Source organism: Amphiura filiformis, chromosome 3 (genome assembly GCF_039555335.1).
Source record: "Amphiura filiformis chromosome 3, Afil_fr2py, whole genome shotgun sequence".
NCBI lineage: Eukaryota > Metazoa > Echinodermata > Ophiuroidea > Amphilepidida > Amphiuridae > Amphiura > Amphiura filiformis.
The window spans coordinates 65,914,856-66,059,034 of record NC_092630.1 but is presented as its reverse complement, the minus strand read 5'-3'; the positions used below and the strand labels follow the sequence as shown (position 1 = coordinate 66,059,034).

At 37.6% G+C, this 144,179-nt stretch overlaps 3 protein-coding genes and 1 long non-coding RNA gene across 4 annotated transcripts; 3 read left to right on the top strand and 1 right to left on the bottom strand.

The window, feature by feature from the left end:
* The first annotated feature begins 54,952 nt into the window (after positions 1-54,952).
* LOC140147760 (uncharacterized) lies at positions 54,953-56,339 on the top strand. The gene is made up of 3 exons (XR_011858400.1): positions 54,953-55,014; positions 55,513-55,714; positions 56,247-56,339. It is a non-coding gene; the product is annotated as an uncharacterized lncRNA (long non-coding RNA).
* Positions 56,340-56,410: 71 nt separating this feature from the next.
* On the top strand, positions 56,411-100,514 carry LOC140147443 (uncharacterized). The gene is made up of 21 exons (XM_072169220.1): positions 56,411-56,427; positions 57,119-57,354; positions 57,840-60,782; positions 60,904-61,907; positions 62,285-62,459; positions 62,970-63,206; positions 63,929-64,287; positions 64,860-65,220; positions 66,348-66,638; positions 67,858-74,115; positions 74,615-74,745; positions 75,272-75,437; positions 75,977-76,266; positions 89,918-93,527; positions 93,921-94,804; positions 96,100-96,304; positions 96,802-97,506; positions 97,927-98,088; positions 98,866-98,966; positions 99,856-99,979; positions 100,504-100,514. Exons 1-21 carry the CDS (start codon positions 56,411-56,413, stop codon positions 100,512-100,514), a joined length of 18,270 nt encoding a protein of 6,089 aa, XP_072025321.1.
* A 1,735-nt stretch (positions 100,515-102,249) lies between these two features.
* Positions 102,250-118,448, top strand: LOC140147442 (uncharacterized). The gene is made up of 7 exons (XM_072169219.1): positions 102,250-102,572; positions 103,116-103,242; positions 103,704-111,575; positions 112,455-113,437; positions 114,848-114,945; positions 115,913-116,129; positions 116,574-118,448. Exons 1-7 carry the CDS (start codon positions 102,250-102,252, stop codon positions 118,306-118,308), a joined length of 11,355 nt encoding a protein of 3,784 aa, XP_072025320.1. The 3' UTR covers positions 118,309-118,448.
* Positions 118,449-138,848: 20,400 nt separating this feature from the next.
* LOC140147759 (uncharacterized) lies at positions 138,849-143,949 on the bottom strand. Its single transcript, XM_072169516.1, has 4 exons — positions 143,619-143,949; positions 142,570-142,776; positions 141,461-141,747; positions 138,849-140,553 (listed from the first exon to the last, which is right to left on the bottom strand). Exons 1-4 carry the CDS (start codon positions 143,800-143,802, stop codon positions 140,437-140,439), a joined length of 795 nt encoding a protein of 264 aa, XP_072025617.1. The 5' UTR covers positions 143,803-143,949; the 3' UTR covers positions 138,849-140,436.
* Positions 143,950-144,179: the final 230 nt, after the last annotated feature.

Below are 144,179 nucleotides of genomic sequence, written 5' to 3'. Positions count from 1 at the left end.
GCCATATTGACTGTCAACGAGACTCTAGATGCAATGGACATGCTTCACAGTGTTTCAGAATTTGCACCAAAATCAGATATTTCTCCTAAAGATGTTTTTCTTTTCTTTCAGTATTTCATTGGTGACAGGACTGGAACTATCCATATAGCTGACCGACAAGAAATGGACTTGGAACGAGATGAAATAGACTTGCCATTTAATGTGCATGTATACTATGATGGTCATCTTGGTCTAGCACCAAGAACAGTGGTCCATGATGTGGAAATTCACAATGCAGGTGTGTTATCACATATTGTCAATATAACATTACATCATGGTGGTTTTCTATGGATGCAACATGGTGGACGCACTGCTGGAGAAGCACTCAGTCACTATGACTTCCAGTTTATGCGCATTCAAGATGATGCATCTATCAATGGTACTACAGATCCAATACACGAACCTGGCATAACTTTGACATTGATGGCACTGTTTATTGAAGGTGGTGGTGTAATGCATGGAACACGAATGACTATTATCGCGGAGAACATAACTATTGATGACGGAGGCTTGTTGACAGCTGAAGGTCTTGGATATCATCCAAGTCATACAAATGACACACATGGAGGTGATTCCTTACATGGTGATGTCAACCCTGGAATGCCAGATGCAGATATAGGTCAAGGGTCAGGAGCAGGTCATGGTGGAAGTGGAGGAAGGGGATCTCACATGGATGGACATGGCGCAGGGTTTGCTTATGGGGACTTGTATCAGCCTCTTGTGTTTGGTAGTTCAGGTGGTGATGGTCCAAATGGAGAACTGGGTGGTACTGGAGGAGGCCTTCTATGGCTCAATGTCACAGACACTATAGACATTGATGGTGAACTCACTGCAAATGGAGGATATGCAGATGAAAAAGGTGGCGGTGGTGGAAGTGGAGGAAGCATCTGGATGTACTGTCATACTATCAAAGGCTATGGAAGAATTGCTACAGATGGAGGAAAAGGCTCCAATAATAATCAGTCTCCAGGGGGAGGGGGAGCAGGTGGTAGAATAGCCATCTATTTTATGAATAACGAGACTGCAACAGGTTTTAACTATCATGCTAGAGGTGGTCCAGCTGGTGATACCAGTAAAGCTGAGAATGGTGGAGGTGGCACTGTCTTCTTGTATCATATGATACATGAACATCGTACTCTTATCATTGATAATGGAGGGCTTCAACCTCGGGACCACTTTCACATAATCCATGATTACTCTGACCTCACTACAGATGGATGCAGGACTTGGATTCTTCCACAATCAGGGCAGCATTATTTTGCCAATGGGACTTATGATTATCATTTTGAAGAACTCCAAGTGTATGGTGATGCACATGCTGCTATTCTAACTGATCCAGTTGATGAGGATGCAACACTTTTCTTCTTGTACATGATTGGAGATCGGACTGGAACATTTCATATCGGAAGGAATCAGGTTCTTGATCTTTACAGACCAGAAATTGACCTGCCATTTAGTGCTCGTGTTTATGATGGTGGCTTCTTAGGCCTGGCACCTGACACCATTGTGCATGATGTGGATATCTGGATGCATGGTACTCTGGCACATATAGAATTCCTTACACTTCATCATGGTGGCAGATTATGGATGGAAAGATATGGGCACACACTAGGAAATGATGCAGAAACTTACAACTTCACCACTGTACAGATCCAAGATTCTGCTGAGATTCTAGGAACAAGACCACCAACAATTGATCCTCAGATATTCTTCAATGTAGTGTCTTTAAATGTTGAAGGTGGTGGGCTGTTTCACTGCACATACCTAACAATAATGGCTGAGAATCTCACCATTGATGATGGCGGACATTTAAATGCGGACGGAGAAGGGTACAGTGCATCAGATGAAATTGATTATCAAAATAAATTCAATTTAGGAAAAGGTGTAGCAGATTCACAAGGATCATCAGGTGGTGGACATGGTGGAACAGCTGGACGAGGTGCAGGGACTGTGTATACTGGACAACCTTATGGTAATCTCTATGAGCCTGCAGAATTTGGAAGCTCAGGGGGTGGTTCATTGGGAGGTCGAGGTGGTGGGATTCTCTGGTTAAATATCTCAGACACACTTATTATTGATGGTAATCTCACTGCAGTGGGATCATTTGGGGAACATGCAAGTAGTGGCAGTGGTTCTGGAGGAAGTATACTGGCTACCACGATCACATTGAAAGGCACGGGAATAGTCAATACAAATGGTGGTGACCAGACTAGTGGATATCTTGGAGGGGGAGGCAGTGGTGGAAGAATTTCTTTCTACTTTGAATCCAATCAGACATACGTTGGTGATTTCCGCTCTCGGGGTGGAAAATCTAAGGATCCGAATGCGGAGCCTGGGGGACCAGGAACTGTATTTTTATATCATCTCTTCCATGAACACCGCACATTACTCATAGATAATTCCAACCTGCAGAGCAAGTTTGTGGTGCCAATTGAAAACTATACAGACATTTCTGCTGATAGTTTCAAAGCATGGATTCTGCCCCAGTCTAGTGATCATCATTTCGCTGGTGGAAATCACAATTACCATTTTGAAGAATTGCAAATTTTTGGTAAAGCTGAATTGGCAATATTAACAGAGCCATATGATCATGGGGCACAGCTGTACTTTCGACATATGATAGGTGACAGGTCTGGCAGCGTCCATATTGGTCCAAACCAAGTCATGGATTTGTATCGCCCATATCTGGACATCCCATTTAATGCTTACATATACCAAGATGGCTACCTTGGATTAGCTCCAGATTCAGTGCTTAGCTATGTCTTTGTGCATATTGAAGGCACTCTAGACCACATCCATAATCTGACATTATACAATGGAGCTCAGCTTCGCATGTTTCTGACAGGATCAACCAACAACCTGCCACGTCTGAACTACAGATTTAATGGGACAGTGACTATTAAGGCCAGATCATCAGTGAATTTTAGTATGCCATTTGCTCATCCAGAGAAGTATAATTTGGAGACCACTAGCCTGGTTGTTGAAGGAGGAGGATTAGTTTATGGAAAAAACTTACGACTGAATAGTGTGAATCTGACAGTTGATGATGGAGGCATTATAGATGTCAGTGATGGTGGCTACTTAGCAGACCTTGGTGCAGGTATGTTGATAGTAATCAATATGAACATATTTAATTGCCTGATTTATCTTTTGATTGATTGATTTATCTTTTGATATGAGATGCATGGGTGGATGGATGGATTGATTAACTGATTAATTGATTGTTTGATCGATCTCTTGATCGATCGATCAATAAATCATTTTGATCAATCAATCAATCAATCAATCAATCCAAAGACAAACAAGGCAATGAAACATGTTTGATAAGAGTTAAAAAAAAGCATTGGGCTAATGATGAATCCATCATAATTCTATAAACCTGTCTTGAACCCAACCAACAAAGGGCAAAAGAATATAAGTTAATGCAAGTAGTCAGAACATATTACATCCAAAGCACCTTCTATCTTTCATAGAGCCGAAAGGTTCTGTCATTAAGTCAGAACTTTCTTCACAACATACAAGTATAGATATACAAAAAATACAATACACAATATTTTTAAAAAATGCACAATTATTTGAATTCACTCTAAAACACTTCATCAGTTGTGATAGAACTAACCAAACGTATTGATTCTGTATTTTAGCTCCTGGTATAGCTCATATACTTAGTCCTCATCAAACCCCTACATCTCACAGTGGAGCATCACATGGTGGCATGGGAGGCAGAGGTGCCTGTGATGGTTTTGTCAGTTGTAGTCTCAAGCGCAATATACCCTATGGCAACATGTACTACCCTAGGGCTTATGGAAGTGGTGGAGCCAGCACAAAGGGAGGCATAGGTAACATTGGATCATTATTGTCTATTACAAACTAGTAATAATTTTTTATACTATATTAACACAAACCTATTTTACATGTATATTCAATTATTTATTGTGTAAGGTGTTGATCAAATTGATTGTAAGATATACCAAAAGAAAGATTTGTTATTCTAGTTCAGGTAGTCATTCAAAGTTGTGAATATCTCAGTTTAAGGGTATAATGGGTATATGTAGATCCTTTGGTTGCTCCATTGGTTGCTGATACATTTGACATTTTGAAAAGCTTAAATCCCCCAAATCATAATGGATGAAATCCAAACTCAACCGGTGATTGTCCGCCGGTTCTGTCCGGTTCCGTCCGGTTTCTATTGTTCTAAACAATAGAAACCGGACGTAACTGGATGGTCAACTGCGGGTCGAGTTTTGATTTCATCCCTAAGGTTTTATTTTAAATAACTTTAAATCATTTGGACCAGTAGATGGATTTATTATTGAATGTGCTTGTACTCTTATCTGAGAATATTTAATTTCATCTCTTATGAGACAGCAAATGTGATATTGTTATTTACAACACAGGTGGAGGAATCCTGGAGATTGAAGTAGAGGATAACTTGCAAGTAAATGGGTTTATAAAGGCTAACAGTTTGGACATTGATGTGACCTCTGACCTAGATGGGGCATCAGGTGGAAGTGGAGGCAGTATTTTAATACATACTGGTGCTTTTACAGGTTGGTTGTGCAACTAAATTTCAGTCTTTATAATTTTACTAATTTTGCAAGAAGTTTTAATTTGCAAAATCAGTGAAATTGATACCATATTTGCCATTGATAAACTGCATTTAAACTTTTTTTGAAAGTTTCTTTCCTTTGTAACATTTTAGTTATTAATATAGTATTTTTAAATAAAATGTAGCAAATGCAAAGAGGAAGGTGAATTGATGAAAGGGAAGCAACATATTATATGTGGCAAATTTCAGAGAAGTCATGTATGATGCTAGGCAAATTATATTATTCTAGATTCTACTTTATGAACCACATAAAATTTAATAAATATCATTTTCATTAATTTATTACTCATTGTGAAACTGGCATCAGGTTTATTTTGAATTTAAATTCGGCATGACAGAAAACTTATTATTACAGATACAAGTTTTAAATATCAACAAGCCTTTAACATCTGGCTTCAATCTAATACTAGTACCATATTGTGAGTATACATTTTGAGCATTTTTGTAAATACTAGTATATAATTGTTCAATTTCAGGTGGCCACACAGGTTCCATCAAGCCATAGGTGGTTCGGAGACATCCGGGTGGCAGTGGATCAGGTGGCCGATCGCCATCTATCACACCAGCAACATCACTCATAACGTGTACCAAGGAAACTTTCAAGTCCAAGGAGGTCCTATTGGAAGCACACATATAGAAGCTGGTGCATCTGGAACAGTCTTCCTCAAGCATCTTCACAAGGACCACACCACATTGCTAGTAGATAACAAAGGCCGGCAACCTGTTGCAAAAGAAATTGAGAATATTGGCCAACGTCTGGATTTGACAAATAATCTAAACAGTTATAGTAAAAGTACTGTCTACACCTCTTCATCAGGAATAAGAGTCCAATCCAGCCAAGCAGTCTATAATCTTAACTATCATTCCAACAGACGTATACCAAATGATGCATACTCTTACTACATACCATATTTGTTTGACCAGACATTCAGGGATGACATACATCACTTCTTTATGGCACAGGCTGCATCTACATCACTAGTGATCTCATTACAAGAGATCTTCTTCATCAATACCATCAGAATACATCCAACTTGCAGTTTTCCAACCAAATTTAAGGTAGGGTCATTGAGCTTTGTTAAAAGTGAAAATATTATCTGTACATGGATTTATTTGCTCACATTATATATTGTTCCATGTACAATGAAGACTGGTGTCTTTTGGCTGCTACTGTGACAAGACAGAGATAGATGGGTGTCATGATTGATAAGAGTTGTACCATAATAATAAACTTCATTAACTTTCAATATAAACTTGATACTTAAGCTGTTGCTAATAAATTGCACCTTTGTCAGGAAGTTTATTTTTTAAAGGTTTGTTGCCTTTATAGTGGGCTTATTTGTTAAAAATCATGAAACCAAGTTGTCATTGATGTTAAGTATTATCATCAACATATTAATCTACTTTCAATCAGTTGGTTTTAGAAACCCAGAGATCCCAGGGTCAAAATCTGGAGAAAGAAAAGTTGTTTATCCTTCACTTGGCCAACTGGAAGGAATGATTATTGTGATCATCAGCAACAAGTTGTTTATGGAAATTACATTTCATATTTTTTTGTTTTAGATTTCATCATCGTTATCTGGTGTCCAATCATCAATAACCAGCAACTATGTGTTGCCAAGCAGTAGTTGCACAAACTCTGACTCCTTCTTGGATGTTCCTGTCAGATTTGAAGCAGACACCTTGACCTTTGACCTTGCAACAACTCGTACTAGTGGCAATTACAGATTTGCAGCCTTGTCTGAAATTGAAATCTTTGTTGGTGGTGCAAATGTATATGACAGGTAGGAGTAATAATATGATAATAGAGATTCAATTATATGTATGACAACCCTGCATTAGCTGATTTTGGAAGCACATTAATGCAGTGTCTCCTTTTCAAATTGTTTTCTGTTTGGTTTTTTAATCATGAGTGGATTCACTGTGGTATGCAAAAATTGCGTCTACCATGGTGCATCACATTGGCACCCCAAGCCACATGTAATGGATTTCAAGATGCCTGATCGTGATTATATCTCCAAAAACAGTGTAACCATCAAATTTGGGTAATTGTAAGGAATACTGCAAAGAAATGCCCAAAGCTCCCAATTGGGTGGAAGAAAACTTAGGCAAAGTGGTGACAACTTAAAGCCATGTCGAGCAACCTTAAAGAAGCCCATCTGAGCTTTTGGTAAAATAACATAAATGTTCATATGATTATTTACCCTTAGATGAATAATTGTGATGGAATTGCGAACACACTATTGATCCACCTATAAACAAATGTACTCTGCTATATTTCAGATATGATCACCGTGAGATAGATTCAGCCAGGACCTGGATAGAACCTGAAACTGGAACTAATGAGTATATATTTGATGAGTTACATCTGACTGGAGGTGCTCATCTGGCTATTCTCCCTAAAGACAGTTTGACATCAGATGTGGATATTTATGTAGGAGAGCTCTTTGGTGATACAACAGGTAGGTTCATATAGCTATTTACACTCAACATGACTTAACACAGACAACTCTCTCTAGGTATAACTGATAAGTGTAGAATAAGAAACCGTTTGATTTTTATATAGATCATTCTGCAAGAATGCACCAATCAATCAATATTAGGTCCAGCATTCAAGTTCTCCATGCATGAATGTATGGTTCGCACATGTTGTTTCTTCAGACCCTCAAGAAACAGGTCTATTGACACAACCTTTAACAGAGAACATTACTTCTTGTGAAATAGATACTTCTTTTGCTCCATTAAACAAAAATATAATTAAAATGTCTTGATTACTTGATGTCTTTGTCTGGCACTAAGACTAAATGACAGAATATCTGCAAACAGGAATAGAGGTTCCAGACAGCCTAGTTACAAGGTTGTAAGTGACAATATTTCAGACCAAATAGGTGACACTTATTAATAAATCAATTTTCTGTTCCACACAGGCTATCTTCATATTGGTTACAATCAGAATATCACCATTGATGTATGGAATACTGATATATCATTCAATAGTTTCATATATGAACAAGGACAGATGAATGCACATGAAAGAGCTTTCTTCAAAAGTGTGGAAATGATCTCCTCAGGAAAGGTGAGAATCATGAGTTATATACTTACAATAATAATATTGCAATTGGGACACTTTATAGAGGGTAGAACTACTTTCCCTGCTCATTTTATGATTAGTGTTGAAAGCTGTCATACTGACAATTAATGCTTACTGGAATACTGGGAGAGAGAGAGGGATGGGATGATACGACTAAAAATGTTTGCTCTTAAGAGGCTGGACAGTACTGGGTAGTACTTGTTAACTGTACAATATACCAAATGACAATGTTAGACTTCTATAATAGGTGTCACATATAATTAGTTGCCATTTCACCATCTTTAAAAATGTGGTAAAGCAGCTCATCTTACATGCTGTTAAGTTATGATATTGTTTTTCATTACTATCTTATATGTAAGAGGGATAACTCAATGGCCATGAAGAGCTGCTTCTTGGCCTGTTCTGCCTCAAATGTATTTGTTTGATGAGCACACCAAACACAATTGTTGTTTTAACAAGTCCAGAATTGTGATTCATCTCTGTCTAAACTATCAGCATCTGATGCTGCCCATACTGTAAGTGTTTGTACGGAAATTGATTTAGTCAATGGAGCATCTCTCTACAGCTGCATTGATGTTAGTACTACAAGTAGAAACAAGCTATAATCATAATGTTGCAATTATTAATTTGTTATCACTTTCTACTGTTTTCTCTCTGTAGATAACTGGAATAGAAGACTTGTATGTCTTTGATGGTGGTTATGTGTACATAGATAGCAATGGTAGTATTGGCTTAGACAGTCAACCTCGACAACTTCAACTCTCCTCATTACATGTACAAGATAAAGGCACATTTGAAATGTTTTCATATGACATGCATGAAGGAATGAACATCTCACTCACTAACCTTACGGTAAGTTGAAAAGTCACATTTTACTATTGTTGGTTTTTTTAATTTGTGGGTTTGACTTAATCATGCAAATTGCAGTCCAACAAATATGTCATAAATATGGATATTGAGGAGGTCTTGCCCCATGGTCTAATGTTTGTGCTTTATGTGCTTTTTGATATTCTATGTGTCATGCAGTTTTGTTGTATTTTTGTAATTGTAAATTGCACATCAATTCAGCTTTTTAGCTGCGACTGTGTTGTAATAAACCACAAATAACAATACTAATATATTTTTCTTCAGATCTATGGTGGAGGTTTTTTCAAGAGTAATGATCGTTTTGATGTGGAGGCTCAGCATCTTGTTGCCGTGTACTCTGGAGGAGAGATTAATTTAGATCATGGAGGCTACTCAAATGAAGGACCTGGAGTAGGCTATGGTGAGTGTATAAGGCACTGCTATTTATGCTATGTTTTACCGTATAACTGTGATTATTGCAATGGGATGACAAGCATGTAAGGGTTCTTTTATGTCTATCATTTTGTCATACTTAAAATGCCCCATCCCCCCAAAAGAAGTTATATGTAATATGAAAAGGTAGACTATTTCATGTACTCGTTCTGAGCACTCAAGGAACTGTAGAAGTGGTGATTTAGGTAGTAAATACTGATAATGGTAGATAATAATACTGATAACAATTAAATAGTGTTACAAGTGGACAAGGCAAAAAAGCCTCTAGGCACTCTATAAATACAGAAAACATGGCAATTATACAATCATACTTGTCATAAATGTCATTACCCTCTACTGTATTTTGGCATTGCAGGTACTCAAGCAGGCAAAGGAGCCAGTGGAGGTGGCCATGGTGGAAGTGGTGGCCGTGGCTCAGGCCAGTCACATGTCGGTCTACCATATGGATCTATCTATGAACCAAGAGATTATGGAAGTGCTGGTGGATATGGAACTCAATTTGGTATGTAACAACATAATCTGATCCCTTCTGACTGGAGAATGATTGTGAAAGTTCTGAGTCTGTAATACTGTTAAGGTTGGTCTTAACCCTGGAAACTTTGGGCCTCGTAACTGCAAAATTGTTGGTCTAAAGTATATAAAATATACATCTGTGAGGTAGAGTTTGGGAAAATATGCTCACTTTTGGAGAAAATACCACCAAAAAAAAAAAAAAAAAAAAAAAAAAAATCGTTTTTTTTTTTAACCAACATTTTTGGGCGACGTAACGTAACAAAAGAGTTTTGATTAATTTTAAAAACTTCATTTAAATATTTAGGAAAGGTTTTATATTTTTTTAAAATTTTGATCAGGCTTTTTTATGATTTTTTGGCAAATATCAGTAATATATTTTTCCTTTGTGATATTTGTTTTGGTTTCTTATGTTAGCATATACCTCAGTTTTGAATTTCCTGCCCTTTTATGAGTGGATCTGATGAAAATTGAAATGATATCATTCAGTGGTTCTTGAGATGGTTTATTAGATCAAGAATTGCCATGGAAACCATGAATAGAGAGTAAAATAAATAAAATAAAGATAAATTTTCGGATTTATATAGCGCCTTTTTCCAGCTAGATCTTGAAGGATTCAAAGTGCTGTAATTTCGCTGCCATGGTGAATCATCACAATCAGATCGCATCATCTAGGCCAGTTGCAGCCGAACCTCAGGCGCAGACCTATCCGCACTTAGATTGTAACATCCACCAATTATCTGTGCAGCTCCCCAAATTCCATTGGGTGAAGGAAGTTTTTGATAACCAAACAACTAATCACCAATTTTTTTGAAAGCAGGAGGAAACCGGAGATCCCAGAGAAAACCTGCGAGAGCGAGCATGGAATCGGGATAAACCAAATGCACATACAGTCCTTGGGCATGGCCGGGGCTTGAACCCGGGACCTCAGTGGTGCAAGGCGAGGGATCTACCGCTGCGCCAACTCGCCCTCCCAACTTGAGTACCAACAGTAACTAACTGTAATTGTTACATTTCCTGTCATTTCAAACAGGTCAACTGTATTTTGGTGACAACAATCTGAAGAACTCCATTGTGCACAGAGGTCTTGGAGGTCGCGGCGGAGGGTCTCTTAGAATAACCACTAGGCATATGATTGTTGATGGATACATTACAGCTAATGGAGAAATACCTGATGCAACACACAGTCAACTAGCAGGTAAGAAAAGTGGGGGATAACTATAAAAAACATTTTGATTTTGAACATGATCATATTTAGATGTTGTGTCTACCAAATGATGTGTGTCTAACAGACTGTGCTTTTTATTCTCTGACTTTGAGATTCATAGGGTGATTTCAACTTTATTCTACAGGTGCAAAATTACATAGTGCTTGCATGAAAAGAAAGAAGAACAATTATGTCAGGGCTTAAGATGGTTTGGATGTGATGAGTTTGATAACATAACATAAACATTTGCAAATTTCAGGTGGTGGTGCAGGAGGCTCTATATGGATTGCCTGTGAAGATATTGATGGATATGGACAGCTGTCAGCCAATGGTGGGAGTGGCCACACCAGTGGAGGGGGTGGAGCTGGAGGACGTATTGCTATCTATCACCAAACCATCCATAATTTGAATGCCACGATAAAAGCATATGCAGGTAATTGTTTGTTAAATTTAAGTAAATTAATTTTTTCAGTTTTTGTCGATGTTAAATTGTTGCAGAAGCAATGCAGGAAGAGAGATATAAAAGATATACAGAAAGAAATTAGTGGAGAGAGTGCAATGATAAGGAAGAAAGAGCATGAGAGAGAGGGGATAGAGAGAGGGGGAGAGTGGGAATGAGAGAATGATACAATCTAAATAAATAAGTGAATTAAGTATCCAGCATTTAATTAACCTGGTTGCAGTCAAAGCCTCCTTCACCATTTCCATTAGCCAAATCTACTTTGTAGGAATTTTTAAGCTTTTTAAATATGCTAATACTGTCTCAGTGTTTTTCAGGTAGAAATATTACCATTTGAAATATCTCATACTGGGTGTATCATTATGTTGCAGGATCTAGTAGCTATGAAGTTGGTGGTGCAGGGACTGTGTACATTGAACAATACACACTTTACAATACAAACTCATATCTCACCCTTCACAAGACATTGAAAGTGGACAACAATGGCTTGCCATATCCACATGCTGCAAACTATGACCATGGAAATCTACGTAATTTACTAGATGGACGCTATGAGGATATCAGTGAATCTGGTGGCATCACTTGGCTCTACCATTCCTCACATAACTATGACTTTAATGAGGTGTGTATGAACAGCAGTATACAAACTTGGAAATGATGTTGCAAGAGAGATGAAATTGTGATGTAACTTTTTGAAAAAGGGCACCACAAATTCTTATCTTTCCCATGACCCATATACTAATGCCAGTATACTGAAATATTTTAAGATGAAATCGCTTGATCCTTCAGCAGAAACATTCAATGATTTTGGGAAACAATTCCAATTTACAATCCTCTAAGGATTTTTGGCAGGTAGATGCTACAGAAATCTGATTGAACTGTAGACTTATTAAGATCATTGACTTTATTTTCTAAGAATTAGGGTAACAGGTTTCAACTTCTGTATGAATTTTGTATTTGATATGTTTTTAATGGTGTACCTCAGGATTAGGCAGCAAAGGCTGTTTTTTAAACAGACAATAGCTTCATTTCTTTCTTGAAGAAAGCTGTCAGGTACTAATACCTGGTTTAAGATATGAAGTAAGATGGTTCATTCAAATGAAAATATATCTATTTTGCTTATATACATAGTGCTCTGTTATAAAAAAAAATGCATTATTACACCTTAACCTATGATAACAGTATAAATTTACAAATTTATTTTTTTCATTTAGGTACATGTCTCAGGCAATGCCCATGTTGCAATACTTAGCAACACATATGAAGAGATAGTCCAGGTCAGAGGTGGTCAGATATTTGGTGACCGCTCAGCTGTTGTACATATCGGACAAAATCAAACATTTGGATTTGATAAGGTGGACATCTACTTTGCAGCAAATGTGCAGTTGTATAGGTAAGACATTCAAATAGTTCTTGTATATGCATGAGCAGCTAAGTGGCCTAAACAGCTAAGAGGCCTTTTTATTTTTTTATATAACATAATTTAGTGATTTTTATTGGAGCACTTTCCTGTAAGTGTGTAATATATAGTTGATTGACTTAACTGGGCCATATGGAAGAACAGGGGAATACTTAAATTTTCCCCTGAATATGGACCCAGTATAAAGAAGAAATAAACAAACAAAGTTGTGTGATAAGTTGATACGTGATAACTTTTTTTCTGAAACATAAAATTTCAAAAATGATTTCTAAATAGAAAATATAAGTAGATCAGAATTGGAAAGGATATCTAAATATTAATATCATTTGAGCTCTTAGGATGCAATTGGACCATTATTGAGGTTCTAGGGCCAAATCTTGGATGGTATATTGTTTTATTCACCATCTATCCACATTATTTAGTCCCCCACAAAGAATTGGCAAAGGAGAATATAGAATGCTATGGGTCTGTCTGTGTGTTTCTAGCTTGTCAACACAATATCTCTTGATCTAGGCGAGTGTGTATCGCATAGATGCATAGATGTATCTCATGTAGGTGGTGGTTGAGTTTGGATATGGGTCATGGGACAAATGAGGTAAAATAGGGTAAAATTGCTATAAACCCTGTCAACATGATATCTCTTGATCTAAGCGAGTTTGGTTGTCCATCTTTGTAGCATAGATTTATCTCAAGTGGTTGAGGTGGACCATGTGTCATGGGTTAAAGGTTAAATGGGGTCAAAGAAGGTTAAATTGTTGTCAACCTTGTCAATAATATGGCAGGAGGGCCAGTAGTTTGAAAACCACCTTCTATTTCCATCTTGTCTCTATTAGAGTTGACACGCTGACTTAAATGTATATATAGTTCACAGCATCTCCAAATTCAGCAGAAACCCCAGGTGGCATCAGCCCCCAAAGCCATATCAATGTATTATACTGAGTAGAGAAAACATGACATTTTTTTTTTTGCCTTTGCAGATATGGATTGCTTGAAGTGCCCCCTAGACTTAGCTTACGTGATGTTTGGATGGAAATCAATGGCACACTGGCAGATGCACAAGATTTTGTTGTAGACAGTGGAGGAGAACTTTATCTGTGGTCTTATGGGATGTCAAGAGATGAACCTGAAGGAACATTTGATTGTGTCAACATGACTGTCAGGTCAGATGGCAAATTAGAGATGCTAACAGTTGCTGATGGTAATGAGATGACCCTCAAATTGACCTCTATGGTAGTGAATGCTGGGGGATATGTGAGGACTAACCAACTTCATCTTATTGCTGATAATGTAACAATTGATGTGGCAGGTAAGAGTGTAAAAAAGGAAAATGCTTACTTTGAACATTGGTACTCATAAATTAAGAAAAAATTGCTATCTGAAAGAATGTTCACTGGATCACTAAATAGGTACGTGGGCTGTGAACCTGTTGATATTAAAACTACAAGGAAATTAATCTGGTAATTCTCTAGACAAGAGTGTACATATGGCAGCAGTATTTGATACTTAATGTAATAAATGACATTGTTACATGGCATACAGTATTGAGGGTTATGATTCATCAAGCAGTTCTGTAGTTGTAGGTAGGGGTGTCTCAGCTAGAGCATATCAAATACATCAGTGATCTAGGATTTGAAAAATGGTCAAAGGGGGGCTAGACACTGAAATCGGCTGATTTTGCATGATATTTGCCATATGCATATACCATATTTACCTTGAAGATTTTGCAGGTTTTACTGCAAATTGGTTATCCTTGTTATTCCCATAATATGTGTCCATATGTGTATTTTTTTTTTTATGAGTAATAGGAACAAGAAGTCTATATATGTATGATAAATTATCATCGTTTTATTGTCTACCAAACAGGTGATTTTCATGCAGATTTCAGTGGCTACGACATAGGGGAAGGACCAGGAAAGGGACTTGACAAATACACCAGTGTACTAGGTGGATCAGGGGGTGGACATGGAGGCAGAGGTGGGCGTAGTAAATATGGACTCTATTCAGCTCCTGCTTATGGATCTCTGTATAACCCCAAGGAGAAAGGAAGTGGAGGAGGAGTAGGAAATAGCCGTACTGGCGGAGGAAGAGGAGGAGGTAATAGAATAATACACTTGTGCCTGTATGATTGAGCTATGCATAATATTATGACACACCATGGACACCGTAGGCAAATATACACAAGCAGGCCCTCAGCTAGGATTTTTATGGGGTTTGTGGATTTTCCAAATGCAGACCTTTTCAAGAGAAATCTTCATTCCGTCCAAAAACAGACCTTTACCCCCTCTACAATTAATTTTTGGAGCCAATATTTTAGACAAATTTCGCAGAAAGTTCATGATTTATCTAAAATTTAAATATTTAGGTTCAATATTGCTATTTTTTTACAGACAAAGCAGACCTTTTATTGATGTACTGGGGTGCATTGCTACAGGCCTGTACACAAGTATCTCCTGTACTTTATAAACCATGCAGCATCACATAATTTCTCTTGTTTAACACATATCCTCCTGAAAATGGAATTGAATGTTCATGTAGCTGTATATTCTAAATGTAGAGATATCTGTAGACAAATTAGAAGATATCGGATCAGAAGTGGCATTATAATTGAACTTAACTTTTTCATATGACTTTCATATTTTGTTCATCTTATTATCTTATTATATAAATGCACTGTAATGAGGTTATTACTGGTACATCATGTGAGAAAATTCTATGATAAAGTTTTTGTTATCTTGCTAGGGGTAATGCTCTTTGAGGTTCATGACACTTTGAGAGTGGAAGGGCAGCTACATGCTAATGGCGAACCAGGTGGAATACACTGTGGCGGTGGGGCAGGAGGCAGTTTATTGATGTTTATTGGTCATGTGGATGGTAGTGGCTCAATAGAAGTCAGTGGTGGAAATGGTAAGGTTATTTTATTCTTTTAATTTCATAAAAATTTTTTTTGCATACTTGAATAAAAAATATCATATTTTTGATTAAACTAATTACTTAAGCCTCCTTACAAACCAATTTGCTTATTGTTTTTGTTAGGTGTTTCATCAGAAAGTGGTGGAGGGTCAGGTGGAAGAATAGCTATCTACCATAACTACTACAATTTCATTGGCAGCTACAATGTCCATGGCGGTACAGGTTATGATCAAAATGGGGCCTCTGGCACAGTCTATTTGAATCAATATTATCAGCAGAAAAATGTGCACAAACTCTTGGTTGATAATAACCAGCAAGTAACAGCACCCTCTAGAATTGAGGATCAGGTGGTGATACCAATGAGAGGTCCTAGTAGTAGTCATGGAACTGTTTTCAACACATATGGTGGTGCTAGAGTTACCACAACAGGTAAATGTATACAGAGACTAATTATAGTTTCTCTAATCAACTCTTTAATCTTTACAAGCATTATTATTTTACCAGGTGCAGTGTTAATAATTGACTATATTTGACAATCTGGGAAGGGGGAAATAAAGAGAGGGAGTGAGGAAGACAGGCATAGTTACTTATTGTCCGTATTCTATCACATTTAACACATTGATTTTATGAACTTGAAATGTGTCACAATGATGGAAGTCAAATTTTGCCATGGTCATTTTGAGATCGTTAGAGATCAAGTTAGTAAAGATTAATGGATTTTTATGAAACTTGGTGAAAATGGTCAGCAATAAAAGTCAAATATTTTCATGGTCATTTCAGGGTCATCTGATCTCAGATAAGTAAAGGTGAAACAAGTAAATATTCTTGGATTTCCTTGAAACCTAATGGAAATGTTAACCTTAGGGTACAATGTGACAGCCAGGGGGAACTTGTGTGGTTCATCCGATGTATTTTTACGTATGAGTGATTGAAATTTCCCAACTTCTTTCTTGTGGTCTTTTCGAGCGTTTGGTACTTGTTTGTTTAGAAATAGGGGATGGCCATATCTAGCCTTATTGGCCTTTTGACCAGGTTTTATTAAACAGATTCATAGCAGCCAAAGGCTGAATTGAGTACTGTATTACAAAAATACAAAAATAAATATAAATATACATAAATACAAGATTATACAAAAACAGACCGAGATGAGACATATTAAAATGTGATCAATCCAAAAAAAAACCCAACAACTTTGGATGGAGTCTGAGGAGAAAGAAGAAAAGATGGAAGCCAGAGGCGAGCCAACCTACTTATTGAGAAGATGGATATAGTAAGTTGTTTGCTTTGTTGTTTACTTTTGATGTGTTATTATGTATATACATATGTTTTTATGGAAAGCAATGAAGTCCAAAGATCAGATCATGTCAGATATGTGACATATAAAAGTTATTTCTTTTTCTGGCAGGTACACCATACTCTTCAACCTACTACTATCTTAGTTCTGCATTTTCAACATCAGGACGTGATGGATATTTCTATTTGACCAGCAGTAAGCAGCCTACTATTACTATAACATTGCCATTTGCTGTCTTCCTTCACTCTATGCAAGTCTACCCACAATGCACAAGTGCAAGGTAGGTTTGTCTAAAAATTAAAATATTATAGCATAATTAACATCAGAGAGATTATGGGCTATAAATAACAGGTTATTAATGACTAAGTTTGTAAATTTACATTCATTTTGGGAGGGCGGGTTAGTGTAGTGGTCTTCTCACTCGCTTCTCACCACTGTGGCCCGGGTTCAATTCCCCGCGGCGCCACATGTGAGTTTGGTTGCCGATCCATGCTCATCCTCGCAGGTTTTTCTCCGGGTTCTCCGGTTTTCCTCCTGCATCTAAAATCGGACCTCTTCCCATATCCCTGTCCCGTCATATCCGGATGGCGTCCCTTAAATTTAGTAGCCTCTGAGCACTATTGGGATTAGCCTGGCTTCGGCCGAATGTTATAAATAAATAAATAAATAAATAAAAAATTTTAAATCCTGAAGTTCATCATAATTGCATTTTATCTTCATGTGTGTACAAAACAAATATGATCTTATTCAAAGTTCAGACACTGCCCTATGATAACTAATTGCTATGGATATTAATAACTTTCATTTTAGCACTGTCCAAAATTGTTAATTAAATCACAGGGAAATGGTAAGGATTCTTACATTCAGTGTAATCTTTTACAGTAATTAACAATGCTGTTATCCTGTGCTGCACATATTATTTTGTGAGGAAAATTCATAATTTGCACAACTTAATGTCTGATTAATTCTTCTTTTTGCAGTTATGAAACAGCATATAAAGTGAGCAGTGGCCTAGGAACCAATCTTGTGGAACACACAGATGGTTTTATTGAGACAGCAGAATGTAGAACACAGCAAGAATCAACTGGTCAATATGGAAACGTCATCATCAATGCTATGACGGATACTGTGAGTAGTTTATTTGTAAAAATACATAAGCATCATGGGAGAAAAGCTGGAAATGTTTATGCTTTTATCTTGCAGCAGAATTTCTACTTACCAAGGTACATACATGCCCAGAGTTTGGTAGATTTGTATGATATTCATGAAATAGATGCATTTGTAGGATTGTAGATTAAAATTGGATAGATTTTCTGATTGACAAATCCAAAATTACTCACTGTTTTGGACTCTTTCCATCTTGGCTGATGGCTTTTTCAGAATGACCACTGGGATCCACTTTTCCTGCGGGATTGGCTGCTGCTTCTGGCAATTTTCCCATCCCTCGGTTTCGTAGTTTTTATAAGTGGATCGTATACATGATCAACAGAGCAGCTACCAATGTCCCTGTTGACTGTTTTGTCCTCCCATCTTCTAATCCAAATTGCTTCTCTGATGAGTCTTGTTTGTTGGTTTCCGTCTTTCTTGTGTAGTTTAGGCTCCTTCAAGTTGATGACATGATTTTCTGTTGCAATGTGGTCAGTTATAGCAGATTTGTTAAGTTCGGAAGTTGACACAGTTCTATTTTTCCTGATGTATTTTCTGCATCTTTCTTATGTTCTCTTAGTCTAAATCCAAATGGACATCCCATCTCAGCAATGTAAGACTTGTCACACCCTTTGCATTCAATCTTGTAGACCGCCCCACTAGGCTTGATGATATCAACTTTGCCCTTAGGGTGTACTTGCAATTTTTTGAGCGTGTTATGTGGCTTCATGGCGACTGAAATCTTGTGTTTACGGAAAATCCTCTGAAGTTTTTCTTACAGGCCTTCCACATAAAGGGATTACTACCATGCCCTTGGTTTCTTTGTCCCGTGTGGTGTTCTTCCTCTCTCTTTTGGTCTTTTCCATCTCTGCTTTAGCTTCTACCCGGTGTTCAAATGCCCACTTTGGGTACCACAACTGGAAACTGCCTTTATTCTACTTTCTTCCTCCACTTTGTCTTTGTCTTCTGTCTTGATGGAATTTATTCTCTCCAGTAAAGTTCTAACGACGTTGATCTTTTAATGTAGAGGGTGTTGTGACCAACAAACCACGATGCTGGGCAACCAGCATTCTCTGCAGTTAACAGAAGATCATCACAACAACAATAGTGTAAACTAGAGCGGTTCTCGGGTTGCGCGGTTTTCGGCATACGCGGTTGGTGTGTAAGGTTGTTGGGTGATGGTATGGTAGTGGTTGTGTTTAGATGTGAGTTTCTTTTCAGAACCCTGTATGGGCGAAGCCTGGATGGTAGATGGGGAGTGTGGGGTGATTAAAGAAGGAAATAATATGGAAAAGCTGTGTAATGTTTATGTTTTACAAGATGCCCAGAGCACGGGTTGGGATATGGGATATCCCCTTGTGGTGTCGAGTTCACAACAGGTGTTGGTATTGCTTTACCAAAACAACCCGAGCCGTGTGTTGGAAGTTTTTGTATGTATAGACAGTTTCCTAGCAATGTTGACTGTACCCACCAAGTTTCATGCCCATACGACAGATTTTAGTCATTTGACCTCAGATGACCCCTAAGTGACCTTGGATTACCCCCAAAATGACCTTCCAAACATTTGACTCTTAATGTTGACTGTACTCACCAAATTTCATGCTGTTATGTCAGTTTTTAGTAATTTGACATCAGATGACCCCTGGGTGACCTCGGATGACACCGAAATGACCTTCCAATAATTTGACTCTAAATGTTGACTATACCCACCAAGTTTCGTGCCCATATATAGTTTTAGTAATTTGACCTCAGATGCCCCTGGGTGACCTCGGATGACCCCGAAATGACCTTCCAAAAAATACTCTTAAGTGTTGACTATACCCACCAAGTTTCGTGCCCATATGACAGTTTTTAGTCATTTGACCTCAGATGAACCCTGGGTGACCTTGGATGACCCGAAATCTATTCAGCTCTGTAAGAACATCAACTACAAATACAACTGACCAAGTTTAGGCGATACACCATGTTGTTAAAACCCCTGTAGACCCTATAAGGAACAAACCAAAAGATCGATGACGTCCTATACACGTAACTAGTTTCATTTCTCAGCCGACCCCCTCCCTCCCTGCCAGAAACGTAATAATGAAATTTTGAAAATTTTGACATAATAATAATAATGACACATTCTTCAGACCGATGGTTTTGTACAAACGTAATCGAGTATTTTTACCCCCTCACCCCTAAACGAAACCCCGGTGGGTTCAGTCTTCACTGACAATGTGTACGCATGATGGTTCCAATTAGGGGTACTTTTCAAGAAATGTCCGCGGAATTTTCGAGGACAAAATTGTTCGCGATTGTCCAAATTAGGGGTGTTTTGGAGCAAAATTGTCCTTGATATGAAAAATTGGGTGTATTTCTAGGACTTTCGTCCGCGTTTTACCGGTACAGTTTTCGTTATTGTCCTCATTTCCCTGTGAAATAGGGGGGAAATTCAAAAGCGTCCTTGAAATGGTAAAAATAGGGGTATTTATTTCGGAAAAATGTCCTTGATTCCTCGTGATAAGGGGGTGAAATGAAAATGCGTCCTCAAAATGATAAAAATAGGGAGGTATTTGGGGCAAATTGTCCTTGATTTCGCAAGCAAAATAGGGGGTAAAATTGCTGCAAATGTCCTCGATTCCCCGTGAAATAGGGGTCATTTTAAAATCCTGGAACGGTCATACGTCCTACCTTTAAATACAAACTGAACCCACCGGGAACGAAACTCGTTTATAGGACGTCATTGATCTTTTGGTTTGTTCCCTAATACTCGGCATCATCGCACATGTTGACTTCCAAACTTCATCACAACATAAACTTCGAAAATGATCCATTCATACTGTCCCATTTATTGATACCTTCTGTTTGTATCAATTGCCAGTGAGCAAAATACACGTGCTCTGTTCACTATACACAGCAAGGTATATGTAGCTATGTGCACGATATTACAACCTCTACATTGCTGCATTTGATTTGCAGTTCTGACATCTGGCCTGCGTCGGTTTAACAAACAGGTCAAACCTTTGGAGCGGGGCTAGACAGGGATGACAGAATGCTGTGTCGTCATTAATTAAATAAATTTATTACTTTTGGTAAACAAGGGTTGTCTGAGAAGAAAAAATGTGGAAAGGTGAAAAGCAAAATGAAAAAAAAGAGAAGAAAAACAGAAGGGGAAAATGGGGAGAAACAGGAGGGAAATTATGATTTCCTTTCTCCATGCTCAAAATTAAATGTTGAGATTAAAGTTTTCATTTTTCGTTGGAAAGGGTGTGCCCGAAAGTGATTGCGTATTAAAACAAAGCGTTAACAAACAAAAACAAAATTCCCTAAATTGTTATGCCAAAATAACAAATTTAATCTTGTAAATTTTGGCTCTATGTAAAGTTTGGAAGGATCTTTGTTTCTCAAAAAAGAAAAAAAATCTGGTGTCATATTAAATGAGTCAAAAGATGTATGTTTTATACAGTAAATGAAGTAAAAATTATGATGCGCAGTGATTATGCCACGTTATTAAATTTCTAATCTTAATATTTCGTCTTTTTGTCAAAACTCAACCACACCAAGTATTTAGTTTTGTTTAGTTGTGGCGTTAAAATACCCAAACAATTAAGTTTCTGACGATACAGTTCTTTCAGGGACACCCTGTATATAGCATGTTTGTACTACAGTATCGATTTTATTGAAGGTCACTGGTAAACAAACACTTGATAGTCTGTGCCTCGGGCCAGACTGTATGTGGCTATCACGATGTTTGTTTGGATCGCCCGACACAAATTGGCTGTGTAGGAGACTAGGTCTGTGCAAACAAATTAACGACTTTATAGCTTAACGCGAAAGTGTTTCCAAAAAGCAGCACAAAAGCAAACAAAAAATACACCCATTGCCCGCTATTTACCGCATCGAAATGAACGACTCTAATCATGTACCGCATTTAAATGAACGACTCTAATCAGCTGCGGCAATTCCCCAATGGTGGATAGGCCTATACTATACACGTATTCTTATTCGTGCATTTGACGGACTTGGGTGTTTTTGTTTTTGTTAAATATCTCCTCTCCTGAACACATATTATTATAGAAAATCTATCTACTTCTTCATTCGATTACATACTATATACCCTGCAACTTTCAATCTACACAGTGGCTAGATAAACCCTTAAACGTGCGAACAAATATTGCAAAACAAAATTAAAGTATGGCTCTCCGCCTATGGCTCCGCCCATACAAAAAGAGTCTGCTAGACTTTGAAATGACTACAGTGAGTACTGTTTTCTTGGAGTAGACATCAGAATTATCTTCTGTAATATTTAACAATCCTGAGAAACCTATTTAAGTGTGGACATTCAGTCATATAATTTTCCTGATTTTGTTTCATTTGTATTTTCTAGATTGTTGTAGAGCTTGCAGCCAGGTCTACATATGCTACATTGAATGAGCTGATTCTCCTTGCTGAACACCACCCATCATCAGCAGCACAGCAAATGTTTGCCACACTACCAGAAACACTGATTGTGGCTGAAGATGAATCACATAAGACATTTGAATTTGACGAGGTATGCACCTGAATATTAAACTAATTGTTCTTGGTTATAGGGAGAGGAGTAAAGTTTTGTATGTTTGATTTCTGAAAGGTAAGTGTCCAAACACATTGCAAGTGTTGAAATCTAACACACACATGTCTTGGAGAAACCAAGAATGCACTTAAGAAGCGGTTTTATGGACACCGGTCCACAGTCAACACCAAGAAGCTTGACACCCCTGTTGGTGATCACTTTAACCTCCCCAACCACTCTATCTCCGACATGATCCTTCAGGGGATTGAGTCTTTAGGTAACCGTCCTGACACCGTCCGTGCCAGCAGGGAGAAATTCTGGATGAAGCGCCTACGCACCATCCAGCCACATGGTCTCAACATCCAAGAGGGAAAGCGATTAACTTGGTTTTCATTATCATAATATTCCAACCAACCCCCCCCCAATTTTTTTTTTTCTTCCTATTTTGTTATTTATCTTTTCCATCCACTTTATTATTTTATTTTTTTTTTCACTTTTACTTCCATCATCATGTATAATGTTTTTGTAGTTTTTATTTTTACCACACATTTTCATTTTTCTATTCACCCCATTGTCTTCATTCATTTCCTTATCCCTCATCTCCATTCATGACATCCCACTTCCTGCCCCAATTGATAGTTCCCAGGAACCACTTATGTCTTCTATTGTCTTGCTAATTTCCTTTTCCTTTATGTCCATGTCACTATATATATGCATGTTTGTGTGTTGTCTTGTCACTTTGCCTTTGATAAAGATCCTGCTAGGATCGAAAGCTCAGGCCCCTAAACTTTGAAACACACATGTTTTGTTAAACTGGACTGGTAGTGTATGTTCAAATAAGTCAGTACATGAAAATCACAAAAGGAAAGATCGTATATAAATTGCACAATTTTGTTGTTGTTGCTTGCTCGGACAAATTGCCGTTTTCTGACATGCAATGTCCATTTCTACTGTAAAGGTGATTATTTCATTTTGCCAGATGAAATCATTTACCATGTAAACACATCATTAACACCTCTACTATTTTTCATTTCAGGTAACTGTCCATGGAGAGGCTATGCTAGGAATTACAGATTCATCTAGTTCTGTCATCATTCATTTACTACGTGGTGACTACTCAGGTCAAGTGACCATCCGTAGTGGTCAACTCCTTGATTTGACCAACCCAAGAGCCTTAATGCCAACTTCTCTACTTGTGCTTCCGAGTACTGACCTCTATCTACCAACCATACTGGACTGTAAGAATGTGGACATTACCATATATGGTAAGTTATTCAATATTCATTATTAACATTATAGCATAGATAGCCCTAAGATAGATCTTTGGAAACATTGGACTCAGCAGTTTCTTACACTTTAAACTGGATTTTCCTGTGTTTGTGTACAATTGTGGAATATGTTTCCCTCATTCCCTAATGGTTCTAAAGATTTTCTTTCACATATGATTGAGTACTATAAACCTTCAAAGTAGAGAAAAATGTTGCCATTTAGTACATTAAGTTTCTTTTACAAAGATTTGGTGTGTGTGTAGATAGAATCCTGTAAGCCTTGGATAAGTGAGCAAGTCTCAGCCACAAGCATAGATTTGGGGAATGTCTGTTAGATTTTATATAATATGTCAGTTCTCTGTATTCTTATTATAAGCAACGCTATATTCACAAAATACATATTAAAGTTAATAGTCAAATAGATCATACTAAGTTTGCCAATTTTGCAAATTGGTTAAATTCATTCCATGACAACAATGCAAGTGTAGCAAAGCAAAGAATACAGATCTTAGAATTAGGGTACACTTACCAAACTTAATACTTATAATTTAGTGGTTTAAACCTTTGATCACAACACAAAAATTTGCATACCTGGAATTTTCAGTCGACACTTCGACTTTCATCAGCAGACTGGCAACCCAATTCAGAGGTCAGCGACCTTTCGGACACTTGACCCCAAAATCGGGTCGTACTCTCTAGGTAGCTTGTATCGGCCCCTGTCTCTGTTCAGCGATGGCTGGTTCACTCTGATATAGATGGCCTCCTTCACACCACGCTCAAAATATCTGGGTTCCTTGTCCAGAATTTGAACTTTGTCCAAGTCTATGTGATGTAATAACTTTATAGTTATTTACACCAATGTTCACTGGATAGTTGTCTTTCAAGCATTATCACATGAAAATCAAGCTGTTTTGTTATGATTTACTTTATTTTCTTGCACATCAGGCACCCTACACACCATGGATAGATTCACAGTCAGTCAAGGATGTGAGGTGCGGCTGGAATATGAAGGGGATCAATTCAATATCATAGATCATCTTGATATCAAAACATTTGGTAGTGTGTATATCAATGATAACCAACATGGAACCATTACACTAACTGGAACCACGCTCAATGTACACAGTGGAGCATTGGTAAGTGATAAGCTAAAAGTTGTCATTATGATCACAGAGCCATAGACCTTAAGCATATCCTCTTCATTTAGCCCAATAGATCATTGTATGCAGCTTGCTTGTTTTTACCCAATAGCAAGATATTACCAGCAAACCTAAGATATCTGTGGTATTTACCATTTCCTACAATACAATCACCCTTGATTGATTGTCAACTTTAATAAGAAAACATCTGCCATTGCTGTTGTGAAAAGTATATTATGTGACATGAATTATCAGAATGGAGCATGTTGAGATAGAATAATTTTGATGAGTGCACATCTTGGGATATGGTTTTGGCAGAACATGTGTAAATGTCATCTGCACTACTAATGAATTAATTTAAAATTGATGTCTTCAAATTATTAGCTCCTTTTTCAATTATTGGGCTTATGATTGCAAGAAAATAACCAATTTCTAGTATTGCTAGTTCATTTCAAATCTTTTTATATAATTATTTTCTTTGAACATCTGCAGCACCAACAGTTATAGAAATTTGTAGTGTTGTTGCAAGGCAATTGTAAAAAAACACCAAAAATGTATTTTGAGAACACTACAAATATCTGAGATTTGTTGATAACTCAAATTACTTTTTCATTTGATATTATTTACAGCTGAAGTCAAGTGACCTATCATTACACTATGTGAATGCCAGTGTAGAACCTTCAGGAAGTTTTTCTATTGGATTTGAACCCCTTGTTCCTCACTTAGAAACCAATGGTAAGTTTGGGCAAGTATATCAATGCTGACAATTCTTGTGTCGGCTGACAATTCTTGCTTGGTGGAGATTTCTTTTTGAAGTACTACTTTTGGTTGGTTTCTAGACACCTTTTACCTGTCCACAGAGGATAATATGTTGTGCCATGAGGCATTATTGCTTTGGCTACACAGACTTAATTCCAAGACAGATAATGTAACATTAAAGATGTTGCCATCTAATATCTATAATCAGAACAAGTCAGTTTACTTTGATGAACTATTAGCATTTTGATTTCATGTTCATCTCTAATAGTAACAAATGTGGTTATGGTAATGTGCATATCACTTGTCATTTGTTAATATATCATTGTAATTCAAAGTTACAAGTAGGTACCTAACACCATGCTCTGTGGAAATACAATGCTCTGAAAGTCAAATTCAAGGCCTTTGTAGGTTGTTTTTTACCCTGATCTTCACTGCTTCCCTGCTTGCAGTAAATGAAGTCATACCTACAGAATCTTCAGAGAGATACATTAGTCAAGATTTTCATACATTATGTACATTAACATGTACATAATAGTCAGTTTTTCAAAGAAAAATGAAACCCAGACTGTCCCAATCTGTCTCAGGTGCATTCAAGGGAACCCATAATGGAAAACAATGCTTCAACAGTACCCTCTATAAGATGTCAGTGAATACGTAAGGTAATATGTTCAAGGTGAGTCTGAATTCCAGGTTAATCATTGTAGTGAATTTAATGTATTAATGTATCTCTTTTGCTTTCTGTAGGCATAGGTGTTGGCCAGTATGGTTTACGTGGTTGTTCTGGAGGAGGACATGGTGGTAATGGTGGACAAGGGGAAGACCAGAACCGTGTTGGGGTGTCTTATGGATCTTTCCTTGCACCTAACCTGTTTGGTGCTGATGGAGGACATTCAACATTTCCTCACATGGGTGGAGCCGGAGCTGGCAGATTATACATGAATATCACTAATATATTGAGAGTGGATGGAATGCTGGAAGCAAAGGGTATCATTTGTTTTCATTCTTAAACAATTATTGTGTTAATGAGGCGTAAGCATTCAAATCTAGTAAGATTTTTTGGAACTCTGCTAAGGCTCAAGAAGTAGAAGGTACATTTACATAGCTTGAAATATACTGACAATGCTTCACTCCTGTAATCACCAGTGTATCAGAACAGTTGTGATCATGGATTCAGATTTTGTACCAGAAACAGTCATCCTGTATATCAAGTATAGTCTTTATGAGGAGGAATGGCCTTCCCAATTAGAACCTGTTCTTGTATCCCTTTTAAGGGATACAAGAACATTTCAAAATGTAGCAAAAGCAATACTAGGTAAAGCAAACATGTTAGTTAGTTTTTGAGAATTAAATTATCATACTGGTATATGTATTTATTTGGCCTTCCCTCCAGGTGGCTCTTGGAGGTCCCCTCATGCAGGAGGAGGTAGTGGAGGTAGCATATGGATAGAAACAGAGACATTTGATGGAGATGGAGTCATTGATGCTAGTGGTGGTGAAGGATATACTGGAAGTGCTGGTAGTCATGGTGGAGGAGGAGCTGGTGGAAGAGTTGCTATATATTATACTAACAACCATTATATAGGTAATGTGGATTGGGAATATTAAGGGTCAAAGTTCATACAAGAATAGCTGCATGTTAAATGCCTTTAAGTGTTGAACAGGGAGTGGAGACAGTGTTCCAATTTTGGTGATACTTTTAGCAGATATTTCATGGTTTCCAGTTTTAATGAAAGGTACCAATTTACTTCTGGTATTTGTAACATGTGGTGAAACTAATGTAGATATTTGGTGATAATAATAATAGCTTTTTAGCTACAGAACAATGGTGTCTACTGTAATATAAAGTGAAAAATCTTTATTTGTATCAGTAATGCTTGTTTCTTCTAGCTTTTATTATGCACACATTTTACTTTTAAGTTGTAATGCAAAAGATAAATTTAAATTTGTTTTATTTATATGATATGCACAAAGTATTTTATGGCAATGGTTTAATTTATATTTCAATTAAAACAGGTGACTTTTATGCTGCTGGTAGTGGTGGATCCTATGAGTCAGGAGGTCCTGGTACAGTTTACTTACACAAAATGCAACCGATAAATGGCTCCCGTTTTCTTGATGCTACAAGTGATGAGGCTCAAATCACACATGATTCCAATGTCACTGAACCATTGACAAATCGCACATTGTACATCAACAACCTTGGAAGAACACCCCGCACTCCAAATAAAAATCTGACATCAGATTATGCAGACTTTGCCACTGGATCATCGGTGCTGTGGCTAATTCCATCAGAGCGCCCTCCGTGGGATATGATGCGTAATGAAATGAGTCATAATTTCACGGAGGATGTAATTATAGATGAATTGCATATATATGGTAGTGGTCAGGTTGCATTCTTGGATCCAGCCAATCCTCATGACTCACTTCAAGTTAGACTTGGCTCTGTTTCAGGTAATGTACATTTAAACCCACATTTTGTAGCTGTACTGAATAAATAATTTTTAATAATGTACACATGGTCTTCTTTACACAGGTTTATAAGGCCAGAAAATTCAAAGAAAAGTTGGGGTGTTTTAATTTTGTAATTGAAGTTGAGTTCAAGAAACTGGTTAAAAGGTGTGAGAAATTGCTGTAAAAAATGTGAAAGATTACAAGTTCACACTGTCACTCTTTGAAAATTTGCTAGTTTTTGGTGATATTTTTCCTATAATCAAGAATTTCAAAATTTCAATGGGAAGCTTTCGATCAGAAAAGTCTTGGACATTGTGATTATGATTTAGATACCTAGAATTTGTAATGTGCATAAGCATAATCCTTTACAGTATTTTTTGGAACTAAAGAACATGTTTCTTGTCTTTTCTAGGTGACAGATCAGGTAGATTATTGATTGGTCGAAATCAATCCCTCTATATGGCAAATGCTCATCTACCACTGAATGCAGATATATACCAGGGAGGTGTGGCAACACTACAGGGAGAATTAGAGGTTGCCGGTGTGACTGTGAATGTGGAAGGTGTAATGGAGAATGTTGAGAACATCACTGTTGCAGATGGAGGTGAGGACCATACTTAGAAAAACTAAGATATAAATATATTGTGCAATAGGAGGGAACCAGAGCCCTTTTCTTGATTGGTGATGATCCATTAACCAGCACATATATAGTACTTACATCATTTCTGTAAATATTGAAATAAACAGTTAGGGCAAGGCTTGAATATCATTTGCCCTTATTAAGCTACTTGCAGTTCGCCATTATGCACTATAAAGGGAGAGCCTCGAACTGGCAGCATACATGAAAGGAAGAATTATGTAACCTTACACAGAACGTTATGACTAGTTCAATTCCCATTCATGTATGCTGCCAGTTCGAGGCTCTCACATAGTGCATAATATGAACTGCAAGTAGCTTAATTACTTTTTGTATCACCATGAATGACACTTCTACATGCATTTATTTACTCACTCTCAGGATCATGTTAGAAAGTCATGTGTGACAATTCAAATAATATTCTAAATTAAATTGAATGTTTAAAATAGTTCTCAACAAAATAGTGACTTAATTTAATATTTCATCACCAAATCCATGGGACTTCATCAACATTGGGACAGGAGCTTTGTGATTTTGTGTATTTACTTGAGAAATTCTTCCCTAAATGCTTCAAAAACTAAAACAGAACAGAGGGTATGAAAATGAAATGTGTTTTGCATTACGGTTTTAATTGACCTAATATGCTAGATTGCTAGCATACTATGTTTTCTACCATTGCAGTTTGTTTACAGTTGTCAGATCACTTGTACTGTTTAGTATTTTATATTTCAAATATCCAAATATCTGTACATGATACTGAGATTGAAAACAAACAAATGATACTCACTTTTGTTGTTTTAGGTATTCTGACTATGCATGAAATGATCAATTTAGATGGGGAACCAACAGAAACTTTGCATTTCCATGCAATCAATGTTCGTAACCATGGTAATATGTTGGTGCGAAATGGTAGAAATAGGAGAACATTATCTGGTGAATACATTCAGGTCAGTAACTGATGTTATATGTTATTTCATATTTTGTCTTGCAGCCAAGTTTTGTCTTTCTTTGTAGAGTTGTGTAAGCATGACAATAATCAGGTAGCTTCTAAAAGTTAGTTGAAATACCAAACATAACATGTGATATACAGTTTCTGTGTACCAGCATGTTTATACCATAACATATTAGATGTGTTATGTTTGTAATAATAGTCATGTCATGTTATTTTTTTGTTATGTTACACTTCTTATGATGTTTTCATGTTGTGCTGTTATGCTATGTTAGGTTACGATATGTTACGTTATGCTACGTTATTACATTACATGAGGTTGTGTTATGTTATGTTATGTTATGTTATGTTATGTTATGTTATGTTATGTTATGTTATGTTATGTTATGTTATGTTATGTTATGTTATGTTATGTTATGTTATGTTATGTTATGTTATGTTATGTTATGTTATGTTATGTTACGTTGCGTTATGTTATGTTACATTACGTTACGTACGATATGTTACGTTATACTACGTTATTACATTACATGAGGTTATGTTACGTTACGTTACGTTACGTTACTGAAGAATACTGGCAAAATACTGATAATAAATTTGTTCTTAAAAAGGAGAAATTACTTATTTTGTATGGAAATATTCATTTTAAGTGTTGAAAAATACTGATCAGTGTTTTAGAATGCTGACAGATTTGTCTTATAGGCCTATATGTTACATTATGTTACGTCAGGTTACGTTACGTTACAGTATAACTTAAAAATGTTATGTCCTGTTATGTTAAAGGATGACATATAATCCTCCATCATAATTTACAAAGATGTCCATTATATTTACCTTAAAGGTATATGGAGGAGGAGTTCTCTCATCTACCAATCTTCACATTGATGTTGATGTTGTCATAGTAGATGTCAAAGGGTCTATCAATGTGGATGAACAAGGCTACCCTTCAGAGGGTAAGTAATGATTTGATAGATTTGATACCCCAAAGTAGAGAAATGTATTGATTAAGACTATTGGGTAAACACTGCAATGAACCATTTTGTGTCTATAATATACCTCATCATTGTACCCCATTAATTATAGTCTTAACAATAAATTCACATATTATTATTATTTATATCGAATGCACTATTGTGTAGGATAGATTTTGTCAAGTGCTACTTAAGAATAAGTATGAACCAAAATGTGCCATAAAAGTAGACGGAGTGTACCATCAGCATGGTTTTCTTGATGGGGTAAAGCCCATGGCATGGGTGCTTCAGGAGGAAGAGCATGTTAGTTCTTTTAAAAGTGGCAATGGAAGGATACTCTTTTCATTTAATTTCCCACAAATGCAATTGCAGGCCTCATTGCACGTCAGAACCCACCTAGTACCCAAGAACGGGCACATTTGCTGCCATTTGCATTTACTGGTACCTGGTGTAGATATGTACCACAACTGCAAATATTTGACTTTGCTTTATCTATCTTTCTTTCTTTCAGATGGTCCAGGAGCAGGATATGTATATAAAATTAATTCTCAAAACTATGGCACAGGTGCAACTCATGGTGGGAGTGGAGGCTCATATAACAATGAAATAACCCCTCCAGGATATGGATCCTTTACCTACCCAACAGCATATGGCAGTGGAGGTGGTCTGAATGGTGGATCAGGAGGAGGCATTTTATCTATGAATGTTAGCCTATTGAGGGTGGAAGGTTTCATCCATGCTAATGGTGGGGATAGTGTAGGAGATCATGGGGGAGGAGGTAGTGGAGGCAGCATGGTTATCAATGTAGAGATGTTAGAAGGATCAGGAAGCATCCAGGTATGCCACATTTAAAGAAATTCTACAAATCTTTATTAAGAAAATATATGGATTTATACCAACTACCTTGATTTCATGCATTTTAACAAAGCCAATTCGAACATTTGTAATTTCTTTCATCTTTATTTTGGATTCTTTTTGTTTTCCAAGATATCAATACTATTAGAAAAGAAACAAAACTTGAAAATCAAAAAAGAAAAGAAAACTCGACAACAAAGACAACTAAATAATTGAAATTTTGAAAAACAGTGCCTTTTTTTTTGACGGGAATAAGCAAATTGATGAAATTTGATCAGTTTTGCAGTCAAGCCATGTTTTTCAAATAGAGCCAACCTCTACAGTGAAGACAGCTCTATTTACACTTGTTAAGCCCTAGCCATATTGGGATGACTTACACGCAGGAGGTAGGGTTGAGTGACCGCTTATAGACGGAATTCCCAGCCTGCCTATCATGAAGCTCCGTGGCCAAGTGGTTATGGCACTGGTCTCATAAACCAGTGGTCCTGGGTTCAATTCCTAGGCAGGATCACTTTTCCTATTTCCTCCTTTACTCATGGCACGGTGGCGAAACTGATACAATTTCATCATATAATTGAAATTTTGATCTTAAATGCTGTTATTATTAGGCAAATGGAGGAGATGGTACCGGAGGAGGTGGTGGTGGAGGAAGGATGGCTCTTTACTTTGAGGAAAGCAACTTTGATGGAGTCTATGAGGTCATAGGTGGTAGTGGACACTATCAGCATGGAGCATCAGGGACTGTTTTCTTAAAGAACAATGGAGAGGATGGAGTACATAAGACTTTATTGGTGTACAATAGACCTCCAACAAATGCTGGAGAATCTTGGATGGTAAGGTCATTTTGTTCACATGTGGTAATGATATGATGTTACAAAGATATGTATCTTCTGTTTATGTCTTCAGAAATGATATTATATGCAAGTTTGATGTTCTTTAATTAAAAACATAAACCAACAAGACTGCTTCAACATGTCAGGAGAAAGAATTTCAAATTGTTTACTTTGATCAAATATCTGTCATAACAAAGTCTCATTTCTTTCGCTTTTGTCTATTTACAAGCCTAGAAGTTGGTACTACATGATCCACTGCATCATCTCCTAACTTACCCCAAAATAGTTGACATTGTAATACCATCAGAAACTTGGGACAACAGAATTTTTGTGTGCATAATTTTTTTTGCAGATTCTGTCATTTGACAAAGACATCGTCCAATTTCTTTCTCTATCAACAGATAGAAATTACAACACAGTGGCCTATGGCCTATGGGGTACTGCAGTACTTGCAATTATATGTAACGATCATATTTTGAAAATAAGTATTTTTGCATGGATATCTATTGAACCATACCCTGAAAAAAGGATGCTAAACATGAAATGCTTCTTTAAAAACTAAGTTCATGAAGGCTTGCAACTCTTATGTAGTTCCAAAAATTGAGTAGAAGTTTCAAATCTTATTTCTCTAGAAAGACACAATATCTGGTGAATAATTATGTTAATTTGTCTTCATTAGAATCAGCGTGCTTGGGTGACTCTACCACCTGTGAGTGATCCTGACCATCATATTGACCTTTTAGATATGGGTCAATATGCACATGTTGAATTAGATGCAGTAGATGAGAATGATTTGCCAATATCAGACAACAAAGCCAGAGTTCTAAATGTAGCAGACTTCAGCGGAGACTACACAGCTACTTTACATGTTGGGGAGAGTGATACATTGATGTTTGCACCTAATGCTAGTTCACATGTGTCATTTGATGTGATCCTATATGAGGTAGGTATTCTGACCATGTCATTTCTCAAACGAACATATTTACTTTATGTGCTTGATTGAAATACCATATGATGTTTTTAAAGGCATCTTGCTTACTTGCTTAATTCGAGTGGTGTCCTCGAACTGTGATGGCTTTCCACAACTTCCTGTCCTCCATTGCTGTCTTGAAGTCTGCTGCCTCCAGTCCAGTGTCATCTTCCAGAATGTCAATGTAGGTCTGAGCAGGTCTTCCAGGTTTCCGCCTCTCATGCTTGGGTATCCAATGAACCATTTTTGATGCAGGCTCCTCACTTCTGGAACAGTGGCCAGCAAACCGGGTTCTTCTTTCCCTGATCTTGTGGCTTATTTTGGGAATATCTCCATATAGGTCTGCATTTGACATATGTTCCTTCCAATGCACATTCAGAACAGTTCTTAGCATGCAGGTATAACAGCCATCCAGACCCTTTGCAAGTTTAGGGGTGATGGTCCATGCTTCGCAAAAGTTTTCTATAAATGAAGAGCTTTACCATGATGAATCTTTTAGGTAATTCTGGTAAAATTAGTCAAGAAAATAGTAACATAAATGTACTATAATACTAGATAAAGTATTGAACATAACCTGCTTGATGGATCAGTATCATGTTGATGCAAATTGGCCCCTGCATTCCAAAATGTGCATATGACTTGAATATCACCTTGTAAGTTGTCAATCTGGTCTTTGACAACTTCCTTCATGTATGTTGTTCCACCAGCAATAGTCTGTAGAGTTTCACATTCAGATTTTAGGATTGGTGTGATAAATGTATATAATGTTGTAGATGTAATGATTGTAATTAACTAAACCAATTTAGTATTGTTTAGACTCCTGCATAGACTAGTCTGATCAGGATAGTTGATCTGAACATTCCTGGTCTATGAAACTGTTTGCAATCTTTAGTTGTACAAGGGATCTGCAAAAATAAATTCAGATACCCACTGCAGTTGGCAACCTGGTTGAGAGTGTCTGCCCTGTTTACTATTTAATTACATTCTCATACCATTTCTTTCAGCATGGAACACTAGCCTTACCATATCATACCTACCTCAAAGATGTCACCCTATCTCTGCTTGCTGGAGACCTCATAGGTGTTCACACACTCAACATCTCTCTCAATGCTAGAGTCAATGTCTATCCACCTGCTCAAATCAACTCTGACACACCTAGCTATGGGCATATGAATAGCTTAGCAATTCTAAGTGGTGGTTTTCTACAATATGTGGGTGATGTGACTAACAGTCCAGGACTGACATTGGATTTAGATGGAGGATATGTGTTACGTAGTGGTGGAAGAATGTCTATGCACAAAGTGGAGTTAAGAGGTTGGTGTGATTTGGTCTCAAATTTCATAGACTTTGTGATTGTGCCGACAAAATGATTTGAAAATCAGGTCCAAGTTCTTAAATTAAAAATAAAAATGTTTAGTTCTGCAGAGTCAAAATTGTATTCTGCTTTTATGAAATTTGTATTTTCCTTGCACATGTAGATGTCACATGCTTTGATCTTATAGTCTTTTTTTCTTGATCAATTTATTTATTAGGAACATACTTTGTATAAAATGTAATTGTTTGAAACAAATTATCACTTAACATGATTTCAAACAATGTCAATATGGGACATGATCAAGGGAATGAGTCACATGTTGACAATTTTCAATTAGAAGTTTTTTACATCATTTTCTGGCAGATTATGAATGCTACATTTTGATGCAAACCCCTGGACATCTGATTGCCGAGTTATGAGCAATTTATCAATGGCTGAAAACAATATAAAACAAAAGAATTTGAACACTGTTTTGCCAATATCTCAAAAACAATATTAGCGACATCTGACTCATTCCTCTTGATCATGTCACATATTATAAAGATTATAAAAATTGGACAAGTATCCAACAACTGGTTGAGGATGTGGTAGGTTCACATTAACTTTCCCAATAAGTGATAATTTGTTCCCCATGTAATCTAAATGCCTGAATCTAATACATACATACATACATAAACAATATTTAATAGGGCGCCTTTCCAACTTGATCAAAGCGCCGTAAAAACAAAGCAATAACAAAAACAGAGTCAATACAATGGATAAAAATGAGACTTCAAAACCTTCTTGAAACTAGGCAGTGTGCATGCCTCCCTGATGGTTCTTGGGAGGCTGTTCCAGAGTGTGGGTGCCGAAACATAAAACAATTTATCTCCAATGTGATTTTTCCCGACATGAGCGGTGAGAAGAGTAGTATCAAAAGATGAACGTGTCATGGGTAATGAAGTAATTGTTTGACAAATTGTTGTTAACTTTGATTCTTACAGCCAAGGATATCAGCATAGACCATGAAGGCACTCTGGATGTTAGTGGACAAGGCTGGAGTGCAGGATTAGGACCAAGCCCAGGAATAACTCATGCTTCAGGAGGATCTGGAGCATCACATGGTGGTAGAGGAGGCATGAGTCAATTTGTTAACTATGCTAAAGTTGCTTATGGTGATGCACTGCAACCAATATCATATGGAAGTGGTGGAAGCTCTGGTAGTGGAACAAGTGTAAGTAATCAGAAAAGTTAAAAAGAGGCCATTTTGTTAGCAAGTTTGGAAAACATGAACTGTGAGATCCAAAATTAGATTATTATGTGTTTTCACATTCCATAAATAATGTGCGATTTCAATGTTGCTATGTTGCATAAACCAGACAGTGTAAACCTCATCATCAGTAAAAAGTAAGCCTGGCCAAGCATGAAATATTGCGGTGATAAAAGCAAGAACATGGCAAAATGAGAATGGCTAAAGATGTAAATGTAGAAGGAAATGTCAACAGACAACCTCTCTTTATAACCAAGCCAACCTCTATCTAAATTACAACATATAAAACTTCCAAGTTGCTTCATGGTATAAAACTAAATTATACTTCTTACGTTAATTTCAGAACAAATGCAGTGGTGGAGGTGTTGTGCGCCTGATAGCGGATAACCATGTTCTTATTGATGGTGATATCTTAGCTGATGGCAGGGATGCTAATATACTAAGGACAAGTGGCTCTAGTGGAGGAAGTATATGGATATCTGCAGACAGTGTCAGTGGTAAGCTGTTACAGTAGTTCTGAAATGAGGTATTCTGGCTTTGGTTTGCTAACTTTGAAATTGTGTTTATATTTTGAATGTAGTTAATATGAAGCAGCCAAATCTTACACTCTCTTGACAATACCTGTAACTCAACACATGCGTAATGAGTGTTTACAGTATACATAATATCTTATCTTCATGATTGTCTTCATGAAACAGATGCAATTGGTCGGTTTGGTCTTAAAATACATTAAGTAAGATTATGCTTGCCCAAACCAAATTGTACTCACACACTTTAGCTTTTGCCTCCTTTGATGGAGGCTTGATCAAAAGAAGTGATTTATTACTGCACTGCTTTTCCTGTAGTCTCTTTCCCAGTTGGTTTTTGAATGCTTAAGTATGTGAGTAGGCCCTACAATATGGTTTTGGCAAGTATAATCTTACTCAATGAATAATATCTTATTTTGAAATAAGTATTGTTATTATTTATAAAAGTGAAACATTTTTTCAACCAATAGGAAATGGTCAACTCCTGAGTAATGGAGGCGATGCAACTTGTGTACCACATTGCAATAAGTGTGATTCTGGGAAACGTTGTCATCAATGTAAGGATAAATATTACTGGCAGGATTACAACTGTGTGAAAAGATGTGCATATTCAGACAATGAGGTACCACCATATTGGTACCCTTGGGAAGACAGGGGTGTTGGGCGTTACTGTCGCAATGAAGAGGGCACTTTTAACAAGGTAATTTATATTTCATGTTTTTGAGCAGGAAAGCTATTGAATTGTATTCTATTATTATTGTTAAATTGTAGTAAGAGTGAAAATGATATAATAATAATGGAGGCTCTACATGATGTGTACTGCATTGCAAAATTTGCAGAGCTCTTTAAATGTACGATAAGTACTAAACACAGAATCCTGGGTATATATATGCATTTGTATTCAAAATTGGGTTTCAAAATTCCAGTCTATGTACTATTTGTCCGGATGAAAGTGAAACTTTGATTCATTTATTCTGCAATCGTCATGTGGTTAGCATATTTTGGTATGATGTGAAAAAATGGATCTGAATAAATGTCTTTTTCCTTAGGGGTGACAAAAACGAAAACAAAACACCGTGCCATGCTCATGTGATGATCACTATCGGACAAAATAAGGGATCTGCCTGTTATTAAACACAATATGTACTTGTTTTGACCAGTGTAATTTATGTGCTTAACCTTATTTAGTCCCTTTTTTCATTTGTTCACATTTGACAGGAAATTGGTGGAGGAGGTGCTGGTGGACGTATTGCAATCCATACAAAGTCTAGCAATCGCTTCCATGGCATCATGCACACATATGGTGGAGCAAGCGATGTAGAAATTGGAGGACCTGGAACCATCTATCTTGCCAACATATCCCCAAACAACACACAAAGATCCCTCATTATCAATAACAATAAGAGAAGCCCACTTAGACCTCTTCCTCCAACAGATCTCATGTATGATTCATGTCGGGCATACCTCATAACTGATGATTCAAGCATAACTGAATACAACTTTGAGAAGCTTGAGATATCAGGTGGTGCTCATCTTGTTTTTGATAGCACTATGAGTGGACCATTTGATATCAATGTAGGCTTTCTAGATGGCGATGGATCAGGTGTCATGCATTCCAGTCAGAAATATCCCATGTATATAGCAGACTCTAAATCACCATTTCCAGTTGGCTTCAGAGTGCTACAAGATACTTTCATCAGCTTCCCACCAGGTAAGGCCTATGTATGTTTCACTCATGTGGGTAATTGTATTGTTATTATGCAAAATATAATTAAAACATTTTTGAGTCTTCTGCAAACTTAAAAAAAACTGCTTAGTTAGTTAATTTGTTTGTAGGATTTGTTAAGATTGAGTTGAGTTTTGCCTGTTATTGTGTGTTACAGTGTTGAGGCTAGAAGGACCAATACACAGTGATGTGTACATAGATGGTACAATAGATGGAATCCAGGAGTTGGTTATAGGACAAGATGTTACTCTCAATATTGGACCATATGTAAGTGTGTTTTTCACAATTATTGTTTTGTGTATTAAAAGAGTGTGATTATAAAGTGAATAGGCATATTTGATTGCATAATGAACAAGATTGCCCTCTCTGTGAAACTTGTGTTGCTACATGAGAGACAGACAGTGACACATAGATGCAAGAGGTAGAATGCTTTCAGTGAATCATTCTCACTCTGTTTCTATGCAAATCACTTTCCTAGAAATAATTTGATAATACTATCAAATATTCAGATGTTGAAAAAAAGTTGTGCAGGAACTGCAACTGGCAAACTGTATGGCATAGAATATAACACAGAGCTTTGACATTTCTTCATTGACATTTCTTCATGATACATCCTGTGTGCATAAGTTATGTCATAGAGTGTTTCACTCTTTTTTTTCCTACAAATGTTTTTGCTTTAATTAATGCGTATCTTGTATCTATCTATATTATTATTATTATTATATGTACTTTAATATAATTAGGAAAGAAGAACACATTGTGCTTGGACTGTTTAGTCTATTTCTTCTTTCCTGGATTGTCATTTAAATTGCTTTTAATGTTTTTTCATGTTTGTAATTTATGGCAATTGAAATAAATATTATTATTATTACTATTATTATTTACACAGGCCAAACAAGCCAACTACCCAGTGAAACATTTCTCTATGGCATCTATACACATTTTAGCTAATGGTATATTATCCTCATATTATCCTCCTGGGACAACATATAACCCATACTTTCCTAAGCTGGATCCATCACTGTCCCTTCAACTCACTGATCAACTCAAGGTCCATCCTGGTGGAACTCTCAAAGTAAGTCAATGTTATCATGATTATTGTATGTTTATTTACCATTTCTTTTTACAACTTTCCTTCAAAAATACTAGAGTCTTGCTGTTTATACTGACTTAACTAAGAAGCCTTTTTTTTTATAAGTTTGTACCACTAAGCTCTGTAGGATGTATTACTGAAATTAACAAGTGCTTGATGGTGCAAGCACACTACATGGGATATATGCCTAAAACAAGTTTTCTTCCTAGTTTAGAACATGTAATTATGAACTTTATTGACAAATGATATGAAACAATTCAAGAGCAATGAAGGATCACCTAAATATGTTGAAACAGCACATTCTTTTTTCAATACTGTGTTGATATGTGTAAGAATTTCTACGTTAGTATGTTGTCTTACCCCAACAAATACATGCATTTCTTCTCCATATAATAATTTATCAGACATAGCTAATGTTGGCCTAGATTGAATCAAATATGTTTATAACAATAAACATACCTAAGCTATGATTTTGACTTCTCATATCTGCAGGTGTTGCGTGGAACTTAATTTTATGCATGCAGCTATTACAACAGGGAGAAGTGGGAAAGATCAGAAAGATTTATGTAAATAGGTCTGAGTTTATGTTTGGACATCCAAAATGAGTTTATTTTACTAATGCAAGATTTGTTCAATTATCAGGGTAACTGGATAGATGTTAACGCAGGAGATAGGGTTGAGGTGGATACTGCAGGCATAATTGATACCCTAGGAGGTAGTCCAGACTTAGTACATGGTGGACTGGACAGTCATGGAGGTAAGTGAGAAAGCTTGATTACTGGCAAAGTAAATGGGTTATGGTGCTAGGTGTCCCTGAAGCAAAGTAAATTATTAAAAGAGGAATCAAATAAGCATGACACAGAGACATGTGTCAGCATCGTTTAGCTTATACTATGATCAGCTTTATGAGTCCCGCCGATTATGAGCTGATCAGATTGTAGGGAGCTCTGCATTGGTGTGCTGCTTTCGTAGAGCCTACGTGTTGGGACACTTGCTCTCTGTTTTCCTTGCCATTCATTATTATGTTTTACTTGGTGTTATTTCAAACAATGTTGCACATATAGCTTGAACCCTTGTTGAAGCTATATTCCACCCCACCTCACCAACCAATGCTGATGGGCCCAACAATGCAGCTGACGATATGGCTCCAATCAACATTTTACGGTAGTCATGGGGGTTGATTTTAATGCATGCACTATTAAGTGTCCCAAGACTTTTTTCTAGGATTGTAGGTATGAGCCTTTTGATTCATGGAATCTTTGGGAAGAAGAAAGATTTTTGGAGATAATAGAATTGATATGAATTCATGTTTTGAGGTATTTTGCCAGAAGAGAATGCTTGAATTCCAATTTTGTTATCACCAACAGGTGCATCAGGAGGTGGCCATGGAGGTAGTGGTGGTGTAGGTGATGGTCAAGTAGTTGTAGGACCACCTCATGGCTTACCTATGACACCCTCTACATTTGGGACTGCAGGAGGCAGCAGTCCACCAGGCACTTGGTCAGGAGGACGGGGTGGTGGTGTCATTACATTACAGGTAGGTGTAGGTGATGGTCAAGTAGTTGTAGGACCACCTCATGGCTTACCTATGACACCCTCTACATTTGGGACTGCAGGAGGCAGCAGTCCACCAGACAGTGCATCCGGAGGACTGGGTGGTGGTGTCATACATTACAGGTAGGTGTAGGTGATGGTCAAGTAGTTGTAGGACCACCTCATGGCTTACCTATGACACCCTCTACATTTGGGACTGCAGGAGGCAGCAGTCCACCAGACAGTGCATCAGGAGGACTGGGTGGTGGTGTCATACATTACAGGTAGGTGTAGGTGATGGTCAAGTAGTTGTAGGACCACCTCATGGCTTACCTATGACACCCTCTACATTTGGGACTGCAGGAGGCAGCAGTCCACCAGACAGTGCATAAGGAGGACTGGGTGGTGGTGTCATACATTACAGGTAGGTGTAGGTGATGGTCAAGTAGTTGTAGGACCACCTCATGGCTTACCTATGGCATCCTCTACATTTGGGACTGCACTCCTGGATCAGGAGGATTTAGTGGTGGTGTCATTACATTACAGGTAGAATCTTGGCCAACAACACATCAGAATCATGTAAATTCTGCATATTCTTATGTAGTCCTTACCACTGAAATGTATCCAGAAAAACTCCCGATTACTCTATGCCTCTTGACCTATGTGATTATCATACCTGCAGCCACCAAATGAAATCAGTCTTTTCATTTCGATCAATCAATGTGGGATTTGAAGTGAGTACTTTAAACCAGTTAACTATTTGTCACATTATAAGAACATATGAAATTTTACAATTTATTAAATGGGATTAGAAAACATAATAAAGAATCTTGGAATTTGTACAACAGCATCCATTGGCTATTGTGTCACATTTCCCCCGTTTTTTTCTCTTTCTTTCATTATTTTCTTACATTGTGTAACACTATTTTATACTTGGATCTACACCCATTTGTTCCATGCTGTTTTTTGTATTGTTTCATACTTACCACATAATGGTCTGTCTGGCTGCTCTAGCTCCTTAAGCACATAATATATGTTAAACTTAAATAACTGTAAACACTGTAACCTTGATCTGACAGGCACCTGTAGTGTACATAGATGGAACACTAAGATCAGATGCAACTGATGCAAGACAACATTATGAACATAAAAGTGGTGGTGGAAGTGGTGGCAGCATATTCATCACCTGTGAGAATCTGCATGGCCAGGGTGTGCTAGCAGCAAAAGGTGGCAGTGCATTTGACGGGTATGGAGGAGGAGGTGGAGGAGGAAGAATATCCCTAGAATACCACAACAGTACTTTCAGTGGACAGTCATTTGCACAAGGAGGCGGTAATGCTTATGAGGCAGGTGGAGCTGGTACCATCATCCTCCAAGACATTTTCAGAAATGAAAATCGCCTTTATGTTGACAATAAATTTGTTGGTGCACCTGAGATTCTTGAAATTGATTATGGAGGGTTGATTGGAGGTCATAAGGGAAGAGATAGCTGTAGGACTTGGTTGCCGTCAACACCTGATGGTAGTGATTACTACTTCGTTGATTTGGATATTCAAGGATTGGCTCATTTGGCATTATTCAAAGAGGACATGGCCGATACACAGACATTGACATCAGAGAGGAGCAGTGGAGATAGCACAGGATATTTTCACATTGGTCCTTTGCAGGTGAGTGTTTAAAGTAATACACTAATATATGGTACTTGAATTCCTACAAGATATTACCAAAATTTTTTAAGAGATGTTTTAACTAATCAGAAGTTACTCAGACAATCTTTAGAAATTCAACATTTAAAGTAGACAATTTTGATTAAAATTAGTGATCATGTTCTCTCTAAATATGAAAAACTTTCAAATAGAGGTAGTCATTGTGACGTCAACGCTGCCATCTTGTGGGTACAGAGTGCCTTGTTGCTAAGATCACCATGTTGATGCTTGACTGAAGAGGTGCGTCACGCGCTGTGACTTCCGCATAATTGGTGGGGCGTAATGTCTAATGCATGACATGCAGAACGGCAGTACCCACGAGATGGGGGATCCCCCTGAAAAGGCTGACAGCCTCTATAAATTTAAAGATTACATATTTCTGGCAATGGTGTTTGTACTTACTGGTGGTCATCAGTGTGTTGAGTTTATCATTAATTACATTTTGAAGGACAATTTATCATTAGATTAACAAAATGACTGTCCATAGCTGGTATGATTCTAAGCTTAATTTTGTGTACAATCAAGATGTTAATTGTTCAAAGCTGAGAATTTACTAATTTGATGGTATAATTTTGCTAATAATAACAATTTTGTATTTGTTTTCACAGAGACTTGCAATAGACTTGCCACCTGATAGCCCTAGACTGTCTTGGAATATTCAACTCTATGGTAGGGGTGAGCTTGATATGCCAGCTCATTTGGAGGTGCATGATTTGACTATGGTATTGGAAGGGACTCTAACAGGAGTTAGGGATATTTCTGTTGGTAGTGGTGGTATTGTGTATCTTAGGTGAGGAAAAGTAATTTTAGAATATATCAATTATTTTGCTTAATCTATCTAATGTTATATCATTTTGACTGAAAAACTAATAGGTAGATGGTTAACAACAACATTTAATACATAATAGATGAATTAGGCATCCTACATTGGCATGATATTAACTATACTATGATCAGCTTGAAATAGGTGGGACTTAAAACATTGTGGATTGATATTAAATGGCATACACAGCTGGGTGCATCGTACATGACCTGCATTTTGCATATTATGGGACTGACGCATGCTTTTGTTAATTTACATGGGCGTAAAGTGGGACCTCATTGATACATGTATTAACAAAACCAATAAGTCTTGCCTATACAAGCTGATCATATTATGTGAAATGATAGGATCCAATCAGATCAAAGTAAGCAATTTTAAAAATTGAGTTATGACCATTACTAACATGCGCAGTACTTCAGCTTACTGATGTTGAATTCTCAAAGCCCTTGTTATACTTGGTTGCAATGTTATGAACTTTTTATATGTGACACGATCTGGTCCATGGGGGCCAAAGGTGGCATATTTGTAACTGAGATAAAAGTAAAAATATGGAGTTATAAAACAATAAAATACATAAGAAAATAGACATCAACAAACTTCATAACTTTAGAACCAAGTATGCTAGGTCTTTGGTGTTTTCAGGAAAGGATGGCCTGTTGTATGTATAATGTATTAATTACAGTAACTCAATTTTCAAAAAAGCCTCCTTTGGCCCCCATGGACCAGATCGTGTCACATATGTCCTTTTTTAGCCTATTATCAGCTTCAATTTCATCATTGTCAACTTTGATCTGATTGGACCAGTGTCACATAATGACCTTAATGCATATTAAGTTATTAAAAATCATTCTTGAAGTTAACCTATGTTCTTATGAATGGTCATAATGAGAACTCTATGTGGCAGATTTTCTTTCTTTGAATAAAATCTCATATGTTTCACTTTTCTTTATGCAGACACATAACCAATAGTACATACCATGTGTCAGAAACCATTGTGTTTGATCAACTCATTATCCATGGAGGGGGCAAGGTGGTAGTAGAAGGTGGTGTTGATGGTCTCTACCTCACTGGCAATATGATCCATCTGGAAAGTGGTGCTGTATTGGAAGCTGATCATGTGGTTATCAATGTGACAACAATGATTGTGGAAGAGTTGGCTCTTGTTGATCTTGATAACAAGGTAACGATTTTAGAGATAAGTAGCAAAAAGTTTTGTAATCTTAGTTAACTGACTGTACCTAAGTAGCACATTTTGAATGAATCAGTGTTGAAGATGATTAGAGAATAATTTAATTTAATGTGTCTTAATTAATGTTTCATTTTGCAGTCATATGTAGCCTATCCAGTAGATCCAGGATATGGGTATGGCAATGCAGGGGCAGGCCATGGAGGCCAGGGAGGTCTAGGTACAGAGGCAATGGGTGGTGGTTACTTTTATGGCAGTGTCTTAGCACCATTGCATTTTGGCAGCAGTGGTAGTGATGGCGGTTCATTTGGTGGTGGAATTTTGACTCTGCATGTTTCTGATACCTTACGTGTGGATGGTAAGTATGGATGCTGACAAGCTGTCTCATCCTTGCCTGTAATTATTATTTTTCATATCAAGTGATTTATAGCATGTAATTTTTTCCCATTCATCTAAAACCCAGTATACAGAAACTGATATAAATTCTTGCCGCGATTATTCAGAGATGACAGTCTAGCTGCAGATTTTTTTTTGAATTTCCAGAATTGAATGACATCATTTTCTAAAAAAGCAAACTATTCAGTTCACCATAAAAAGAGCAACAAATTTTTGTTTAAGTGGTGATAGCCCTTTAACCCCTGCCATAACCTATTTCCTGGTTTTGCGCTTTTATTTTTTCACAATTTCTGCAGTTCAAAACATTTTTTTTGACAGACTGCACTGGCATCTTATTATTAAGTATCTCAATATGTGAATGGGTTCAACATTAGATAATGTCTCACTTTTTGAGTTGCTAAACACTTTGTTTCCCCCATGCCTACTTACAATATTTCAGTTTGTAAAATCACCAATGATATTATGTGAAATATTTACATTGTATTTACAGGCACAATGAGAGTAAATGGAGACAGTGGTAAATCAGGGGGAGGTGGCGGCAGTGGTGGAAGTATTCTTATTGATGTCTTACATATTACAGGCAATGGATACATACAATCTAATGGTGGCCCAGGTCAGTTTCTTGGATTCATGTAATGACAGTACTTGGTGGTAGTGGTGAATACAAGTATGCCAAAGGTTTCAAGAGAGTCTTGGCTTCTTTGGTTAAAAATAACTGGATTGTTTAAAGTATAAAACTATGGCTTTACTTGTTTGTTCAGCCGGATTTCGAATTTTTTTTCTCTTTCTTGCCTCTTTGTACACTATGTTGTAAACAGAAATAATACCACTAGTAAATGTTATGATATTTGAAAAATTGCTTTTGTCTTTATAGGAAATGGAACAACAGGAGGTGGTGGAAGTGGTGGTCGCCTAGCAATCTATTACCATGACAACAGTTACATTGGTGAAATCACAGCCTATGGTGGATCCTCTAGCTATGAGCCTGGTGCAGCAGGAACTGTTTATATAGAATCTAAGATTCTTACACCGCCGTACAGAAGTCTGAGAGTGGATAACAATGGATACAAAATAAGATCGGTAAGATCATATTGGTTGACAGAATATTTTTGTATGTAATAATATTGTCATGTCCAAAATGTTTAGTTTTATGTCCACTTTTGAACAACCCAACTATCATTCCCTATGATATGCATAATAAGATTGGTATTATAAAAAGATGATCATCAAGAGGTCCATCCAATTTCAATGTAGCAAATCTATGATGTGCTTTTAAATATGTATATGGAAATTAAGACTGTATTAGGATGTAAATGTGATAGGTTTAATTTAACAATTTAATTTCATTTCATTCCTTCAAATTGTGTTTTAAATGAGTTTACTTCTTTTTGTCTAGCATTATGTTGCTTCGCTATGAGCATCTTTCTTGATGGACAATTACACACAATAAGTTTCATTATTAGTATCAACAATTAATTATGATTGGATTTTATTATTATAATATTGTAGTAATAAATGTTTGTTTGTCTTCTTTACAGAACACTGTCAGCAATTACTATGAGTATCGCTATAACTCTGCCATGACATGGATCAACCTGCTCTCAGTTGGAACTGAGTACACCTTTGAAGAACTTACTCTCCTTGGTAATGCACATCTTGTCTTTGAAGTTGATCAAGGTTCTACCAAGCAAAGAACTGTTTTGATTCAAAAATTGATTGGTGAAACCAGTACAGAGTCTGACAGATTTGCATACCTTCATGCCGGACCATATCAGATGATTTTTATTCGGCAAGCGGACTACTATCTTCCACTCAACACACATGTGTACTCTAAAGGATCGTTGAATTTACCAGATGAAGTAATGTTATATAAGAGTGAGCATATCATAGATGGGGCTATAGGAGGAGGAGCAGATCTAGCTATTGCAGATGCACTCATCAATTTTGGGCCAACAGCACATTCTATCAGCACAGTTGCTAATAGTTTGATATGGGAAACAGTCTCCATAATGGCTGGTGGAATAATGGATATTAGAGCCTCTGATGTAGAGTATGAAGTAAGGACTGATAGCTTGGTCATAGCTCCATATGGTCAACTTCTTGGTCGGAGACTCAACATCAAATCAGATTCATTGATAGTAGCTGATAGGGGTGTGCTAAGTGTAGATGCTGGTGGCTATGATGATAATGGAAGAGGTAAAATTGAACAGGACTTGTATCTTATGTAAGACTATGACCCAAGGCCTAGGATCATTGTGTACAAGGAACTTAAAATGTATTTATACTGAACAGACTATTCAGGAAGTATTGTACAAGGTACCCAGATGTATTACATTTCTTTCATTGGAGTTTTGATAGATTTCAAAGATTGTCAAAAAAGGTGTACATTATTGACATAGATTAGGCCTATATTAGGGGACTTGCTATCATGAATGTATCACAAAGAAGCAAATTAAAGCTCATTTGAGAACAAGTCATGAAGAATAAGAGAAAAAGGGAAATATTTTAATTTGGCTGGTATCTTTTGTTTTGACTAAACACTACCTATAAAGCATTCTCTAAATGGTCATTAACTGGGGTAGGGAATGATCAAAATGATTTTTGCCCCATCTTACTCTATGTATTCATGCTTGCCTTGTAGGCACATATTTTGCTGGTTCTGGTGGCAGCCATGGTGGTGAGGGTGGTCATGGAGATAACAATGTCAACTCTGGTCCAACCTATGATTCTATCATCACTCCATCAGAGTTTGGTGAAGCAGGAGGGTGTGGTGCACATAACTGTGCCAATGGAGGAGCCCCATCTGGTGGTGGTGCATTACGCATACAGACAGATTACATGGTGAATCATGGTGAGATCAGTGCAAGGTAAGGGTTATATTGTTGTTAGTGTATTGTTAGTGATATCTTTGATGCAGCTAACATGTGAACAAATGTATTTGGGGTAGTTTGAATGTATTTTCACTGACTGTTAAGTGCCATTGGTATCATTGTGATCTTAATCCGAATGGATCAGAGTTTTCTCTCCTTTATTATATATATTACCAGTTTGCCTGAGCGTCACCAGTTTGCCTGAGCGTCACTTCTTTATTTAATCAATTTAAATATAATGTTTATTTGATCAATTTTATAAGTTAATAATGCGGTGGATGATACTTGTTTGGATAAACCTTGCAGTGTGACCCTTGTGTTTTGAATGTTTTATAAGTGAATTCACATTCTTTATCCCATTGTATTTCAGAGGTCAGAATGCCCAGCATGCGACATACCGAACTTGGTCTGGAGGAGGAGCAGGTGGAAGTATTCATCTCCAAGTGCAACAAATCTACTCCTCTGGTATGATATGTCATAGTAGTAGCCTTTGCCCAATTTGTATTAATCTGTTATCCAGACTTATCATTGTACAAAGGCTATCTTGTTTAAAGTTTCAGGATTTTAATCTTGGGTCAATGTACATTAGCATATTGACTTCACATACATAGCTTCTGACCCAATATGGGCAAATGAGGTACATATTGGTAATTGAATTTTTTATGAAAGGAAACAATGTGCCACAATATGCTCTTAGACTTGTAATCAGCTTTAAGGAAATGCATAGGAGAAATGCTTTTTGAGGTGTTTGTGAAATATTTTGTCATCACCTTGTTGAGAATATGCAGATGTCAGTGCCCTAATATATAAAAATATGCAGTATATGCATTGAAATAACATTAATTAAATTTGGAATGTGACCCCATATTTTGCAAGTGATACCAATTGGGATCCCATGTCAAAATTGTGTCACAATTACAACATTATTCCTGAATTAGAATGCATAGTAAGATGTCTATTGCTATACTAAAATGCAGTAAACCTTTGACGAGCGCGTATTGTAAGGATACTTATCGTATTTACTGCATTGCACGCACTTGTCAATGATTGGCTGCTGAGGCGATCTGTTGTTGCCGAGTGGAAATTTATGAATGAACTGTGCACCGTACGTGTTGTTAGCGCCGAATTTGCAACATCACGGTAGTCGCGCTCGTCAAAGGTTTGCTGCATTTGACTATAATAACCTTCTGAATGTCTGAGTACTGTGTAAATAAAATGCATTGTTTTTCTTGTCAGGTGTGATTGATGCTAGTGGAGGCACAGGAGACAACAATGGTGCATATTATTCTGGTGGTGGTGGTGCTGGCGGGCTCATAGCTATTCTTTATGAAGATGCACAAATAGTGAGTCTGCCTACTGCATGTGGTGCAAGAGGTAATCAAAATGGAGGTGCAGGATTTGTGTATTATACTGACATCGAACAAGTTCATGCCAAGGTATGTATGTTAGTGCTGGTACATTTTAATTACAGTGATGTGACTACAGTTTGATATTTTGATAATATAACCACATATCATGTACTAGGATGTCAAACATGTAAGTATTTTTTGATCACCTTTTTTTATTTTGGGTTAGAATTAAAGTGTGAAGAGTAACTAATTCTTAAGCAGGAGGGGGTATTCCACCCTAAATTTGTTCATCGGTTGATGTTCGCCCGTACAAATCCTAATAGAAGAAAATATAAAGCAATAATTGCCATGTGAATCTTAGCATGAAAAGCACTGTGTTTTGGGGTAAAATTGCACAATATTGCGTGCTTTGCATGCACTGGCTCATAAACTATCAAAATTTACCTTCATTTTGGACAAATATAGTCTGAAATTGAAAATTTATAGTGGTTAACTAACCCTAACACCCCAAGTGCTTTTGGCAAGTGGAAGGGAAAGAAGGAAAGAATAAGGAGAGAAAATGAACAAAGTCAACGAAGATGTTATTTGTTTTGGTTGGCATTCAAACCCAAAGCCCCTTGTGTGCCAAGCACTAGGTTAGCAACTGGTAGCCATGAGTGTTTCGCTGGCTGGGCCATACCATACATATCTATCACTTAGGGTGATTGCGTCATCACATCACATGACAGTGCGTATATCATGTAGTATTTTGTAGTACCCGGGAGTGTTAGGGTTAAGAAATCTATTTCTGTTAATAACTATTTAATAATGAAACCAGCATTATATAATTTACTGTTTAATACATGGATATTATTTCTTATGACAGATACACATTGATAATTGTGGACTAACTACAGAGCGACAAGCAGTCACCAAGTTTAACATAGACACATCATTCTTTCACATTCATGAACTAGAAATCACCAGAAAAGGAAAGATGAAGATAGCAGAGAGAAGCAGTCTAGAACCACCTTTGTGTTTCTTTGTATCATCTGTCACAGGTGACAAGTCTGGCATGTACACAGTGGCTTCTAACATACAAGCACATTTTTCTGCCTGTGGTCTGTGTCCTGTATGTGATAATGACCTGGCCAGCTTAGAGCTACCTTTCAGCTTATCAGTCCAAAATGGAGGTTATATCAAACTACCAGCAGAAATTACTGTGAGACAAGGTGTGAGCTTTGACCTTTGTGGAACCATGGGGAATGAAGAGAGTGATGTGATCAATATAAGAGATGGTGGAAGCTTCATGGTTGGTTATACAGCTAATTCAAACTCAGGAACTACAGGAACATTGAAGCTAGCATCTATTGGATTGTATCAAAATGGAATTCTTGCTGGATCATCCAGGTGTTCATCCAACAACAAGGTCATTCTGGATGTGCAGACCCTCAGACTTGCCTATCAAGGATCATTTCAGGAAGAGGATTTTGTTATCCCAGACTCAGTTAACATCATTGAAGATGTAATATCAAGTGATCTGCCAACCACAGTCTGTCCAGAGGGGTGCAGACGGATGTGGATGTGGATCCATTAGATCCATGTCCAGGCGGTGTTGAAGTCTACCTTAGTATTGGAAATGACACTGTCAATGCAACATGTGATTACAGTAGTCTTCACATGCTACCTGGACATATTTGCACTTTGGAAACTGGAAATCACTTTTACTCTAATCTAATCATTGAAGGTGGTGCTCAAATGAATATTGATGGAGATGCTAATGGACTGACTTTGACGCAACTTTCTGTTGACGATCTTGTCATTAATCCAGGTGGGAAGATCTCTGGAGTTGGATCTGGTTATCAGAATGGAGGACCAGGTTATATGGTGGGATCTGTTGGTGGTAGCCATGGAGGTCTTGGTGGAGGGACAAGTAACACAAGCCTTGTTTATGGCAATATTCAAACACCAATTTACTATGGTAGCAGTGGGCAATTTGGAAGAGGTGGAGGACAGATGAAGATAATAGTGTCAGATGACTTTATACATCATGGTATCATTGATATGAGTGGAGCCAACCATGGGGAAGGCGGAGGAAGTGGTGGTAGCTTGATGTTATCAGCAGGAAGTTTGACTGGATATGGTATGATGATTGCCAAAGGTGGTCAAGGAAGCTTGTCCCCTGGTGTAGGGGGAGGAGGCGGAGGAGGTCGCATTGCTGTGTATGTTAATAAGATGCCTTATCAATACAAAGGCGGATTTGATGTGACAGGAGGAACAGGATCCAGGAAAGGTTCATCAGGAACAGTGTATATTGAAGACACTCACTCAGGAAGTTCCTACAAACAGCTTCTAATATCAGGAGAATCAGTAGTCCCAACACCAATCACTGATGATGTGATCGATTCCTTAGAAACTTGCAATGAACTCCATGTTGTGAACTCTGGTAGTGTTGCCATCTCATTATCGATGTATGTAGATGAGCTTCATGGAGATGGTAGTGGAACTATCTTGTTGCAATCTGGAGCTGACTTAAGTGTTGCCAACTTGAATGATCCAACTCACGGTACTCAATGTAGTTTCAATATTGAACATGGTTCACATCTACATACACAAGTAGACTTTTATTTGACAGGCAACAATCAAGTGCTGTTAGAATTGCATGGCAATTTGTCTGCACCTCAAGTGACTCTGGAGAAGTCTAAGCAAATGTATATACGGAGTGACAGTTATCTTTCTGTAAAAGCGCTAAAACTGATAAGCAGTAGTTATATGCAAGTAGATCACTCAGCATCAGTGGGCATGAATGTCAAACATGATGTAAGCCTAGATGATTTGAATTTAAGTCCAGGTGCAGAGCTTACATTCACCTATTCAGATGTCACACTTCGCTGTCATAAGATGCACCTACAATATGGAAGCAACATTGACATCAGTGCTGCAACCAAATCATTCAACATCAACACTAATATTACTGTTCTAGAGAATGGGGCACATATTTCTGTAGACAAGGGTGGATTAACAAATGGATTAGGGTCTCCTGGTAGTGACCATACAGCTGGAGCTAGCCATGGAGGTCAAGGTGCTTTTGGAAATCACCTAAATCCAATAGGTCATGGTTCAACCATTAATCCTCATGATTTTGGCAGTGGTGTATCAACAGCCTCTGCTACCTCCCATGGTGGTGGTCGCATATCACTCACAGCACATGAATCCTTGACAGTTGATGGAACCATTTCTTCTACAGGAGAGGATAGTGGTGGTATTACCGGAGGAGGAGCTGGTGGCAGTTTGTTGATAGAAACTGGCAACCTGCGTGGACATGGAGTGTTGTCTGTGAATGGTGGGAGTGGTATTGCTTGCAGCTGTGGAGGAGGTGGAGGTGGAAGAATGGCAATCTATGCAGATAATATCATGGAGTTTGCTGGAAGTTACACTGCCTATGGTGGCAGTGGACAAACCAATGGAGGAGCAGGAACAATCTATCTCCAAACTTATGAAGTTGGCTTGCTGACTGAATCACTTGTTATCGATAATAACGACTTGAGCACAGACTCCTACACAATCTTGATAGCTGATACTGAGGAAGTGCTGTTAGACAGATTAACCATCCAGAAAAGAGGGAGTCTAAAAATATTGTCAGCAGATCGTACAACTATATCAATATCACTTGTAATTGGGGATTTAACAGGCAGCATTTTGGTTCAAACAAATCAAAGTCTATCTTTGGCCAGGAAGCAAGGCATCTCTAGTTATTATTATCTACAAAGTGCACTGATTATTGAAGATGGAGGAGAAGTGATTCTTCCTGCTAGCCTCTATATCCCATCAGTAGTTGATGGAATGCCAGCTTTGGATCTGGCAGGTATTATCAGTGGAACCAGTGAGTTAATAGTGGGTGCTTATAGCTCTGTTATAGTTGAGCCAACTGCAAGGACAGCTGGAATTTCAAATGGAGATTACACTTTCATCGATCCACCTGGTACATTAACTTTAGACTCACTTCAAATACTTGGTTATGGAACAATGGAATTGAAAAGCTCGACAGAAAAGCCAGCAACCCTAAATATTTTAGATGATATTCATGTTAGATTTGGTGGAACTCTAAAATCAGAATGGTTGCTGTTGGAAGCCAGACAGGTACATGTGGAATACAGTGGTAGGATTAATAGTGACGGTCTTGGGTTAGGGCCTGAACAAGGAGAAGGTCATGGTACTAGTAATCCATCAGGTAGCGCATCAGGAGCAAGTCACGGTGGCAAAGGTGGTGATTCTTCAGGTGGAATCAAACCTACAGTCTTATCCTATGGTACTTTGTATGATACCAATGATTTTGGCAGTGGAGGTGGTAGAGGTACTAGCGGTACACCTGGTTCTGGAGGTGGAGTCATTACAATCAGATCATATTTCCTGAGATTGGATGGTATCATTTCCTCAAGTGGTTCAGATGCCAGTGGTAATAGTGGTGGTGGTAGTGGAGGAGCTGTGCATCTTACCCTTCAAGATTCCCTCACTGGTTCTGGTAACATCATCTCAGCAGGAGGAAGAGGTGGGTCATCTGGAGGAGGAGGTGGTGGCGGAGGACGTATTTCTTTATATGTCTTATCTGCTTCACATTTTGATGGAGAATATTTGGTGTATGGAGGGGCATCTACCGGTACAAACCAAGCAGGTGGGTCCGGTACAATGTACAAAATTCAAGTAGTCGATGGAATAGATCATACCATACTGTACATTAATAACAACAACCCAGATATCAACATTGCACAGATTACTCAGCTAAATGAAGCTCTTATGAATGAATACTCATTTGATGAGTTACATGTTCTACATAATGTCATCATGGAAGTTGCAGGAGATGATGCTATATTGATCGCAGCATCTATGTTCAGTGAAACAACCAGTGTGATTCGTATCCATGATGGCATGATGATGAGTATTGCTGATGGTGTGTCTAAGGCAACATTTGCATGTAGCTTTGAGGTAGATTCAGAGGGAGAGCTTCGTCTACCAGAGACAGTCACCTTCAATGGACCAAGCAATATCTTATCAGGTAAATGTGTGTATTATTCACAATATATCCATTTAATGTGAAACCTAATTTAACATTAACAGCAGTTCTTTAAGATAGAGCATAAATTGGCCGTAAGGATAATTCTCCAAATGTATTACATAGCATTTCTCGATTATGCTAAAGTATCATTGTTTAGGGTGTGTACTCACCCAAAGTTTGTGTTAAGGACACCTGGAAAACACCTGTTTGTCAAGTTGTAAAATGCAATCTTGTACTCAGTCTCAATGTCTTTGGCCTATTTAGTGCACAGTTGAAGCAGTATACATTTTCATGAATCCCAGAAAGGGAACAAGTTTCTTTTGATCATGCATATAAATTAGAATGTTTTAGATATGCATTAATCACCAGCTTACCATATGTGCGGTAACTAATAATATATTCAGGGGTAAACATGCATTTGTCATATCTTCATTTACAACTAAATTATTTTCATGTTATGTTAATTTCTGTATATTTTTGCTTATTTCTCCATTTACAGGAATCCTGACCAATATTTTTAACATGATCATTGCATCCTATCAGCAAGTGACAATGTCTGCTGTTGGAAGAACTGCCCTGTTTGTTGATGGTAATTACACCTACATCTCAGAGCCTGGGGCATATAAACTTGCATCGCTGACTGTTAAAGACAGAGCCACTTTGACATTTCAGAAGTCTTCTGACAGGGACATCATCAACCCCATTTCTATTGGTACATTGGAGATCAATTATGGAGGCCTTGTTAATGCCGGAATCTTCCATCTAGTTGGTAATGAGGTTATTTTACATGCAGGCAGTACCATTAAACTTTCTGGGGGTGGTGATGGAGCAGCTCAGGGGAAAGGTGCTGGAGAAACAGTAAGTATTTAGCTAGAATTCTCTGCAAATCAAAGTATATTTCTTACAATGATTCTCATAAAGTTATTTTAGGAATGTTTTTTGACATATTTATAAACAATCATGTTGCAATGCAGTGTAACCAGCCACAAGTTTTATCCACTAATTGGGATTCTACAGTAGCCCAGCAATTTAAAAGACCCAACAATAGAGATCTTTGCCCTTACTAGTGCACAGCCTCTTGTACTGCTTGAAAGTATGAAGCTGAGATCATGGTATCTTGTATGCATAGGTACATCTATAATTTTGGATGTACCTCACAAGCTCTGTGAAAAAAGTTGAATCAGTCATTTGAGTACATAGTGTCACTGGGAACCTTATGATTGTGTCTTAAATAGAAAAACAATGATTAAAGTGGTATTTATATGTGTCTAGATTAACTCCTGGAATCGGATAGTGATGAAAGTGTGTACCTGGTAATATCTGCATGCATCTGTGTTTCTATTTCTAATATCACAGCATGCAACAAAAGGTACAGGAGCAGGACATGGTGGTTATGGTGGCACATCAACCGATGTTGATGCTGCTGGAGGATCAGCCTTTGACTTGATATCTTACCCCAAGGAACCAGGGAGTGGAGGAGGCAATGGACCATCTGGTGAGGGTGGAGCTGGTGGAGGATACTTCCATTTGGAGATCAGTGGAGACTTGTATCTTGAAGGTTAGTAACAGAGTATGTTGTATATGTTCAGTGTTTCCATCATGATCAATTGTTAAAATTAATTTAGATATCAATTCAATTCAATTCAATTTTTATTGAAAAATACCCCTGTGGCTCAAAGGCCAAATTGCATTTTTTTATTTGGTATAAAACATACAAAATCAATATAATCAAATTACAACCGGTATAGTAAAACACTCAATAATAACATAAATTGCACAAGATTCAAGCACTATAATTGTCACAACTTGCCAAACCCATTTAAATTAATCACTCACTTTCTTACAAAGTCACTTACGCAGTGATGTCAACACGTTGATGTAGCTGTTTTGCGCTCATATTTATGTGGCGCCTTAAAAATCGTGTGTGTGTATATCAGCGCTCTGAGCAAAAATGCTAGCGATTTGAAGCTGCACTCAATGAAATGTTGGCATCTTCCAATGATGCATCTGTACCTTTTTCTTTGAATAGACTATAATAATATTTTCCAGAAATATTAAGTTGTGATCTTGATCTAACACTTCTATCTCAGGTCAAATCTTAGCCAATGGACTTCCTGGCACACAGCATAGTGGTGGCGGTAGTGGAGGTGGTATATTCATTTCAGCAGCAGGAATTACAGGACATGGTAAACTATATGCAAATGGTGGAGGGAGTGAAGGAATAGGAGGAGGAGGAGCTGGAGGAAGAATTGCTATGTATCTACAATACAGGTAAGTGTTAGGGTTAGGGTATTATTATCAACAGATTTTTCTGTATTTCTTTGAAAGTACTTATGCAGGAGAAAGTAAGTAAGTAAGTAAAAGTGCCCTGACAAAATTATCACTTTGCTTTACAAAATACATAAAAATGACAAAACACAAGAACAGGAGAATATGTGCATGAGTATTTATGTGTAATTACTCTGAAATCAAAGAAGGGTATTGAAAGTTATTTATACTATCCAGCTAAATTCCTCTAATTTATGCTATAACTTAACTCCAATGGGCTATATTAATACCATAAAAACCGATAGTTAGCATATGTGCGTATTATCGAGTGCTTTTGAAAACATGAAATTGTACCAAAATCTGGCACGTTACCAACTGATCTAATAGGGTTGAGACACACATTTGCAGGTTTACTTGTTCGTATATGTAACTATGTGTATCCATGATTTGCTCAAAACCCTATACACTTTTGTGGAATGGGCTCTTCATGTTTGCATGTTTCAAAAGCGCTCGATAGTAAGCACAGATGCTAACTATCGAGTTTTTACAGTATGGTGTCAGTATCATAGTAAGTATTTTATGTTACAATAATCTTATGAACAGCTCATTTATAAGTCATTCTAACTTTGTGTCTTTTAAGATCATACATACAGAGTATGCATAAAATGTACTACATTTGCTATCTTTATATTAGTTACAATTTCCGAGGTGATGTTAGAGCAGTTGGTGCTGGAGGCAAAGATGCTGAAGTGAACCGATTACAAGGTGGAACAGGAACTATCTACATCCAAGATGATCTCCGTGGGTACACCAAGACAACCCTGTTGGTTGATGGTCACTTGACCTCTGACCTGCCTACTCAACATTTCACTGTGATTGCAGACGATGACAATGTTGATAGATATGAGTTTGATTCAATTGTTCTTCAAGGTGAGTGATTTGTCCATTATTGACGAGAGTTTAGAGCTTGTCAGTTGAAGCAATAAAGTTTTAGTCCAATTTGTAAGGCAAACAATCTACATTTGTAGAATAAACAAGGCTTTAAAAATTGTGTTTCATATTCAGCTGTATACTTGGTAAGATAAGATAAGTTATGGATTGTGCACATAAGTACATGCTTATTTTATGAGGGGTAAGAACATGAACATCTTACATTATTTTGTATATGTATACTATTCAACTGCAAAAACAAAACATGACGGTGATATGAAGATTATTTTTACTATACTTGAATTGACTATTTGAAATAACAGCTTGTACAACTGCATATGCAACTGCTATCAACTGCTTAGTGAAGGCATCCACTTTGGTAAGGGAAAATAAAATATGTTAAATTTCATTTAAAATGTGCTTGATGATGAACACAGTAGCATTAGAACTGATTAAAAATGTTTATATCAATCCACTATTCACAGGGAATTCTAGACTTGTCTTTGATGGTGCCTCATCTATTCTTCAAGTTCACCAACTTCAAGGTGACAAAACAGGCTGGCTTTATGTTGCAGACTACCAGACTCTCTATGCTGAAGTAGTAGATGGTCGAAGTACCCATCTGACAACACAATGTAATATAGAAATTAGTATCAATGCCACTGGATCCTTTGCATCTAATGTATCCATAGAGCAGACGACGCTAAATGTGGACGGCAAGTTGGATGTACCCAATATGATAGTTGAAGCAAACAGTGTGCTACGGTTATCAGAAACAAGTTACAATGTGAGGCGTACTAAATCTGGTTTCAAAGCTCTCTCTTCTCCAGGGACGTACCTGTTTAATTCCCTGGTGTTAAAACGTGAGTCAACCTTCTCAATTCACGGAGGACTGGACCTAACAGGAGGGGTGTTTGAAGTGAAAAGTGGAGTGACTTTGAGGTTTGATTATTTTAGCATCACTTCAAAGAATATTTTGATAGAGAGAGGTGCTTCTTTTGATGTATCTGCAAGAGCACCAGATGATCCATCACATCCGAGTGCAGGAGATCCTTCTAACTGTGGTGGTGGTGGCCATGGCGGTTTTGGTGGAGTCAAATCTGGGGTTCCTGTTAGTGAAGCAGCGCCATCCTTTGGATCCATCTACAAAGCTGTGACTACAGGTACAAACGGTGGTGCTGGTTCAAGAGGTGGATCATACATATATATAAAAGCAGATGAAGTTGTTCTTGATGGTGAGCTTAAAGGAAATGGAGGTGATGCATCAAGTGGAGGAGCAGGTAGTGGAGGAAGTGTATGGATCAATACTAAATATGTTTTCAAAGGTCTTGGGGGAATAATGGCAAATGGTGGAACAGCATCTGGATCTTGTGGTAGTGGTGGCGGTGGTCGTATTGCTGTGTACACAGACACACCAAGTCAGTACATTGGTAGCTATAGTGCAGCAGGTGGTAGTGGATCGTCTGGAAGGGCAGGTGGACCAGGCTCTGTATATCTCAATGATATAGTTGATAGTGAACTGTTTGAAAAACTCATAGTTGACAACCGTAACAAACAGATCTCATTGTACTTTACACTAGATGAAGATTGGATAGATGACAAAGGAGCTATAGATGAGATTGACCTTAGTGATAATGTGCTATTCCACATGCCATCTGATGGCACTGTGAGGAGTTTCAACATGAGGAAGGTGGTAGGGGATGGATCAGCATTAGTTCATATTCATAGTGAGCAGAGCGTTATCTTTGAAAGGGATTTGGAAATCAATGGCACCAGTTGTAAAACTCCAGTTAACATCATGGTAGATGAGGATGGAGAAGCAATCATGTGTACCAAATCACTGATAATGGGCAAAGGCACAGTGCATAGAGCATTGGATCTTTCTGGTCGATTAACAGGTGTCTTTGATTTTGGTCTAGGAGAAGATAGAGAGATGTATGTCACTCATACAGCTGAAGCTGTTGCAGAGCTTACCACAGATGACAGTGATGTTATTCCAGGAACATTTACTTTTGGCTCTATTGAAATGTACAGTGGTAGTAAGTGGCTCTTTGAGGACAACATGGGGGCTGTTATAAGTGCTGCATCACTTGATGTCAAATTTGGAGCTGTTATCTATGCAGACTTCTTCCGCATAGCTGTATCAGATCTGGACGTTGAGGTTGGAAGCATGCTGAGTTGCCGTGGTGATGACAGGAAAGGCTCAAGTAATGTTGATCAAGATCTAGGAAGTGGGACTACACATGGAAGTGGTGATGCTGGTGCAGGACATGGCAGCTTTGGAGGAATTGGTTACACCACCTCAATCCAAGGTGGCATACCTTATGGATCATTGTATTTACCAACAGAAAGAGGAAGTCGAGGTGGTTCTAGTACAAAGAGTGGCAGAGGCGGTGGTACAATACTAATCAACTCTGTGAACTTAATCTTAGATGGTGAACTATCTGCTAGTGCCAGCTTAGCCTCTCAGTCTAGTGGCAGTGGTGGTAGTGGTGGTAGTGTTCTCATTGAATCTTATACATTTGAAGGTCATGGTGTACTCAGTGCTAATGGAGGGAATGGTTTAGGATATGGTGGAGGTGGATCTGGTGGACGCATTGCTGTGTATACTAACATGAGTAGTGAGTATCGTGGAGAATATCAGGCCCTTGGAGGTAATGGAAATGCAGAATTGACTGTGCCTCGTGGTGGTGGCAGTGGCACTGTCTACTTGCAGGAGCCTCGCAATGGTGCGCCATACAGACGGCTTTACATTGATAACAAAAATCGGCCTGTTACACAGTATGTTACTCTTGCAGAGCCATTCATAATGGTGTATGACTTTGATGAGTTACACATAGTGCGCAAAGCATCATTACATATAGCAGAAGATGTGAGTAGCGTATCTATGGTAGTACATAAAGTATATGGTGATCGTACAGGTTTGTTACATGCTCATGATGGTCATCAATTCACTGTGGAGGTCATAGAATCAGTACCAACCTTTACCAAAGCTCCAGTCAACTTTGTTATCGATAGTGGAGGTGAGATTATCTTTCCAGCTACCTTGTATGTTATTGGATGGGGAGTCCCTACTGAGAAGTCTGATGTGGCTTCACTTGAATGGGATGGTCAACTAACCAATGTTGCTCATTTGATAATAAACCAAGCTGCTACAGTTCAGATCTACCCAGATGCTCATACAGCCATAATGGAGAATGGTACTTATGTAGCCATTGGCACACCGGGTGTCTTTGAGTTTGGAACAGTCATGCTGCTTGCTGAATCAAAGTTAAATTTTGCTGATGATATGGGAATGAAATTTTCAACTGGAGAGACTCATGCTAAATATGGAGCAGTGATATCCGCAGAACACATAGAACTTTTCACATCTAGCCTAAATTTTGAAACTGGTGCAAACTTGACTACATCAGCCAATGATAGACTTGGTGACACCATATCTGAAGTGATTGGGGAGTGGAGAAAGATACTCAGGAAATAGTGGAGGGGCTGGAGCTGGACATGGTAGTGCAGGTGGACATGGGTATGATAGTGCTGGAAACATTGCAGCAACTGGTGGAAATTACTATGGTAGTTTATACACAGCATCTAAAAGAGGCAGTGATGGTGGTGCAGGACCTGGAGGAGAAGGAGGTAAAGGTGCTGGGTATATTGATATCCAGGTGGCTGGTAAACTTCATGTTGATGGACTCATCAAAGCTGATGGTTCAGGTGCACCTGCTGGAAGCAGAGGAGGTGGAGGTAGTGGTGGATCCATACGCATTGTCACATGGGAGCTAGAAGGTCATGGTGTCATTACAGCTCATGGTGGAGACGGAGATGGAGTGAGATCTGGAGGAGGATCTGGTGGCCGGCTTTCAGTTTATACATTTGGATTAAATCATTATGAAGGAAGTTATCAATTGTATGGTGGTGCTGGATATGACAATGTAGGAACACCACATGGTGGACCAGGATCAGTGTACCTGAATGAGTTAGTGTATGGATCCCCATATGACCAGCTGAGAATTGATAATGCCAATAGAGCTTGGGCACATTATTACACATTAGATGAAACAGACTTCAGTTCTTACCAGTTTGATGAAATTCACATGACAAGGAAAGCTTCATTGCAAATGTCACAAGACGATATGCAAAGAAGTTTGAAAGTGCAAACATTAGAAGGAGATCTGACTGGACTCATACATATGCATGGTAAACATACATATACTATTGATGTAGAAGTCAATGCTAAAACCACAATTAAGGCACCTGTTAACATCCGTATTGAGCCTGATGCCATAGCTGAATTAGCATCTACAGTTGATATCATTGGTTTAGGTGAGCCTGCACTGCATTGGAATGGACAAATGCTTGGAGTACGAGATTTACGAGTAGCCTATAAGCGCAAAGTTGAGATTGCAGAGAAGGCTCACACTGCCCTCATAGTTGATGGTGAATATGAGTACAAGGATGAACCAGGAACCTTCCGGTTTGCAACACTTGAGTTTGGCTCTAAATCTGAAGTAGCATTTCCTCCACCATTGGGAATAACATTCAACGTTGGATTCCTGGTAAGTATTCATTATATTTATTTCATATCATAAAAGCTTGTGGAAAATGCTTGAAAAGGTTAAATAGGCCAGAAATGAAGAGCTTGTTTCCAAACCATGTTAAGTCCACATGTTTCCAATTTACCTGTGCGATATTGCAATGGGTTGTGATGCTATAGTATAGAGGTATAGTAATTTCAGTTGGATACAACTAGGCAAAAAGCACTGAAATGTTTGACAGCAGGTGTCTGTTGAGAAGACTCTGTCTTGAAAGTATGTTAACAAGCATGGATGTGAATTATGCAGCATTCTTCGGATTAGAACAGTTAACCGATATATAATAGGATTTGTAAAGAGCTACTGCCAAGTCTTGTTTCTTTAACTTATTCTCCATGCAGGATATGAAATGGGCCTCAAGATTCACTGCAGAATATTTTGAAATCTTAGCTTCAGACTTCTACCTTGAACCCAGTGCAACACTGTATTGCTCTGGTAGGGGTCCTGAAGATGGAGGTCCAGGAGTTGGCCCTATCAAGGGAGCTGGAGCTTCACATGCTACAATTGGTGGATCAGGTAAAGACTACTTAAACTGTTGTGACACAGAAATTGATGGTAGAAAAGCCAGACCTTGCCCTTCTTAAATATTGCAATAGCTCAGGGCTCTAGTAACGAACTCCAAGATAGAGAATCAGGGATTCAACAGTTAACTTTATATAATAGATTGGTATAGGAGAGAGCAGACTTGGGTTATTTTTAGCAAATTTCCCTGGCAACTTGCAGCTCAAAAACAAAACATTCCAAGCATGCACTAGTTGCAAAGTGTAACGCTTGCAATGCACAGTAGGCGCATGGCCCAATAATCTAATTTGCGCATGTTGTTTTCACCGGCACTTGGTTGTTTCACCGGCATGACGTACTTCCGTCCCGGCCTATATTGTACAGTTAATATGGACCAGAAATATTAGAAATGATATTTAACTAAAATATGCCAAAACTTGAATTTAGTTTAATGAAAACTATATTTTGAGGATTGAAATTTTGGAGCTATCACATTTGAACTCAATTTTATTTCAATGCTTTCAGCTCCAGGTGGTACAGCAAGTGGAACCACATATGGCTCCTTGTATGAACCAACCATAGGAGGAAGCCGTGGAGGACCAGCAAGTAGTAATGCACCCGGACCTCGTGGTGGTGGTGTGATACGGGTTAAAGTTGGTGCCATATTGAGTTTGGATGGTAGGATAGAGGTTGATGGATTAGATGCACCAGCTGGGAGTAGAGCAGGAGGCTCAAGTGGTGGAGCCGTTTGGGTCACAACTGGTAAGTCACTTGCTCCGTTGATTTCTGTCATGATTGCAGAACATTTTGATTACCATTTGTTATTCCATAATCAGTGTCAGTAAATTTTAGACTGCTTGTTTTGGACCTTTACAAAAATCTTCCTTACGATTTGAAATTACTTGGTACTCTAGGCCAGTAAACATGAGTAAGGTTTGATCTTTCCCTAGAGAAGTCCTTTTCAGAGGGCTGAGCTTTCGGGACTCTAGCAAGTGCCATCTTCAGAGCCTAAATATCTTCCTTATTCATGTCTAGTCTACTTCCACAGATAAGTAATACATACTAGGCCTACCGTAAATGTTTGTGTTCTTATTTGTGGAACTGTTATTGTTTTCTGAAACCAAGCAAATGGTGACTCCCTACACTAGCTTTCAGAGAAGTACAGCACTCTCTCTTGCTCTGCTTGATGCATGTGCCCTGTTAATGAGCAACATACGCTGGCTCGCTGAGCACCAATCACTTCTTTAACGTGTAAGCGACCAATCAGATTACTGGATTACTGGTTTATTGTTATGATTGTCAAATGATTGATTTAGCCAATTAGAGAGAACCACACTTTTGTGTTTATGCTGTGGATGCTCTCGAAATGTAAACAAGTGCCGTTCTTCTCTGCCAGCAAGTGTAATGGTGCATATAATATTCAAGATCAAAGGTTTACAACAACACATGTATTAACCATGTTCAAATTGCATCTTTTTGCCCAGGGCATTTCCGTGGTCATGGAGTCATTAGTGCATCTGGAGGTCATGGTGACCATACGTCTGGTGGTGGTGCAGGAGGACGCATTGCAGTTCACATCACTGAAGCAGATGAATACCGTGGCGCCCTCACAGCCCTTGGTGCTGCTGGCACAAGTAATAGTGATCGTGGTGGAACAGGAACAGCATATGCTGAGCAATTTGAGAATGGCACATGGTATAAAAGATTATACCTGGACAATCAGAATGTAAATCCACCTAAACCACTCATTCTTGGGGAAAGAAATCCTAGAACTATCAGAGAGGGCAGGACAGAACATAACTTTGCTGACTATGCTTTTGATGAGCTCATGTTGAAGAATAAGGTAAGTATATTGGGAATTCTGTAAAGTGCAAGTATATCACATGCAATTTTGAATAACAAGCTTTATGTAGTTTTGTAGTTTCAATGTATTCAAAAATATGTTTACATTTAGGAATCTGTTAACATTTTATGCAGTATATCATCTAATTATATCTCGTAAACGGTGGGCCTTATAACATTGCAGATTATTACGCACAATTTAGAGCAATTTAGAGCAGACATGTCAATTATAATCATCACTATTAGCATAATTTCATCAAGTCTAGAGGCGTAGCATGAATTGGGGGGGGGGATTTTCAGTATTTTTTTTCATTGGTTTTGATGTTCTAATTTACTGTATTTGTGTAGATGTAATCTTCCCCATGCCATTGTTTACACAAGCTTTGTCTATTTGTGCCAGTTACCTTTTGAAAGCTTTGTATAATTGATGTTAATACAGTTTTTGAGGAGATTTGACAGAACTGCAGCTGGAGCCTCTGTTACAGATATATTGCTATTGTTAAGAATCTTTTTTCAAGATGAGTCCACAAGAATCACTGCACAGTTATGCTTTCTCTTTCATTCACAAACTAGATGTTGTTCCAGATCGGGTCATTAAATGCAGACAAACCATCTGTGTCAGCTCAGACCATCTTAGGTGATGCAACAGGCATGCTTCATATCCAAGGCAACCAGATATTTTATGTAGAGTACACCCAGGCAGCAGTACACAGAGCCCTGCCACCTGTTAACTTCCAGGTTGACCAATACGGTGAACTCTTCTTGGTGCCAGATTTCCGCATCATAGGTTTGCATGATCCACCGTTCTATTTAGATGGTCAACTGAGTGGTGTGTACAATTTGACTGCTGCAGAAGAGAAGGAAATAGTTATTGGACCTCATGCTACTAATGCACAACTTAACAATGGATCATACATTGAGGAACCAACACCAGGTAGGTGTTATAAGAGGATGTACCATATTTGTTCCATTAACCACCCATGCCCCTATAAGCGCCCACTTTACAACAAGCAAACTGTGATATTAATTTATCTACTGAATCATGGTCTGAAACATATGACACAGATAATGATGGATGAATATTTTGGGCCTTTTTTTTACGTATTATAGGCCTAAACAATGTAAAAAAATTAAGCGCCCACCTAAAATTACTTCATTAAGTGCCCTGGGCAGTTAATGGAATGAATATGGTAATATAGATAGTTCATTATTAATAAATACGGAATCTTAGGTGTCAGTGAGCAATTCCAATTAATATATATGAATTTTTATTATATATAGTTAACATTTTAATCAATATCTTTTGGCAGTCTTTTTAACACCAGCATTAAAACTAGGAAATTAAATCTGGTGCAGCAAATTTACAATACCCCAGTTGTAGCCCGTGTAATCATATGTGTGTTTATAAAAATAAAATGGGTGCATAAAATATAGCTTGGAACAACTTTTACATTTAATGTGCATTCTTTGTTCAATTTCCAAATTTCTGATACTTTTCAGTAGGTTCTATGACTGTAGATCTGATTCACACAAAAATCATTTGTATCAATTAATAAGAAGTTTCAGATTACTGAAAAAAATTGCTGTAAACAGACAATGTGATTAAGATTTGTATTGGTATTTCAAAATAACTCCTAATTGTTCATTAATTAATGGGTTCATTAACAGAATATAATTGACGGTATGATCAATTGTTATGCCAGAGGCAGACCATTCTTACTTTCCCCAACATTTGGTGATGGTATTACATTAATCAATAAAAGATGCAAAAGTCTTGAAAATTATACGTTTGTATATGTTTATTTTTCTGTACCTTGATGATCACGCTAATGAAGCCGGGCATTAACACCAGTTATTCCCCACTCTTGCACACTCACACGCACTGGTAGATAACATATATGAATTACATCATAATTACATGGTATAAGATTATCTTGAATGAGCTCCTTGCCACAAATGTAAATAAAAGTTTCTTATTTTTATTAGATAACAAGGATTTGTTATGAAATTTTTGTTAACAGCACATATGATAACTTACAAACAACCCTTTTTGCTTTAAAGGAAAAATACGACTTGGAGTACTCAACCTTGAAGCCAAGTCTCTTCTCACCTACCCAAACCACATGCATTTAATCATCAGTGATATCAACATGCGATATAAATCAAGCATCGTGGCAGAGTCCGTCAAGATCCAAGCCTCTAACATTCACATTGAAGGAGAAGCAGTGATACAGACTACAGCTAGAGGTCCTACAGAAGGAGACAGTCCTGGAGGTAGTGTGGGTGATAGAGGGACAGGTGCAGGACATGGAGGGTTTGGTGGATGTGCTGACTTGCTGAACTACACAACAGGTAAAGTGTAAACATTATTAGAAATAGGGACTTAACAAAGATTGTTGAGATGTTAAGTGATATTTTTATCATAACATTTTACATTCCTTTTCTAGTAAGGAGCATAAAACATTTGCTCTAAACATGCATTCAATTAAAGGCCTATTCAGCAATTTGCTTATTCTGAAAATTGTAAAAAAAACCATCCAAATTCAGTTTTTTGCACCTTTGTTAGTACCATTATATGTGCTGACTGCTAGTGTTTATAACCACTTAATTAAGCCAATATGTATAAGAGACGAAATAAGACACTTTATATGAAACTGTAATATCTCTACTAAGTAGAGAAATTGGCTACATGTATTTGAGTGGGGCTTCAACTTTGTCCATACCATTGTTTTCCTTGTTTTTTACTAAATTTTTCATTTCAAAAAATATTTTATGGCAATTTTTATGACTTATCCTTCACTTTTAAGCAATATGTAAACAATTCTATTTTTTACCCTTTTGCCAGGATCACTGAATGGGCCTTTACATTTCTGAAATGTAGAACAAAACAAACAAAAATCTCTATACACTTAAATTTGCTTTGAAATGTTACTGTTTCTATATTTAACTCCATGACATAACATATACATTTGAAAGCAACAAGTGCATCCCACAAGCATTCCACTAGTATTCTAGTATTCGAAAAATTAAACTAATCATGCTACACACTGTTATTAGGCAAAAAAAAAAAAAAGGTTTGTCTCAAAGCTCTTACGCTGCTTTGTAAAATCGCATAATTTGAAGAAAAAGAAATGCGAAAAAATTTTTTATTTCAAAAATGTTTTTTTATAGTTTTTTCCGAAAAATTTCGGCAAAAATCTGATTTTTTTTCTCAAAATACCATCAAAATACCAAGTCGAATTCAAAAAAAAAAAAAAAAAAAAAAATCGCATTTTTGTTTTCAAACCGCTCGTGAGCTTTGAGACAAACCTTTTTTTTTTTTTAAGCACCCAGTTGCTAAGGGGAAGCGTTTGCGACCCGCGTTTGCGACACAAGAACATGTGCACCTGTGTCTGAGATTTAAATAAACAAACAGTACTTTGAGTCTTTGACTTATGTATTATGCAAGGACCCTTATATCATAGCTAACTCTGCTTCTCTGTCACTGTCCTAGTTATTAGCTAAGGTGCATGTAGCCGTAATTTTGTTTATTTATTTGACTAACTATTGGCCTGTTTTCACTATAACACAGGATTTGGATATGGATCTTACACCAAAGCTATCCACCCTGGCAGTGGTGGTGGTGGCACCAATGGTGGACAAGGGGGTAGCACCATAGAAATCCATGTAGGACATGAATTACATTTAGATGGATTACTGGATAACAGAGGGGGTGATGCCACAGGAGGAAATAGTGGAGGTGGAAGTGGAGGAAGTATTTACATCACAATTGTGCTATTCTCTGGACATGGACAGATATCGGTCAATGGGGGCGCTGGTCATGGACAGGGATGTGGAGGAGCAGGTGGTCGCATAGCTGTTCATGTGTCATGGTTACGAGAGTTTACTGGTGATTACTTGGCATTGGGTGGCTGTACAGAGACTAGTTGTCAAGACTTCAATTCAGCTAATGGGGCAAGTGGAACTGTTTACTACACTGATACAAATGCTGGTTTACAATTCCGCAGAGCTAGCAGAAATGAATTCAATGAAACAATGTGGGAAGATGGATACACAAAGCTGTTATTGGATAATCATAACCGTAATGACTTGCTTCCAACCATTATTGAAAATGAAGAGTACAACTATTTTGAATTTGATGAAATTGAACTAAGAAACCATGTTGTATTGTGGCTGCATGGCAAAAACTCAACATTGGTGGCACACAAATTTGGTGGTGATCGTACTGGACAAATGCATCTACACTTCCAGCAAAAGATGTTGTGTGAAGTTGTCGAGTCACAAAGTGGGTTCACAATAGCTCCTGTCAGCTTTAGGGTTGATAATGGTGCAGAAATCATCTTTCCATCAACTCTCTTTATTCTTGGTACCAGAACTTTCATTGATGGTCTAATCACTGGTGTGTATGATCTGTTTGTTGCTGAAGGTGCAGATGTTGTCTTTTCATCAACCACTCAGACTGCTTTGATGTCTAATGGCTCCTATGCTGTCATCACAAGTCCTGGTAATATCAGTTTCAGTGAAATTACTGTGCAGAGAGGCTCTATCATGGAGCTAGAGAAAATCAAAGATGACTTGACGATTACGGCTACTTGGATCCGCATCAAGTATGAAGGCAGAGTTGAAATGAATCATGGTAATATAGACACAAGTCATGGCAATATTGAAAGCTTAGGAGTGCTGAATCTGAATTACACAGGTTTCAAGAGTGAAGCAGGTCCTGGAGCTGGGTGGACATCAGATGGAATAGGGCGTGGTGCAGGTCATGGTGGCTATGGTGGAGCACCAGAACCATTAACAGGTGGAGAACCATATGGATCATTATATGAACCTCAACATCTTGGAAGTGGTGGTGGCTCAGGTGGTGGAATTGGTGGCTCAGGAGGTGGATTATTGCATTGGCAGAATGGAGCTTTATTGACAATTGATGGGTTTATATACTTGCAAGGTGGGCATGGAGAAGGAGCTAATGCTGGTGGAGGTAGTGGAGGAAGTATTCTTATTGAAACTACAAATTTTACTGGACATGGAGAAATTAATGTAAATGGTGGCAATTCTGCACATCCAGATTCCCAGGGCCGTAATGGACTTGGATATGGAGGTGCTGGTGGTCGTATAGGCATCCATGCTAGGCATTACTATGCATTTGCTGGTCAACTGAAGTCTTTTGGTGGTAGAAATGATATGGAACATTTTGGAGCTGCTGGCACAGTGTATAAGGAAGAGACAGCCAGAGGACCACAGTACAGTGACATCAAATATGATCCAGATACAAATACTACCTATGTCACTGCACAACATACATATCTTTCTGTTGATAACACAAACCAAGTAGCACCTTGGCTATTTACCATGCTGATGGAAGAACAGATAGATTTTTATGAAATTGATGAAGTACATATTACACGCTATGCCAACATTAGACTTCACCACCCTCAATTTTCACCAAATGTTACAGTGATTGTCCACAAATTTCTTGGAGACAGAACAGGATTGTTTCACTTGCGTAAAAATCAAGCCATATATGTGGAAGTAGTTGAATCAAAAACCAATGAATCCATAGCCCCTTGTAGTTATCAAATAGATGCTGGAGCTGAAATAATCTTCCCTTCAAACGTTGATCTTCGGGGAACCCGGAGTTTATTAAGTGGTCTTATCACTGGTGTTCATAATCTTGTCATAACAAGTGGTGCTCAGGTTATCTTTGAATCAACAGCACAAACTGCATTAGTTGAGAATCAAGAGTATGTTCACATCACACCTCCAGGAAATTTCAGCTTTGCAACATTCACAGTAGAGCGCCATTCAAGAGCTGAATTCCAACGCATTATCCATCCTATGAGTCTTGTCGTAAGCGAGTTTCGTGTGAAATACCAAGGACAACTTTACATGAATGATGCAGAGATAGATTCAACATGGGCTTGGATAGAAAGTCAAGGAATCTTTCACTTAGATGCAAGGGGACATTATTCTGAAGAAGGGCCAGGAGCAGGGTTTACCACATCAGATGGGTTAGGAATGGGTGCAGGACATGGAGGACAAGGTGGTGGACCACCACCTTATGGAGGTATTCCATACAATACTGTGTTTAGCCCTCTACTGATAGGCAGTGGTGGTGGAAATGGAGCAGGAACAGGAGGACGAGGTGGAGGAGTCTTGTGGTGGAAGGTTGGTCAGAAGCTGCAATTGAATGGAGAGTTGGCACTGCGTGGTGAAGATGGTAGCGGCAGAGATGCAGGTGGTGGTAGTGGTGGATCTGCTTTAATTGAAGTAACTAACATGACAGGACATGGAATGATTGCAGTCAGTGGGGGACAAGGCTCAGATCGGGGTGGAGGAGGATCTGGTGGAAGAGTGGGTATCCATTGCCGGTGGAGATATCAGTATGGAGGAAGATTCATTGACAATGGCGGTCTTGGAGGTACAGGTTATGAGTCATCTCACGGTGGTGCAGCGGGTACTATTTATAAAGAAGAAAATCTAAGGGAACTTGAATATCGACATAAGAAATATGATAAAGTGCATAACACAACCTTCCTTGAAGTTGACCACACATACATTCATATAGACAATGATGGCGTGTCGGTACCACCAGCAACTTTGATCAGAGAAGAATACACAACTGAGTATGAGTTTGATGAAATGGAATTGACTGGAGCAGCAAGACTGTTAATATATCATCCAGATAATGAGACTAGAGTCAACCTGACAGTTCATTTGTTCATAGGGGACAGATCAGGACAGCTACACTTGCGTGTCAACCAGACGGCATTTGTGGAATTCGTTGAATCAGTGAGTAATAAAACTGAAGCTCCATGTAGTTACATTATCGACAAAGGTGCTGAGATTGTGTTGCCTGCAGAATTCCATGTGCATGGAACAAACAGTACACTTAAAGGATTAATGATTGGAGTTCATCATTTGTACATAGAAGATGGAGCTTGGATTCAATTCTACTCAAGTGCTCAAACAGGAAGGATTGAGAATCGTCATTATTTTGACATAACACCACCAGGTAACTTTACTTTTGGAACTGTAACCATCAAGCGTGGAGGATGGGCAGGATTTTTGAAAATCACAGATGCCATGACTTTGGAATCAAGTGAACTAAGAGTTAAGTATCAGGGAGAATTGTATATGAACCATGTAGTGATTTATTCAACATATGGATGGGTGGAAAGCGAAGGTGTGTTTCACTTTGATGGGCATGGGTATCCTGCAGACACTGGACCTGGTAGAGGATCTGTTATTGACAGCATTGGGTATGGAGCAGCTCATGGTGGTGAAGGAGGTGGTGCTAATATAATCTTAGTCAGTCAACCATATGGATCCATTTTCACAGCCATGCAACATGGTAGTGGAGGAGGGAGTGCAGGTGGGAAAGGTGGTAGTGGAGGTGGTGAATTACACTGGATTATCAGCCATTACCTTGAGATGAATGGTGTACTTGGTTCACGTGGAATGCCTGGTATAGGCGGTGACTCTGGTGGTGGTAGCGGTGGAAGTGTTCTAATAGAAACAACTAATATGACTGGACATGGTGTGATAGATGTACATGGTGGAGATGGAGTTGGACAAGGAGGCGGTGGTTCCGGAGGACGTATAGCTATTCACTGTAGATGGAGATACACCTATGGAGGAAGATTTATAGATCGTGGTGGTGAAGGAGGAATAGCACACCCACTTGATCATGGAGCTGCTGCAGGGACTGCATACCTAGAAGAGAACTTACGACCGCTACAGTATCGCAAGCGAAAGTACATCAAGTCAACAAATGAAACACTATTGGAGACTGATCACCATTATCTACATGTAGATAATGAAGGTTTACTGGTTCCAGTAGCATCAATGATTCTGGAAGAAGATACCTTCACTTATGAATTTGATGAGATGGAATTAACAGGTGCATCAAGACTTATCATTTATCATCCAGACACTCCTGAAGGACAACCAGTCAATGTAACAGTCCATAGATTCATTGGAGACAGGACAGGACAACTTCATCTGAGAAATGATCAAACTGTGTATGTAGAAGTTGTTGAGTCAGTCAATAATAAGACAGAAGCACCATGTAGCTACATCATTGATTATGGTGCAGAGATTGTGCTACCTTCAGAGGTTCATATGCATGGGACAAGAACAGAGATACATGGACTTTTCACAGGAGTTCATGATCTCTTCATAGAAGATGAAGCTGATGTTATCTTTACTTCTACAGCACAGACAGCAGTTGTGGAAAATAGAGAGTATGTGCACATAACAGATGAAGGTAACTGTTCCTTTCCTCAGTTGTACATCAAGAAAGGTGGGCAGATGTCATTCTTAAAGGTTTTACAGGATATCATTGTTGATGTTGATTTCTTGGAGATCAAGTATCAAGGATTATTTGTCATGAATCATGGCTTGATTGTATCAGATCATGCAGATTTAGAGAGTGAAGGGATGTTGCTATTGGATGGAAAAGGTCATGCAAGCCAATCTGGGCCTGGTGCTGGAAGAACAAGTCCTAGTGGATATGGCACCGGTGCTAGTCATGGAGGTACTGCAGGGCATTTTACAAATGCACATCCTGGTGACCCATTTGGATCAGTTTACACACCATTAGAACTCGGCAGTGGAGGTGGTGCTAGTAGTAGTGGTCTTGGAGGTTCTGGTGGTGGATCACTGCATTGGCTTATTGGTAAATTGATACACATTAATGGGTACGTATCAGCAAGTGGACAGGATGCTCCTGGAGTGAACGCTGGTGGTGGCAGTGGTGGTAGTATCTTGATAGAAGCAACTAACACAACAGGTCATGGTGAGGTCAAAACAAGTGGTGGTAAAGGATCTGGACAAGGTGCTGGAGGTGCTGGTGGTAGAATAGGAATCCACATTCGACATCAGAATAACTATGGTGGGCTTTACACTGCCACTGGTGGCTTGTCAGGTACATCTCATTCCAATCCAGCACTAGGCAATGGTGCAGCAGGAACTGTTTACAAGTATGAATCACGGCGAGGTCCACAGTATAGGGAACTCAAATATTCTGACCCAAACACAAATCTGACTGAGTTTAAACCAGAACATAGCAAACTCAAGATTGACAATGGAATCATTGAAGTTGACCATCCTGCTATTGTGATGGAAGAAGGTACATGGTTTTATGAGTTTGATGAAGTGCAAATTGAAGGGCATTCATACCTTCACTTTTACCACCCAGAAGAAGCACATAATGTCACTGTTGTAATACATGAGTTAACAGGCAACAAGAAAGGGCTTATTAGGGTACAAAATCGACAGCGACTATTTGTTCATATCCAAGAGTCCACTCATACATACCTTGATGCTCCCTGTGGTTTCCATGTAGACTGGGGAGGAGAAATTGTTCTTCCAACTACCATCATCATCCTTACAGAAGTAGTTATCATTGAAGGAAGACTCACAGGTGTTGAAGAACTCATTATAGAAAGAGATGGAGAGCTCCAATTCCTTGGCAAAGCTCACACTGCTGTATTATCAGAGAAATCTCAATGGTATGATGATGAGCCTTATGATACACACACCCCTGGTTTGTTGGTAACTGGCAAAGTATCTGTTAATAATCAAGGCAAACTTACCATACGCATGAATCCAACATTGCCAGTGCTAGACTATGGTGAATTCTTCATCAAACATGGAGGCTTGTTAAGTCTGGAGACTCAGTATGTAAATATAACATGTGGTGAGCTAACAGTAGAATCAGTTGGTGTGATTAGCTCAGATGGTAGAGGATATGGATCAAGACAGGGACCAGGAAGGGGATATGATCATGGAGCTGGATGCTCTGGAGCTGGACATGGTGCTAAAGGTAAGTTCGCAAAAATTTAATTAATCCATTTATTTTATTAAGGCGATATTTGTTTGTAACATTTTGTTTCAAATTCACAGTAGCAGTAATGTAAAGTTGGCAAAGAGATAGCTGTACTTCAACTGGATCAAAATGTTTAAAATACTTCTGTTTTGGTATGAGCCCTTTGATACCCCTGGATTGTCTTTTACCATTTGCTGATTATACAATATTACATTTACAGATTGTAAATTTTTGTGTATTACAATTGATGAATTACTGAAATGTTATTTACTGTTTTTGCAGTGTAGTAGTTCGAACATGTTTAATTTAAAGCTTTGGAAGGAATCAAAAATATATTTTACACTGTTGATGATGATGCATCCACATCATAAAGTATGGTAATAATACAAGCCATTTTCATTTTTGGAATAAATTAATCAGATTCAATGATAATTGTTATAATTAGTTTAAAATATGAGAAACCCTCCAACTTTTTATTGCTGTGTCTGTTTCTTAGGAGGTTCAACTGCAGGTGTAACAGGAGGGTCAGCCTATGGACGTTTATCTGTACTCAGTGCTATTGGAAGTGGAGGTGGTGGCGCATCAGGTGGGTCTGGCGGTGGATATATACACCTTAATGTTGGCAAGGTGAGTAAAGACAACAAGACCGGTTCACTGTTTGCTTCTATATTTAGTTATCAAATGTAATCACACTGCTATGCTGTCCATGCGCATTATGATATGGTTACTACCCTGTTACTCATGCAATCATGATGACCGTCGCATATGATGGGTGTTAGTTTTCTGTATGCCACATACTCTATGCTGGAAGGCAACAAAATAATCAAAATAATTTGATATGAAGCAAAAATTTAATATCATAAGCTGAAGAAGGTTTTATTTTTTCCAAAGCTTAAATAGAACTTAAAACTAAAATGTTTTATAGTCCTAGATAACATGTTATTGGCATGTGACACTCTGATGGTTTCAATTTAGTAGTGGAATCTTATGGCAGGACAAGGAGGCAAATAGTTTTCATTTGTGACCAATTCCAGGATAATTCTAGTATTTTAAAAGTAAGCATGACAAGTTCTGTGGCAATAGACCAAACTTGAAAATGTCAAGAAAATGGGTTACATTTCCACACTTTTCCGCACTATTCACTTTTTTGTAGGTTCTGACCTGTGATGGCATAGTGTCAGCTAATGGTTTACCAGGTGCAAGTGACACAGCAGCAGGAGGTGGCAGTGGAGGCAGCATTATCATTGATACTGAGGCATTGATTGGTCATGGTACTATCCAATGTCATGGGGGATCAGCCTTTGTTGACAACATATATGGTAAGTCAGTCCATAGCTGCTATTCATTTACAAAATGCTTCAGATTTCAAGAGACATTAGTGATTTGCCAAATATTTGAACACCCTAAAAGTCATAAAAATTCAGATTTAAGCAATTGGGAACAAGCGTAGGTGTACTAATAAAATAGATGAAGGTAGGGTGAATGCTTGAATTCTTGCACAAGTGATGCTCTCAAATTGTGACAGTATGGTTAACACCACAATGTGAATAATCAATGCTTGGGAGAGGTAATAACCTCTAATGGAGTTATTTGCAATGTTTTATGAAATAAGCATAATCAAATTGACATAATTATTAGTTTGATGATCTTTTGGTGAAGCTGTTGGGTAAATATTTTGTACTGAAAATACCTGCTTGAGCTTAACAGAAGTATTTTATTATAGACAGCCTATCTAGTATTTAGATAGAAAAAGGAAATATGAAAGGAATAGTGGACATGAAGCTATACTACACAACCAAAATGACTTTATTGCTCTATGACACTTTAAAAAATCCTATTCTCTCTTTTAACTCCACAGCCAATGGTGGTGGAAGTGGGGGACGCATAGCCATAATACAAACCCAACCTGACATATTTAAGGGACTTGTGCAAGCCCATGGAGGCTCTAGTTCTGAGCATGGTGGACCTGGTACCATCTATAGAAGGGCAGTACTAGGAGATGCTTCTGAACATTACCTAGAGATTGATAATCTAAACAGAGCTGATAGCAAGACATGCAACAGACCAGTAGTTGTAGGCACACAGGATGCAGAAGAGTTGGTGTTTACTCATATTGAACTTCTCAGAAGAGCATGTTTACAGCTTCAGGTAACAAAGCAAACTCTTATGTACTAGATTTAGATTGAAATTTTATATGTAATTTATAACCAGAAATTGTTTAACAACTTTTGTTTTTGCTCATCAACATTTGAAAATCTGTTGAAGTATGTATAATATATTTTGAGTAGATGTTAAATGCCCCATTTCTTTCTTTATTAGCTTTATATTTGACTTGGCAAGAAGTTATTTTCTTTAAAAAAATTAAATCTGAAGCAGATATTAGTGGACCATTCTTTTACTGGTTTTGAATTCAAAAGGTTTGAAAAGACTTGCATACAATTTTGCTGAGTTATTTATATGGTGCATTTGCATCTTATCAAACCAACTGCAACCCAGTACATATTGTTAATTGTAGTGCCATCTATGGGCCATAATAAATTTGTGATTGTGGGGATTTGGGCTCCTTGCACAAAGTCCACACAAACAGATGTCTCATGTGTTTCTTGTATACAAAAAAGCAGACAAACGAAGTATTTTTTTTCAGTGACACTTTCAGGATATGTCAAGTGTGTGCTAATGATGAAACCTATTAAATTTGAATGGTAGTCGACATCTACAAAAAGAATAACGAAGTATTCAGAATTGTACTAATTTAGTTGGACGTTCACAAAGTCACCCAATATTATACCTTATTAATCTGCATTGGCAACTCTGTATTCCGTGCGATCCAACCAGAGGTTGGTCCATATAGTCATGCACATAGTCGTGCATAGCCGGTTTTGCCTACCGTTGCCATTGGTTACGAATTTATACTTCTATCTCAGACTGGCTGAGGGCCAATCAAGTGGAAGTTGCCCAATAGTCATGATAGTATATCCCCCATTTACTCGGTCGCTTTTAGAGTCGTAACGATGTGGTATAGACTTGCCAGTCTCGTGGACGCCGTTTGTACACAGAGACTGGCTTATGCCACTGTGTGTGTCATGGGGATCTATACAAGCGTAGCAACATTTTTTTTTGCAATTGAGTCAATTTATATAAAATTGGTACTCACATATCTGATTTCTAAATCATAATTATCCTGTTTAATGTATCCAAGTACCTTACACTTGGAATTTGTGATACTTCAAAGATAATTTTTGAGCCATCGACCTTACGAGATGAAACAATGCAAGTCACAAGATCTCGCGAGATGACCCACCTCTTTACAGCCGGTTTCTGTCTTCAAGTCATGTTCAGCGATACAGCCACGTTGCACTCTGGGGTCGAGACTAATCAGTTACGTCGTTAACAACGAGTAAACAAAATGGCTGGGAAAACGGAGGAAATTGTGTCCTTAAAAGTGTTTCAGCGTGACGATCAGAAACCTCAAAAACTATTTTTGTTGGGCGCGCTTGATATGCTAATGATATACAGGTACATTGTAGGATATAAATTGGATGGTAAATAAGCCAAATATTGCAAGAAATCTACTCGCTAGAATCCTAGCGACCCGCAAAAAAAATGACCGTCCATGCGAATGTAATATTGAAATCGTAAAATCCCTACTAGTAATAGACCTACTTGTCACTAAGCGTGGCGCGTGATCAAGTCGTGATAAAAAGGTCAAAGTGGCTGATCAATGTGTGGGCAAATGTTCAAGTGGCTTTTTGACCAATCGGCTTTCTAGCAGTAAAATATGGGGACCAATCAGGTTGTATCAATGTGATACCAATAAACTATGATGTATGACTCATCTTGTTAGGCCTACTAAAAATAAAATTCGGTTTCCGGTAACCCGCCCGCCCTCTTTTTTGGTGCCGCGAAAAAAATAATTTATGCCACTTTTGGAAAAAATAAAATTTTTCAAGAGCCGTCCGTGTCGAAATTCTGACATGAAATAATTGATGCCACTTTTGGAAAAAATAAAATTTTTCAAGAGTCGTCCGTGTCGAAATTCTGATATGCAGTTGTTGGAAATCACATTATTTTATTTTCACCCGATTTTCTGCCATTCAAGGATTACAGAAATACAGTTGAATTGATAGATAATATTTATCGCGATATAGGCCTAGGCCTATGCACAACTATTTTATTTATGAAAACAGCGTGCAGCAGGACTCGTAATATTAAGTAGGCCTACAACTATTGAAAAACTATTGAACTACAATCAAGTGCAAATTTCCTGGGACACTTGTTCATATTTCGCGCCCTCTGTTCAATAAAACCGGTCATATGAAGTTCACCATGTGATATTTTATTTGTATAGTTTCCAACCTATTTGAATCCCTCCTCCCCACCAACCAATGTTGGAGCAAAAATATAGGCCATTTAAAAAATGAGGCGTTTGGTATACAACATTGAATAAGGGGTGTGAGGAGGTCATTGAACTATGAAAGTGTCCCAGCAAATTTGCACTTGATTGTATAGGGATGCGAAAAAATAATCTATTAATATCAATAAAATCGCCATAACTCTCGAACGCGTTGCTCGATTTTCATATTTTTTTCAGTGATGTCAAGATAATTTCATTAAGCATTACATGATTAGCCAATTTTTAAAAAAGTTATTAAAATAAACATTTTTTTGAATATCTAACCCTGCAATGCATGCATTTTTCAAGGAATATTTGACACATTGATTGCTTATATTAGAGTGGACATATAAATTCTCCTTTGGTAGAATTTACAAACATAATAAAAGCAAACCAAATAAGAAATTAAGAAAATATAGAAATAAATAGAACAGAATCATGATGTTTGTCTCATCATTGATCTTTCAAACTCATTACCCTATTTCAAATGCTATTATCGGAATGCACGTTAAACTCTTTAATATAGGCCTTCAACTACCCATCACAGACACGCTAAATCAACGTAACAATGCCATGCCAAAAAGTGTATTATACAATTATATACAATTACACATTTTAAATGTGCTTATTATTGGTATTCAAAAATAAAAAAAGAGATAAAGAGCAGGATTTAAAAGTAAACATATCGGCGACAATGAGCTCGAACCGTAGCCCTCATGATCAGAAGGCAGTAAGCAAACCACTACACTATGGTTGAGCTGTTGTTATTCTTGCGAATTTATTTATAACAAGGATAACAAGAATTAATGCCGCAATAACGGTCTACCAGAATAATATAACTTAAAAAGTAATATATATTTATTTAACATTATGGTAGACCGTGCTCATTTGGCTTAAATGGAGGAATAATTACCAATAAACATATCAAAGTTAGGAAGGTATGTATAATGTGACCGTGTATATTCAAAATATACGTTAGATAAATGCTGAATACGACCAAAACATGAGTTTTAATGAATGATTCCATTGGATCGAAGCTCGATAACACAATACAGTAGCATTGCAATGATAGGATTAAATACGCTGAAATCGAGTGCAATTGTCATCAGTCTCCGGTGGCATATAGTTACTGGCTTTGCTTCTCGACCCCGAGATCTCGAGTTGAATCCATGTAATGCTATTTTTCTTTCTTTCTTTTTATTCCTTTTGTCTTTCTTTCTTTCTTTCTTTTTCTTTCTTTTTCTTTCTTTCTTTCTTTCTTTCTTTCTTTTTTTTCTTTTTCTTTTTTCCTTTATGTTGCCAATTTACATTTACATTTATCAATGAACTAAAGGAAACAATTGTTTTGTTTTATGATTTTTTTTGTTATTTCAGTAGGTATTTTTAACTGATTGTACTCTATATTTCCAATATGATTTAATTTTGATTAGTTTTAAATTGTTTTAAAAGTGAATTTTGAGATAATGCGCTTATAATAGCAATCATGTGTCAAATATGCCTTAAATAATGCATATATTACAGCGTTTTGATACCTAAAAATATTTAGTTTGACAAAAAATGACAATTAAAGTAACCAAAATATGCTAATGTTATTTGTTTTAAATTAGTGAAAAAAATCATGTCAATCGTTAACAGTTGCGTTTTGAGTTATGGTAATTTTACTGAAAGTAATAGATTATTTTTTGTCTTCTTCAATACATGTATAGGGGATGAGAAAAAATAATCTATTAATATCAATAAAATCGCCATAACTCTCGAACGCGTTGCTGTTCGATTTTCATATTTTTTCAGTGATGTCAAGATAATTTCATTAAGCATTACATGATTAGCCAATTTTTAAAAAAGTTATTAAAATAAACATTTTTTTTAAATATCTAACCCTGCAATGCATGCATTTTTCAAGGAATATTTGACACATTGATTGCTTATATTAGAGTGGACATATAAATTCTCCTTTGGTAGAATTTACAAACATAATAAAAGCAAACCAAATAAGAAATTAAGAAAATATAGAAATAAATAGAACAGAATCATGATGTTTGTCTCATCATTGATCTTTCAAACTCATTACCCTATTTCAAATGCTATTATCGGAATGCACGTTAAACTCTTTAATATAGGCCTTCAACTACCCATCACAGACACGCTAATTCAACGTAACAATGCCATGCCAAAAAGTGTATTATACAATTATATACAATTACACATTTTAAATGTGCTTATTATTGGTATAAAAAAAAAAAAAAAAGAGATAAAGAGCAGGATTTAAAAGTAAACATATCGGCGACAATGATCTTCGAACCGTAGCCCTCATGATCAGAAGGCAGTAAGCAAACCACTACACTATGGTTGAGCTGTTGTTATTCTTGCGAATTTATTTATAACAAGGATAACAAGAATTAATGACGCAATAACGGTCTACCAGAATAATATAACTTAAAAAGTAATATATATTTATTTAACAATATGGTAGACCGTGCTCATTTGGCTTAAATGGAGGAATAATTACCAATAAACATATCAAAGTTAGGAAGGTATGTATAATGTGACCGTGTATATTCAAAATATACGTTAGATAAATGCTGAATACGACCAAAACATGAGTTTTAATGAATGATTCCATTGGATCGAAGCTCGATAACACAATACAGTAGCATTGCAATGATAGGATTAAATCGCTGAAATCGAAAGTGCAATTGTCATCAGTCTCCGGTGGCATATAGTTACTGGCTTTGCTTTTCGACCCGAGATCTCGAGTTCGAATCCATGTAATGCTATTTTTCTTTCTTTCTTTTTTATTCTTTTGTCTTTCTTTCTTTCTTTCTTTTTCTTTCTTTTTTCTTTCTTTCTTTCTTTCTTTCTTTCTTTTTTTCTTTTTCTTTTTCCTTTATGTTGCCAATTTACATTTACATTTATCAATGAACTAAAGGGAAACAATTGGTTTTTTTTATGATTTTTTTTTGTTTCAGTAGGTATTTTTAACTGATTGTACTCTATATTTCCAATATGATTTAATTTTGATTAGTTTTAAATTGTTTTAAAAGTGAATTTTGAGATAATGCGCTTATAATAGCAATCATGTGTCAAATATGCCTTAAATAATGCATATATTACAGCGTTTTGATACCTAAAAATATTTAGTTTGACAGAAAATGACAATTAAAGTAACCAAAATATGCATAATGTTATTTGTTTTAAATTAGTGAAAAAATCATGTCAATCGAACAGCAGCGTTATGAGTTATGGTAATTTTACTGAAAGTAATAGATTATTTTTGTCTTCTTCAATACAATCAAGTGCAAATTTCCCTGGGACACTTGTTCATATTTCGCCCTCTGTTCAATAAAACCGGTCATATGAAGTTCACCATGTGATATTTTATTTGTATAGTTTCCAACCTATTTGAATCCTCCTCCCCCACCAACCAATGTTGGAGCAAAAATATAGGCCATTTAAAAAATGAGGCGTTTGGTATACAACATTGAATAAAGTCTTGGGAGGGTCATTGAACTATGAAAGTGTCCCAGCAAATTTGCACTTGATTGTATAGGGATGCGAAAAATAATCTATTAATATCAATAAAATCGCCATAACTCTCGAACGCGCGTTGCTCGATTTTCATATTTTTTCAGTGATGTCAAGATAATTTCATTAAGCATTACATGATTAGCCAATTTTTAAAAAGTTATTAAAATAAACATTTTTTTGAATATCTAACCCTGCAATGCATGCATTTTTCAAGGAATATTTGACACATTGATTGCTTATATTAGAGTGGACATATAAATTCTCCTTTGGTAGAATTTACAAACATAATAAAAGCAAACCAAATAAGAAATTAAGAAAATATAGAAATAAATAGAACAGAATCATGATGTTTGTCTCATCATTGATCTTTCAAACTCATTACCCTATTTCAAATGCTATTATCGGAATGCACGTTAAACTCTTTAATATAGGCCTTCAACTACCCATCACAGACACGCTAAATCAACGTAACAATGCCATGCCAAAAAGTGTATTATACAATTATATACAATTACACATTTTAAATGGATTTATTATTGGTATTCAAAAAAAAAAAAGAGATAAAGAGCAGGATTTAAAAGTAAACATATCGGCGACAATGAGCTGCGAACCGTAGCCCTCATGATCAGAAGGCAGTAAGCAAACCACTACACTATGGTTGAGCTGTTGTTATTCTTGCGAATTTATTTATAACAAGGATAACAAGAATTAATGCCTTAATAACGGTCTACCAGAATAATATAACTTAAAAAGTAATATATATTTATTTAACATTATGGTAGACCGTGCTCATTTGGCTTAAATGGAGGAATAATTACCAATAAACATATCAAAGTTAGGAAGGTATGTATAATGTGACCGTGTATATTCAAAATATACGTTAGATAAATGCTGAATACGACCAAAACATGAGTTTTAATGAATGATTCCATTGGATCGAAGCTTCGATAACACAATACAGTAGCATTGCAATGATAGGATTAAATACGCTGAAATCGAGTGCAATTGTCATCAGTCTCCGGTGGCATATAGTTACTGGCTTTGCTTCTAATTCCGAGATCTCGAGTTCGAATCCATGTAATGCTATTTTTCTTTCTTTCTTTTTATTCCTTTTGTCTTTCTTTCTTTCTTTCTTTTTTTCTTTCTTTTTTTCTTTCTTTTTTTCTTTCTTTCTTTCTTTTTTTCTTTTTCTTTTTTCCTTTATGTTGCCAATTTACATTTACATTTATCAATGAACTAAAGGGAAACAATTGTTTTGTTTTATGATTTTTTTTGTTATTTCAGTAGGTATTTTTAACTGATTGTACTCTATATTTCCAATATGATTTAATTTTGATTAGTTTTAAATTGTTTTAAAAGTGAATTTTGAGATAATGCGCTTATAATAGCAATCATGTGTCAAATATGCCTTAAATAATGCATATATTACAGCGTTTTGATACCTAAAAATATTTAGTTTGACAAAAATGACAATTAAAGTAACCAAAATATGCATAATGTTATTTGTTTTAAATTAGTGAAAAAAATCATATCAAACGGGCACCGCGTATGCGTGCTATCGTAACCTTACTGAAGGTAATAGAATATTGATTGACTTCTTCAATACATGTATAGGGGATGCGAAAAAATAATCTATTAATATCAATAAAATCGCCATAACTCTCGAACGCGTTGCTCGATTTTCATATTTTTTTCAGTGATGTCAAGATAATTTCATTAAGCATTACATGATTAGCCAATTTTAAAAAGTTATTAAAATAAACATTTTTTTTAAATATCTAACCCTGCAATGCATGCATTTTTCAAGGAATATTTGACACATTGATTGCTTATATTAGAGTGGACATATAAATTCTCCTTTGGTAGAATTTACAAACATAATAAAAGCAAACCAAATAAGAAATTAAGAAAATATAGAAATAAATAGAACAGAATCATGATGTTTGTCTCATCATTGATCTTTCAAACTCATTACCCTATTTCAAATGCTATTATCGGAATGCACGTTAAACTCTTTAATATAGGCCTTCAACTACCCATCACAGACACGCTAATTCAACGTAACAATGCCATGCCAAAAAGTGTATTATACAATTATATACAATTACACATTTTAAATGTGCTTATTATTGGTATTCAAAAATAAAAAAAGAGATAAAGAGCAGGATTTAAAAGTAAACATATCGGCGACAATGAGCTCGAACCGTAGCCCTCATGATCAGAAGGCAGTAAGCAAACCACTACACTATGGTTGAGCTGTTGTTATTCTTGCGAATTTATTTATAACAAGGATAACAAGAATTAATGGCCTTAATAACGGTCTACCAGAATAATATAACTTAAAAAGTAATATATATTTATTTAACAATATGGTAGACCGTGCTCATTTGGCTTAAATGGAGGAATAATTACAAATAAACGTCTCGATGTTAGGAAGGTATGTATAATGTGACCGTGTATATTCAAAATATCGTTAGATAAATGCTGAATCTGACCAAAACATGAGTTTTAATGAATGATTCCATTGGATCGAAGCTCGATAACACAATACAGTAGCATTGCAATGATAGGATTAAATACGCTGAAATCGAGTGCAATTGTCATCAGTCTCCCGGTGGCATATAGTTACTGGCTTTGCTTTTCGACCCCGAGATCTCGAGTTCGAATCCATGTAATGCTATTTTTCTTTCTTTCTTTTTTATTCTTTTTGTCTTTCTTTCTTTCTTTCTTTTTTTCTTTCTTTTTCTTTCTTTCTTTCTTTCTTTCTTTTTTTTCTTTTTCTTTTTTCCTTTATGTTGCCAATTTACATTTACATTTATCAATGAACTAAAGGAAACAATTGGTTTTTTTATGATTTTTTTTTGTTTCAGTAGGTATTTTTAACTGATTGTACTCTATATTTCCAATATGATTTAATTTTGATTAGTTTTAAATTGTTTTAAAAGTGAATTTTGAGATAATGCGCTTATAATAGCAATCATGTGTCAAATATGCCTTAAATAATGCATATATTACAGCGTTTTGATACCTAAAAATATTTAGTTTGACAAAAAATGACAATTAAAGTAACCAAAATATGCGCAATGTTATTTGTTTTAAATTAGTGAAAAAATCATGTCAATCGAACAACGCGTTTATGAGTTATGGTAATTTTACTGAAAGTAATAGATTATTTTTGTCTTCTTCAATACAATCAAGTGCAAATTTCCTGGGACACTTGTTCATATTTCGCCCTCTGTTCAATAAAACCGGTCATATGAAGTTCACCATGTGATATTTTATTTGTATAGTTTCCAACCTATTTGAATCCTCCCTCCCCACCAACCAATGTTGGAGCAAAAATATAGGCCATTTAAAAAATGAGGCGTTTGGTATACAACATTGAATAAGGGGTGCGGGGAGGGTCATTGAACTATGAAAGTGTCCCAGCAAATTTGCACTTGATTGTACCCAGCAAACACAAAAACGTTTTAAAAACGTTTTAAATAAGTTATATTTTGGCTTTTGGTTTAGCTAAAAACGTTTTAATAACATTAAAATGTCGGGTTATATAAAGGTCATGATAACGTTTTAAAACGTTTTGTATAAAAACACAATACAACAATATTTTTCAATGTTTTCAAAAAATGTTATTGTAAACTATTTTTACAAACATTTTGCCAAATATTGTGTCAATACTTAAATAACATTATGTTAAAATGTTTGAACCCAGCAAACACAGAAATGTTCTTAAAATGTTTTCTTCAAAACCTTTTAATAACATTTAAATGTCGGGTTATATAAAGGTCATGAAAACGTTTTTAAAACGTTATTGAAAATATTTTGGGCAAACATTTTTTCGCAAATATTTTTCAACCCCAAAATAACATTCTGTTTAGAATGTTTTGTATCAAGTTTTCAAGAATGTTTTTGGAATGTTATTAAAACGTTTTTATACCCTTTATATAACCCGACATTTAAGCGTGTTCTGTAAAACATTTTTGTTTGCTGAGCAGTAGATTATCAAAAATGTTTTTTAAGGTTATGAAAATGTTTTATACTCTTAATATACCCTTTATATAACCCGACATTTAAACGTTTTCTGACAACCTTTTATAACCTTTTGCGAATGATGTCGAAAACGTTTTGTGTTTGCTGGGTATTTTGTCTGTGTCCATAAAAAATGTGATAAAAGCGGTAATAGTAGGCCTAACACTATAAGACAAAGGCCTAACGCTCATTAAATCGGTGTTGTTGTTGAACTAATTCCCATAAAGCTCGTATTAAAAAGAGCAAGTAATAAAAAAGTTAAAATGCTAAAAATGATGTAGGCCGAAAAATTGTGTAATCTTGTCCTAGACACTCAACGATAAACCCCTATCAAGTATGAATAAAAGACTGTTCATTTCAATTTATAAACGTTGAGGAAGTTGTGCATTTTGTCAGCACCGATATAATAAAAATTAAAATAACTAACCTGGCAGATTTCAGGATTAACCAACATTTATTTTCTCATGCCGCTCGCCCAGGCCTGCATATTATCCCGTCAAGAAACTCAACCCTAGGCCTACCTTTTTCAACATGTAAATATAATTCCATAGCGATAAATAGTGAACGTTGCATTGAAGATGAGGATACTTGGATGATACAGATATTAAGCACATGTTAAATGGGGGTATTATTAAGCTACTTGCGGTTCCGCCATTATGCACTATGTGCGGGGAGAGCCTCGAACTGGCAGCATACATGAAAGGAAGAATTATGTAACCTTACACAGAACGTTATGACTAGTTCAATTCCCATTCATGTATGCTGCCAGTTCGAGGCTCTCCCGCATAGTGCATAATGGCGGAACTGCAAGTAGCTTAATGGGGATGTCCCAGTTTGTTTTACAAGGGCAATTATTATTTGACCCAAACTTTTTGGTGGGTGGGTTCATCATGACCGAGACAGAACAAGTTTGTATTGGTTAATGGGTCAAAAAGGTCATCCAGGGGTCATCTGAGGTCAAATTAGTAAAAACTATCATATGGGCATGAAACTTGATAGGGTAGATTCAATATTTAGAGCCAAATTTGTGGAGGGTAATTTGGGGTCACCAAAGGTCAAATTAGTAAAAACTGTCATATGGGCATGACAATTGGTTAGTACAGTCAACATTTAGAGCCAAATTTTTGAAGGTCATTTGGGGTCACCAGAGGTCATCTGAGGTCAAATTAGTTAAAACTGTCATATGGGCATGAAACTTGGTTAATACAGTCAACATTTAGAGCCAAATTTTTGAAGGTCATTTGGGGTCACCAGAGGTCATCTGAGGTCAAATTAGTTAAAACTGTCATATGGGCATGAAACTTGGTTAATACAGTCAACATTTAGAGCCAAATTTTTTGAAGGTCATTTCGGGGTCAACAGAGGTCATCTGAGGTCAAATTAGGTTAAACTGTCATATGGGCATGAAACTTGGTTAATACAGTCAACATTTGGAGCCACATTTTTTGAAGGTCATTTCGGGGTCAACAGAGGTCATCTGAGGTCAATTAGGTTAAACTGTCATATGGGCATGAAACTTGGTTAATACAGTCAACATTTAGAGCCAAATTTGTTGAAGGTAATTTTGAGGTCACCAGAGGTCATCTGAGGTCAAATTAGTTAAAACTGTCATATGGACATGAAACTTGGTTAGTACAGTCAACATTTAGAGCCAATTCTTTTAAGGTCATTTCGGGTCACCAGAGGTCATTTGAGGTCAAATTAGTTAAAACTGTTATATGGGCATGAAACTTGGTTAATACAGTGAACATTTAGAGCCAAATTTTTAAGGTCATTTCGGGTCACCATATGTCATCCGAGGTCAAATTAGTTAAAACTGTCATATGGACATGAAACTTGGTATTAAGTACAGTTTACATTTGAGCCAAATTTTTGAAGATCATTTGGGGTCACCAGAGGTCATCTGAGGTCAAATTCGTTAAAACTGTCATATGGGCATGAAACTTGGTTAATACAGTCTACATTTAGAGCCAAATTTTTGAAGGTCATTTGGGGTCACCAGAGATCATCTGAGGTCAAATTAGTTAAAACTGTCATATGGGCATGAAACATGGTTAGTACAGTCAACATTTAGAGCCAAATTTTTTGAAGGTCATTTTGGGGTCACCAGAGGTCATATTAGTAAAAACTGTCATATGGGCATGAAACTTGGTGGATACAGTCACCATTTAGAGCCATATTTTGGTAAGGTCATTTGGGGGTCACCAGGGGTCATCTGAGGTCAAATTAGTAAAATGTTGTATTGGCAAAAAACCTCTGTCGAGATTTGATCCCCAAGTCAGGTAAACTTAAAAAATTGGTTTGATTTACACTTATTGATTTAACGTTCAAGTCATTAACTGTTTACAAGTTAATATTATATTTGACTATTTTTGGATCCCAAAAGTTTGGTTATGGACCCCTATTTTTTGGATTTAAGATAAGAGGGTCCATTTGGAGTTTGGACTCCTTACTTTTTTCTACCCCTAATTATGGTCATTTCAAAATATTATTTTATCTGTTTAGTGTTTTGTATTGCATAAATTTTCAAATTGTATGTAGCAGTTTTCTATAATTGCACAAACAGAAAAAGCTTTTATATATAGACAAGAACAGTGAATGACAGAGAGTAGGTAAATGATATTGGACAGTACGTCACACTTGTGTAGTATGAGAAGAGCTTTTGCGATTGAGACCCCGAGTCATACTGTTTTTCTATTGGCTAGCCTTCAAGTGTTAAATTGGGTCGAAATTTCAGTATGTGTAAATATTTTTTTTTTCCTTCCTTCCGTCCCAATTTTTTCAGAGCATGTTACCGGAAACATCATTTTATTTTTATTTAGCCTTATTTATATTATGGCGTAGTACGTTTTGTGCATTGCCGTCCACGGGATATTATAAAAGAAAAATCGATTTTGCCCAAACCTGTATAATAAACACATCAAGGAAATTGGTACTTGACTTGATGAATGACTCATCGTGTTGAGCGAATTGATGATGATGATAGCGATTACGTAACGCTATGACACAAGTTTTTGTACATTGAAACGCCTACAATGTTGTATCGGTAAATAATAATTAATTTAAATGATGTTGCGACGCCTATGCTATATTCCATGTTTTTGTTTACACCACGCCAAAGAAAGCGTCACATGCGCCCGTCAGTGAGTGAGGATTGCCAAACCAGCGATTTGGTAGCCCAATTGGGCGACTTTTGAAGATTTTCCCATGACTTTTGACAATTTCCTGTCCCATAGAAACCAATGGTTAAGAAAAAATTGGGCGACTTTTCAACATTGGCTCCCGCGACTTCCGATCATTTCATGTCCCATAGAAACCAATGGTAAAGAGAAAAATTGGGCGACTTTTTCGATTATTTGACCCGCAATTCGGGCTGAAATCTTTTGGCAACCCGGGCCGTCACTTCCCTTCAAAGTATCCACTGCAGACAGACGTGTAATTAATTCGGTCAAATCGGTCTCATTCATCAACAAACATTATACATTCAACTTCTATTCAACAACTATTTCACCAGGCCAAGTGTCCATGCTCCTATGTTTTCCCTTCAACCTTTACAAACCTCTACCGTCTACCTCATTTTAACTCTCTAACCTCTCACTTTCCCTTCTTACAAACATTTAACTAATTACCCCAGCCATCGACTCGCCAAATCCCCACAAGGTTCTGAACAGAAACAAAACATACATCACCCAACCTAAACCAATCAATCACAAACACCATCAATGATCACCCAAACACATGTACCATTCAGTACCAAAACAAACCACCAAAGCAGAGAACCGCGAAGCCCGAGAACCGCTCTAGTTATCCTTAATTTACACTTTTTAATTGCTTTTATTTGTTCCACAGTCTAGTTCTACAGAAGTGAACCTTTACATGAGAAAGCTGACTGGTGATGGAAGTGGTTACATTGTGTCTGGTTCGAATCATGTCATCCACATTGGATATGAAGAAAGCCAAACATGTCCTAAAGCCAATATACACATTCAATCATCTGGCATGTGTATCCTATCTCCACTTTCCACAATAACATCAACTATGTATGTACAGGGAGCCCTCTATGGAGTAGAAAATGTCAAGGTCAAAGGTGAAATCAAGTTATATCGTTCTGGGTACTCAGCATGTTTCAACTGCTCTATGGAAAGTCGAGAACGCGGTGATTATTATCTTGGCTCACTGACAGTCCAAAATGGTGGAGTGCTTAGGGTAGTGTCTAGTAGCAAACGATATGCAGACAATAATGCTGTGACATTGATACTTCATGGCCATCTGGATATAGATCATGGTAGTACAGTGGAAGTTGGTGATGCAATAGTAGTATATACCCAAGATATGAAAGTAGAGAAAATGGGAGTAGTCAGAGCTAATGGAGTAGGTTATCCAGGAAATTCAGGACCAGGGAAAGGTTTGGTATGTGGGGGTGGTGGAGGAGGAAGTTATGGTGGTCAAGGTGGAAATGGTGACTCCTGTACTGCTGGAATATATGGATCACAATGTTTACCAACTCCAGTTGGCAGTGGAGGAGGATCCTGCAGTCATGGGTATGTTCCTGGTATTGGTGGTGGTGCTATCAAAGCGGTTTCTTCAAGGCTTTTAGTCATGGAAGGTCAGATAGTGTTGTCTGGTACACAAGGAGCTGCTGGTACAGGTGGTGGTAGTGGTGGAGCTCTATGGCTGGATGGTTTGTACTTTGAAGGCTGGGGGTATACTTCAACTAATGGTGGAGATGCAACAAGACATTCTTATTCATGTGGATGGAGCACATGTTATCATTATGGAGGAGGGGGAGGAGGAGGACGTATCAGAACATACTCGCCAAATGACCCTCATGCAGTCTTCACAGGGCGAAGAAGATCTTCACCTGGTGTGGGATACAATAGTAACTACAATGGATATGCAGGTACCTTGTGTGTGGCTGGCAATGAATGTAGCGGACATGGAATATGGGATGAACCTACTCAAACCTGTCACTGTGAAGCTGGATTTGTTGGGTCTAACTGCCAAGTACCGTGTGACCCTGATATCACTTGCAGCAACCATGGTTCTTGCGCAGATCAAGGAAGCTGTGTTTGTGATCCTGGGTATGTAGGATATCGATGCGAGTATATGTGTGACTCTACTACAACATGCAGTGGGAATGGGGATTGTTCCCCACATGGAGAGTGCTTGTGTAATGATTGTTATCATGGCGAAGACTGCTCTGTGAAGTGCAGTGGTCATGGAGAATGCATGTCAGGCATGTGTGAATGTGATGCTTGTTATATTGGGGAGTATTGCCACTCTGAGTGTAATCATCATGGAAGCTGTTCCAATGACACATGTAACTGTGATGAAATTTGGAGAGGAGAATATTGTACCATCGCAGGATGTCCTGGTGAAGATGAAGATTGCTCTGGTAATGGTATTTGTAATGCAGCATTGCATCAATGTTATTGTGAACCAGGATGGCAAGGATTAGATTGTACATTACCAGATTGTGCAGGAGAGCCAAACTGCTTTGATAGGGGTTATTGTAATGTGTCAATAATCCCACATCAATGTCAGAATTGTGAGCCAGGATGGATGGGAATAGACTGCAACGAGACTTGCTTACATGGTGTACAACAACCAATGGATAGTGGTATTTGTGTTTGTGATCCATGCTGGACTGCTAAAGGATGCAATGTAGAGTGCTCAGCACATGGACATTGTGATAGTGACACCGCCACTTGTATGTGTGATCCTTTGCAAGGTTGGAGAGGTGCAGTGTGTGAAATACCAGGTTGTCCAGGATTTGGAACAGATTGCACTGGTCATGGAGATTGTAATAGTGCCCTTCATGAATGCACCTGTTACCCAGGATGGACAGGCGTAGGATGTCACATCCCTGACTGCCCTGGACATCCAGATTGCAATGACCGTGGATTCTGCAATGGTACGTTAGAAACACCTGCTTGTCAAAACTGCTCCCAGGGCTGGATGGGTCCAGCGTGTGCAGATCCATGTGTTAATGGAATACAGACTCCTATGGACAGTGGTTATTGTAATTGCACATCAGGGTGGACAGGTGTAGGGTGTGATGTTGAATGCTCAGCTCATGGTAAGATTGTTGATGGTAAATGCCAGTGTGACTATGATACAGGATGGAAAGGAGAGCTGTGTGATGTGCCAGGTTGTCCTGGTTTATATGGTTTAGACTGCTCTGGTAGAGGTGCCTGTGATAGTGCCTTGCATAAGTGTGTATGTGATGAAGGATGGTATGGGCTAGGATGTGAAGATCCTGATTGCCCTGGTGATCCTGATTGTGCAGCAAGAGGTATATGCAATGGTACATTTGATCCTCCAAGATGTGTGAATTGCAACCAAGGATGGATGGGACCAGCCTGTGAAGACCCATGTGAGAATGGCTTCCAAGATCCAATGGATAGTGGCTTCTGTAATTGCAATGCAGGATGGACCGGTGTAGGATGTGATGCTGAATGTTCTTTACATGGAACTATCATTGATGAAACTTGTGTATGTGATGTGGGATGGAGAGGAGAGGTATGTGATATACCAGGATGCCCAGGTGATTTTGGACTTGATTGTAGCGGTCATGGTGAATGCAATAGTGCTACACATGAATGTACATGTAATGGTGGATGGACAGGAGATGGATGTGAGATCCCCGATTGCCCTGGAAGTCCCGACTGCAATGATAGAGGTCACTGTAATGTGACTGTTGATCCACCACAATGTACAGATTGTATTCCAGGATGGATGGGAGCTGATTGTAATGAACCATGCACATTTGGTATTCAAGTTCCAATGGATAGTGGAAACTGTGAGTGTTTTACTTGCTACACTGGCAAAGGTTGCAACAGCGAATGTTCTGGTAATGGACTCTGTATGGATGGAACATGCGAATGTGAGCCTGGTTGGTGGGGTGAAGTCTGTGAAGTTGCAGGTTGCCCAGGAGAAGGCAAAGATTGCAGTGGTCATGGAGATTGCAACTCTGTTTTACATCAATGCTTCTGCTACCCTGGGTGGACAGGAGATGGCTGTGAGATACCAGATTGTGCAGGTGAACCTGATTGTAATAACAAGGGATATTGTAATGGTACAAACCAAATGACACCTGTATGTCATTGTATCCAAGGATGGATGGGACATGAATGTGATGACCCATGTACCCACGGTAAACAAACACCACCCAATAGTGGATTCTGTCAATGTGAGTCTTGTTACTCAGGAGCTGGTTGCAACAGTGAATGTTCAGGCAATGGACAGTGTGATAAAGGAGGATTTTGTACATGCAATAACAATGAAAATGGAGGTTTTCTTGGTGAGAAGTGTGAGTTCATTGGGTGTCCTGGTGCAGATGGAGCATGTAATGAGAGAGGCACTTGTAATTCTGTGACATCAAAGTGTACTTGCTACCCAGGCTGGACTGGATTGGATTGTAGCATTCCTGATTGTCCTGGCAACCCTAGCTGCTCAGGTAAGGCAGCATCTCTATGAGATGTATTTTTATATAGATGTTTTGATTTCTGCTAACCACCCAAATCTTAAGCTTCATGTTTCTTACTAATTTTTCATATGTTTTATAAACATTATCATTCATTATCTCATTTTCAAGCAAACCAGACAAAAATGATAACTGTTGACACTTACCATAGACTGTAAAAGAGAGCTTAGAGCTAAGAATTAGACTGCTGAAGCTGACACACTCTATTTTCAACAATGAAGTTGATAGCATGATCACAATCTCAGTAGATGTGTAGTTTAATCAAGTGCCTACACTGTTTTCACACTTGAAACAATTGCTCCAATTTGTACTATGCTCATATTTTGTTGTAAGTGTGTATGTTTTCTTCTGTTTTCCCTGTTATAGGTAATGGAGAATGTGTTGATGAAACTCCAAGAAGATGTGCATGCCACTCTAACTGGGCTGGTGAAGTCTGTAATGTCCCTTGCCAATTTGGTCACAACTATGGTGATGAAAGAGGTTGTGTATGCCAAGCATGCTACAGTGGTATCGGTTGTGATCAGATCTGTAATGGCAATGGTGATTGTGTTGACGGTGACTGTGTGTGTGATTTTGACACTGGTTACCGTGGCGATGTGTGCCAAATCCCAGGATGCCCCGGTGTTGAGATTGATTGTTCTGGACATGGAACCTGCAATTCTGCAACTTTTGAGTGTTTATGTGATCCAGGTTGGAAAGGTGTGGGTTGCCAAATCCCTGATTGTCCTGGAGATCCAGATTGTCTGATGAGGGGTGAATGTCCTATTCCACTTGAGGGTGAAGACCCTGTGTGTGTTAACTGTGACTATCCTTATATGGGAGATGGCTGTGAGCTCACATGTGAATTTGGTACTCCTGTACAGATCAATTCTACTTGGATTTGTGAGTGTGATTCATGTTATGCTGGGTTGGCTTGTGATATGCTCTGTAATAATAAGAGTTCCATATGCATCAATGAAACATGTGATTGTGGGTTTGATGGATGGCGTGGTGATGTTTGTGACGTCCCTGGTTGCCCTGGCTATGGAGATGACTGCACATACCATGGGGAGTGTAATAGAGCTATAGGAATGTGTTACTGTGATAATGGATGGGCAGGTATTGGGTGTCAGCTACCAGATTGTCCTGGTACACCAGATTGCAACGGACGTGGGGATTGTGTCCCAGAAGATCCAGCACCAGTATGTCTGAATTGCCATGAAGATTGGATGGGACCTGCGTGTGAGATACCTTGTCTCTATGGACAACAGGTAAGGGATTTGTCATAATAATGACTGGATATGGCAATGTGATTGGATGGGACCTGCATGTGACATACCTTGTCTCTAAGGACAACAGGTAAGGGATTTGTCATAATAATGACTGGATATGACAAGAAGATTGGATGGGACCTGCGTGTGAGATACCTTGTCTCTATGGACAACAGGTAAGGGATTTGTCATAATAATGACTGGATATGACATGAAGATTGGATGGGACCTGCGTGTGAGATACCTTGTCTCTATGGACAACAGGTAAGGGATTTGTCATAATAATGACTGGATATGACAAGAAGATTGGGTGGGACCTGCATGTGAGATATCTTGTCTCTATGGACAACAGGTAAGGGATTTGTCAAAATAATGACTGGATATGACATGAAGATTGGATGGGACCTGCATGTGAGATATCTTGTCTCTATGGACAACAGGTAAGGGATTTGTCAAAATAATGACTGGATATGACATGAAGATTGGATGGGACCTGCATGTGAGATATCTTGTCTCTATGGACAACAGGTAAGGGATTTGTCAAAATAATGACTGGATATGACATGAAGATTGGATGGGACCTGCATGTGAGATATCTTGTCTCTATGGACAACAGGTAAGGGATTTGTCAAAATAATGACTGGATATGACATGAAGATTGGATGGGACCTGCATGTGAGATACCTTGTCTCTATGGACAACAGGTAAGGGATTTGTCATAATAATGACTGGTTATAAGTTATATGGAACTTTTGCAGTGGGTAGGCCTAAGGGGATTAGATATATTAGACTTTTACTTCAACACGGAAAGCCCAATTCAACCAAAGTTGTTCTTCCTTGGGGCCGTGCATAAACAAACATACATGTACAAAATAACAAACAATTACAAAAGCTTATTATCTAGGCTTAAACATATTACAATCACAAAAATATTAATTGTCAAAAGCCATTATGATACTCTTATGGTTACTTACCATGATATATAACTCATCTTACATAATGATGAGTTTGTGTCTTTGTTGTCATTGAAAGTTTATTAAAACCTGCAGGCCAAAAGGGGACTAAGCAATACTGGCAAATACACAGTACTTCCTATATTTGTGTCTTTGCAACACCTAACATTTACAGGTTATGGAGTTGTCAAAAGCACATCCTGGCATACAAGGCAATTTTTGTCATGCCAATGCAACAATTTTGCCCTTGTTACCATAAAAATAAGTAATAGTTCAAATTGAAATTGACTCTTGTATTAATTTTCACTTAGTTTCTCACAATCTCATTTTCTCACTCTATAGATGCCCATGGATTCAGGCAACTGTACTTGTGATCCATGCTACCATGGTCATAGCTGTAATATCTTATGCTCTGGAGTTGGTGTGTGTACCCCTGAAGGAATATGTGATTGTGGTTTCTCTGGAGGGAGAGGGGAGTTCTGCGATCAACCTGGATGTCCTGGACTTCATAATACGGACTGCTCTGGACACGGAACTTGTATTCTTGGTAAGCTTAAGCTGACAATCCGTTAAATATGATTAAATCTTATCTTTTTTAGTATTTATGACAGAATTGAACTATTTTGGTATATATTTGCTTTTGGTGAAATAAATTAGTGATAAAGCTTAAATCTGTCACTTTTGATATGCTCTTTAATTTAACATCAAACGTATATGGTGACTGGCCTGATGTGCTGAATAGTTTTGTGTCATTTTATTTGCATATGAATAGTAATGAGCTTATTTGCATATTTTGCCTACATTTCCATTAATCCACTCTCCAGCTTAAAAGCAATCACCGATCAACTTCAAACTTGGTCTTGTGATAGTATTCTTTATATTTACCAACCTTTGTTCTAGGGCCACCTTAATTATGAACTGCGTAATTTTAGTTTACTGTAAAATATAAAAATATGTACCATGTTCCAGATATGAAGAGCTACAATATTTGTATCATATTTTGACTAATTTGGGCACCATATTTTGATGTTCTATTATATATAGGAAGCTGTATATGTGATGAGGGCTGGTTCGGCGAAGGCTGTGAAAATCCAGACTGTCCAGGAGAACCTGACTGCAACAACAATGGAACCTGCTTTGATGGAACAGCTATCCCAGAATGCCGCTCTTGTTACCCTGGCTGGATGGGAGAAGCTTGTGAGATTCCCTGTGGCCCTGAATATGGGTATCAGTATCCCATGGATAGTGGTATATGTATGTGTACTGATGGATGCTGGCATGGACTAAGCTGTCATCTAATGTGTGGTGGAGTTGGTAGTTGCGATAATCAACAATGCAACTGTGCAGACGAGCATGGACTAAATCCTGGTCACTGGGGAGACTTCTGTGAGCAGGAAAACTGTCCTGGTGTTGGCACCCCCTGTACAAGTCATGGATTGTGCACCAATGATTTGCAATGTTTGTGTGATGATGGATGGATTGGAGATGGATGTGAAATACCAGATTGTCCAGGGGAGCCTGATTGTACTGATCATGGGTACTGTAATGGTACTGGTGATATACCCATATGTGAATGTAAAGCAGGGTGGATTGGAGATGCTTGTGAGAGGCCATGTGTTAATGGTACTGCACAGAGTGATGGGACGTGTGTATGTGATACTTGCTTTTCTGGACCAGGTTGCGATAGGGAATGCAGTGGATATGGTAGTTGTGCAGATGACACCTGTCATTGTGTTTCAGCATGGTGGGGTAAGTCATTTTTCGAAAGCCACATAAATTTCAAATTGTTTTCTGCAACATTATGTAGATCCATTTCTTTCTTTGCAAGTCAAAATTTATAAATTGTAGTATTTGTCTCATTTTGTCAACTACTTAACTTATCAGAGTAATAGTCATTATATCCGTTCATTAATTTTTTGTGGTTTTAGTTCAAATAAGAAACATTCTGCACTGAATATATCATGTTCTTTTAATTGCAAAAGTCAACTAAAAGCTTATAAGACAACCAGTAAACTTGATACTCAGAAACTAATCAAAACAATTCTGGTTGTGTATAAATGAATGAACATTGTTCAATAAACAAAACAATGTTTATGCATTTATCTGCTCAGTCTACAAACTTGTGGTAGTTTTATTTTACATATCAATAACATCAATATTTCTTATCAGGTCCTGATTGTAGCTACCAGGGCTGTCCTGGACTGGGTACTAACTGCACTAGTCATGGGCATTGTAATGTCATAGACCAGGAATGCTACTGTCAATCAGGATGGAAAGGAGATGGATGTCATATACCAGATTGCCCAGGAATACCAGACTGCAATAGTAGAGGTATATAGTACCATATGTGTCTTGCTTCAAAATTGTAGTTATGCAGACAAAGAGGCTTCCCCATTATATATCAGCAAATAAATGAGTGATTATGAAAAGTGTACTCTTTCTGCTAAAATGTTTCTCCAGCCACAACATCATTTTAAGGATAATGATAAGAAACACCATTATGGTGTAAAGACAACTACTAAAAACATAAAAGTGGTTTTCCAAGTAAAGTGTTGGATGCGTGCCGTTAGACCAATACTTTACTTGGAAAACCACTTTTATCACCTACCCTGCGTGCCGACGTAGCAACCTTGTCTTCTACTAAAAACATAGATTTACATTAAGGTGAGTGGTCAGATTGTTTCATATTCTCTTTGTAGACCTTCAATTAAAACAGTCCCATTTGAATTTTGAGGTGTGTTGCTCTAGCGGTTATGATATGAGAAGCACAAATGTGTATAACAAGTTTTGATGAGGAAAATTGGGAGGATGGGCTGTGGAGGGGATGAGGCTGTGAACCTGTTCACACACCTTTAAAGTTTATACCTTTTGTTAAATAATCATAAGTAGCAATTACTGTTATTGTAATCTCTGAAATAAGAGTGCTTTCAGCAAAACAAAAGTAAGTTATCATACCAATATCTAATTAAAATGAGAAATGGTTGCTTGCATTAACCTGTATAAAGGTGTGTTGATGGGAGATCCATAAAAAGTCAATTAAAATAAAATAAAATATAATAATATATTGTCTTTTTTCCCATAATAATATTAAATTCTTATTGTATTCAGGTGCTTGTGATGGAGACATGTATGATCCACCTAGGTGTATCAATTGTACCAAAGGTTGGATGGGAGAGAAATGTGAGATACCATGCACACATGGAGAGCAGGTAATGTGCCACTCCATTTAAAATCCACACTACCCCTGTGGAAGGTTTAGCTATAGTACTCTGAAGTGGGAGTATGAGCTTCAAATAGAATAGACAATTGGGTAACTTCCATTTGAAATACTCACTCCCGTTGTGGAAGATATAGGTAAACCCTTAAGTATAGGTTTCAAAATGATTAACTCTGACCAATTACATTTGAAAAACATACTCCCCCTGTGGAAGATATTTCCCAAATCATCCACAGGGGTAGTATGGATTTTAAATGGAATAGCCCAATAGAATACAAGAGCTACCAAAATTAATGTCACATACATTCACAAGGCATTCTTTAAATGTTCACATATATTTTGTTAGGTACTTCAACCACAAATAAGGTTGAACACCTGAGAATTGGAATGCCGAAGTAAGCAAACGAAAATATCAGTGAAGCTCTAAAAGCTAGACTTGTTTTATTAGAGATCTAGAGAGAGAGAGAGAGCATGGTTAAACATGTCAATTATGATTCTTTTACACTCCATGATAGATGCACAAGCCCTGCAAAACCTATTTCATAGACAAGAAAACATTCTGTGATTTTTGCTATTTATGTAACAAAACTGTCACCACAAATGTTGGAAAATGTCAATAAATATAAATGCATCAACCTGCAAGAAAAACGAACTCATTAAAAAGCACTGCGTGGAGTATGTGGAGCGTGTGTATGTGTAGTCGTACATTATACACAGTCAATGCAGGGCAGGTTTGCATTTTCTAACAATAGTTCTGATTAGTTCTCACTATCTAAGACTAAGAGTGTATAAAAAATTATAGGCCAACATGTTTTGAAATGCTGTTTCCACATTCTAATATACACAATTTTGTGATGTTGATGATTTATTTTGTACCCTAGGAGCCACCAAACAGTGGTAGATGTAAATGTTACCCTTGTTACTCTGGTACTAATTGTGACATAGAATGTACAGATCATGGTACATGTGATGAGGCAGTCTGTCAGTGTCAATCAGGATATACAGGTAGGTTAACTTGCATTCTCATATTTTATTTGAATCAAAAAGATTACCATGTTATGCACAATCTAATACAGATGTGGTGTCACTGTACCATTTGCTTTATATTTGCACCATTGGACAAGAAATAGAATGTCAGTATGAAGCACATACAAATGTAAGACATGATGCAGTGAATCATTGCCAACTGAAACTGCATTAGCCAATCCTAATATTGATTGATAGTGATATCTCAAAAAGGGTCTATAATAGGACCATGTTGGTTCCAAACTTTCTATTGCTGTCCACAACTTGCATGAAATTAGCAATTCTGTTTGTGAACCCTTTTACACAACACCTGATTTTCTAGTAATAGGGTAAGTTCAATCTAACATAAGAATTTGAGAGATCCATCCAAGGAGGTTAAATTAGGGTCTGAACTCCAACATGTTAATGTTTCACCCATGGAGGGCAAAATGGTGTACCTCCACATTATTTTGCCATGATCCCAGCAAACTGTGATTTAAAATTGTATTCTATGTGTAATGCAGTGTGGCAATAGCATGTGCTTAGCATAACATTTGTAATGTGCAAGCTTGAAGAAGCCAATTTTCCTTCTATTTCGGGGCCTTTGCTGATGATATATGCCATGACAATTCAATATGTCAAATTTACCAACACAAAGTAATGAGTTCAAGAAATTTTTATATTATGCAATTGGTAATATAAATACTAGTGTGAAAGATTTGTACCTGTTACACACATATCAATTTGTTTTCATTCAGGGAGCCTGTGTGAGGCTCTGGACTGCCCAGGTGAACCAGACTGTTCAGAACGAGGCACATGTGTAAGAAAAAGTGAGCAATCAGTGTGTCTATGTAACCCTGGATTTACTGGTGAAGATTGCAGTGAATTAGTGTGTCCTGGGGAGCCAGCATGTAATCTGAGAGGTAGGTAACACTGTCAACTTACTAAGCCATTATTATGCTGTTCAAGATGCAGAATTTGCAGAAAAGATGTACAACAGATGAATAAATATTGTGATGGTATGAAAACTATGGAAGCATAATACCTAATCAATTATATAGACCTTCACTTTAGAACCACTTTCTATATCACAAGTGCCAACTACAAATATAAATGCTCATACAGGTCATTGGCTTATAACAGTCACCTCTTATGATTTATTGGTCATTAATGATTAATTTTGCACATATTTGCTGTCTTGCTACCAAACAAGGTTTGTTTTTAGTGCAAATGCATGCGCAAAAGTGCAGTGTTGTTAGTTACACTTTTAAAGTGTTTTAACCTGTTCGTTAATGTAAAAGTACATGTAAGTGTATCTGAAATGAATGTACATAATATATAGAGAAAGTAAGTTATTGATAAATTTGTAATGCCATGTTTTCCCATATATCTTCAGGAAACTGCACATTGATAGGTGACACTCCACAGTGTGTCTGTGGGCATGGTTTTGATGGAGAGGCCTGTGAACGTTGCCTGCCACGTTTCACTGGAGACAGATGTGAACGCTGTGAGGATGGGTACATTGGCTGGAATACTAACTGTGATGTGGTGTGTCAAAATGGTTATGCAACCAAACCAGGAGGTAGTGAGTGTGAATGCTATGTGGATGCTGAGCATGGACATTGGACTGGTGCTAGCTGTGATGAGTGTCTTGAAGGGTGGGCTCAACCAGACTGTAAGACGTGCAAAGAAGGTTAGTCTCTAGTACATTCATACAAAGCAAAAGGCTCCATTATGACATTGACTATTCCACCAAGTGACTTGAAAGAAGAGGTAAGCATAAGAATTAAGAAAATAGATATTAGGGACCCTACTCGCTCATGTGGATGATTTTGCTTTTGGTTATAATTGCCAGCAGAGATAAATTTGGAATATTGCTTCTGGACGTCAGGGCATAGGTTCACTTTGATTGGTTGCTGACCTGAACAGTACAGCAGATTTTGTCTGATTGAAAAAATGTCAGATGCAGTTTATATGTACCGGCGACTTTAGAAATACTATAAAAAATGTGATGAAAAGGAAGAATGGATTTATATCAAAAAGTTTTGTCAATATAATGGCAAAGGATGTTGCTGTAATTGAAAGTTTAGCTGAGCACATTCATAGATGGCTAAAGCTTGTTTGTATTTAATCATCAATATCATTTTGTGCTGACAACTTTTTGCATTTCAAACAGACTTTCTGATCATTTCTAGAGTTCCTTCTATTCATGACAATTCCTCTTTTGCTGGTTGATATCTTACATGTTATGTTTTTGTTTTATTATTATTATGACAGGTTTTGCTGGTGCTGGTCATTGTTCAGTCTGCTGCACGGTAGGCCAAGGTAACTACAAAGCACCATTTGATGGAGAAGGAGGCTTAGAACCACTGGTACCTATCCTAGAATGTGTGTCACCACAACAGAATGACACAGGCTACATTGCATGGTTTGGTTATACTAATAATAACCCACACAATATCTACTTGCCTATTGGACCTGATAATAGGTTTGAGATCATGTCAGAAATTGTGTCTAGTAGTGTAGCTGTGGAAGATATGGGTCAACCAACTAAATTTGGACCTGGCAAACATGACAATGTATTCAGTATTAGGTATGTATCACCTATTTTAGATAACCTGTATCTAAAATGCATTCAATAGCACCACAGATTATTACAGAATATCTAACAAAACTGATTCATGTATGAACATTTAAGTTGTATTCATAATATTATTCTGTAGTACTCAACCCACTTAACAATCTCAACCATATACATGATCAAATGTCTTATACTGTGATATAAATGAATTTACCATAATAATTCCAGTTTACTTTATTCCAGCATAAATCAAATTCGTTTTCATACCATGCAATACTTTGGGTTTGAAAGGATTTGTTTGATAAGATCCAAGTAGTATGCATCAAATAAATCTGTCATGTGTGTTCTGAAGACCAGCAAACATTGATTGATTGATTGATTGATTGATTGATTGATTGATTCCGGTCGATTGATCGATCAATTGTCAGAATTTGTTGCCTTTAATGTCAAGTGTGTTGAGTTAAAATCCTGGGTTTATTTATTATACAGAGCTAGTGACTTGTATTTCCAAAGAAGAATAGTGAAATAGTCTGATATGCTTTAATAATGTTGCAGGTTATCAACAGAGACTGATGCAGTGATGTGGTACCTAGCATATAGTTTATCTAACATGAGATATGAGATCATGGCTTCTGCTGAATTTGGCATTCCTTGCACTGGAGATGAAATTCCTGAAGAAGAGGTTTGTATTTATTAACATATACTGTAAGCACACCAAGTATTATTAGTAACCTTAATATGTTTAGGACTTTGTCAAGTGTTTCCTATCATTATACCTCATTAGTTCAAGGAATCTAAAAAATCTTGCTGGGGAAATCAGAAGAAATGACATACTGCAGAGCAATTGATTTGCAAGGAACAGAATTTAAATTGTCTTATTCCTTGTTTCATGTGTGAGTGATATTCAGAGTCTGTTTATAAATTTTAGTTGAAAAAATATTGAATCGATCTTAATGATGATGAAATCATTTCAAAGCAGTAGGTTATAGTGATTTTGAAAAGACATTAGGTGTAAGGCAAATAATTTTCCTTGCTATATATTTTACAGTTTCCTCCCTAGGTGTTTGTGATATTGCTAACAGTTTGTGATATTATATGAGGCTGAAAGATATTAAACATTTGGTGTTTCTATTCTTTTCACAGAGACGACAAGCCAATGAAACTGATCCTGGATTTTGTGAGTGTTTTCATGGGTACTGGGGATCCTGCTGTGAAAATGAGTGTATAGGTGGAGGTGACAACCCCTGCTATGGAAATGGGATATGTGACCCTGTATATGGTAATTGCACATGTAGGGTAGGTCTTGAAGACACTCCAGACTGCAAGACTTGTGATGAGGGGTGGACAGGTGTGGACTGCTCAGTTGCTTTAACTGGAACACCAAATCAAGCTGAAGGGTTCCATTATGGCATGGCATATGGACAGGGTCATTTCACCACATTTGATGGGTCTATGTACACCTACTATGGAATTGGAGAGCATATACTCTTTATTGCAGAAAACATTGATGCTGAAATCAGACTGGTGCCTTGCTATTCCGATTCCTATAGCACCTGTGTCAATGCATTTGGCATTCGGTTTAATGATGCAACCATAGTGACAATACATGGAGGATATACAGATGATGAACTACAAGGTTATGTATGGATCAATGCAGTAGAATCACCAATAGGAGACACACAACACTTAGATGGCAACTATTACATAACTCGCATCGCATATGACCATTATCAGATCTATGCTTCTGATGTCTTATATGTGGATGTATACGTCAGGGGACGCTATCTAGATATACATGTCAGGGGTATTCCATTAACATGCTCTAAATTTCATGGCCTATTGGGAAGTTGCGATGGAAAACAGTGGAATGATTTGATAACTAGAGATGGTGATATTGTTGGTATAGGTGAAAATGCAACCATAGAATTAAGCCAAATTAGTCTTCATGAAGTATTTGGACCATCTTGGATTGTCAATACATATCCATCTCTATTCATCTACAATTATGGCCAATATGCTGAGGTGCAGGATATCACTAATTCTGGAGCTGGTTATGCCTTGTTCTTCAAAGACACTGGTGCTAAATCTGGAGTATTGAATACTTTCTCAGACTCTGATTTGACCATTGAATTCCTGCTACAAATTCATCCTGATATGAATGAATGTGGGGTCATCTTGTCATACACCTTACAAAATACTCTGGCCTTCATACAATGTAACAACAATCTGAGGATGTCTTATGGAGCTCAGGAGTTTTCTACAGCATTTAACCTGGAAGCCAATATCTGGTACCACACAGCCCTTGTGTGGCAGAAGTCAACACAACTCTTGCAGCTCTATTGTATTACCCCATCAGGAGATAGCCTTACCCACATCTTCAATTTTGGAGTCAGCAACATTGTAGCACCTGGTGGAGTCTTGACTATGGGACAATGGAACCCACCCATTGGGTTTGAAGGTAGTCTACCATACAGAGGATTTACTGGATGGATTGATGATCTGAAAATCTGGAAGAGGTATTTCCAAAGATCAGAACTGATGAATCGCATAGGATTTTATACCTACCCTACTGCACCTGATTTGGCAAGTTATTGGCCTCTAAATGAAGGTCAGGGTGCTGTTTTACACGATGCAATATCTTTAGGTACTTTGTTTATGCCAGTAGAGCCTTGGAGGACTCCTCTCTGGTTGTACTCATCCGCCACTCTGCAATACAGCGCTGTCATTGATACAAAGATCATATACAAAGTCTCCTTCACATCTACAGATTTTGAAGATGAAGCAGACACATTTTGCTTTGATACAATATCATCAACTGATTTTGACTACTATTGCCTTGACCTATCTCTAGCAGCTTACTACACTCTGACATGTCAGCGTGATGCAGCCAACAGCAATAACTTAGCACAGACAATGGAAGTACTATTAGCCTACAGTGACCACTGCCAGCATGTAGAAGAGACTTTAACATGGCCAGCACAATCATTTTGTCATAGTTACCAAGACAGACAATTTCCCTATTGGATAGGCAGTTATTGTGAGATACCATGTATATCAGGTTACACAGAGGAGGACAAAGAGTTATGCATGTGCTATCCAGGATTCTTTGGCTCTGATTGCAATGATCAATGTGATGGTGGAGCAGCCACACCTTGCAGTAACCATGGATATTGCTTGGAAGCTGATGGATCATGTAATTGCCCAGTGTACTATACAGGCTATGATTGCTCAGTGTGTGATGAAGGCTGGATGGGCCCTGATTGCTCAACAGCTGAAGTCAGTCTCGAACCAGAAACACCATTTGATGTCTGTTCAATGTTCAGTTATGGGCACTACTTAATGTTTGATGGCATTGCATATAACATGGATGCACAAGGGGAATTTGTGTTATCAAAATCAGATGATGCCTCTGTTTATGTCCATCAAGTACCTTGTGGAGACAACACCGTTTGCACGAATGCACTGTGGATTCAGCTTCCCACTAACAACCTAACCTTCACTGTATCAAATGATGCAGATATTGAGCATATGTTATGGCTTGATGGTGAGGAGATGATTGTAAAAGAAGACTTCCAGTTTGCATCAGGTCATATCCTTACTAGGACTTCTCTTACTACATATGAGTTGCAGCATTTAGATATCAGTAACATAACAGTAGCTGTACAAGACTACTTCATAGATGTTCAAGTGGTACTGACAAGAAGCAACTGCCTATCAATGGATGGTGCACTCTGTGGAAACTGCAATGGTAACATTGATGACAACTTCCAACTTGCAAATGATGTATTTATTCCTGCAAATGATGTCACCTATGAGATTATCAATGGTCTTTTTGCAGATTCCTGCAAGATCCCACCAGAAGAAACTACACATTTTATCTATGAAGTACAACTACCAGCCAGTTATTCTCTATATTTTGATAGCGTGGGATGTATCAGTGACCCTCTGACATACTCATTTGACCTTACAACAGATGTCACCATAGAGTTTCTATTCAAAGCTGATAATCCATACCTTTTTGGTGGTACTCTTTTGTCCTACCTTAATATCCATACTTTCGCCATCACGAATGATGTCACGCTCAAAATCCATTACAACACAGATGTCATAGATACAAAGATTGTTACACAGACTGAGAATTGGGGATTCATATCATTCATGTATGTTAGAGCGACCGGAAATAGTACATTATATTATATATCTGAAGATGGAACTTTACAAGGATTCAGCTATGTGCTCTCCAAAGGGCTATTTGAACCAGGAGGAACATTAGCTCTAGGAAGATGGCAACCAGGCAGGAATCCAGGCCAAGAAGATCCACCTGCAACAGAATATAGAGGCATCATTGATGAAGTCAGAATTTGGAAGAAAACATTTGATATCCTTGTGATGTGGCAGAGTTATCAAATGGACGTGCAACAGGATGCTCCTTACTTGGGTGGGCTATGGAAGATGTCAACTGGGAGAGGTCATGTTGTCATTGAATTGATTCATCAACATAACATCTACCTTCCAGAAGTGGTTGGTCCATCATGGCAGCTTAGTAATGCTCCAATCAAACAAAAACAAACAGTAGAATTTGACTACATCACAAGAATTGTTACCAAGTTCACTAGTGATCTGCCAATTCCAGAAGCAGAAGAACAATGCGATAGCTTAATATTAAAGGATGGTATAGCACAGCAGTGTACTTCATTGGGACTTCCTCTTCCACAGTTCTTGTACCATTCATGTTTACTAGACGTTGCCAGTGATTCTGATCTTCAGTCATCATTAGTGTCTCTAAATGCATTCTCTGCTTACTGTGGAGCTGCTCTTGATCTGGCTGTTCCACCGCTAATTACCCTCTGCAACAACATCACTGATTCAGACAGGTTGAGAGAACTGGGTTGTTTGAAGGGCTTGTGTGTGTATGGTACCTATGATTTAGAGACAGAGATATGTACATGTGACTTAGGATACTGGGGAGGAACTTGTGCAGAAATATGCCCTGGAGGAATAGAGGAGCCCTGTAATAATCATGGTGTATGTATCCAAGAAACTGGGTACTGTAAATGTGATTTGACATGGGTAGATGAAAGTAACTGTACTAAATGTGAACCAGGATGGAGTGGAGATGACTGCTTAGTGAGTGAACCAGAGGAAGATGTTAACAAAACTAAACCTGTGTGTAACATGTTTGGACAAGGCCACTATAGCATATTTGATGGTGTTCGATTTGATTTTAAAGAAGTTGGTGAATACTACCTGGTTCAGAATGCTGACTTTGAAGTTCAGGTTAGGGTATTACCCTGCTACGATCAGTCTTCATGTGTAACAGCAGTTGCTGTGCGTAATCAAGGACACTCGGTGTTAATGCGTGCTGGATATACAACCGAAAGTCAGCTACTACTGTGGGAAGATGGTCTACAAGTGTTCTATGATGGTACTTCTTACAGCATGCAGCATTTGATGTTCAGACACATAGCATCTCTAGAGTATGAAGTCACTAGTATCAACTTGGACAACATTACCCTTCATGTGAGGATAACAGATAGGGCCTTGAATGTAGATGTTCAACAGCTTTCAACAATTTGTGATGATTCTTATGGAATTTGTGGTTCTTGTGATGGTAACAGTACCAATGACATCACAGATAAAGACTATGCTGTGGAGAATTCACTTTGGAGAGTACCTGAAGAAGAAAGCTTATTTACACCACTCTTTGAGCAGAATAGCTATAGTGAAGAGTATGGTCTTACAGGAGCAGAGTATTGCCTTCATCTCAAGGACAGTTACCTATCATCTAATGTGCTAGAAGATGCCTTTGATAATTACGATGATGCAACCATAGAATTCTTCCTGAAAGCCGAAGGAAGTGATGGTGTAATTCTATCATATAGTACAATGACAAGTTTCAGCATTTATTTAGATGGTACAATCAGAATAGAGATTGGCGGAGAGAGATTTGACACTGAACTGATTGCCGAAATTAATGTTTGGAATCAAATAACCATTGTGTGGAAGAGGAGAGTGACATATTTAGAAATATTTTTGACTAAATCTGATGGCACCATACTTCAACGATCCATGCAATTGAACCCAGCCACTACAATATTTGTACCAGGTGGATATCTTGCAATTGGAAGATGGCAACCACCAAGTAATGGGAATGCAGCACCGCCGACATCAAATAGTTTCATTGGTGATATTGAGGAGTTGCGCATATGGAAAAAAGCACTGACTGCATTTGATATAGAAACCAAGTATGGCAGAAACTACCAACCTAGTGACAGCGATCTTTCAGGTCTATGGAAATTCAATGAAGGACAGGGAGATGTGATTTATGACCTTATTGGAGGAGCCAACTTATATTTTGTTTTGCAAACTTGGACAATAAATGTGCCAACATGGCGATTCTCCTATGCTAACATAGCATTGCTAGATGTCACATACACATACATATTCCTGGATATTATATGGGAAGAACAAGTGACCAAGCTATGTACTAGTGTTATTTTGTCCTCTACCATGACGAGTCATTGTTCTCTTGAAGAAGCTGCATTTGATTTCTACTTGATTGGATGTATACGTGATTATGGACTCTCAAGAACTCTACACAGTGCACTCTCTGCTACAGTTGCTCTATCTGATTTCTGCTCCTTAACTTTTAAACTCCCAGCAGAATCTTGGCCAGCCAAAGATGCATGCAATGCCTTCCATGGTATACAATTTCCAATTTGGACAGGTGAAGACTGCACTGTACAGTGTTTCTTTACAAACCAACTGACCCAGGATACATCATGTCTTTGTAGCCAGGGATACTGGGGTGATTCATGTACAGAGGTTTGTCCAGGTGGTTCCCTATCACCTTGCAGTCAACATGGAAGCTGCTTACAAGACACAGGGATATGTGAATGTCATTCTAACTATTATGGTGACTCTTTATGTAGTATCTGCACTGCAGGATGGCTTGGAGATGACTGCTCACTACCAGTTACTAACCTCAATCCAGTGGCTCCAACACGACACTGTTCTGTGTCCAGTGGTGGGTTCTTCACGGCATTTGACACATCAAGTACAGTGTTTACTGACCCTGGGGATTTGATCTTCTATGAGAACAAAGAAGCAGAATTAGCAATACAAATAAGGCAAGCACCGTGTGAGCATCATGAAGCATGTATTACAGCAGTAGCCATCAACGTACACTCAACAGTGGTTATAGTACAAGCCCCAGCTATACAAGCAGGAGAACCTCTTATTCTATTAAATGGTGAACAAATTTTGCTTGGATTGAATATCACTATAGAGGGCGATTTTCTTCTAGCACGGATGGATGCAACAAGATATGATATTACAGGACCAAATGGATTCCTGCTTGTGTTACACACTACAGAAGTATACATCAACATTGACTTTGCCATAAGTCAGACTTTCTGTGCGCAATCACTGGGCATAAGTGGACCATGTATTCCTACAGAGGTAGACTGTAATGATGATCCATTCTGCTTAATTCAGCATCAAGGATTGGCAGTGTATGCCGAGTACTACTCCCTCACATACAGCTTAATTCAGCAGTATTGTAAGCAATCATTACTACCACTCTCACAAAGTCTGATATATTTGGCATATAGTACAAATTCGTATCCTGGATTTCCTCTTGTATCATATCCCACCGCAGCAGGGTTTGGACTATTCTTCAACAATTCAGGCATCATATCAGGACCGTTTGCTGATGATGTGTTTACATCAGACTATGTCACACTCCAGATGTATGTGAAGTATGAAGACTCACCGTCTGGTACGTTGCTGTCTTTCACTAAAGAAAGCACATTTGCAGTTTATGCATTTGATGGAAGGTTTCATCTACAGTTCAGACATGACAGAATCAACACAGGTATCCTGATACCATCAGGTGAATGGCTACAAATATCAATAGTCTACAACCCATTATCAGGCAGACTTGATTTCTACTGTATCAATAGCATTGGCGTTCTCTTCCATCACTATCATAACATTGGCATTGGTGTGTTCCCTGTTGGTGGAGCACTTGGATTAGGAATATGGCAACTACCATATGACTCTTCATTTCCACCTGATGGTGTGTTTGCTGGATATATTGATGGAGTAATAGTATGGAATCGACCATTCTCACCAGCTGACATCCTCATAGGATGGAAAGGTTCTGTGTCAAGATATGACACATCGGTCAAATCTTTCTGGTCCTTTGATTCTGGAAGCAGTACCACAGCTATAGATCTTGTACTGGAAAATAATTTCATCTTTCCACTTGATGTAAATCTTCAACCAAAATGGTGGCAGTCAGACGCACCTATCACAAGTGTAACAGCAAGCATCTTTACTACTGTTGTAAGCTTCCCAAGCAAGGAGCTTGAACAGCTTGCTAATGAAAAGTGCCATTCTCTGTTTTATTCTGGAGTCTTACATGCTCAGTGTGGTGCTCTCACAGTAGGTGTCCAATTTCACTACATGACATGCTTGAGAAATATAGCAGATACTGGATATGTCACCGATAGCATGGACTCTGCCGTTTCATTTGCATCTGAGTGCCAGGTAACCCTTGCCCTTATTGTCTGGCCAGGCAAATACCTATGTAATGAATTTGAAGATCATATCTTCCCTGTGTATGGTGGTGAAGATTGTGAACAAGAATGCTACTTTGGAGCTTTTAAAGATAACATCTGCATCTGTAAATTTGGCTACTGGGGTGTGACTTGTAATAATATCTGTCCAGGAGGAGGCCCTCTTCAACCTTGCAATAGACATGGTACATGTGATCCAGTCACAGGGACATGTGTCTGTGATGAAAGTTGGAAAGGTGATACAGAGTGCGGTTCATGCACAGATGGCTGGACAGGCAGTGACTGCTCAATATTAGTACCAATTCTACCTGACAACCATGTAGTAACATGCTCTGCAAGATCCAGTGTGTACATCAACTATGAAAGCCAGATATTTACAGTGAATAGTGTTGGAGCCTACAGTCTGACTAAGCTACCAGGAATTGACATTCAAGTAAGTGAACTTGACCTTACAATTACTACCAAAATACTTTTTCTGTGGTATGCTTTAAGTGTGCGGCTCCTACCTTGCACATTACCACACACTTTGTATGTGCTTGGTTGGTATGTGATCTGCTATGTTCAATCCATTGACAGCTCAGCATTGCTCTGCCTATATTTGCAAGTGTTTAAAGTGCATCCAAAAGGCAGGTCACATGCAAAGAAAAAGTATTTTGCAAAATATTAATTAGTATGTTAACAAGTTTATATTTAGACAGCGAATTTCATTCAGATATCTGTCCAGGTATAACAAATTTTGAATATTTTGAATTTACACCTATGACTTTGAAATAATGCAAGAAATCAACAAATTTGAATATATTTTCCATTTCCTGAGATGGTTTGCAATCTATTGATGAGCTGTTCCAAAAGCATGAATGCCTCTAAAAATGTTGGATTTCAAATAATAATTTCGATAAATACACAAGTAATTGGATCAACTAAGTCCTGTGATTGTCTGTGCCCCATGCTCTCATGGAAATTTGTTATGTTGCCCTATACAACAATGAAGAGAAAGTGTTTTCTTTTCTTCTCTTTTTAGTTTTATTTTTTTCCAAAACGTTCCTCATTGTGACACAAACCATTGACAAAATTGAAAAAAAAACATTGGGAATTCCCAAAAGCATTTAACCGTTACAAATTTGGGTTCAAATTCATATACTTTTGGACACCATAAATAATATAAGTGAATTTCCTGTTTTTAAGTTTGACATTTTATAACATGGGAGTGACACTAGGTGTATCTTTTAATAAAAAAAATTACCCTTAAGATATTTGGTTTGAGTATCGTATGAATGATATTGTGTACATTTTGTTGATTCCTTCTTTGCAGGTGAACCAGATATTTTGTGATATTGATTCCATTTGCCTGGATGGGTTGGGTGTAATCTTCCCACCTTACAACTTCACAATACAACATGATGGTGCCTATAAGACAGTATTCCATATTGATGGCCAAGCTTCAAACCTAGATAACACTCTGCAACTTACTTCAAACATTGGAGATGATGATAAAAATATACTTACACTGCAAAAATCCTCAAGTCGTGTGTATGAAATAACAGACCAAAACCTTGGCTTATACTTGCATGTAACAACCATGAGTAGTCATCTTATAGTTGATGCAGAAATATCTGGAAATACTTGTGACTTATATGCAATGCCAGGTTTGTGTGGACCTTGTACGAGATCACCCAGAAGTGGAAGAAGTGGAAGAAGTGGAGGGCTTGTGGTGCTGGATCCAGATGATAGTGCAGAGGAAATTGCCCAAAAGGTGGAACAAGCAAGAGTGTGTGAGAGTCTATTCTATACAGATACAGAAGGTACATGTGCACCAGCAGTGTTCTATGCTGGCACAGCAGTGGTGCTTCATAATTCAGCAGCTGTGGTGGAGTCTCCAGAAGGATTTACTGGCCCGTATACTACCATTGAGCTTCTTGTTAAGACATGTGGCACACAATGTGGTGGAACTATCTTGTCTTATAGCAGCACCAAGACTTTCTACATCTCCAATGCCTTTGACACTATCAGCCTTCATTTTGACAATATCAACATAACCACTGACATCAGTTTAGAAGTTGATGTATGGTCTCAGATATCTCTTGTCTGGGATAGAGAGAGTACGACCCTTGATCTGTATGTGTTTGACTCCGATGGTTCCCCACAGAGACGAAGTTTTATATTGCCAGATGACATCTTTCCAGATGGAGGAACATTGGCATTGGGTAGATGGCAACCATCTGCAGATGGGTCTGGATTTATACCACCACCAGATAACTTCAGAGGAGAAATTGATGAACTCAGAATTTGGGACAGGTAAGCATTTAAAATAAAATCTGTTCTTCAGTTTTGAAATCTGTGCATGGTTTCTTTCCGCTTTAAGGATTTATACAAACTAAGTGCACAGTGGTATCAATGAAATTTAAGTAGCCTCTTTATTGAAAAATACTGAATACATTCTTTGAATTGAGCAGCCAAGATTTCAATCCATTATTGTTTGCCAAATAGGATGGATTCATTTTCATGCATTAATATTACTCATTCTTCCCACTATTTTGGGTGAAAATTTTGTAATGAACATGGCACATATTTTAGTTTTATTGTTGTGTATTAATTAGGTTGTATCCATTGTTTATTAAAATGAGACAAATCAAACTCATCTGTCCCTGATGTTCATGCTTGTCTGCTGAGTTTGCATATTTATTAGAGGTATTAATTTGTCTCCTTTCTCTCTCATCATTTAATACTTGGTTTATCCTATATAATTGAAGTGTATAACAATGAATGCCAAGGAAAATACAGGTAAAATACAATTCATTAATAATAGATTAATACTCTTCTGAAAATCCCAAGAAGAATTAAGGGTCCATACCCTTTTTGGCAGGTGGGATTTTTATGGGAGGCCACTTTCAGTTTGTGTCTTAAATGCCAGTTATGTCAAGGGAGCTCCATTAGGCCAATCTTTACAGTATTTCAGTTGAAATCCATACACCCTCTTTGGAAGACATGGCCTTAATCTTCTACACAGGGAATGTGACTTTCAAATATTATTGCCTGAATAAGTGGAAATCTACACCCCTGTATGTGAGATCAAGGTCATATATTCCATTAGGGGTGTATGGATTTCAGCTGGAATAGCCCAATTCTAATGAGCATAAGCACAAAAGCAAAGGCATAGCAAGAGGTGGAGAGGGGACAGCTGCTAGGCTGCTGCCCTCATTCATCATCTCTCTGGGTTGACGACTGAGAAAACTATGTGGAAAAAATGTGGCAGACTTTGCAACAGGATTCTTGTGGCATAGAGCATGCACATTTGTGTCCAAATTGACCTTTTGACCGAGTTTGTTGTTTTTAGAACTTCAGAGTGTGATCTTGCCATAGCGACGTCAGTCGCGCTATGGCGCACAACCAAAGTCACATTTAATAATTTCAGAAGTCCGACACGATATGGACTGTAAGTTATTCAGTCGTCACTACAAAGCATAACATAGTACATGTGCAGTGTAGATGGCTGATGGAGTTAGTCTAGACAGCTGCCCTCCTGTGGAAAATCTTTTCCCCCTGTAGGATGCTGTCCGTTGTTAAATTTGAGATAGTTTGCTCATTTTTGACCATATTGTCAAAGTAAATGTCATCTTGGCCCCTCCTTCCCCTCTGGAAAAGTCATGACTACGACAAAGCTCAAGAGAAATAAATAGCTGACACAAATTATGTTGTTCTTTTCAGTGATTTTGACAGCAATGCCATTCAGAGCCATTGGAATAGCAATACCTTACCAGGAACCAGAGGTTTGGATGGTGTGTGGAAATTCAATGAAGGAACAGGTAAGCAGTGGGCATGATACTTTATCTGACTTCATATCAAGTGATTGGGTTTTATTCTAAGATCATGGGAAAAATATCTATCTCAGTAATTCTTTAATCACCTTATAATTACTTTGAAAGTCATAAATCTTAACTTATTTTGTTTATAATGCAACACTGCCTGATGGCTGTTAATATTGATAAAAAAAAACATTTTCCCCTGAAAGGCTGAGAGTAAAGCTGTTGGGAGTGGCCGTCTTTTCTACTTTTATTCATCTTCAAACTTGTTTCTTCAGTCTGTTATTTCCACTTGGACCAGCACAGAGTCTGGCTTGAGCAACTTACTTGGGTTTGATCCCACCAGGACCAAGAACCATTTAAACAAACAAACAAACTGGAACACTTTAATGTCTTCTTGGTTGCATCATTATCAAGACTTGTGCAATTGTTTGCTATCAGATTCCTTTTGCTAGCCAGCTACCAGTGCAGTACCAATTCAGTACCAATGTGTGTACTGTACATGTAATTTCAATGTGTCTAGAGTACCCACAGAGGTACTCTAGAGTACCAATAAAGTAACTGGGCTGCAGTGTACCTCTGTGGGCAGCAGCAATAGGAATCTGGTATTGAACTTACACATACCATAATGCTTGATTTAATTTAGATTAGTAGCCATATTCAAACCACTGTTACTTATATATTTTTTGTACAAAGTGCATAGATGTGAAGGTATGGCTGAGTGTTGTCAAATTACTAGGATATAAATATTTAGTGAGATTTTGAGATGCATTCTACTTTGATTCACATGATATTGGGAGCTTGTGTTCATCTTATGACAGCTGAAGTAGAAATTATCTCTTTAATGTTCAAAATCACACCAAACAATGATCTTCAAGAGTTCTTTATAAGAGAACTCAATAATCTCAACCTTATGTGTTTTATGTGGTTAATTAGGGTTCTCTTGAATTTCTCTCATACACTCTTCCAGGAACAAGAGCTTATGATGGTGTAAGCGGACAACCTATGGTCCTTACCGATACATCTCTGGATGCACCATCATGGGTACCATCAGATGCACCTATACCAGCGCCCTCACTTGATGGTGATAGTAAGGAAAGCGACTTTGTTGATCCAGATGAGGATAGTATACCAGGATGGGTGGATAGTTTCTGTGCCAGTGTCATACTTGAGGGTCCATTACATAGGTAAGAAAAGAAACAACAGCCATGAACTAAAAACTGGCAATCTTTAAGCCTGATAAAGACAGTGACTACAATGTGTTCTATACTTAAAAATTATACAAACATTGAGATAACGCCAATGAAACTTCAGCCATGCCAAGTCCCTGTTGAAGGGGACGTAGTAGATAGAGGGCCAGGGCATTTTTACATGTTTTGCCCACAATCTGGTGTTACCCTGATTGCAACAAACTGTAACAAGATCTTTATCATGGGTCATCTGCCACGCTTTTCCAGATGAGCCAAAGTTAGATTTATTTCTGCTCCTGAAGAGATTTTGAACCCAGAATCTCTCGCACCAAGGGCTAAGACCGTAACCAGGTTGCCACACTGGTTATAATATAGGCCTATATAATGATATTAATTGGTGATAAATATGTTATTATTTATTTTCTATCCTCTTTCTTTCAGTGCATGTCCAATTGGTGATGCAGCACAACAGAGCTACTATATATCCTGTGTGCAAGCTGTATCTACAAGCAACTCAACAGAAGATGGGCTGGATGCTGTCATTGAATATGCTGATTACTGCCAAATAGCCCTAGATCTACCCAACTGGCCTGCCCAACCACTATGTAATGCATTTGGCAATGCTCCATTCCCACTCTGGATTGGTGACAACTGCAATATACAGTGTGCATTTGGGTCCAAACAACCACATGATCGCAATGTATGTGTTTGTGATCATGGTTACTGGAGCATTACTTGTGATAAAGCCTGTACAGGAGGCTCTCAAAATCCTTGTAGTAATGTTGGTGCATGCGATGTACACACTGGTGAGTGCCATTGTCCAATTAATTGGCAAGGTGCTTCAGATTGTAGTAAATGCACTCCAGGGTGGATAGGTAGTGATTGCTCAATTGCTGAAAGTTACACATCAGGTATAGGTATTCACATTAATGTACAAATCTCTGTTATTATCGGTGTATCTCAAATCACAACTTTCAATGGTTTCACTTTCCTTCATTACTCAGTTGGGGAATATCATTTGCTTCAAATATCTAAAACAGCGCTGATTATACAGGCAAAGTATGTGCAATGTTATGGACAGGATTCATGTATAAAATATGTAAGCTTGCGATTTGGCGATGACTTCAATGGGTTCGCAGTGGTTACTATAGGTGGTGCCCGTATATCTGGTGGCCACTTCCTTGTCAATATTAATGGCAGAGACACAGTGATAGACGCTAGACTTGAGTTTGGAAAATCTGGATACATCTTTGAACGTTTATCTTACTTGGAGCTTCTTATTTCTGGGCCAAGCAACTTCCATATGATTGTACGTGCTGATGGTATATATCTGACCCTTGACGTACTCCTGCCAGATGACCTTTGCCCTCTTTCAAGTGGCCTACTTGTGGGTGGATGTTGTACTTTGGAAAATAGAACAGACAGTGGTCTGAATACTGTACTTTCACAACAACCATTGGACCTATGCTATGAAGACCTACCAGTTCAGGAACCTTCCCCAATGGTGAGCCAAAGTTACATCTTTCCTCAGGACACATCACAAGATGATGTTACCTGTGATGAAAATAAACTGCCCTTATCTGATGAGGCCATTAAGGAATACATTTCATCATGGATAGTGGATCCCTGTGATACCTTCATTGTCTATCCTGATAGTAAAACAAAATATCAAACCAGAGGAAGCTATTACTTGCAATTTGAAAAATCCCTCGTCTACACCAAAGATGTAACTCTATTTGTCACTGGAAGTAGTTATGATGTAACTCTTGAACTCTTTATCAAATGTGATGATGTCATCAGAAATGGTGGTGTTGTGTACTCATATTCCCATCATACATCATTTTTGCTAGTTGTACAAGAGACTATCAAGGTTTACATAGGCGGTGTGGAATTCACTACCAATCTTGTAGTAGAAGATGGAAAATGGAATAAACTTGTTATTGTTTATCAAGATGTAGCGGGTAAATTGAACATCTACCATTTAAATGCAGCTGGGAATGTCAAGCGCCATGAGATCAGAGTCCAACAAAACCTAGCCCTCTTCAGAGTTGCTGGATATTTTGCTGTTGGTATATGGCAGCCATCTTGGGACCATCCAGATCAGATCCCGTTGCCAGGATTCATGGGAGCTATTGATGATATTCAGTATTTGGAACAAACACTTCACATCAGCTGAAATAGCAGCATTATGGAATAACTACATTGATGATGATACTCCAGGACTAGTGCACTGGTGGCCATTTGATGAAGGAGAAGGAAACATTGTCACTGATAAAATCATGGGAGATGTTTTAGTAAAACCAGATCAACCATGGACTCTTCCAACATGGCTACCATCAGATATACCTTTGCTTGATGATGGAAGCAAAGCACCTATGGAGCCATCTTTTACTAATGCAACATTAGAGGATGCAGCAAATGACCTGTGTAATCGTCTTCTGTACTCGGCTCCAATTTCCGATTACTGCAGCACGATAAATGATGGCACAACTAATATGTACTTCTTGATTTGTTTGAGAGAAGTTACTGTAAGGGAGGATTTAAATCAAGCCTACAAAATAGCCTTTGCATTCTCTGACATCTGTCAGGCAGCTCTCAACCTCACATATTGGCCAGCTACACCATTGTGTACAGAGACTCCAGACATCAGAGCAGGAACACAATGCCAAGATGACTGTCTGTTTGGAACAATTGCTGCAACCAATCAATGTGAATGTATCCATGGTTACTATGGAGAAGGGTGTGACCTAGTTTGTCCAGGTGGATCAATCACGCCTTGTGGAAATCACGGAGCTTGTACAGAGTTAGGAACCTGTGTATGTGATTTGAATTGGAAAGGCACCTTAGACTGTTACATGTGTGGTGACAACTGGTATGGTATTGATTGTACCTTTGCTGCATCTTATGTATACTTGTATAGATTGTATTTTGTGTCATCAATAACACTACATGCACATTACACCCTCTTGGATGGATTTAACCTCTACTTTTCTCAAACTGGTGAGTTTTATCTCATTTATACAGACACATTAGTTCTTCAGATTCGACAAGTACCTTGTTACTCCAAATCAGTCTGCATCAATGCCGTGGGACTTCGTGTGGATCATACACTAGAAGTTATCTTACATGCTCCATATGTGGTCAATGACAGACCAGTGCTATGGGTGAATAAGCAAGAAACACCAATTACCGGTACAGAGTTTGATATCGAGAATTCAGACTGGACAATAATTATACCTGATGCCAATTATTACATTCTCCAATCAAAATTAGATACCAAATTAAAGATCTCGATCCACATTATTGACCTGTATTTGCAGGTTAGTGTGTTCTTACCAGAAGACAATTGCATTGAGTCAAGAGGACTCCTTGGGAATTGTAATGGAGACATATTAGATGATTTGTACCTTGATGAAAATAGCACACTTGATGATATCACACAGAATGAGTTACTTCAACATCTTGAAGCTCTATGGAGAGTGCCTGTCGAGGAATCGCTCTTTATTCACCAACACAAGGCCTACGTAGAGTCCCCCAGTCCTACAGGTGGTGTGTTCTCTCTGTATTTTAACAATACTGGAGGAACTACAGACCCATTCTCAGAAAACACTTTTCACTCAGCAACAGATGATTGGACAATTGAGTTCCTCATCATGACAGAATCATATGGCGGAGTGATTATTGCATTTGGGCAAGAAACAACATTTACCCTCATGAATGATATCACAGTGAAACTTATGATTGATCAATACAGTTACGATACTGACATCGGTAATATTCTGTACGAATGGAATCGTATTTCCATCACATACATGCACAGGGATAGAATTCTGCAGTTCTACCATTACAGCGCATCTGGTGTAATAAACTCCAAGCGATTTTTACTACAAACTGACATTCATTTTCAACCTGGCATGATACTGTCTGTAGGTCAGTGGCTACCAGCACCAAATAATCAGGCAGTTTTCCTCAACTCAACATTCAATGGACAACTGGATGAGCTGCGGATCTGGAATAGAGCTTTTCTGCCTTCATTTGTGCAATTCACAGACAACGCTAATGTCGAGGATGCTGACGCATATAGCAACTCACTAGCAGTACTCATCAAATTTGATTCTGGAATGGGAACTATGGTTGAAGAATCTGTGGATGAAAATGATATATACCTACCAGGTGATCCATGGCAAAAACCAACGTGGACATTTTCAGCAGCTAATATATCTCATGCTGAGTTCATTCCATTTGAAGCACTAGTTGATAATGATACTGTACTAATGAATGCAGTGGAAATCTGTGGAATTTTGAACAAACCATCTGACAGTTTCATAGACTTATTAGCCAACTTGACAGATGCATCATTGGACTTCTTTTACATGTCATGCTTGAGAGATGTGGCATCAACTGGCAAAGTAGACTCTGCTTACAGTACTGTATGGGGTGTTTTAGAATACAGTCTTTCACTTATCAGTACAGCCCTACCAAGCAGCATAATTTGTCCACTATTACCAGACAAACATCGACCAGACTGGCTGACCTCAAAATGTGGACCTTGTCAGTTTGGATCATTTGTGAATGATGCCTGTGTGTGTGACGATGGTTATTGTGGAAGCACCTGCACTGGTGTATGTCCAGGTGGATCTGTTTCACCTTGTAGTCTCAATGGACAGTGCAGACCAGATGGATCTTGTTTGTGTAACAGAAACTGGTTGAATACACTGGATTGTAGCACATGTGGTACTGATTGGTATGGTGAGGATTGTGTGATTGCATTAGGTAATTTGTATACGCCACTGAAAAAGCCACCAAAAGATACTACACTCCAAACATTTATTACTGGAAAAGGAAGAATTCACACACTAGATGGCATTGCTTTGTATATTCATCAGCTAGGGACTTACAATATCTTATCGTATAGAGATGAAAAAGAAAAAGATATACTGGATGTTCGTTTACGTCTGGCATGGTGTGCAACTGGCTCTACCTTTTCAACATGTTTTGATGCAATAGAAATTGTGACCAGAAAGGATCATCTTATAATGAGGGCACCACTACATACAGGTGACACCATTCATGCATGGCATGAAAAAAATAATAAGAAAGGTAAAGTACTCACTGATCTTGATCATAGAACCTTTGTTGGAGAGAGTGTAGTGGTCGAACGTGTGAATATTCTCCAGTATTGCATTGAAATCAAAAAAGTGGATGTAATTATTTATGCCACTGTTTATCCATACCATATGGATATCAGCATGGATGTGCCTAGTACCATATGTACGGAAGATGATGTAAGAGAACAAACACAGCCGAAGGAAGATATCTTTACAGGGCTACTTGCAACCTGTGATACATTGAATGAAATTGAAAACATCAAATGTCCAGACGATCCCAGCAGCAATTGTCGTCAAAATACTACTCAGACTTTAGTTGATAAATACACAGAGCGGTTCCTAAATGGCAGCTTATTGGATGATATAGAAGATGACCAACACCTCTTTCTTCCTATATTTGGTGCCGGCCACAATTTATATTTTGAAGACAGCTTGGCTGTATCAGAGCAATTGCTTCATTTCCCTACAGAGCAATTTGCAGTAGAAATGTGGGTTAAGCCTGTACAACATAGTGGCATAATTTTCTCTTACAGTACACCAGAAAAGGTATTTGCTCTTGGGATCTGGGACAGTGATATAATGGTGTACTATGGCATTACTACACATAGGTTGAATTTGCACATCACTGTTAGTGAGTGGAATCAGTTATCAATTGTTTGGCATCAGTCTACACAAATACTGGAAGTATATGTCTTTGATATAGATGGCATAGCTAAGGTCCAAGCAGTAAAACTTCCCAAGCAAGCATTTATTTCAGGTGGATATCTGGCGCTTGGTCAGTTTTACACTGACACTCAACTACCAGTACCCGATCTACCAAGCATACCTTTCACTGGATACATGGATGAGATAAAGGTATGGAATAGACGCTCAAATCCATCAGTAATTACAAGTAATTGGAAACTCCATGCAAATGCGAACACACCAGACCTGGCATACTTGTGGAAACTTAATGAAGGCACAGGTTCAGCTATTGACAGTATTCAAGGTAGTCATCTTAAACTGCAGAAGAAGAATCCTCCAGAGTGGATGATAACTGATGCTGAGTATCCAATAGGAATAGATTCACCACTGATATACCCAGAGTTTGATGATGACACATTAGCTGAGGCTGCATGGAAAGAATGCACTGAGGTCATTTATCATGGCAAAATGGAAGAATGTGCAGATCTTGGGCCTGCTATTATAGATACATATTATATTCAGTGCCTGCAAGATATAGCATTCCACCAAGACGTGAATGCTGCCATTGAAGCAGTTACAGCACTTACTGGGCAATGCGAAATGCAGCTATCATTGTATGTGTGGCCTGCTAGTAGCCCAAAGAATTTAAGATTTACTTTCCCAAGTTCAGATTTGCCATACTGGATTTGTACAGATTGTGAAACATCTTGTGTGTTTGGTAGGAGTCATCCAGATCATGATGATGAGTGTGTTTGTGAACCTGGATACTGGGGTGAAGCATGTGATGGTGTCTGTCCAGGAGGAGCTATAGAACCATGCAGCAATCATGGTGAATGTAACATCACTTCAGGAATCTGTGATTGTGATAACCAGTGGCTCGGAGAAAGCAGTGAGAGGAATGCCAGCTATGCTTGCAACAAATGTTCACTAGATTGGTTTGGTACTGATTGTTCTATCAGCACAATGGATGTCCGCCACTCATCTGGTCTTGCAGTTTTCTTTGGAAACACACATTTAACAACTGTAGATGGAGCCAGTATACACTTTGATGCACCAGGTATCTACCATCTTGCTGAGTCAGAAGAAGCATCCGTACAAGTGTTGGTTGAGCCATGTAACATGAGAATATCCTGCCGAGAAATCACAGAGGTGGTGGTAATCAGTAGATCTGTTTCACTATCAATCCGTGTAGAGCGTGGTACAAACAAGACATTGATAGTTCACCTAAATGATGGCAAATTGTGGAAACCAATTGAATATGGAGAGAAATCAAAATATGATGACCTTGTGTATGATTACAGAAAATCTCACCTTATCAATGTAGCTATTGGTGATGAGTATGACATCATGGTAGCTTTATATGCTGATGTTGTAGCTGTGACTGTGCATGTACAGAAATATGTGATATTGAGCCCAGAATCCATGATTGGCACTTGGAATGATGATTGGATAGATGATCTGAACCGAGGCTTGATCCAAGATCCTTCAACATGGATTACAGTGAATGAAAGCTACTTTTTATCTGATATTGCCTCACAGTCATACTTTGATACAATCTTCAAACAAGTCGTCTCAATTCCACTTGATGAGAAATATCACTTTATAAGTCAACATGCTGATACATTCAGAGCAGGAGGATATCTTCTTCGATTTGGTCAGAACAGAGTTGAATTCCACAGTATTGAAATCATTGACCTTGAGCAATTTAGCTTAGAATTCTGGTTTAGAGCATTGTTGGAGTCTTCAAACAGACATGTCATACTTTCATTTGGTACCACAGACATTGTTGAAGTACAATTATACTCAATGATAGTAATGGTGAATTTGAACCACAATCTAGTGACAACTGATCTGGCTGTGTCTGCTAATACATGGTACCACATTGCTGTTACCTGGAGAGCATTTGATGGGAGACTGGCTGTGTACTTACATTCAACTGATCACACAGATGAGTTTGTTACATTTGGTATAAATACAGCTGAAACAGTATCTTTAGGTGGTGATCTTATCATAGGTCAACATGGTGATACAGAAGATGACTTCTTCACTGGGGATGTGGATAACATTCTCTTAAGAGACCATGTGGAAGATGCAACATCTTTGGCTGCAAACAGAGAAAAGTATGCAGAGGAACTTGAAGATGGTGTCATCCTTAGTGTCAGTCTAGAGGAAGGTAATGGGGATGTAACAAGCCTGATGATGAAAAGTTCAAATGGGAATGCAAGCATTATTATTGGTGATCTACTACCCGAAGACAGCAGCCCAACATGGCTACCATCAGATGCACCGGTTAATGTCCAGCCAGATCACAACCCCAAATTCATACCAGAGACATTTCAGCAAGATGCTGATGATGCTTGTAAGAGCTTCTTCCATGTTGACCCCTTGTACACAGTGTGTCGTGAATCTCTTGAGAGCACATGGACATTCTATTACATGTCTTGTTTGTCTGATATAGCTGCAAGTGGTGATGTCAACAATGCCAATGCATCTGCTAACATGTTTGCTCTCATATGCCAACGTACACTAAATATACCAGAAGAGAAGTTTTGTGAATTCTATGATTTCTGCCAAGAACCGCAAGTTGTAAAATACCCATGGTATATCATCCTTATTATATGCTTGATTATTCTATTATTCATCATTATAATAATTACACTGGGGTATAAACGCTATGAGAAAAAACAGAAGAAAAAGAGTAAAGCATCAAATGCCGACCCATGGTCCACACGTCAAGTTGATCCAGAAATAAATGAAGAACTACCCTTGGAAGATGTTGTTCAACACAAAGATAATTTCCATGATAATCCTTTACAAAATGGCAATGATGATGATGATGGTGGGAGTATTCCAGTTAATCTACAAAGTGAAACTGTGTTTGAAAGTCATCCATCATCTCCTGCAGATAAGTCTATGGATCCTCGATTCTTTTCACCAGAAACTGATGCAGGAGGAGGAGAAGCCGTGTTATCATCATTTACCACAGATGGTAAATCCACTTCATTTGGGATATTGGCTGGAAGTGAATTAAACACAAATCAGTCATCATCAGCATCTTCATCTTCAGGTTCTCCTGAAGATATGATACCAAAAGTGGTGAAAAAGAGAGAAAAGGATTCAGATGAAGATGCTCCCATGTCACCATGAAATTAATTGGATATTTTGGCTATAATTCAGCTTCCATCACACCATAAAATAAATTGCCTGCCACAATAAATTTTAGTTAGCTTATTATGCAACGTGTGCTAGATTGCTGCAGATGATATAGAAATTAGAATACACATTATGTAGTTTTGACAACTTTTTAAAATGTCTTTCAATTAGAATACTGTGAAAAGGACATTCCCCATACACTGAGTTTGTGGTATACAAAGTTCATTGTTAATATTTTTGTTGGTTAAATTGTGATACTATGAAAGCTGTGAAATGAGAGTATACTTAAAAAGATGAACTCTTTGTAACTATAAAGGATAATAATTATATGTACAAGAACTTCTTTCTTTTTCATTACGAAATCAAATAAAATGGATTGTATAATGTAGGAAGAACACTACTCTGTGGTGGTGCAGTACACCAATAGACATTGATATTGATGCATTACAAGTTGAAAAATATATTTTCCATTTAGGGACACAACTTTATTAAATATTATATATTATTACTCAGATACTGATGTGTGCATATCATAAACAAGGAAAACATTAATGAAAATGATATTTCATGTGCAACTCGGATAATGTGTATATATAGTGCATCATTATATGAAAAATATTAATATGGTATAGATGTGCTTTGTAAACAATTCATTTGCAATTTAAAGCCTGTGTAATAAATTTGGTATAAATTTTATATTTTCGAAATAATATATAATCACTGTCTTTCATAGGATTTACTGTCAATTATGGCAATTGTGGGTAGTTAACATTTTGATGTTGACTAACAATTAAACAATTTTAAGGAATGACAAAGTTAGAATATTGAATGACATAGAGTCAGTCATTCATGTCACAAACCTCTAAAGAGTGCTTGTGCGAAGGCTATGACAACCCCCATAATAGCACATTCCTGTCTTTATGTATGTAGCAAGTTTAGCTGTACATTATTTTATCATAAAGAAATTTATTCAAAATAATCAAGACAATACAATGACTGAAAAGACTGAAAAATAAGCTGGTATGTCTCAAACACATGAAAACAACTTGCAGCTATGATAGACCTTATAGTTGTATAGAAAAGACTATATCATATAAATAAATTTGGCAATTAGGCCAATAAAAAAAAATTGTTTGCTTGCCCTCAAATGAATTTCAAAAATTGGGTCGGTCGGTCGGGATTTCCTTTTTTTTTTTTTTTTTTTTTAATTACCAGCAAACTCTACTTTTTGTATTAATTAAGGCTCAAAATATGAAAAATCAGACAATTATGTTGTCAAATGAATCAACTAACATTACAAAACAACTAAAATGTTGAACACAAGCTCTAAAATACATTTATTTTTACATATTCAGAATGAAAAAATTTGAAAAGAATTTCCAAAAATAGGGTCGGTATTCTTTTGTACAGTAAATAGAAAGAAAAACTTTTTTCTGATTTCCAAAATTAGGGCCGGTCGGTTGAGGGCAAGCAAACATCTTTTTTTTTTTGGCCTTATTATCCTTCAAATTTCATAATAGAAAGTGCATCCTTATTATTTCAAAAATCTTGTTACAACACTTCCAGTTCGAATAACATCTATATCTAGCCACCCAAACATTGTATATTAGTATCTTAAAATTGAAATATATATGTCAGTATAAAAATGAAATATATTACACAATTTTGCAAACTATTATGGCTGTTATAGTATATTGCATGAAGCCGGTGCAAAATAATTACTCTGTGATGTCTGTTTAAATGAAATGTACAATTTGACTGTTGCAATAAATGTATTCATTTTTTAGAATCATTATATAATTGGATTTTTTTTTTGTTAATAACGTTTTCAATCCCATCAATTGAAAACCAATTTAACCCCTGCAGAATAAATGCTGTAGTCCCCGTTGGTAAGGCCTATTGTGTGAATTTGTGTACTGTTGCTAAGTCACGTGGTACACAGGCGATGTTTTGCATTCCGATCATTTCTTGTTTCGTCATTATTTTGTCAGATTCAACAAGACTAGGTTGTGTTTAAAAATTTTCTTCGGAAATTTTTTAGTTTGCATATTTTACAAGTAGTAATCCCAGTAGCTTATATTAATTTGGAAGTGTATTTACAACAATATTTCGTGGCGTGGACCATGTTTTCATTGATGGTTTTCGTCGGAAAAATACAACAAAATATGTGCGGCGGTTTGGAATTTCAAGAACTTTGAGTGGAACATTGGGAGAAAAGGAGTCTATACCACCAGCTGGATCGAATTTTATGTCTATTTGCGCTATCACCGAGAGCATCTCGCCAGGTGCATGGCTGATAATTCATCAGTTATGAAAGTACAAGTGCGATCATAGGCTAATGATATAGTTCCAGTTTGGTTCCTTACGATTCCAAAGTCTTTTTTACATGAACGGAAAATCGTTGTTTAATTTACGCATCGAAACAACTAGCTGCAGCAATCAAGTAAACTTAGTAAAGTCGTCAATATTATCATAGTGATGGTACTGCGGCAAGTGGAAATTGTGACATTGTCTGGGATTCTCTTAAATATTTTATAAAATAATAAAAATAGTTGGACAAAACTAACCCGAGTGATAGAGAGGCGAAGTTGCTGGTATTTTAAATGCGGAATGTGACAATTTTACGTGGGTCACCCAGCGTCGGGCGTTATCCGGCAGTGTTGAGAGCAGTCAAGATGATGAGTTGATTCGGTGAGAAATTTGCTTTTATAATCAATCCCGGGTTTTAATAGCAGGCCTAGGCCTAAGGCTAAAGCCTATAAGTAGAACACATTTGTAAAAAATGGGCATTGGAAGTATAAATAACATTGGGTCGAGTGCGATTTATTTTATAATTTCACTTGACACGGTTTTAAGTTTTTCAAACTGTGATATTCACACAAGCAGAACGCTAAACCAGGTTGCCAAAAAAATTTCTGCTTGAATTGCTGCCCAAATAATCAAAAAGTCTCCAAGGATGGTTTAATTTGGTTTAACTTTATGGGAGCCAAATGTTAAAAAGTCGTAAAAATTTTCCTTAATCATTGCTTTTTTGAGGCCAGGAAATTGTCAAAAGTCGCAAATAAATAAATAAAATCGAAATTCGCCCAACTGGGCTACCAAATCGCGGGTTTGGCAATACTAAGTGGCGGTCTCGATGATTGCGTAAATTGTTTACCGTCAATCAGTCCTGGGAATTTTGCAAATAGCCAATTTCTGTGGCGTGCTATCAACAGATTATTATTGATCAACCCATTTACGAGAAATTACATAAGTTATTTATTTAAATGGAATGACCTCATTCGAACATGTATCACATAAACGGTTGTTGGATTTGGTCATTCAAGGCAATCGGTGAAGGTCAAAGTTAGAGTCCTTCGTATGTAAATTACAGAAAATATTAACAATTGGTTTTCTGACATATGCATAGGTGTTGGCATTTAAGGAATTCATAGAAGATGTATCATCAGGAAAGCAAAATTGTAGAGTCATCTGATGTAAAACAAGTTTGGTGGATCTTGGTACGATTCCTTTTACTTGCCCAAATTAACTCGGCATAGTTTTTACTAGATTTGGTTTTACTCTACTTGGCAGCATCTTTGTGAAGCTCGCCTAGATAGTGGGAACAGTGCACACTGCCTTTCCACTTGGACCTTCTGGCATATTTAAAAAGTTGAAAAGTAAATAAAGAGGTAAATAAATAAACAAAATAAATGGAAAAATAATCACGTTCAAGATCAATTCAATTTTCAACTCCTTAGTATATAGTAAGGTAGTTTTATTAATAATCAGGCTTGTATATATGCAAAAGCCTTTGCTTGCACAATTTGCTTCCCTTTTTCTGTGTTCTTCATTGCAGATTATATCAGGTAACAGGAGGGAAGTCGTGTTGCTTGTCGTGAGACTGGAGATTTGTTTATGACCACAATAATATTTGACGGTGATCTCATCATCAAGCATATAACGGGTTTACTTCAGTTAGACATGGAGCCACGTAACAGCTACATTGCAGCAATCAATGACTTATATTTTGAATTAACATTTTGAATTAACATTGAATGTTGCACGTTGCTTTATCTACAAACTACGCATACAATGGAAGAATCATGTCAAGTGCTTTTAAAAACAATAAAATGGTGTACAATCTGGTAAGAATCACAAATCACGTACAATTATGCGTCGTCGTTGTCTTGTGGGTCATAAGTAATATGACTGACCTGGTATTGCGATTTAAGAGTGTTGTTTCAACTCTGCCTGTCCAATCCAAGATGTTGCATGTTGAGCATTCACAGGGGACAGTCTATTTGGTTTTGAATGTCATCTGACCAATAGACCTCTGTTCCCAAAGTCATGCAGTTGCTGCAATCAATCTTCTGACATTCTGAACATTTGACAGGTATGTACACTTGTACAGCATCATCAATTATACTTTCAGTTGTTAGGTACTCAAAATTGTTTAATGAAAGTATGCATAACATTTGGAATGCACACTGAATATGTGCACATGATATAGTGGATTAAGGAGATGTAAATTTAAGGCTAAGTACAAGAACACTTAAGAATTCAATTGTCAGATTGGTATAAGTTAATAAGCAAGGAACGTGTCAAGTTGCTGCTTCAGAAGCATGAATGTTTGTTTTTGTTTTGTTTTGTATTGTTTTAAACGATCATCTTGTTCAGAACCATGAATTGCCCTATTGTTTTTATTTAACAAATATTTATTGAAAGCCGGTCTAGCATGTGGGATTTGATCGATTAAGTTTGGTAATACTAAGGAAGGAATCAACTCCAGGTTGGCATGGGATAGCCTAGGCAGGGGCCAAGTACTATGCCCTCAAATTTTTCTTGTTCAACTAAATTCAAAATCAAAAAATTGTGTTCAAGTTTTTTCGTGAGGTTGCAGCCGCCTAGTTATCACGTTGATTCAAGAAGTATGTTGACCTATTGTATTATAGAATAGGCATGTTATCCTAGTTCTCTGTACACTTTTATAGCATGGCACACTTCTCGTTTGATGATTTAAATAAATGGTGTGGGGCTTAGTTGTACCAGAAATATAAACAAGTGGCACACAAAATTTGTAGAGCAGAGTTAACGTGTCATTACCCACAGATATAGTTCATCCAGATATGCGTAATGGGTAGGGGATTGCACTCGCAGTCACCGTTGGTCTCCTATATATCAGGCAAAAGAACATCCAGAGAGCTTCCCATATCCCCAGGCTTAACAGATGAAAATTAAAGAATAAATAGAATATGTTTAAAAATCTGGGGGATTGGGAAGTTTATTTCTCATTCAGTTCTTGCATGATCCATTAACTTCTTTGGCAGAGATTTTCTAATTTGAAACATATATCTATTTAAGTATGGATAAGAAATGCACACAAATTAAAGTATGTAGACATTTTAGTATGGATCAAGTATCCAATTTAACCTGTCAGGGATTTCCCCTATATGAATGTACGATTCCTGGAAACCATCTTACAGGAATATATATTGTATATTTTGCATGCACAAATATTGTTAAAGGTTTCAGCCCATGTCATTTTATATTACTGGCTGTGCTCTTTGTTTGGATATTTATAATCTCCCCTTTTTGTAGTTCACTGGGGATGTGATTTTCAGATAGGTCATCTGGGGTGCTATATTAAATATTCCGTATTTATATTTTCTATTAACAAGATATTATTCAGCTCCCTCTGTAGGGGTCACGAGGGTGGTGACTTAAGATAGGTTTCATCTATAGGTCCTCTAAAATATTCTTGTTTATTTTAAGGTAGTATGAACGGCTACGGTGTCATGCTCAGATTTGCTTGAAAATGATACAGAATGTGGAGATGGGTGAGAAAAACTCACCTGCCAATTTTAATTTTTTTCCAACAGAGCGTTTTTGACTTATGTAATTTTTGTGATTGGAAAACCCCATAGACTTTGCACACGGCATGTTTTTGGCATGTTGCCAAGTTCTTCAAATCAGCTTAATTTTTGAAAACAAATAATTTGTTTAAATGCGATTTTCTCTCCTTTATACCCACTGCATCAATCTGGTTTTTAATTTACTTTAATGCAAAAATGCTACTTAATAAAGGACAGCAATTTTTTCCAAGATATTGGCCTTAACAAAGGTGATATAAAATGGTAATGTTAGTACCTTTTTCAATTTTCTTGACTTTTTCTAGAAACACTAAATTACCTAAATTCTAGAATTTATTTTGATCTAACTATAGGTCCAATTTCAACAAACAAGGTGTCATATGAAAGGTAATCAAATTTAGCAAATTCTCTCGCCAGCTTTTTTTAATTAAGTGTTTCTATTTTAAGTTATAGGTGTTTCTAAATTTCCCTAAAATCAAAAATTTATAAATTAATTTTCTAAAAATTAAACACTTTATCCAAAAAAAGCTGGCGAGAGAATTTAGGTATTAAGCTTATACACCATCCCTGAAAGTTTGGAAACCATAGCACATTCCATTTTGGCAAAAAAAATTATAATGTGGAAAAATTTAGGTAATTTTCAAAAAATAAAGAAATACATAAGAAATGGTAAAATTTGTATGAAACTCTAAAAATAGGTGGAGTGAAGACTTATCTTTAGATTGTTCCAAGTTTTAAATTAATACACATTTCCAATTTGCTGTTGTGGCTATTTTGCTGCAAGCTTGATTAGCCGTTCATACTACCTTAAGATATTTATAAGCCCTTACTGTGTAGGTCACTGGGGTGGTGACTTTTGATAGTTCATCAGGGTCCTTTGTAAATCTAAATATCGTTTTGCTAATAAGTCCAGGTTTTGGGTGCTGATTCCTTATATGCATGCTATATATTTGTGTTAAATACTTATTGCAAATAAATCATATATGTCTGTTGAGCGTCTGACAAAGACGCAAATCATTGCTTCCAATTTCATTATTTTGTCTGGGGTTAATAACGTTTTCAATCCCATCAATTGAAAACCAATTTAACCCTGCAGAATAAATGCTGTAGTCCCGTTGGTAAGGCCTATTGTGTGAATTTGTGTACTGTTGCTAAGTCACGTGGTACACAGGCGATGTTTTGCATTCCGATCATTTCTTGTTTCGTCATTATTTTGTCAGATTCAACAAGACTAGGTTGTGTTTAAAAAATTTTCTTTCCCACCCACCACTCCCTTTGCAATTTTTCATATTGAGAGTATAATAGTGGTGGTGCGGAAAAATTTATAAAGAAAATTTTAAGTTTGTATGTTAAAGTTAAAGAAGCAATTCTAACGTAATTGATAGAGCAAAGATTGGGTCACGATTCGTGATTTGATGATTGGTTTGGTGCAGTCGTCTAATTCCTTTTGAGAGCGGTAAATTGCTCAAATAATGAAACTCTTGATAGGTGCCTTCCTTTGCTATATCAATCAAGAACTTCCTGTTGATAGTTGAACTTCATTGTGTAAAATGTACATCTCAAGTGAATCTCTCTCCTTGGGCTAATAAGCATATAGTTAAATGTTATCTCATATGTTATAGCTTTTCAAACAAAAATTAAAAGAAAAGGAAGAGATAGCTGTAGTTGATTAAAAATACACACATGTCTAACCATGTCATTTGAAGTGAGCAATGCTAAAGCATTAGCATCACTTTAAACAAATTTAAAATCCGCTGGCAGAGATTTTCTAATTTGAAACATATATCTATTTAAGTATGGATAAGAAATGCACACAAATTAAAGTATGTAGACATTTTAGTATGGATCAAGTATCCAATTTAACCTGTCAGGGATTTCCCCTATATGAATGTACGATTCCTGGAAACCATCTTACAGGAATATATATTGTATATTTTGCATGCACAAATATTGTTAAAGGTTTCAGCCCATGTCATTTTATATTACTGGCTGTGCTCTTTGTTTGGATATTTATAATCTCCCTTTTTGTAGTTCACTGGGGATGTGCTTTTCAGATAGGTCATCTGGGGTGCTATATTAAATATTCCGTATTTATATTTTCTATTAACAAGATATTATTCAGCTCCTCTGTAGGGGTCACGAGGGTGGTGACTTAAGATAGGTTTCATCTATAGGTCCTCTAAAATATTCTTGTTTATTTTAAGATATTTATAAGCCCTTACTGTGTAGGTCACTGGGGTGGTGACTTTTGATAGTTCATCAGGGTCCTTTGTAAATCTAAATATCGTTTTGCTAATAAGTCCAGGTTTTGGGTGCTGATTCCTTATATGCATGCTATATATTTGTGTTAAATACTTATTGCAAATAAATCATATATGTCTGTTGAACGTCTGACAAAGACGCAAATCATTGCTTCCAATTTCATTATTTTGTCTGGGGTTAAATGGTATTTTATTATTATAGATTATTATTATTATTATTAGCTTAGAATCTACATTAGGGCGATAATTTGGTTTTCATTCCAAGCATGTTAATTGTGCAAATTTATTCAACATTTGTATGATGGTTTGTCTTCATCAAAATGAATATTTGCATGGTAGATATAAATTGTCATCCAAATTTGCACAATGCTAATTATTTGATCAATTAAATTTCCCTATCTATGATTCTGGTGTTAGTATTGTTATAGATTTTATTATCATTATTATTAATGTTATAAACACAATTGAATGAAAATAAAATGTTAGAATCTAGAACTGTTGTTTGCCTAGACTGATTCTAAAGCTGTCAAGAAATGTAGATGTGCAGTGTTCACTGATGATGAAGTATATCAGTGTTTGTGCAATGCAGGGTGGTGCAAAAAGAATTCCCTCTTTATTTGGTATGATGGGCAATCAATATGTTTGTAGAACTAGGTATGTTGCTTTGTTGCAGAGTAATGAATTTGGTCTTATTTGAAAGCTTGTTCCTTCACAACTTCACAGGTACTACCAGAAGTGAACACAGGGTTATCATGTAATTTGTTCCTGACGAAAGTGAAAATTAAATTAAATTTATCAATGTATAGTTGTTTGTGAAAGGTGGTGAAGTCCATGAGAGTTCAAAGGTGGTATGAGCGTCCTTAAAGATCTCTAAGGTCCAACAGACCTACTGACTTCACCACTAATGACATGTGTGCTTCTACAAATGCCTTGATAATGAATAAGGGACCAAGCAAGAAATAAGATAGTCACAAAATATGACAACTCTGATAAAAATGTTTTCAACATATATCCATTAACATTTGGATATTCCAGGGCGTCTTATAGATAAGGGTCCCAGAATCATCAGGCACAAAATTGATACCAGTTGACAGAATCTGATTCATGCTGATGAAGTAGCTATCTACCACTGATATCAGTGTTGATGAAGTAGTTAGCTACCACTGATATCCAGGGGTGTGAGAGTTCAGCTTTTTAGCTGATTTCAGCAATTTTTATTGCCAAAATTTATGTGTTTTCTCTTATTTTCATGCCCATATTTGGTGTTTTTACCCTGATTTTATGCTGTTTTCAGCCATTTTAGTCATTTTCCTTCTTTTTTTGTCAAAAACCTCTCACACCCCAGGATATCAGTGTTGATGAAATAGCTATATACTCAAGCTGATATCAGTGTTGATGAAGTAGTTATCTACCCCTGATATCAGTGTTGATGAAGTAGCTATCTACCACTGACATCAGTGTTGATGAAGTAGCTATCTACTGCTGTTATCAGTGTTGATGAAGTGGTTATCTACCACTGATATCAGTGTTGATGAAGTAGCTATCTACCACTGATATCAGTGTTGATGAAGTAGCTATTTATCTTCTCAAGCTGATATTAGTGTTGATGAAGTAACTATCTACCCACTGATATCAGTGTTGATGAAGTAGATATCTACTGCTGTTATCAGTGTTAATGAAGTGGCTATCTATTGCTGATAGTAGTGTTGATAAAATATCTTTGAGGAAATAGCTATCTACCACTGATATTGTGTTGATGAAGTAGCTGTCTACTCAAGCTGATATCAGTGTTGATGAAGTAGCTATCTACTGCTGTTATCAGTGTTGATGAAGTGGTTATCTACCACTGATATCGGTGTTAATGAAGTAGCTATCTACTGCTGTTATCAGTGTTGATGAAGTGGTTATCTACTGCTGATAGCACTGTTGACAAAATATCTTTGATAAAATAGCTATCTACCATTTTGTCTATTACTGAAAGTGGTGTTGATGAAATGACCTGTATACTGTTGGTATTAGCTGATGTCATAGCTATAATCTAGTAGCTATATTTATGACACTTAAGCTAATACGCTGTCCACATTTGTGGCGAACAACAAACTAATTCTAAACATGTTTTGGTTTTAGTCAAGCGTTTTAGTAATATGTCAGGTTATAAAAGCGGTTTTAAAACACATTTTATATGAAAAAAGCATATAATTTCCAAAATGTTAAAATGTTTTTGTAAAATATTTGTTGGTAAACATTTCTGCAAAATATTTTCTGAACAATTGTATAAAGATTATAGGTCCAGACAGTGGCGTGCCCCACACACTTTTGTCAGTCAGTCCGGGATATACACCCACGTCAGGGAAATTGGGGTTTACCTATAACTTCAAGTGAAGTGAACATTTTTGAACAATCACGGTAATCTAGACCCTTGCTCCTGCCTCTAGGTACGCTCCTTACACAATTTCATTTGTAAGTAGTGGAGGGTAAATGAATTGTTATGATTCACATTTCTTAGGGAGCCAGCTTATTTGATGCAGTATGATCTCCTGAGCATTTTGACACCTTTTTCATCAAAATTGGCCAAAAAATGAGTAGATGGCGGCTAAAACAAGTATATAAATTATTTGGACGGGGGGTCTGAAAATCAATATTTTCATCAACAATCATTATTTTATGCCTGATTTTGTTATATTGATTTGTATGTATTTGAGGTCTAGATTTCCATTTTTGAAAGTTGCATAAAAATTGGAATACCAGTGACCCCGGGATCCTTGACCCGTGGCACATGATACCCATACCACCTTCACATGTGAGTGCCCCTCCAGGACCCTTACCCTTGTTTATTTTTGAATTTTTCTGGCACATGATACCCATACCACCTTCACATGTGATAGTGTGAATGCCCCTCCAGGACCCTTCACCACCCATTGCACCCATCCCTCACCAACCACTATCCTGCCTCTCCCTCACCATAATGACCAATAAGCAAAATCTATTTTGTTTATTTTTGAAATTTTCTGGCACGTGATACCCATACCACCTTCACATGTGAGTGCCCCTCCAGGACCCTTCCCCACCCATCGCACCCTTCCGTCACCAACCACTATCCCACCCCTCCCTCACCATAATGACCAATAAGCAAAATCTATCTTGTCTATTTTTGAATTTTTCTGGCACATGATTGTTACCCATACCACCTTCACATGTGAGTGCCCCTCCAGGACCCTTCCCCACTCATTGCACCCTACCCCCACCAACCACTATCCCACCTCTCCCTCACCATAGTGACCAATAAGCTAAATCTATCTTGTTCATTTTTGAAATTTTCTGGCACATGATATCCATACCACCCCCTTCACATGTGAGTGCCCCCCAGGACCCTTCACCACTCATCACACCCTTCCCTCACCAACCACTATCCCACCTCTCCTTCACCATAATGACCAATAAGCAAAATCTATCTTGTTTATTTTTGACATTTTGTGGCACATGATACCCATACCACCTTCACTTGTGAGTGTGTGAGTGCCCCCTCCAGAACCCTTCCCCACTCATCGCACCCTTCCCTCACCAACCACTATCCCACCCCTCCTTCACCATAATGACCAATAAGAAAAATCTATCTTGTTTATTTTTGACATTTTGTGGCACATGATACCCATACCACCTTCACTTGTGAGTGTGTGAGTGCCCCCTCCCCACCCATCATCGCACCCTTCCCCCACCAACCACTATCCCACCTCTCCCTCACCATAATGACCAATAAGCAAAATCTATCTTGTTCATTTTTGAATATTTCTGGCACATGATACCCATACCACCTTCACGTGTGAGTGCCCCTCCAGGACCCTCCCCACCCATCGCACCCTTCCCCCACCAACCACTATCTCACCTCTCCCTCACCATAGTGACCAATAAGCAAAATCTATTTTGTTTATTTTTGAAATTTTCTGGCACATGATACCCATACCACCTTCACATTTGAGTGCCCCCCCAGGACCCTTCACCACCCATCACACCCTTCCCCCACCAACCACTATCCCACCTCTCCCTCACCATAGTGACCAATAAGCAAAATCTATCTTGTTTATTTTTTTATTTTTCTGGCACATGATACCCATACCACCTTCACATGTGAGTGCCCCCCAGGACCCTTCACCACCCATCACACCCTTCCCTCACCAACCACTATCCCACCTCTCCTTCACCATAATGACCAATAAGCAAAATCTATCTTGTTTATTTTTGACATTTTGTGGCACATGATACCCATACCACCTTCACTTGTGAGTGTGTGAGTGCCCCCTCCAGGACCCTTCCCCACCCATCGCACCCTTCCCTCACCAACCACTATCCCACCCCTCCTTCACCATAATGACCAATAAGAAAAATCTATCTTGTTTATTTTTGACATTTTGTGGCACATGACACCCATACCACCTTCACTTGTGAGTGTGTGAGTGCCCCCTCCAGGACCCCTCCCCACCCATCGCACCCTTCCCCCACCAACCACTATCCCACCTCTCCCTCACCATAATGACCAATAAGCAAAATCTATCTTGTTCATTTTTGAATATTTCTGGCACATGATACCCATACCACCTTCACGTGTGAGTGCCCCTCCAGGACCCTTCCCCACCCATCGCACCCTTCCCCCACCAACCACTATCTCACCTCTCCCTCACCATAGTGACCAATAAGCAAAATCTATTTTGTTTATTTTTGAAATTTTCTGGCACATGATACCCATACCACCTTCACATGTGAGTGCCCCCCAGGACCCTTCACCACCCATCACACCCTTCCCCACCAACCACTATCCCACCTCTCCCTCACCATAGTGACCAATAAGCAAAATCTATCTTGTTTATTTTTTTATATTTTCTGGCACATGATACCCATACCACCTTCACGTGTGAGTGCCCCTCCAGGACCCTTCCCCACCAACCACTATCCCTCACCATAATGACCAATAAGCAAAATCTATCTTGAATTTTTTCTGGCACATGATACCAATACCACCTTCACATGTGAGTGCCCCTCGAGGACCCTTCCCCAGCCACCCCTCACCAATCACTATCCCACCTCTCCCTCACCATAGTGACCAATAAGCAAAATTTATCTTGTTGTTTTTTTTAATTTATAATCAAGCATCTTTAGAAAAGCTAATAAAATGGTCAAAACAATTCAATAAAATTTGAGAAACTGGCATTAACTCGATTATTGATGTCCAGTCTTGTAAAGTAAGGTAACTGAGAAGCTTTGACTTGGTGATTTGCATCATTCCCAGGAAACTTGTTTCTTTCCTCCGCATGTGCAAAAGATACCAACAACTCAATCATTTGACAACTGGACATCTTCTGACTACTTTAAAACCTGTTTCTCAAAATTCAGCAAATTATTGACATCTTGTTCAGATACTTATTGAAGATTTCAATTAGAATAAGATTGATTTCGTCGTCATTTTCATTTTTTCCCAGTAATTTTAATATTGCAGTAACAATGGCAGAAAAATACGTAAATCCAATTTAGGCAAGAGTAAAATGTTTAATCAAGTTGGTTATTTTTGAGGGCGCGTCGCAAAATGTGAGCATTTATTTTTGGGGAGTTTCCTCTGCCATTGCTACTATTATAACACACACACACTGTATAAAGACAATGAATAAAAAGTTGTACTTTATATCATATGCAAAAATAATTTATTTTGACTATGCACATTATTTACAAAAATTCGGGTTGTTTACAAACATTGGCCTTAAATCATGGTTAACGTCACGGTGGGATGTCAACTCAATGTGTAGATGTAGATACAAAAAGGTGTTATTTTTTAGAAATATCTTTGTTTTACCCAACACTTAGAGTACAGCTGATAAAAGCTAGATGAAAACAAATGCTATGTAATAAGATAAGATGCTTGTGAACAATTGGATTAGAAATATAGTTCCAAGTAAATTATCGGTTAAGTGCTGTTAAAACCATATAAAGCGAGACCATAATGCTTATAACAGGCCCAAATGTCGGGTTAGGCAGAAGCCCTTGAACATGGTTAAGGTTCCAGGTCAGCAAAAATGTCTAAATCCAGGAAAGATGACCTGATGCTGGAGTTAGATGTTTTTGCTGAATTGAAACTTAACCATGTTCAAGGACTTGTGTCCAACACAGCATTTGGGCCTACGGTCTTAGTACTTGGAACTTACATTTCACATGCTGCACTTAGCAAATTTTCCTTCAAACAGTGAAAAGTGACTGATGTTGGATGAAAAGCCCCATCAAAGCAGTTCTTCTGGGGTGAACCAAACCTGCCTGGTTATAAAATTATTAGTGACAAGGTTATCTCCGAATTTGATAGGTGTTATGTAATAATGTTAAAACATCAATTACGTTAAAACATCAATTAGCACCTCTCAAATTAAGAGAAAACATTGTTACTGATTAATTTGATAACCAGGCAGGTTTGCTTCACCCCAGAAGTACTGCTCTGGCGGCTTCCTCTTTAACATGTACATCCGATTAAAAAGGATTCAAGCGTACTCCGACTAAAAAAGGCAGGTGTGTCAAAGAAAACAACCAAGTTAACAGCACTGAGAAAGTGACACTATAGTCTATATATCTACCTCAAGTCACCGGCACTAGCTTTGAAGTTCAGCGTGTGCTGCGTTGGCTTAGCATGGTTTCTTGCTTGCATATATGCGGCACGTTGATCTCGTGTGTAAAAGTATGTTTACGCACCAAGTAAAGCAGAACACGCTGAACTTCAAAGCTAGTGCCGGTGACTGAAGGTAGATATATAGACTATAATCATGATGAAAAATACATCTAAAATACACATTATTTTGTCATCAACAGCACGACTGAGTTGATATGATTGAGTATATCATACAAAACATAAAGCACAGGGAGTATTACTGCGGCACACAAAAATGCCCTCACACACACCACGACACTTACTGGTGTGACAAGGTGGTAAATAACTTGAAATATTTAAAATGCAATTTAAAATATTCAATGATTATTGTAATATTCAAATATTAGTTTAAATTTATTGAAAACCTGATTTTAAACAAGGTCTTTGGTGTCGCTGAGTTGTTAACATTTAGCAAATTATTTGTATAAAGTTCTCATAGCAGAATTTTTGTTGTATGTTATAGAGCTTTATGAAACCTCCCTAACGAGGAGCTACTATGTAATTGCTCTTGTAGTCTTTGTTATAAGTTCAAAGTCTTTGTTCTTTCTTCATGTTGGTTTACTGCAAGTATCAGCACTGTCTAGATGCATGTTTAGCTGGTCTGTGGGTGACACGGCGTCCACGAGATTCGCTGACACGTCTCCTTGGGTGAACAGCATCCATATAAAGAACAAGTCCTGGCCATAACTGGAATGAAGAAAAAGAAATGGAAAAGGAAAATTAGTACAATTTTTATATGACATTGAAGGTACATTATATGTGCCATGTATTTCATTTTCATTAGGGTGCAATAATTATGTGTATCCCTGGGGTGGTGAAATGTGGGGGGTATAATTTTGTTCAGATGTTTTAATATTGTTGAGCAAATTTTCTGCAAAAGGGGTAGACTAAGATTGTTTGGCATACTGAAAATGGGAGCTATTTTGGCACTTTTCAGACATTTTGGTAATTCATTATCCCAGGATCACACAATTCTTGGAATTTTACAGCCCCTTCTTAGAAGCATTGGTAACCGATTGGGTGTATATTGAAAATCAAGAAATATAGGAGTGAAATGGACAAATTTTTTGATGCATTGCACCTTTCTGACAATAACTCATTTTGAGTTGAGATAGCAAATGACTAAGTAATTATAAAAAGAGTCCAGAAATAGAATGAGCTACTAAATTCCTTGTGGACCACATCAATTTTAAGACCCATTCAGTGATCCCAGTGAAAGTACGAAACAATTCAAATTGTTTATAAATTGCTTAACGTGATTCAGAAGAATAAAGTCATTCAAAAAGTCATTTGGTATTTTTGAAATGAAAAAATTAGCAAAGAACGAAGGAAACGGCAGTATCGACGAAGTTGAAAATACAACATTCAAATACATGTAGCTAATTCTATCAATATATAAATTGCAGATTCATGTAAATGCATATTTTGTCTTAAATACACAGCTTTTGGCTGAACCACTAGCAGGCTATGTTAGCACATCTAACAAAGGTACCAAAATCTGAATTCTGAACATTTTTACGATCCTCCGGATGAGCAAATCACTGAATGACCATTAACCCCTGGAAATTTCCTGTTTATGGAATAAAAATCTTACCTGTCGCCTACTTGAAGCCCTTGTCTGTATCGGTGAGCGGGAGGTTGGAGGTGTTGCTGTGGTAACGGTAGCCGTTTCTTCATCCTCATCATCACTAAGACTTGCTGGAGAGGGTGCACCGATGTAACCTGAATCTGTAGACGTGGTTGACGGTATTCTGGTAAGAGCTGGGAGATTAATGTTGATCTGAAGAGGGGCTGGGGGCTGGACGTACATGCTGTCGGTAGTTGGAAGAGGGGCTGGAAGAATGTACATGCTGTCAGTAGTTGGCATCAGCTGGTTGGATCCTGCAATTGATGATGATAAAGAATAAACATACAAAATGGTCAATGGTTAGAAATATCATTGTTGAGGGCAGTGGAAATAAAACCATAATCATTATTTACACCAGAGAAGATGATTACATCTTCTCTGTTTACACACACATATTTTGCCAGCTCAGAAAATGACTCAATTACATAGCCAGTGTGGGGCAAGTTGCCAGCGTCAAATTCTTCATGATTATGATCATAAGATGGCAGTGCTTTTAGTCTTTCAGAGTCTATGTTTTAATTTAAGATTAGGTTTGTGTCTATGTTACAATCATGACTACTAAAAACACTAAATGCAATCAGGAACTCAAGTGCAAGTTGAGTCATTGTGGAAACAGCATATCGATTATGAAAGACATCTTATGAAATACATGAATTTAATCATTTTATATACCTTTTGACCTTTGCAATAAACGTTTAATAAAGTGTTAAATCAAAAAGATCTATGGTACTATTCATATACTAGTATATATACGGTACTATAACATCATATTTTGCCATAAAATAGTTACATAAATGGTAAGTTCTTGTAATTGTAAGAAAATTACCACAACTTTGATTCTGCTCAATTACTGAGGAGCCTTCACTTTTGTAATTCAATTAACATTTTGGTGTGATAACAACATTTCCTGAGTTTGGGTCTAGCTTTCTACACATCATATACAGTAATTAATGCAACATCCCGGTCAATATTTAGAATTACAACTTTTTGGAGTATTTTGATCCTCACTTTTTGGCTTAAATATGCATGGCTACATCTAAGAAAATGGTTGTGTGGATACAAACACAAATCCTTACCATCATGATCAAAATCCATGGGAAGTTGTGGCTCAAAATCATCATCATATTCCATCTCAAATAGCATGGGTTCCATCTCAACATCAGAACTGGTAGAAGAAGCCGTGTCTGTCATTTCATCATCAGATGAAGAATCCATGGACTCGTTGCACATTAGAAAAGAGGCTGATGGAGGCGACAGTGTCATCATGGTCGTATATGGCGAATCTGTACATAAGACAAAAAGTAACAAAATGTAAAAATTACACGATTTGAACAATCTGGAATCGAACAAACTACGTTTAAATAACATTAAAATGTCGGGTTATACAAAGATCATGAAAGGTTTTGTATAAAAACATACTACAATAACGTTTTTAAAATGTCAAAATAATATTGTAAAATATTTTTTGGAAACATTTTCTGCCAAACATTCGTCAATATTGTTAGAATATCTTGCAATAGGTTTTCAAACAATGTTTTTGACTGTTATGAGCTTTATATAACCCAAACATTTTCTGACAATCCGCTTTTCTAACCTTTTGCGAATAAATAAAAACGTTTTGTGTTTGCTGGGAATTGGTGAGTTTACGTCGGCATGCATATAATATTGAAAACTATCAAATGATTGTGACAAATGAAACAAACATGAACATGCTATTTTTGTCATAAAATAGCCTCAGAAACTTCTAGGTTTTTACTTTAGTTACACCAAGGCTTGACAAAATTAAAATCATTGGCACTCAGTGACAGTGTAATACTAGCAAGTTGATAATTTGCGACGACATTTCATCACTAAAATACAACGTCATCATTTACAGAAATCGTAAGTCAATTTTGATCAGTATATATTACTAAGGCAAGCATTGTGAACACATTAACTTTTTATGGGGAAACAAAACAATACCAGCTTTTAAACCGAAGCATTAAATACAAAAATTGATAAAAGCTGAGACTATTATTCAGGTATACTAGTCTCAGATAAAAGTTGTGTAATGCAGAAATTGCCTAATCGTGCTAATTTTTAACCCCGTTTAAGTTTTTGAGACGAAGAGTAGAAAACAACATACCTGCACGTTGCACATCAAGCTCTACCAACAGCTCAGTCCACAAATCTTCAGTGGTCTTCTCATCTGCTACATAAACATCCTCTCCTTCTCCCGATGAAGCTGACATATCTGCCTCAAAGGCCTGTCTGTTGAACCATACAAGCTCACGAGGAATTTCGTAGCGATCAGCAATAGCAAGATCCATGATCGAAGATGTAGACTAAATTGGTGCACAAAACTATGAAGAAAACTTTGACTGAAATATTATATAAATTGCACGAAGAAGTTTAAGACGAACTCGGATGTTTTTAGCAATGCGTGTGCGATGAATGCGAAGCGAATTATGATTGTCTTCCATAAGGATATGCACATTATAAGAGGGTTCAAAGTTATCTGTAAGAAGTCACCGATACCATTGTTTTCTTCGATCACGAGGTACTTATTTGCATACTTAGTGAACGCCCCGGAGCGAGCGGGCCACCCATCTCAAAGGACACGCCCACGAGTTTAAGAGCTTAAAATATTATAAGCCCGGATTAAAAAGTAATTGAAACAAATAGATTGACAATGCTCTGTCATTGA

Coding starts and splice junctions, on each gene's coding strand:
- LOC140147442 (XM_072169219.1), top strand. CDS start 102,250: ATGACAGGTTTTGCTGGTGCTGGTCATTGTTCAGTCTGCTGCACGGTA. Junction 102,573..103,115: donor GACAATGTATTCAGTATTAG/GTATGTATCACC, acceptor ATAATGTTGCAG/GTTATCAACAGAGACTGATG. Junction 116,130..116,573: donor CTTGAGGGTCCATTACATAG/GTAAGAAAAGAA, acceptor TCTTTCTTTCAG/TGCATGTCCAATTGGTGATG.
- LOC140147443 (XM_072169220.1), top strand. Junction 60,783..60,903: donor ATCAGCCAATGATAGACTTG/GTGACACCATAT, acceptor GAAACATTGCAG/CAACTGGTGGAAATTACTAT. Junction 76,267..89,917: donor GAGCATGTTTACAGCTTCAG/GTAACAAAGCAA, acceptor TTTGTTCCACAG/TCTAGTTCTACAGAAGTGAA.
- LOC140147759 (XM_072169516.1), bottom strand. CDS start 143,802: ATGGATCTTGCTATTGCTGATCGCTACGAAATTCCTCGTGAGCTTGTA. Junction 142,777..143,618: donor GCTTGATGTGCAACGTGCAG/GTATGTTGTTTT, acceptor TCTTATGTACAG/ATTCGCCATATACGACCATG. Junction 140,554..141,460: donor GGGCTTCAAGTAGGCGACAG/GTAAGATTTTTA, acceptor TCTTCATTCCAG/TTATGGCCAGGACTTGTTCT.